The following is a 144179-nucleotide window of genomic DNA, read 5'->3' as shown; positions in this document are numbered from 1 at the left end:
AGTAAAAATAAATAAATAATTAAATATAGAGCAAATAATAGGCTGAGTACCCTAGATATAAATAACTATGTTAAGTCAAGTGTCTCCTCTTGGCCTTATTTTCGTTTTCCTCTTTTCTCCTCTCCAAAACCCTTTCTTTTTCCCACAGTCCACAAAACTAATCTCAGGAAAACGATGATCTCGGACCCATTCACCGTTGGATCGTCGTGAAATTTGCGTACCACATTCGCAACCCAAGTTCAAGCATTCTCACTGTCGGGAATTGCAAAAACGTGTCAGAGCTAAGAGAAATACCCTTCGCACCGTAGCTTTCTCTTTTCCCACAGAAACCCAAAATGGTCTCATTAAAACTACGATTCCGGTTTCGTTAACCGTTGGATTTTCATGAAATTTGGATATGTTGTTCGAAATTCAATTGTGCACCCTTTCACCATTGGGATTTGCGATATAATATTTGTGGTGGGAGAAAAAGGAATCACATGAAGACAGTACAAGTGGAGGCTTCAATCTCTTCTCCGTCTCTCCGATGTTTGGGAATTCTATCGGAGCAGTCGGAGGAATAACTGGAGGAATCTCAGGGAACCGCTAGAGATACCGCTATCGCTGTCGGAAGACATGTGAGTCCGCTTAGAGGTAAGGGATGAATTTATCGCAATTGGGAGTTAGAATGAACATGTATAGGGATCCTTAGAGAACTAAATTTGGGTTTATTTTGGGATGTTTATTGAATTATAATTTTCTCTTTATGATTATAAATACAATATTATTGTGTTCTATGTACCAATTGATGTCCTGATGAGAATTGATTGATAAACTTGAGTGCTCTTGATGTCTTTGTGTTTAACCCATGAATTTGATTAATTGATTTTGATATAATTGTGAGAAACTATTTCAAGGATTTTACACCCCATGTTGTGATAAAATCTTTTGTATAAATTGTTATATTGAGGTTATGAAGTGATGATTCAAACTGTGATTATGTGATAAATTGAACATGTGACAGATGATGAAATACATGTGTATTGAGATTAGATGTGTGTATTGAGTTGTGAACTATGAACTGTGCAATCACACAATTGTAAGACCCTTTAAGGGCGACGAGTATTGTGATGGGATCCATTGTGGGAACCCGACGAGTTAAAATGATTTTGAAAACAATTGAGTACTTGTGTATATTGCATAGTTCATAGGTAAAGTGAATATGATTCATGAGATGTGATAACATGCTATTTTGAAATTATACCATTGTGATTGAGATCGAGTGTATGTGATAAATTGTGTATGCATATGATTGAGATGTTGTGTGCATTGAGTATTAACTATGAATTGTACAATCATATAACTATAAGTCCATTTAAGGGCGATGAGTTAATGCTAATTCCCTTTAAGGGCGACGAGTTAATGTTAAGTCCCTTTTTGGGCGACGAGTTAATGTTAAGTCCCTTTAAGGGCGACGAGTTAATTTTAGGTTCCTCTTAGGGCGACGAGTTAAAACTATTTTGATAACAATTGAGGAGTCGTGTATTTTGTACAATTCATAAATAGAGTCTGTGTGCTAAAATGTTTTCTGGGTTGGACCTGAATCAGGAGGGAGAGGCCTTGACGGACTCTTCGGAGTGTAGACCTTGGGGGTCACACGGTTTGAATGCTCCTTTAAGCCTATGTTGATCCCATATGGTTGGAGCATTCTCGCAAAACACTGTGACCCTGATTGGTCTCCCTATGATATTACCTAGTGAGAGTGACTTAACTTGCTAGTGTGTGGTTTGTCTTGTCATATACTCCTAGGCGCTCGATGAGGTTTTTCACTGACATGGTATCACATTGCATATAGGCTTGAGTCTTAGCATAACTGTTGCATACGCTTGCTAAATTGTTTATTATGAAATTGATGTGTTATTATGTCTTGATCGGAGTGTGTGATTCTTGTGTATTGTGATTGATGATTGAAAAGTGAATTTTGAATGACAAAGTGATGAAATAATGTGAGATATGCTAAGTAAATTGTATTTGGCTACTATATGTTGTCTTGTCTCTCTCTAGTAGTTAGGAATGTGATAACTCACTCCCGGTTTGCTGTTTGTGTTCGGGGGAGCAGATGAATAGGTGGATGACTATGAAGAACCTCATGCTAGAGGACACGGGAACACAACGCTCTGATAGGATGTGACATTAGGATATAGGTTCTATATTAATTGTATGAAGCTTAGACGGCCTTGTTTGAGCCGAGATGACTTTATTATTTATTTGGACAAGTTTGAATATGATGTAGAAGAAAGTGAATGTGAGCCTTTTACCCCTTTGAAAGGCTTGTATTTAAAAATGTTTTAAAAATACTTTTAATTAATATTTGAATTTTTATTCCTTTATTAGTATATATGTGAGGGGTAGAGGGTGTCACACGTTTGGGCTGAATATCACCCTTATAGGTGAGTCTCTACTAGGTTATAATGACGATACTGGTGGAAAACCTTAGGCCTCTACTTTTTTATCTTTTAATTTTATGGTTTTGGGTGCTTTGAGACAATGTAACATCAGGCTTAGATTTTAGAAATTTATTTAGTTTTCAATTCACGAGTAATTGTTTTTTATATTTTATGTAGCACAATTTGTATGGCCTTTGGAGTGCCAATATTAGTTTAATTATAAATTGTTATTTATTGAATTGTTTTCTTAAGTTTACAAAGATAGTCATGAAATATTGTTTTACCATGAAAAGTTTTGGAAAATCAATACATCACTTTTAACTAAATTTTGTAGGGAGCGTATTTTAAAAATATTATATGTGTATCTGTCTCTAGGTAGAATAGTATTACATCTACGGATCTACCAAAACCTTGAGTGAGCCACTCGTGAATGCATCAATCTTGTCCATAGAAGTAGGCAAATATGGATTGGAAGTCAGGGGTGGACCCAAGATTTAATGATTGGCGGGACCAAATATGAAAATTAAAATTCATCTAATAAATATATTAATTAACATCAAAATTCATACTATTCATGTATTCATAATTATGTGCTTTTCAAATTCATCTAAGAACATATAATAGACAATATATTTACATAGAAGATAAATTAAACATTTTTTAAAAGAACTAAAATTACAAATGACAATCATCATTTTCACATGCCAACCCTAATGAATTTATATATAGTAAAAATTGGTATCTATCATGAGCATTATCTTTTTTTAATGAAAAATCTTTTATGTTAAAAATGCTACTAAATTAGAATAAATTATGCTACTCACTATATCTTTTACAACCATAGTAGCCAACAACATTGAAAAATAATTTGCTTTCAGATACTTGAAAAATAGAAGAAAAATATTTTCATAACAAAGGCTATAACTTTATGATAGACCTTTGATGCAACTTGATACATAATATGTTTTCCTAAGTTTACATAGCACACATGGACTCTTGCACTTGACATGGGAAAATACGTCAGAACCTCTCAAACATTAATAAGAACAAAAACAAGGTGATAAAAACAAATAAAATATAAAAAAGTGATAATTGAAAGATAGAATATTTGTTTTTTATGGTAGATAAAATATTTACTGGTGTTTCAAAATTTAACTTATCAATTCTTTGTGCTTGTAAATTTGACTCATTGACAAAAGTTAGTAAATAATCTTTAATTCTTAACTTAATATAGAGGAAATGCTAATAGAGTTATATGATTATAAAGAAATTATTTATAACATTTAATTCTCAAATTATTTACAAATTTTACAATAATAACAACATATTAAGTAATTATTATAAATAAAAATATATGATACTTAAATATTTTACCTAGAACAAGAAAAAAAAATATCTTTATAATAGTTACCACAAAAGAATAGAATATTTTGTTGAAAAGTATAGAAAAAAGACTTAAATGACTTTTTTATGTTGTACTTAAATGATATATTTACACTATTATTTATAGTAATTAAATTCCTAAATAAAATAAGGTGCATGTTCAACTCACAACAAAGTCGTTCAAGTTTACAAAAGAACTTAAGTTAACCAGCAGAATAAAGTAAAGTAAAATAAAATGTTCGAAACATCATGCAATTAAAACAGAAACTCAATCCCCAATGTCACATCTTATCAGAGCATTGTGTCATGGTGTCCTCCAACACATGGTTCCTTAAAGCAATCCACCTAGTCATTTGCTCTCACGAACACAAGGTTCGATATCATCACAGGATCCAAACACAAACAACACACAGTAAGTGAGTTATCACATTTCTAATTAAAATACGGATAAACAAAGACTTGCAAAATACATTATGGAAATATTTATCACATAACTCAACTTAATACAATCCATGTCACTTTACCACTTTATCATTTAATATTCATTTTTCAATCACCAATCACATTACACTTGAATCACACACTCGACTCAAGACGTAGCAACACTCACCAATTTCATAATAAACAAATCACATGTGTTATGCAACAATTATACTAACACCCAAGCCTATATGCAATGCGGTATCATGTCAGTGAAAAAACAACAGCAGGGCCCCTAGGAGTACATAACAAGGCACGCTACACAATTGGTATGTCAGGTCACTCTCACTAAGTGAAATCCTAAGGTGACCAGTCAGGGTCACTCTGTTTTGCAAGAATGCTCTAACCATATGAGATCACATAGGCTTAAAGAAGCACTCAAATTGAGTGTATTTACCCCTAAGGCCTAGACTCTAAAGAATCCATTAGGGCCTCACCTTTCTGATTCAGGTCAAACCCCTAAAACAACTTTTGTACGCAGACATTGCTCATGAATTATACAATACACAAGACCTCACGGTTGTTTTCAAACATGTTTAACACATTGTGTTACAATTTAACACCTCAAGTTCCTAACTTGCAACCCTACACTTTCTTTTGAATACCTCGCACATAAACACTTTTCAAGAGGTAAACACCAGTCGGGTTATTGTATAATTCACAATTCACAACACAAGTAATATCACATCAAGGATTGACCAAACACTTATTCACAACCATATCCCATGTCCACAATTTAACATGTCACAACGTCACAATCCACTATCACATGTTCATGTGTATCTCACAAATTAACCCATGCTTAACTTGCCACTTAAACTCAATCTCAATCATAATTTTATAATCCCAAAACGATATGTCATTACGTCTTATGAATCATATGCACATCACACAGTAGTAATATTTACATGATACAAAACACACACACACTCACACTCACACACACAACAACCTTCCAACATTTAAGGCGCATAATCATTCACTTATTCTTTCGGTTAATAGCAACCACACGTACATGTATAGTAAACAAGTATATCCTTATATTTCCTCCTAAGTTACAACGACCTTTGTGGGGTAAAATTATAAGTAAAGGGGATGCACTAATCCTATTAAGTTCATACTTATCTTGTTTGAAAGCTAAGACAATTATCTACAACTCTTATGTTGATCACAAAAACCGTTTTGAGCATTAAATATGTCTAAAGCTAAGGTAAACATTAGATCATTGCCTAATCCTGACAGCTCGACCTTTTCTCAGTAATTTGACTATCTATAGGTCTATATAACTCCGAATTGGGTGGAACTAACGGAATTTGTTAGATAACATCTAGGGCTACAACTTTTATGAATACCACAAAACCTAATTAAACCATTTTCTTAGTCATTTTTAAGCTACAAGTTAATTTACGTTGTTAGGAAAATAACAGGGCTTAAAAGAACTGATTTTCACTAAGCACGAGCGCGCTCTCATCAAGTACAACCATGCTTGATGAGAGCACACCTGTTGGATCAAGTGGCCTCAGAATAATTAAGAAGGGGGAGTTGAATTAATTATTAATGTGTCTTCACTAATTAAAAATTTGTCCTTCTTAATGTTACTAGATTAAACTAGGCTTTTACTACTAAGTTAAGAAAGTAAAGAACAAAAACAATAACTTAACCAAAAGTAAAAGCGGCAATTAAAAGTACACAGCGAAAATTAAAGAGTGTAGGGAAGAAGAAGACAAACACAAGATTTATACTGGTTTGACAACAACCCATGCCTACATCCAGTCCCTAAGCAACCAACGGTTCTTGAGATTTCTTTCAACCTTGTAAAATCCTTTACAAGCCAAAGATCCACAAGGGATGTACCCTCCCTTGTTCTCTTTGAATAACCAAGTGGATGTACCCTCCACTTGAACTGATCCACAAGAGATGTATCATTTCTTGTTCTCAGTATTACAACACAAGTAGATGTACCCTCTACTTGTGCCACAAAGGATGTACCCTCCAATGTGTTAGGACAAAGAATTCTTAGGCGGTTAGTCCCTTGAATTCTCTGTGAGGAGGATACAAAAGATATCTCAGGCGGTTAGTCCTTTGAAATCTTTTGTATAAAGGGAAAAGGAAAAAGATATCTGAGGCGGTTAGTCCTTTGAAATTTTTTGTAAGAAATAGAAGATATCTCAGGCGGTTAGTCCTTTAAAATCTTTTGTCAAGAGGGAGAAGGGAAGAAACAAAAGAATTCTCAGGCGGTTAGTCCTTTGAATCTTTTGGCAAGAGAAAGAAGTGAATGAAGAAAAAGAATAGCACAAGTTTTTGGTCAATGAACTTTTCTTGAAAGAGAAAGTATTGAACAAAAACTCTTAGAAAGATGAAGAGAAATGAATGAAAGAAATCAGTCTTAGTTGTATATGAAATTCGTGCCATGGTCATATATTTATAATCATTTGATGACTCAAGTTAAAGTTTGTGACTCTTGGCAATTTCTTTAAAACTAGTCACCTTTTAAAAGTTGACTCTTTTGAAACCTAGTCACTTAAAGGTTGTGACTTTTGAAAAACTCTTCAGAAACAAGTCACTTTAAGAATTGTGAGTTTTGGTAATTTATTTTTCGAAATCAGTTACTGGTAATCAATTACCATCAAGGTGTAATCGATTACACATCAACAGATGTGATTCTTCATGTTTAAATTTAAAAATCAAAATGTTTAGAAACACTGGTAATCGATTATAAGTATTGTGTAATCGATTACATAAGCTTAAAATGATTTGAAAATGTGTTATCACTAGTTGTGACTCTTGAAATTTGAAATCTAATGTTTTAAAACATTGATAATCGATTACAGCTTTGTAAATCAGTTTTGAAAACAATGCTGGCTACTGGTAATCGATTACTACCTTCTGGTAATCGATTACCAGAGAGTAAAACTCTTTGATAAAAGATTTTGTGAAAAATTCTTGTGCTACTCAATGTTTTGAAAAAAAAAATTAGTACTTATCTTGATTGAGTCTTCTCTTGATTCTTGAATCTTGAGTCTTGAATCTGGATCTTGATTGTTCTTTAATCTTGATTCTTGAAACTTGATTCTTGAAGCTTTTTGACTCCTGATTCTTTGGAACTTGCTTAACTCTTGATTCTTTGGCATCATCAAAATAATCTTGGAAGTCATTGCTTCCACAACACTCGTGCTTCACTAAAAGCCTATGTTTCGTAAAGCAAAAGAGGAACAATTCAAACCTCAAAACAAACCCAAATTCAAAACGAATAGCACAGAACATGTGATCACATCATGGGGAACAAAACCCCTTAACCAATTTCAAGAAAACTACAAGAATCAAGAATTCTCAAATTTCTAGGTTTCTAACATTTAAAGCCGAACACTCAATTAAACCATTCAATTTGCATCAGGGTATCAATTGACACGTCAAGCGTGAACAATTCTTAGTTATCATTGTACAGAAAAAATTAAAATGCATAAAACACCCAAAAATTAACCCCAATTTGATCCTCTAAGGATTCCTACACATGTTCACTCTAACCCCAATTACGATAAACTCATCTCTTACCTCTAAGTGAGCTCAAGTGTGTAGTCTGGTAATGATAGCGGCATTTCTAGTGGTTCCCTAAGATTCCTCAAGCCTTTCCTCTGGTTGCTCTGCTAGGGTTTCCAAGCGTTAAAGAGAAAGAGAAGGGATTGAAACCTCAATTTTACTGTCTTCGTGCGAGGGTCATTTCTCTCTCTCTCTCTCTACAAATATTATTTCGCAAATCCCAATGGTGGGATTGTGTGGAAATGATTTATGAAGGTGTTGTCCTACTTTCAGGATGATCCAACGGATAATGACTTCGGGATTATAGTTTTACTAAGATAGGTCTGAGTGTATGCTGGAAAAAGAGAGGATTTTGGGAGATGAAGAAGGGAGAACAAATTTGGGAGGAAGAGAGAGCATAGAAACATATTGTAAATGTAAAACTTGACCTAATATGTCTATTTATAGCTAGGATACTATGAGCCTATTATTTACTCTATTTTTTTATTTTTTTATTTTATAAAAAGGAACTATATTTTACTTTTTCATTAAATAAATAACCAATTAAAACATTCTTTTATTTTCTAAAACATCATTTTACTCTATTTACTTTTTAATACTACGAAACCCTTATTTTAATTAACAGAAACTCTTTTCTCTCATTTATTTAATTTCTAAAAATCCTATTAATTTTTTAAATGATTATTTATTTATTTATTTTACAAAAAGCAAGGTGTTACAAAGCGATGTAACAACCTTTTTCACATCATCAATAATTTTACCAAGAATGTATATTACTTTTGATACGGTACTAAAGGGATTATTTCCTATCCCATTTAAGCTTCTTGAATTAGCATGGGACATATCTAAGATTTTTGGATTTAAGATTTGGAGGGGATTTCTTCTTTTTCTTCACCACTACTACCTAATCTCAATGCAGATTTGTAGGGGAATTATGCGATGATAGTGACATAAGGTTCATAGGGGTTAATTCCTTGGTTGACTCTGTGGAACCCATGTCTAGCTAGGTCGCAACCACACCAACCTCCTTCAGTTGTTCCTCCATCACCAAAACAATGTAGTTTCTTGCCACATGTCCATAACAACCACAAGATGCATATAAAACATGAAAACCCTCATATTCTACATTATATTGATCGTCATTCAAACAAACATACACACCACCGGCACATCCAAGTCAATTTCTATGCAAACTTGTGCAAAACGTCCCCTAGCCATATTCAACGTGTTAAGATCTATGATGGGTCTACCAATTGTTGATTCCAATGCCAACAAGACATTCTCCTCATAAAATACCATACCTAGGCTTGGGAAGTGGACCCACACCAAGGTTTTATCTACCTTCATGTTCATGGCTAAAAAGTCTAGAGTCCAAGGCCTAACAATGAGATAGGGATCGAAGATCATCCATAGCCCTCCACTAATGTCTTTGTCTCGATCTTTATCCATATAAAAATTAACTAGAATGTAACCATGTGTGATATCCATTAGATTGAACCCATCTTCCAATTTCCATGTCGATTTCAGTTTTTCCCTCATAATAAAAAAAACCTATGTTCTTACTAGTAGTTTAACCACTAGGCACTTCCTCCATGGTTGGCATAGTTGATCAAAAGCTTGTGGTTGGAATGCAAATTTTGGAAGGAGATGGTTTCCTTATTCAACTTCAAGTTTCATCACGCCTTCTTGAATGAGATTATGAGATTACGTGGTGGTCGAAGGAAAGATTGTTTCCTTAGTACCTTCTTGTTACACGTTGTTGTATTAGTGTTGAGTCCACATCCCAAGGTTTTAATTATGACAAACCATTAACAATGCAAATTGTAAGGATGATGAAAAATATTGTGATGACTAGCATATTTGTAAGGATGATGAAAAATATTGTGATGACTAGCATATTTGCTTAAGTGCTTCAGTGAAATATATTAAGAGCATATTGTGCTGATGAGTTTACAATAAACTCATAATAGATGTCTCAACTATGAATTCAAGAAAGAAGCTTTAGAAGCATTGAATGAAACCCATATGTTTGATAAAGGTAGTGTTTCCCTTTGAAGATCTTAGTCTCAACAAGTTGCAAAGACAACAAGAAGGTCTTAATCAGAAGATATATCAAAGGCTACAGTGAGTAGAAAACATCAGAATGAAATTGTACCAAAGTCAAAATCAAAAAGGTGTGTTGAAGGAATCTAAGAATAAACACATCAAAATGATGTTTTGAAGACAAAACAAAATCAAGACCAAAAGAGATTAAAGATTATGAGATTATCACATCAGAGTGATGAGTTAAGTGATCAAGAAAGAATTGTACATCATAATGATGAAGCAACATGTCTTCCATATGCAATCACAGAAATAGTTGGCTCATTAGAAGACTAAAGTTAGCAACATCAAAATGATGCTTGAATATTGACATTATAATTGGATACAAAGCAACATCATGCCTTCCATATGCAACCACATACATAGAGGGCTCATCAGTATTTTGAGGTTAACATCATCATATCTTTCATATGCAGCCACACATTCATATGGTTCATCAGAAGATTGATGTTAATGGCGTTTCAAGATGCAACAAGTTAAAAGCTAAGACATGTGCTTGAGAATTTCTAATGTGCAACATCAAAATAAAATATTGAAGAGACTTTGTGCAGTTTGAACCAATGACAAAATACTAACACAACAATAGCAATAACCTGCACTCTTTGTCTATGTTGAAGTACGGTACATTAGAATGATCAATGTTGTGAAGTGGTGTTAAGATTAATGATGGTAACCTACCTATATAGAGTTATCAAGAAATCTTCATTAGAAGGAACCTACATCAGAACAGATCCTTTCTTAACAACATTAGAAATATCAACATACATTTTTTATGTACCTTCAAAAGCACATCAAAATTATTCCTCAAAATAGAAACTTCATAATGGTTTCAAATTTCTGTCAAGTCAAGTATAGCTAACACTTTTCAGACTTCTCACATAAGGTGCAGAGCTAAGGGCCCCACTTCAATTATTATTTTCTTGGGTTGTTTGAAAGTACTTTAAGGGAGTTTTTGAAGAGATTGAAGCAATCTAGATAGAGACTCAAGTTGTCTACCTTTGTGTGAGGAATTTGCATTCTGGCTTTAAGCCTATATGTTTGAGAATGATTCAATTCATAAAAACTTATTTGTCATATTCATTGTAATTTCCTAAGTGGAAATCCCTTGTAAGAGAAGAATATGTACTTGTGTGGTGACTCAAAAAAATCTTGCTTTGTGAATTCTGGCAGTTCATTGGTAGTTGAGGAAACCTAGTAAGTTGCTAGTTAGGAAGTCTAGTAGGTGGTTGGCAAGAAAGTCTAGTAGGTAACTCATAGTGAAAATCCAACAATTAATAGTTGTGTTAGTGGAAATTTCATCTTGAAGGATGAGGACCAGACGTAGCCCAAGATTAGGGTGAGCCAGTATAAAAACTCCACGTGTTCTCTCGTCTTCTCCTTATCCTCTTTATGTTTTGTGGATATATCTTTCATAGCTCGCTTTCTCCAAACAACCTTTCACAAAATTGTTTTAAGAAACTTAACCTTGAACTGAACAAAGATTTAAACTAAGGTTTTGAGCTAACTATTTTGATTTTTTTTTCCTGAAACTATTAAGTTTTCATTCTGAGTTCAAAATAATTCTTCATTTTGAACTAATACATTTTGAATTGGTTTCAGAATAACTTGTTTATACAAAAAGGTTCCTTAAGTTTGGAAAAACACAATTCAACCCTCTTGTGTTATTTTATTCATTTTAATTAGTTCCTCCACCAATCAATACAGTGATTTTGACTCAAGAGAGTTAGAAAAAGAACTCTCATACTCCATATTTTTACTCAATTATTAAAAATGACTCGTCAAACATGAGACACTGTGCTTGCATATTTGACAAAGCTTTATATATATATATATATATATATATATATATATATATATATATATATATATATATATATAAATTACAATTTCTATTATAATAAATTAAATGAAACAAATAAAATTCAATAAAGAAAATTATTTAATATTTTTTAGAAAGAGATGAATTTATTTAAATTTTCATACATTTATAACATATGATAGTAAAAGAAAAATATTATTAGCATGAATAGAATATAACTGAGATTTGAAAAAACAATATACAAAAAGTAATTAACCCATTATTAAGTAAAAATTTATGACTATATATTAATTTTTGTTCTCTATATTTTAGTATTTTTTTTCATTTAAGTTTCAAAAATTCATTTACATACTTTATGTTTTTGAAATATATTATATTTGGTCATTTCTTTAATTGTTTGTTGAGTTTTCAATTTTCAAATAGTTAATATAATATAATTTAATATAATGAAAACTAAAATCTGTCACTTTTTATTTTATTTTAAAAATTATAAAAAAAATAATTGTCATCTCCTCCAAGGCTCCAACCTAGATTTCCAAAATGTGGGTAAAACCACATTCTCCTTCACCGACTTGCCCAAGCTGCCGGTGTACACAATCCACCGTTGATCCCCCTTCCGGTGATGGTCCTTCTTCCTCCATAACAATACACTTAACAGGACTGATGAAAGAGATTATAACTTTGGATTGCGAGGTTTTTGCGGGGAAACATACTTTGCCAACCATGTAGCAGATCAAGTAGTAGAAGAGGAGGGTCACTTGGCTTTGGGCGAGGAGCATATCTTGAACTGGATCGACATGGAGGAGCACGCTTGCAGTCGTTGTTGAAGGAGCAGATTTGTATCGCGGTGTTTGCTGATTTGCATTTGGATTGGCTTCAGGTGAGGAACAGATCTGGATATGGATCGATCGATGATCATGTGTTTCTTGCAAATAAAATTGTTCTGAAGCTATTTGAAAACTGTTTTTTATTTTTATTTTTATTGATTTCCAGGGTCTTGATGCTTGTTCTGAAGATTTTGTAAGGTTCATAATTCAAACATTTGCATTCAATTATAATGGCATTGTTAATTTGTTATATAAGCTATGCACATTGGTGCGATGGTCCTGTGAGTGTGGCTGTCAGATGGTCAATCATATGTGAAATTGGGATTGGATTTTGTTTATTAGGTGGTGTGCAAAGGAGATGCTGAAGGGTATCGTGTTATTCTGAATTGGGGTTCCTTTTACTGAAGTAGTATGCTGCAACATCACAATGGGTTTAATCAATTTGGAAATTTTGCTTTAAGGTGCATTTTAAATTCAAACTGTTGGTAGCTAGGATTATAGGATTTTTACGGATTACTCTCTATAGAGGCTCGGGACATTTCAAATTCCTATTAATATTGGATTCATAAAGCGGGTCTTAAAAGTTTCATGCATTCAAGAAATGTTTGTGTTTTTTGGTATGAGATTTACTTTTTATATGTATGGTATCAGAATATGGTGTGGAAATGGTTTGTATTTTCTTTAGATTTTGTTACCAGAGGTTGAGACTTTGTATTGTTTCTCTTGGATGCTTGATGCGGAAGATGAAGATCCGGGTTTACAATTTTTAAAAATTTGATAGAAAAAGATTAATTATATTTATAATAACATAATTAATTTAAATATTATGGTGGTTTTAACTGACATTATATTAAATTAATTATTTTAAAATTTGAAACACTAATATTGTTAATGGTAAATTTACAGAAGACCAAAACAGAATTATTTAAAAATAAAAAGGACTAAAATGAAATTTTTTAAACATAAATAAACAAATAATAAAACTTAAAAAACCAAAAATCACATTTAATCAAATTTATATATAATATAACTAATAATCAAACGCATGTAACCTTTTCACCTCATCTTTGATTTAATAGTTTAAGAAATGAAATAGGACAAATAAAAAAAATCAACAAGTGAAAGAGATTATCAACATACAACAATTAATTAATCAAAATTTATAGATGTATATTACTAATTTGTGTTTGACGCTAAAATTGTGCACCTCAACTCATGCAAGTTTCTTTTTTGTCTCAATCTGGATTATATAGTTTTTTCGGACTTATTGTTTAGCTAGTTAAATACAAACATTTGTTTCCTAAAGAAAAAGAATCATTGGAACTATACTATACAGTATATCTCTTAATTAATATGCAATATATAAATAACATAAAGCACCTTGTACATTTTTTATAACTCGGTAGAAAAATACCCTAATAAAAATTTATTCAAACAATATTCGCCAATATATATTTAAAAATGTTCTAAATTACTAAACTAAAACCTTATAATTATCTCCAAAATATCTAAACTAATCTGGATTATCACCTTTCAAAGAAAAATGCATCAAATACATGATTTGAATATGTTCCATTATTCTTCACCACACAATCCCAATTATGAATATCAAAAACTTCTAAGAACCTCCTCTCTATTGGATGAGAAGGGCAGAGGAGTAAACGCTCGGCATTGAAATTGAAGCACGCTCGTAGAGCAAATATTGTTGTGAAAAGGCGAAGCGTTTTATGATGATCAAAGGCAACCCAAATAGCACAAATTTGATTGTTGGGTAGCATGAAGAAGAAGTTCCTCCCATTGTTCAAATGGACACGTTGTCCCGTTTCTGTAAGGGGAAAACGATTTTGGAAAACCTCCCTGAGAGATTGATAATATAAGAGTCCACCGGATGATGCATTAATGAGCAAAGCATAAGCTTCTTCTATTCCTTTTCGAGCAAGAATGAGCTCAAGTTTATAATCTTCAAGTTGGGGGAAATATGGCACACATATTCCATTAATAGGTAGGCCAATTTGCGTAAAAAAAGAAATCACATACGGATCTAATTTTTCCCAACCACTATGTGTACGAGTATCATAGAAATAGCCATCTATTGTCTCACAAGTTTTTTTCTCAAACACGATGAATTTGTGACCCAAAACAAAATGACCATCTATTTTGCCTTGAGGGTACCTTGTATAAGGAGGAGGATTATTTAGTATTTGAGGATATTCTTCATTTGGATCGTAAACTTCAAAAGGCCCATTAAGATGATGATCGTGAAGATATGGCTTTCCCTCTAGCACAAAAATTTTACCTTCAATGTTTTCTACCATTGGAGAACATTTCCCATATAGAAATCTCTTGATACGCGAAGTGCGCTTTAGGCTAAATGCATTTTTCTCGAATGATAAATGTAATACCCGATTAGAAGAACCAAGATATGAGTCTGGATGGTTGGACACATAACTTTTATTTGGAATGGCTCCAGACCCTAAGCTTTCACCTCCAATCAAATAGACATTAGAATCCACTGTGATATGCTTCATTCCCACAATACTTTTTCCATTGAAAAAATTCAATAGGTTTATTTTGAAATAGATGGGGACAACAATAGGATCTTGTATTGTAGTCCATTCAGGGTGGAGTAGGAGTTGCTTAAAATCTATGCCAATGAGTTCTCTCTCTGTCTCAATGAAAAGAATTTTGAGGTTAGAATGAGAATGGGGATTACCACTTCTCTTAGTAGAGTGGGAATGAGAGATACCACTTCCCTTAGTAGAGTGAGAACAAGAACTACCGCTTCCCATGTTGGTTGTTTAATTTGTTTGAAATAACTTATCCACCACCCAAAACAATAATCGTTAATGAGTTGTGTTAAAACGTACAAGATAGACAAAATTGTAAAAGTGTTGTTTATATTATTCTATCCATGTAACAGACTATATTAATAGAATTCGTCATGCTTAGTTATTTTACTTAATGCATGAGTTTTAACTTCTATATGAGTAAATAATTTTTTAATGTAATTTATGGTAACATTAATTGTAATCATGCTCGTCATCAAAGGAAATCAAAATGTCTTTCATGGTAGTATGGGGGTGTCTTCTCATTAATAAAAGAATTATAATGATGCTTGTCATATTATGCATGTTGGATGAGATTGAATAATAAACTTGATATATAACATTATATTTTACACTTTTTTTTAAAAAATAATCACATTGCTGTTTGAATCCATGATCTTATGCATACTACTATTTCATGCCCCTCAATAGACCAACCCTGGTGGTTGACAGTTTACACATGATCTCTGTTGTCATAATAACAATATTATAATCAATTTAATCCAATAGAATTACTTTTTTTAACATGTAATTTTATTTTTGTACAAATATATTATTCTATCCGTGTCATAGACAATTAATAGAATTTGTCATGCCTAGTTATTTTTACTTAATTAGTTTTAACTTCAATATGAGTAAATAATTTTTTTTAATGTATTTTATGGTAACATTAATTGTAATCATGCTCGGTAAGCAAAGCAAAAATCAAAATATTGATGTCTTTCTTGGTAGTATTGGGGTGTCTCCCCATTCCATCATATTAGTCACCGCGAAAAAAAATGTTAAAATACATTTTATTCCTTATAAAATTATCAAAGTTTGGATTTAGGTCTCCTAATTTTTAAACTTTACGATTTTGATCCCTTCGTTAATTTTTATGCATTGACTATTATGAGTTATTGGCGTCGACGGTCAATTAGATGATGTGGCACGTTTAAGATGAGCTTATGAGCTTATTGAAAACATAAATATGATTAATTTAATTAAATTAAGTCAAAATTTAGGGGTGTAAGCGACTCCGAGACACTCACAAACCTAAATTGACGCAAACCAACTCAAATAGTCTGGGTTGGAGAAATCTTGTACTTATGTCAAACCTGAACCAAACCAATCAAATCTATTAAGTTTTGGGTTGGACCACAGGTTTTAACATGTGAACTTGTTGACTCTGCTCGTTGACCTGTTAATTTGTATTAAATTAATAATAATAATAATATATATTAATATATTTTTAAATTTGAAAAAAATCAAATATTATAAAATATTGATTACATAGATATATCAATTTGAATTAAGTAACCATCAATGTATGCTTAACTTTCAAGATGCAAACAATAAGGATTTTATTGATTAAAGCCACTTCAAATGACCTTCTAAAAATATTTCAATACAAAAAAGTGTTTGAAATTTATCTTTTATTGAAACTCCTTATACAGTATTGTATGTTTAATTTCTCATCTCCCATGAATAGATAGGAGTCACTAGAATGAAATGGGTGTGACAACATCACAAAATTTTCTTTTTGATAAAAAATCTAACAAGAAATCGTTGTGTTTTATTTATTTAATAAAAATTTTAACTTATAAAAATATTACATTTTTAAAAAGGAATAAACAAATGAGTTGTTTTGAATTGATTTTCATTTTTTTCTTAGAAAATCAATGCAAATCAAACTCGTTCAAATTTAATTATATTGAATCATGAATTTCACGAAACCCAACTCAAATCGAGCCGCTTACATCACTATCAAAATTAATTAAAAAAGCAAAAGAAAAATTAAGGAATTGTCAAACTCTCCTCCTCAAGCTCCTCCAGAGTGAGTGGAAGCAACCTCATCAGATCCAGACGGTGCTTCCCCAAATCCATCTCCAGCACAATCAGAAGTGAAGCATAGAGAGAAAAACTCCTTGGCCAATTGGGTCACGAGAACCCCGTCACACCTCTTACGGTACACAACAAGGAGCATCATCAAAAGAGTGAACCTCTCATTTCGGGTGTTCAATCCAAGCAGATAAAAACTACAATTGAACTTCTATCCAAGTACAAAGCTTTGTTTATGGTTTCAATATCTTTAACAACTTCCGGTTACCAAAACCTCCTCCACTTTTCTTCACAGCCTCCATTCTCGACAACATCATCTTTTACCCAAAAGAATATACAAATGAAGTGAATTCAAATGAAAAAACTTGACCCATATTTTTTTATTGAAAAAGAAAAGGCAAACACAGAAAATTAATAGACACGGGATTCCCAATCCAAGCCCACCATGTTCCCAACCCACTAGTACACCTCCGAGTTCGTAGATGAAACTCATTGCCTGCTATTATATTAGAACAATGAGTGCGAAACCGGCGTTAGATTGTCTCCCAAAAACTACAACTTAAATGAGTTTGTCGATCTTGACTCTATCACCCCACAACTTAACATTATAACTTCGAGAATGTTATTCTCATAAATAAAAATAGACAATTTGAAAAAAAATGCATTCTTTAAACAAAATTTATTTTGTTTTGTTTTTCTTTACACACTTTTGCAACTTATTTCTTATATTATTTTCACTAAACTCTTTAAGGTTGGGTTAAGATAAAAGTTTTTTTTTTTTACTGGATTAGGATAAAAGTTTAAATATAGTACAATTGAAAATAAAAATCACAACTAACAAATAGAAGAGAATGTAATGTTTTTCTTTTAACTCAAACTCTAAAAAAGATTAACTACATTTTAGTGTCTAAACTTTTTTAGAATTCTGTTTTTAGTCTTAGAATAAAAGTTCAACCAATCAAAGTTCATTTTTCCAATATTTCACACAAGTGCAAAGCCTCAATAATATCATAAACTAAAATAATTTTAATTATACTAAAGACTACAAATATTATTTAGGGAGACAATTTTTCTGAAGAACATTATGAACCATAAAGGTTTTTTTTAATAGTTAACACGTGTGCATCTAAAATATTATATTATACTACTAATTTTCTCTATAAATTAAAATATTTTTTAAATTAACTTCATTTTATGTTGTTATTTTTAATATACTTATGACATATAATATCATTATAAATCCTTAATAAAAAAATGATCAAAATAATTGGATAAAAATATTAGTCTTTTAAGTATTTCTTACAACTAAATAGTTTACTATAATTAGATATATAATAGTACATGATTATGTTAATTAAGGAGAAAAAAATACCTACATTATAAAACTTAATAGTTAGTTACTTGGCATATTTTCTTGAGACAAAAATAATACTAAACACCTATAACAACACATCACATAAGTGTTGACGAAATATAAATTATCTATTAAAGATTAAAATAATAATTTATTTTAAGTAATGTCAATTTCAATAGTTACATTTAATTTAATTTAATTAGTTTTTATATTAAATTTAGAATATATATATATATATATATATATATATATATATATATATATATATATATATATATATTTATGAAACTAATGTTGTGCATTATATTAATGATTTAGTATATATAAAGGTTTTTAAGGATAGTCTATGTTCAATTATTAGTATATTTATAAGTCATTTTGAAATAAGATAAAATTAATGACTCATGCAATTGCACGGATATTCTATTAGTTCTTATCCCAAGTGTTATTTTTAAATGATGACGTGATGGCTACTAAGACCGCAACATGTTACTTTTAATTATTCAATGAAGTTCATCTTTTATGGTTAAAGACTATTAAAAAATACTTGGTTATCTCATTATAAGTATAAAATGATTTCTAGTAGCCAAAAATTGTTTCATAAAACTTATTTTTCATGCATTTTTACAATTTTAATGACATTTTTTATTCAAACATTAGTTGTGGTACATTGTTTTAATCTACGGAACAAAATTCACATTCCAAAATAATAAAAAGAAATTCAAAATTGTGGCCCAAAATAAATAAATAAATGATCATTGTTTCATAAAGTCTATTTTAACTTATTTTTTATACATAAATGACTTAATTCAATTTTTCATTTTTCATAAGAAAAAGAACTAAACCAGATATAATAAAAAGCATATTTAGAAATAAAATTATATTTTAAGGTTTTTTCATCATTCGGGGATTTTTTTTTAAATTAGCAAATGTGGGTATTTTTTGAATTAAATTTATATATAAAAATAAGTCATAAAAGTAATTACGACTTTGTAAATAAAACTCGTAAATCTTTGTGTAACTTGTTTATAAAATAATAAATACTTTTATGAGTTACCTATGAATGGAAATTGATTCAAAATGTGTTCTATTTGATAATTTTTTTAAATAAATGATATCCCAAATGGTAAAAAAATCCGTATTTTAACTAACAACATATCACTAAAGAATATAAAAAAATAGTTAAAAAATATATTAAATTCTAAAAGACTAAAGTATGTTTTAGTTCAAACTTTTTTCTTTGACTAATTGACGAGCAAGAAAGGTATTAGACATGAGAAGTAAAATAAGTACTCCAATAAGAACACCAAAGTACTGTAACAGTCAATAGACACACACACAAGCCACTCATTCCACAACACGTGCGCAAGTCCCCCCAAAAGGCAACATAAGTAAAAGAGAAGAAAATTAAAAACCCGTGGTCGGTTAACCGCAAGGGGCCTAGCACAATAAAGAAAAAAAAGGAAAATCCTTTCATTGTAAGAGAATCTTGACACATGAGCCGTTGATGGTGGTGATCGTATTCTGATCATACACGTGGACGGTTACCGTTCTCTCTGTTTGAGAGTACAAAATCATAAAAAGCTGGGTCGCAGAAAACGACAACATAGACTCGGCACCTTAAAGTCAAGAAAACAAAACTACAACCCCTGGTTTATTCATTGGTTAAGCACTTAACCATGGTAAGGTTAAGTTTTTGTTCCTTCAATGCCTGGTTTCGTGTATGCTCGGCAACTGGGTGGGAGGGTAGGCTTAAATTAACAGCAGAACTCAACGTCTCAACCATAATAATAATAGTATTAAATTTGTATGTATAGATTTCTTCCTTTTTTTTTTCTCTTTAACTTTTAACCTCTTTCAAATTATTAATTCCTATATTATAGATTAAAATATACAATTCATACAAGATAAAAATGTGTTTTTGTTCTATTTAATATTTATAAAAATCAATTTTAATTCTTTTAAAAAAATTATCGAATTTTAGTCTCTTAATATACACCATTTCTAACCTTAATGTAATATTTAATTGTGTCTATAAAACACTATTCAAACTATTTTAAAGACTGTGATGTATTTTAAAATTAGAAAGACTAAAGATAACTTTTTTTAAAAGGAACTATAAATAAATTTCAAAAACTTAAGAGAAACCAAAAATATATTTTATTTATTTAAAAATCAAAAATTTTTATTAACTATTTCAAATTATTTTAAAAAAATATATCTATACATTTTTATCTTATTAACTACTTGTATATTTTTGTGTAAAAAAACTACTTATCTATTTTAATTTATCATTTTAAATCTTTACCATTAAATTAAATTCCAGTTTTTTTTAAAAAGAAATTTTTAATATTTAAAAATGACTTTACATCACAATTTAAATTATTTATTAGAAATATAAATATAGTTTATATATTTTAAAATATTATTTAATATAACTAAAATACTTATTAATGTATATTTACTTGGGCTATTCAATTGTATATGTGACTTTTTATTTTTATAGTATTATAATCACATTATTCTTTATAACAAGAGCGTTTCAAAAGCTTGATAAAAGAAAAATGGGATTTTTTTTTATACTATTTAGGTTTCTAATTAATTAATTCTCCAAATGATTAATAAAATTATTTTACTAGTTACCAAGTTAATTATTTTGTTAATCAACGACTAATTGCCATTTATTAACAAGTTTTTGCTCGAACAAAAATGGAATTTCCCAGTGTAGCATAACGTACACAAAATATTTTAGTATCTAAAATTGGAATGGGAAAGTAATTTAAACTTGGTGCCGGTTTAAGAACATAGTGTACTTTTTACTTTTTGCATCTCAAAAAATATGAGAAGGGGTGTGCTTTTGTGGTTACGTGGCAGCAAACTAGTTAAACATTTGTCCCAATCGAAGTGAAGTAGCAATTTTGTGTGTGACACGGCACACAAAGTAAGTAACGCGCAAAGAAAGAGAGAGTAGAGAGAGAGTGTGTTTGTGATAGTAAAGATACACAGTACTGCACTGCACAAGTTTCACACACACTTTGTCATTTTATTACCGCATTTGGAGTTTCTTCTCTCTGCACTATCATCTCTCTGAAGGTTCTAGAGCACATAGAGAGAAAAAAACCCAGGTGGGGTTCTTCAGTTCTTCTTTCATTGTTGCCTCTCTCTCTCTTTTTGAATTTTCTGGGCCCTTTTTTGAGACATTATTTATATTTATCCCTTTTCTTATTATTTGTGGCACTGGTTTGTTTGGATTGGGGTTCTAATGTTTTTTTGTTTCTTGTACTATGTGGGGTTCTTCTGTTGTAGAATGATGTTTATGTTTTTTTAATCATTTTTATTTTCTGTATTGCATAAGCATAAGAAGGATTTTAAATGATTGTACCAATTTTTCAATGGTCTATTGCCCCCTCCCTAAAAAAAAAGGCTTTTTTTTTCACCTTTTGCATTTGGGTTGCATTGTAGTGTATGTCATTTGCCGTGATTGCAAAATTTTGCCTTTGATGTTCATTTGTGAGACATGCAATCAAAGTATTAATCTTTTTTCTGATATGAAAGTGGGTATGTTAGATTTTATCGGTTTAAATTGTCTCTGGGTATTGTTGATCGATTATTTTTTAGTCTATGTTCTGTTATTTAAGTGAGCAAATTTGTGTTGTTTTCAGTTGGTGTTTTGAGATAATGTTGAGAAAGAGGACCAGGTCAATCCAGAAGGATCAACATCACACTGGTCAAATGGCAATCTCTGATACCAATTCTGAGTCTCATGCTTTGGGGGGTAATGGAAAAAGCAACTCAATTTTCAATGCCCCTCTTCTGTTTGTGGGTATGGGTCATAAGGGTTTGTTGGATTGTGATTCAGTTAAGAGCCCCACTTCACCACTAGATTTTGGTTTCCTCTCAAACCTAAGTAACCCCTTTAGAACCCCAAGTTCATTGTCCAATGAGGGGCCACATAGGAGTTGGGACTGTGCCAAAGTAGGTCTAAGTATTATAGATTCTTTGGAAGAATGTTCTAAGTTTTCTTGGAAAATTCTCCAGGCTTCAGAGAGCAAGAAGACTAGTCTTTGTCCCCAAATGATTACTAAAGCACCAAAATGTAAATCCTATATGGATTCTACTCAGGCATCTAAATCTTTACCTAAAGATTTTTGTAAGATTCCTTGTACTCAGAATGGTTCTATTGTCCCTAAGGGCGAGTCCACTGTTCTTTTTGAGATTGGAGAGACCCCTCTAGAACATGAGTTCTTTGGGAAAGCTGTGTCTTTTTCATTGGATTCTTACAGTCCAACAAAATATCTGTCTGGTTTAACTGGTTCCAACTTTGATACTGACTCTGAGAATTTTGCTTTGAAACAAATGTGCTCTCCTCCTCATTTTATTGGAGGAAGCCAAAATAACACAAAAATTTTGCTACCTTCTGAGTTAAATTCAAATCCTGTGGCTGCAGTCTATTCTAATGAATTTATTGAGTCTCTATCAGCTTGTGAGATTGAAAACTCTGAGGATTACACCTGTGTGATTTCTCATGGTCCTAATGCAAAAACAACCCATATTTTCTGTGGCTGCATTTTGGAAACTCATGCTAATGATTCTGAAAGACATTATAAGGCTGAAGAGGAGGGAAAGGGATTGTCCCTTTTCAGTGTTAACATTTTGCATACTCCAAACCAGTATCCTTCTCACGACTTCTTAAGTGTCTGCTACCATTGCAACAAGAAGTTGGAAGAGGGAAAAGATATTTATATATATAGGTAGATTAGCACTATTGCATCTCTTATGTTTTGACTTGAAGTTCCTTTGATGGACAGAATTTGATTCTAATGTTGGCTTTCTCTGCCCTTTGATATCCTGCAGAGGTGAAAAATCATTTTGCAGTTTGAGTTGCCGCGAAATAGAGATCATGATGGATGAGCAAGAGAAATCCAATTCATCACCAGAAAACTCTCCAAAGTGTGGATTTGGAGGGGAAGTTTTTGAAACAGGCACTCCCATAGCTACATAGAGGGATTCCTGCCATTGGCCTGAGTCCATGAAGCGAGTAGACGTGTCTGATCATCTGTTCTAAAAGAGCTGTTTTTGTTTGCATCTATTGGCAGCCATGGATGATTGTTTTGTACATCACTGCGTTTGCTATTTGTTTTTCAGCTTTCATGGTCTCGGTGGAAGATGGCTCTCCACAGCTACTAGATTTGGTTTCCATATAACTACATAAATGTATGGTATGACATTATAGAATAGGTTTTTAAGCTTATTTTTTTATTCAAAATATCAAGGGTTTAAGCCCATTTTTCTTGGCTTTCCCCCTTGTTGAAGTTGCTTTGCATTATCTCTATATTATGTCAAGAATCAGTGTATGCCAATCCAAACAAGTTTTTGACTTGAAGGTTATACTACTATTGTAGTGCATATGAAACTATTTTCTTTGTTTTGGATTGTAAATATAAAAATTGATTGATTTGGTCTTTTTTGCATTCTGTACTGATTCAACACTAATCCTTACATGTACTAGCCTAGAGTATGGTTTCATTTGAATGAGTTGTAACCTGTAAGCATGAAATCCTCAGACAGGGATACGATTCCTTGCCCTGGGATTTTGAATATTAGATGCTTAGTATTTCTCCACTGTGCCAAGCTTATGACTCATGATTCATATTATTGTATGTTTCTTAGATTAATTCCCTTGTTTGTTTTGATGGGTATAGAGATTAGATACGGAAGTGGCATTATTTGAATTTGGACTTGATTGTTTTAAAGTTGGGTTAAATTGATTTAATAGAATTAGTTTGTAAGTTTTTGAATACTATTGAAATGTGTCTAAACTAGTCAGTTGTAAATTAACATTTGAATTTCTATTTTAAATTAATATCAGTTTTAAATTAAATTTGAATGTGTTTAAATTAATACTATCAGTAATAAATTATCATTTGATTGTGTGCTTTTATTGGAAAAATGGGAGAATTGGTTTTTTAAAGACAAATTTAACGAGGGCTTTGTAAGTTTTGCTCTCTTGTCTAAAAAAGATGAAAAAGGAAAAATTATATTTGAATAATTTTTTTATGACTGATAGAATGATAAGAAAAAAGGATGAGATAAAATTATTAATGTTATAACGAGAAAAAATATTATAAAAAAGAGGTGTTCATGAATGATGCAAGAAAAAAATATCACGTTGAGTCTCCCTACCTGGCAAATGCTTATACCCTTCTCCAAAACGGCAAAACATTGACCCACTTCAACAAACCACTAGAAACTTATCATCCATGAAGTCAAATTCCGGCCTCTAATCAAGCAGAAGAGCTTATTATTTAAGGAAATTACACTTATTTCCTATGAGGTCTTTTCAAAATGATATTTACACCTACTATTTTCAAACAAACACTCATCTTTTATTTATTTAATCTAGTGACACCTTTCTAATTTTGATTAATTAAGTGATACACACCCGTTCAACTTTACTATATTAACAAGAGATACCCAGAACTTTTTTCACAACTCTTCACCAAACGATTCTTGAAGAAGAAAAAACATAAAATGTAATGCTATAATGTGTACCTCTAGATCCTCAACAGTTTTGCTAACTATATACATAAATAAAGAGGAATACCAAAATTTTAAGGGATTATTCTTTGATGCTATCTTGGGGAATTGCTCATCACAAGGTTTCTCATCATGGTGAAAAAAATATATTAAATACGTAGCATGTATGAACTTTAAGTCAAATGATCGAAAATACAAAATTGATCATTTAAAAAGAATAAATTACGCTAATTATTCCGTTTTGTGAAATTACGCAAATTTCACTTGCTTTTTTCTACTTCTATACTCATTTAAAAAGAGTAAATTATGCAGCTATTTCGTTTGAAAAATATACACTAACACCCGGGGGCGAAGCTAGCCATTTTATATTGGGGTGACCAAATATATTATCAAGATTTTTTTAATCTTTTATCACTTTAAATTTTTATGTGTTAGACAATAGTTACATTATGAAATTAAAATTCTGATAATAATTTAATATAACTCTAGGACAAACTTCAAAAAAATGTAAATGCTTAAATACAAGTTTTACATATTGGAACATGTCTGTTTAATTTTAAAAAATATTTCTGAATGGACTGATACTAATACAACTAAAAAATGTTTACAATTCACTATTCAATACATGAATATGTAAAAGAGTTATTATTTCATAAGCTAAATGATTTGAACCATAAAATTATTATTTGAACTTAAAGAATTATGCATTACTATAATACTCAGTTAATTTTTCTTCTTGATATAAACTTCTTTATATTATTATTACAATATTTTTTTTACCTATGAAAAACATAACCTATATGCACCGAGATATCAGTAAAATTATAAAATTAAGTAGACTTTGATAAAATGTTTCATTCTCTTATAAATTGTTTTTTTTTTATCTTAATATAAATAATAGATATAAAATGAAGAAAAATAAAATTTTTGGGGGACCATAGCCCCCTCTTGAAGTAAGGGGTAGCTCCACCCTTGTTGACACCCCAAATACATTACATTAAATTCTTTAATTATTTGAAAAATATTATATTTTAATGGCCTAGGACTCCTTCTAAAAAAAAAAAAAAGTTTAACACAGGACATGAAAAGACCAATAAAACATGCCCAAATTTCAATAACCTTAAGGCTAATGTACGTCAAATACACATGTTTTTTTTTTTTGTTTGAATGACCTTCAAATACAATCACTATTTGGTCTCAAAATTAAGATAGATTTGAGAATGGCAAAATAAGAATAATTGTAAATCAATAATTTATTTTAGTTTGGTCTTAATATATTTTTAAATCCTGATCACAATTCATTATGCCTTTAAAATATCAAGACAAATGTTTTTAAATTTCAACTATGTTGGCAATTACTATATTAGACACACATAATGTTCTTCTACAAAGTTATCAAACTTTATCTAAGTTATTTAATATTATTACTTTCAATTATATTATACGTATAACTTTTTAGTAACTTTTATGACAATTAATTTTAATAATAAAATTTACATATTGAACTAGATATACGCGCTAAAATGTGAATTAACAAAAGGGAACTCATTTACCAACATTATGATTTTATGTTGGTTCATATCATACTAGGTTTGAATTTCTTATACAAAATCTTGAGTTCATTTTTGTAGATAGAAGAAACATGCTTAAAAGGAGAGACATCTACTAAAGGTAGTCATCATTCATTTAGATTTTTTGATGAAAATTTGTCATTAGTAAAATTAAAGAATATTTCACATCTATAATATGGTTACCCTCAAAAAGTAACTCATCCCACAAGTATACCTCCCCCCAGTCAAAATCAGTAGTTAGTGACCTTCTCCCTTTCTTATTTCTCTTATCTTATTTTTTTTTAAAAAAATTAAACACATCAAATCCCCGTAGATAAAACACATGTCACTGCGCTTATATCTTCTCAATTAGATTTAAAAAAAAAAATAGTGTTTTCACTAAGTATTTACTATTTCTTCTTTGAAGGAAACTCATTCACCAACTTTACAATAATTCAAGTAGTATTAGATTCAAATTTCTTAAATAAAATCTCAATTTTAATTTTGTGGATGAAAGAAACATGGTTGAGAGAGAAGACCCCACTAATGATGAATAATCATTTAAATTTTTTGATAAAGATTAATCATTAATAATGTTAATGAATATTTTGTACCAATAAGATAATCACCTGAAAAAGAAAACTCATTCTCACACAACTATAGTCAAAGCCAATGACACAATGTTCCTTTTCTTATTTACTGACATTTAATATTAAAACTAAACACATTAAATCCTCAAAATAAAACGTATGCTACCACATTTATTTGAATTAAAAAAGATAAATTCGTCATTAAGTATTTAATGTTTCCTCTTTGACTTGTTAAATTGTCATCTTAGAAATCTTTAAATACATAACACGAAAAGATTCATTTTAATAAGGTCGTGGAAGGGAAGAAAAGTGCATGTACGAAAATGTTAACTTTTCAGAAACTTTTTCACGAGTAAAAGGTTCTTATTCTTAAATTTCACACACGGGTGGGGGGGGGGGGGGGGGGGGGGGGGTCTCTGGAAGCCCAGTGGGCGATCAGGATTTTGGTCATGAGCCTCCGGACGACAAAGGAGGTAGTAGTTTTGTTCAAGAGAAGGTGTCATTTTGTGACAAGGTGTTTCACAATAAAGAGAAACCACCAGTTCGACCTAAGGTGAACTCGTTGAAGCATAATTTGGCTACTATTGAATATGAAAACAGTAATCCCTTGAAACCGATGGTGCACATTGCAGACTCGATGTTTGAAGGATTATGTACTTCATGGCAGAATGCTTTAGTGGTTAAGCTACTGGGAAAAAGGATTGGTTACAACATGATGAAAGATTGTTTGACTTGTGTTTGGAAGCTTAAGGCAGGCTTTGATATGGTGGATTTGGGGAATAATTTCTTCATGGTGTAATTTGACATTGATGAGGACAGATAGAAAGTGATTGAGGAGGGGCCATGGATGATTTTTGATCATTATTTGATAGTGCAAACATGGACGCATGCCTTTGTTTCTCCTACAAAAACTATCGATAAGACCATGGTATGGATTCGTTTTCCTGGGCATAACTTTTACTTCTACGATGAAAGTATTTTGCTAGCATTGTCTTTTGCAGTGGGTTCTCCAGTTAAGGTTGATGTGAAAGCTCTAGATGCTCGAAGAGGTAGCTTTTCCAGAGTTTGCGTGGAAGTGGAACTCAAGAAACTCGTTGTGGGGAGAGTTGGGCTGAAAGACCATTAGTATAAGGTGGAGTACAAAGGCTTGCATCGTATCTGCTCATCCTACGGGTGCTATGGTCACCTCACACGTGACTATAAAACCCAACCAGCTTCAAACAATGATTTGAAACAACAACAACCTCAGCCAGGTCAAGAGGCGACGTAACCACCACCAGAATCAGGTTAGAACAATAATTCAGCACTGAAATCATTGTCAATAAATGATAACTCAAAAACTGTTGGAGGGCATTCATTTGCTAATAATGATATGGTTATGAATTCCACAATCCCAAATATTAATGCAGGAGTTATAAGAGATAATTCTGATCCTGCCCATTAAGATTGGCTTGTAGTTAAGAGGAAAAATAGACGCAATAGGGCCACTAATAAAAATAAAATAAAGAGTTGGCTTGCGATGGGCCTCATCACGTGGAAAGGATTAAGAAAGAGAAGAACCAGGCAAAGGATACTTTAGTTGTGGGGTCTAAAGTGGTGTTCACTATTCCTGCGAAGCCTACGATGAGTTCCCCTCATGTGACTACAACAACCAATTCCAACCACAAGATGGTGGCTAAGAATAAGTGCCATCGAAAAGAGCCAGATTTCCCTATGTGGCAGTTATTGATTAATACCAAGAATGAGGCCTCAACATCTAAAGCTGGTTCGAGTTCCATCAACTCCAATCAGATTTTTCCTACTCCCAAGATTCAGGAAGTGAGTGGGATAGTTTCTACAGTGAATTTGCAACAACTGGCCGGGAATTTCATTGTTGTAGTGCATGATGATAATGTCCAACAAACAACCATGGAAGTTAGTAATGTTCTAGTACCTGATAATATTTGTAATGATGTTACAGATGACACTATGGTTAGTTAGGGTCCTTCGATCTTTTCTCCTTCTCGTTATTGTTTCTATGAACTGTTTTAAGGATTTCTCTTTTATTTCCTGGAACATTAGAGGAGTAACCAATAAGGTTACTTGGAGATATATCAGGGATATGGTGAAATGTTTTCATCCTTCCCTTTTCTGTGTTTACGAGACTCACGTTCCTTTTTATAAAATAGCTAACCATTAGGAGGCTATTGGCTACAAACCCTTGTTTATTCAAGAGGCAAGGAATCATTTTGGTGGCATTTGGGTTGTTTCTAATGGGGATAATCACACTTTTTCTCTTATAGACTTAACTGCTCAAGCTATAACTTTTGAAGTGCGTAAAAGAAATGTTGCATGGTTCTATTCGGCTATTTATGCTTCTGTCGTTTATCCCACTCATACAACACTTTGGGATTACTTTACTCACTTGAATTCTACTATAAAGGGTCCATGGGTCATATTAGGAGATTTGAATGAAGTGATATCACCTTCTAAGGTCCAAGGGGTCACTTTTTCAATTTCTAGAGCATCTCTTCTTATTAATGCCTTAGACACTTGTAACATTGATGGTTTGGATCTAGTTGGGGGGCGGGGCGTTTTACCTGGAGAAGAAGCATTTCGAGTGGGACTGATTAGGAAGAAATTGGATAGATTCATGGCCAATCTAGAGTGGAGAATCCTTTTTTCTCATGCTCTTGTTGAGCTCCTTCCTCCTATCAATTCAGATCATAATCCTATTTGATTAATTGCCTCAAGTCTCAAAGTACAAAATTTAGACTATTTCATTATCAACATGCTTAGACTACTCTCCATCAGTATGTTGACTTAGTGTTAGAAACTTGGAGGCACACATCAGGAGGTGTCTTTTAGAAGCTGGGAGCAATCAAAGAAAAGTCTCTTACCTTTAACAAAGAGGTTTTTGACATCATTTTCAAGAGGAAAAGGCAATTTGAAGTTCTTTTTGAGAGGGGTTCATTAACAACTTGATACTAGGTATTTTTTTGATTTAGCTATATTGGAGAGGGATCTTCAGAAATAGTATGATCTTGCTATGACCCAGGAGGAAGTATTGTGTTTTCAAAAATCTAGAGAAAATTGGGTAAAATTTGGTAATAAGAATACCAAGCTTTGCCATGCTCAGACAATCATTAGGAGGAGGAGAAATAAAATTACTAGCTTAAAGGTTGATGGTGTGTGGTGTTTTGATGAGGATTTGTTGTACAGAGAAGCTTAGAATTTTCTTAGGAGTCTTTGTTAAACTAATGCCACTTGTAATCCTACCTGCCTTGTATTCTTGATAATATTCCTTTAATTGAACAACCTCTCTTTAAGTCTCTCTTGAAGCCTTTGTCTTTTAATGATGTTAAAACTTCTATCTTTGCTATGAGTCCTTTCAAGTCTCCATGAATAGATGGATTCCAACTTTTTTTTTTATCATACTTATTGGGATGTTGTGGGAATTAAGGTTTGGGAGATGATTGTTCATAGTTTTCACTCAAGCACCATTAATCCTGCCTTAGTGGAAACTCTTATTGTTCCTATTCCTAAGGTTGACAACCCAATGAGCCTTAAAGATTTTAGGCCTATAGGTTTGTGCAATGTCATCCTCAAAGCCATCTCTAAAATTCTGGTTATTCGGATTAGACCTTATTTGAACTTTTTGATTGGCCCTCTTTAGAGTAGTTTTATTCTAGGGAGAGGGACCGATGATAATGCCTTGATAGCCTAGGAGATTGTCCATAGTATGCATAAAAAGAAGGTTGAGTTTGTATAATTATGTATAAAATTGATTTTGAGAAGGCTTATGATTGGGTTGACTAGGAATTCATGAGATTAACTTTATCTGAATTTGGGTTTCCTTCTTATAAGAAGAATCTGATGATGAACTGTGTTATTTCTACTTCTCTTGCTTTGAGATGGAAGAATGAGGTATTGCATAATTTTGCTCCTAACAGAGGATTAAGATAGGAGGATCCTTTGTCTCCTTATCTATTTGTTCTTTGTATGGAGAAACTAGCTCTATTGATTCAAAAGCTTATGCAGTTTTCCTCTTGGCTTTGTGAAAATTTCAGCAAATGGCCATGCTATTTCTCACTTATTTTTTATTGCAGATGATTGTCTGCTTTTACCTCAGCCAAGACTTCTCTGGTGAAGATGGTTCAAAAGGAATTAGACATGTTTTGTAAGGCCACGGGTCTAATGATTAATATTCAAGAGTCGAGAATGATGGTTTCTAAAAACATTTCTCAAAGGAAAGCTTCTAAGTTTGCTAATATTCTTGGTTTCAAATCGACTCAGAATATTGGTAAGTACTTGGGATTCCCTTTACTTGTTGGAAGAGTAAAAAAAATCATATTTCTCCTTTCTTCTTGATCGTATTAACTCAAAACTAATCTCTTGAACAAATGGTAGAATCACATTAACCAAATATGGGTTAAATGTTGTCCATGTTTATGTGATGCAAAATTTGTGAATCCGTCAAGGTATTTGTGATGCTATTGATGCTGCCTCCAGGAGATTTATTTGGGGAAATTCTTCTTCTCATTGGGTCAATTGGAATGCTACTTCGCAACCAAGACAAAATCACTACTAAAAAAATAGTTTTTTAGGATGCACCTTTGACGACAATCCCCAAAAACCATCTTAGAAATTCAGGCGGTGACAATTTTGTAAATACGAGGTTTTTCAATGAAGATGATTTTACAAAAACCGTCTTGGAAACTACCATTCCATGATGGTTTTGCAAAAATCATCTTAAAAGGTTGTCATTAGAAGTGAGTGTGTTTTTAATGTCTATCCCTTTACTATTTTCTCACTCTTTGACTCCCTCTTTTCTTTGATTCTGTCACAATAACCCATACATTTCAAATTTTTTAGGGTTTCCAGCGATGAAAGGAGGAGGAGTTAGCACAGGTGAGGACCATGACATGGCTGACAGAATGCAATGTAGTGACCACCCTTACAGAAACAACCCTAGTGGGATCTACGCCTTTTGCCTCCAAGAAAAGCTCGACAAGCTTATTTCCTCTTCTTTCCCTCTCTCTATCTGTGCTCCTTCTTCCCCTTCTTTTAGATCTGATGCCATAACCTCTTCTTCACCAACGCTACCACCTCAACACCCCTCCTTACTTTTCTTCTTCCTCCTCCCTCACCAAGAACAACGACACCAGTTATGAATACTACGCACGTAGAACGTGCCTCCCTTTTGTTGGATCGAGTGGCCTCAGAATAATTAAGAAGGGGGGGTTGAATTAATTATTCCTAAACCTTTACTAATTAAAAATTTACTCTTCTAAGGCTTTTACTATGTTGTTAAGTAAATGAAGAACAAAAAAGAAACTTAACCAAAAGTAAAAGCGGGAATTAAAATGCACAGCGGAAATTAAAAGAGTAGGGAAGAAGGAGACAAACACACAAGAGTTTTATACTGGTTCGGCAACAACCTGTGCCTACATCCAGTCCCCAAGCGACCTGCAATCCTTGAGATTTCTTTTCAACCTTGTAAAAATCCTTTTACAAGCAAAGATCCACAAGGGATGTACCCTCCCTTGTTCTCTTTGAACAACCTAGTGGATGTACCATCCACTAGAACTGATCCACAAGAGATGTACCCTCTCTTGTTCTCAGTCAACAACCCAAGTAAATGTACCCCCTACTTGTACCACAAAGGATGTACCCTCCAATGTGTTAAGACAAAGTTCTCAGGCGGTTAAACCTTTGAAACTTTGTGAATGGAGATACAAAAGAATTCTCAGACGGTTAGTCCTTTGAAATCTTTTGTATATGGGAAAGGGAAGAATCAAAAGAATTCTCAGACTGTGTCGTTTTGAATTCTTTGACAAGGGAGAAGGGACACAAAAGAATACAGGCGGTTAGTCCTTTGTTCTTTTGGAAAAGGGAGAAGAGAGACACAAAAAGAATTCAGGCGGTTAGTCCTTGGCGAATTCTTTTTGGCAAAGGGAGAAGAGATGAAAAGAATGAATAGCACAAGTTTTCAAGGTTTAGAAAACCAGAAAACTTTAGAAAGCTTTTGACAAAGAAAGAAGAAGAAGAAGTTCAAAGAGACTCAGAAATCAATGTGAAAAAAAATTGCTTGTGTAAAGAATGAATTGGAAAAGATAAATTGATCGATTTTTAAAATGCAAAACAAAGCCTCGCTTATATAGACTCTTCATGTCTGGTCAAGAGAACTATTAGAAGAGTTATGACCTTTAGAAAAAACTTAAAACCAATTTGAAAAAGTCAAAAACTATTTGAAGAGTTACTTCTTTTGATTTGTTCAGAAACTATTACTGGTAATAGATTACCAAATCAGTGTAATCGATTACACAAAGCTTTTTTGTGAAAGGATGTGACTCTTCATATTTGAATTTGAATTTCAACGTTCAAACACACTAGTAATCGATTACCAAAACATTGTAATCGATTACAACATTTTGAAATCAATTGGAACGTTGTAAATTCATTTGAAAGCATTTTGAAAACCATATTGCTACTGGTAATCAATTACAATAATCTGGTAATCGATTACTAGAGAGTAAAAACTCTTTGGTAAAAGGTTTTTGAGAAAAATTCATGTGCTACTCAGTTTTTGAAAAAACTTTTTAATACTTATCTTGATTAAGTCTTCTCTTGATTAAGTCTTCTCTTGATTCTTGAATGAATCTTGATCTTAATTCTTGGAAGCTTGAATCTTGAAACTTGATTCTTGAAATCAAATTTCCTCTTGAACCTTGAAGTGTTCTTGATTCAATCTTGAACTCATTCTTTGATTCTTGAGATCATCATCTTTGTTATCATGAATTGTTCTTGATCTTTGAGCTTTTTGTCATCACCTTTGTCATCATCAAAACTTCTTTGAATCAATCTTAATTCATCATGAAGCTTGCTTCTACACCTTTTCTCTTGGCCAAGAAGAAGAAGAAGGCACCATCAACAACCTTCGATAATATTGTTCTCAAGTGTAGCAAATCCACCACCACGCTGCGAAGAAACCACTCCTTGATCAACAATGACAACGATTTGGTCATTGGAGGTTTTAGTCCCAAGAAGAGAAACATATTTTTGGTCTTTTCCCTATCTCTCTTCCAAATCATCCAAAAGCTCAACTCCAAGAGCTTCAGAGACAACAACACTCCAAGGATCTCAACCATTAACTCAGCATCAGGAAGTACTAGTTCTGCTAGGCTTAAAGATAGGTGTTGATCTGGTTCTTCTCTCAAGACTCACATTGTTGTTGAACAAGATAACACTAACAGTCCCAACACGACTTCTGCTTCTTCTTTTGAGTGCAAGGTTTTGAGATCTAGATTTGTTGGGTGTGGTAGTAGAAGCTTCTCTAGGGACTTCTTCAAGAGAATCTCCACTAGGTTTGGAGATTGCACTCTCAGGAGTGTGGAGTCTCAACATGAAGGTAAACCTAAGAGGACTGGTGGTGGCTCCTCTGCCGTGAGCAACGACGACGAACACCACCACCACCATTGCATGAAAGAGAGGGTCACGTATGGAAGGTTGTTTAGTGGGTTCATGATGACTTCGTCTTCTTCGTCCTCATCTTCTTCCTTGTATTGGGTTTCTTCTTCGTCCTTGTCTTCTTCCTCATATTTGGTTATAACATATTACTGTATGCCTAGCATGACAAGTTATGACTTGCTTAAGAAAATCAAGGTATGCTTATTGCTTTGCTTTGGTTTCTATTCTTGTCTTATCTCTCTTATACTATCCATTTTATTCTCCACCATTTTTCTTCTCAGTTTTTATGGCCAAGATTGTTTTTCCCTTTTCACAAAGACCCCTCTAGAGAAACTTTCCATTTTGAAAGTGTGCATTCATTCCAAATTTGATGTTGCCAGTTAAAGTTGTCAAGTTGGACTTAGTTTCCTTACTCACCACCACAGAATTCATTATCAAGTGTAACAATCCTCCTGGAATAATTTTGCCATTTGCTTTTTTAGTTTTCCACCCAAAAACAAAGTAGGTTCAATATGTGATGGAAAGATTTTTCTTTCTTTTTCAAAAGGTCCTACTTTAGTTGTTGGATTTGATTTGAGTGTAAAATCGTTTGAGAATCTATGAAAATTATGTGCTCACTTGTTCCACCTGGAACCAACAGGCTTAGAAACTTAATAGTATTCTCTCTTATGTTATATTTCAGGAATCTTTATGTTTGAGAAACATACTAGTGGTGATTATGTCATCTGAAAATGTGCCTTCAAGGATTAACAAGTAAGAAGGAGAAATATTTAGTACTTTCTTAATTTTTTTTTAGCTGTGAACATTTTTTTAAAGTGAAATTCTAATTAATATTTGAAACTAGCAAAACGGATATTTGGAGGAAGAAGTCAAAGATTTTTTCTTGAAGCTTGTGAGGTTGTCAGATTTGAACAACCTTATGTTGGAATTTTCTATTCCAATAATTAATGTAGGCTAATATTATAAGACAATTATATTAGTTATTTATCATTAGTGGGTTTTATTTTATGTTATCAAATTAAGTGAGCTCGTTAGACAACTAAATCAGATGATATGGACTTAAATGAGCAGAAGCCCGTGTTGGCCCATTAGGGGATAATGTAAACCCTATTAGGTTAACACATTATAAGAAGGCTATGATCCCCAATATACCGAGCCATCACACATAGTTTATCTTCTCCCCATCTGAGAGTTACGAAGGTCCTATTGAGAAATAAATAGGTTCCAGTTGAGGAAGAACCATGAAGTCATCGATTACACTGTTATTCGATTATTCATTGTCTCTACAATATTTCGTAATAGATCCTAAGAAGAGCGCATAGATCAGAAATCACCCACGGATTCAGATTCCGCTGCGTTTGTTTGATTAATCATTATGGATCCAAGTATTCCTAAAACTTTTCTTGATAATCTAATGTAATGTGTTCTTGGTGGTTATTGGTATTTTATAAGGATCCCCTACAATTCCAACAAGTGGTATCAGAGCCACCATTACTGTTAGATTATTAGGATTTATAGTTATTTTATTCTAATTATACCTTAATTGCTTTGGTTATATGAACCCAATTTGTTTTTTGAACAACACATTAATAGTCGGTAAATTTAGATATAGTCATATTGGATATTTGATTTGAATTCAAGTGTATTTTGTTTTTTGGCATCGTTATTTGGTTTTGTGAACGACTTCTCTTCATGGCTACTGTTCATATCGCTTCTGATATATATTTAAGGAAGTTTTTTATGCATGCAGTTTTTGTTTTTTTTATTTATTTTTTGGGTGAAAAAAAAGTAATATAAGAAAGTACATAATGGAAATGTCTAACTTGGAATCAAGACTGAAAGCACTTAAGCTAGAGCTTGATGAAGAAAGTAATAATGGAAATGTCTAATGGGAATGTACACTTTGGGCCATTCAAAGCGGGCTATAACACTCAAAAGGACAAATGATCTCTTAATGAGCTTATATCTCATCGTGTGCAAGAGAAAGAGAGGCTGCAGAAAAACAGATATGAAAGTGCTCATTTAAGCTTGAACTCTCAGAATAAGAAAGAAAACTAAGGGTGCTCTCAACAAAAGAAACAAAATAATGATGAAGAATTTACCTGCTACTTCTACAAGAAGTCTAGACGCATGAAGAAAGAGTGTCCAAGGTAAGCTGCATGGTGTGTAAAGAAAGATAAATCTCTTGCTCTTGTTTGTTCTGAAGTTAATTTAGTAGTAAAAAATCCTCCCCATTTATTTGCATAACTAGTATTTCTTTTAATTAATTGATTGACAAAGTAATCCCTATTTTGAAAATTGATTTGATTAAAATTACATAGATTTTTGTATGAAATTATTTATGCAAATTGTGTTTAGTCAAAAGGAAGGCATAATTTGGCCAAATAATATTGTACCTACGATGATAAATGTGTGACAAATATAAGGTGTTTTCATGTAAATAATAGTCGGTGCAAAGAAAGACTATTATTTGACAGAATTTATTGTTAATATTTGATCATTGCATTGAGAGTACCAATTACAGGTTTATCTCTATGTCCAAAGACTAGGAATTATGTTGTGCTAGGTATCTTATGATGAATTTGTTATGCAAAATATTTGCACGTTCTCTTATATATATAACTTAATTATATGTGAAAATTGTGTAATTTTAAGACCTCCTATTTATTGTATTAAATTGTCTTGATTTTTTGTTAAATTGATTGAAACAACGTGTTGTCAAAGTAACCTCTATTGTGTAAGTTGATTTGATTGAATTTACATAGATGTTGCATGGAATTATTCATGCGAATTGTGCTTTGCCCAAAGAAAGACACAATTTGGCAGAATAATTACATGCTTGCGATGGTAAACATGTGGTTATTATAAATAGTGTGATCTTCCTTGTGAATAATGAAATTTCCAAAGACAATCATTATTTGACCGGAGTAATCATCATATAAGTTTTCCATGTGAGCAATAGAGTGTCCAAAGACAATCTTTGTTTGATAGGACTTATCCCCAATGTTTGATCAATGCGTTGAGAGTACCACTTGCAGTTAGTCCTTTTCAATCCAAAGATTGAGGATTAATGGTACGCTAGATATCTTGTTTGGGTCTTGAAATTTACCATAAATATTAGTTGTGCTTTGTATGTTTATTGTTCTCTTCTTTAATTGTTGTTGTTGTTACTACTATTGTTTAAATTACTCATTATTTGAATCCCAAAACTGCACGTATAAAATTTAGAGTTTGAAGGGAGTCAGTTAAGAGTTGAGGATATTGCATAATATTTTATTTTTATTTGTTTTCTAGAGAAGAAACAAGAGAACAAGATAAGGAGTTTCCTTGTTGCTTTTGTAGGATGAGACATATATAAAAAATCTCAATTACACTATTTAGTGTGCGAAGAATGGTAAACTTCTCATTTTTGTTTGTTTTAAAGTTAATTTAGTTTTGTACCGAAGGATGTTAGTGGGTAGATTTTGGTTCTACTACTCACATATTCAAGTCTATACGATGCTACCTATGGAGTCATTTGTTGGACAAGTGGCTTCAATAATTTAAGAGGGGGGTGAATTAAGTTTCAAAATTTCTCACTAACAAACTTTAACCCCCTTTGAAATAATAGGTTCGGAATGCAGAAGAAGAAGCAACAACCAATTTAATAATGTTCTTTAAACGTGCAAGACAAAATTGATTGCAATAAAATAAATGAGATAAGGGAAAAGAGAAATGCAAACTCGATTTATACTAGTTCGGCCACTTCTCGTGCCTACGCCCAGTCCTCAAGCAACCCACTTGAGATTTTCACTATCTCTGTAAATCCCTCATCCTTGTGTTCAAGATTCTCCAAGAGACAACCCTTCTCTTGATTACAATTCTCACAATCCAAGAGACAACCAGTCTCTTGATTACAACTGACTTTCTGAGATGAAAAGAGATTTTTCTCCTTTAGAGTGGATGACACAAATTAAAGATCCTAGAGAAATTTCTCTCTTTTACAGATGATAATACAATTTGAAGTTCGTACATGAATTTTCAATAGATTTGCAAGTGTTTTCCCAAGAGTTGTTAAGAGAGCATTTGACAATTAAGTTCTCTTAGAATATCTCTATCTTGCTTTTCAAAGTCAGACTCACATATATATAGGCCCTTCGTGCCTTTTCAAAATGGTTTGAAGAGATGTGTCTTTTCAAAAAGCTTTTTCTGAAATTCTTCATTGGTAATCGATTACAGGTTTCTGATAATCAATTACACAGTTATATTTTGAAGGGTCATGACTTTTCAAAGTGTTTTCTGAAGTGTTGTTGCTAGTAATCGATTACATGATTCAAAATTCAAATTCAAAACCTTTTTAAAAGCTAATTTTCAAAATTGTCTTCTGGTAATCGATTACACTACCTGGTAATCGATTACTAGAGCCTTGATCCCTTGGATACACTTGTTTTGAGGCAAAAGCTTGATCTTGAATTAATCTTGAAGCAATGCTTGTTTGTTGAAGCAACCTTGTATTAATCTTGAAGCAATGCTTAACTTTTGAATGTTTGTTGAAGTAATCTTGAAAGCAACCTTGTTTGATTATTCTTTGGCATCATCAAAACCATGTATTCATGCATTCACATCATCCGCCAAGTGATAATGAAAGATTCATCTATGTGGGCGATGACATAAAGTTGCAGTTGAAGCTATAAGAACTTTTATGTTGTTTTAAAAAGCTCAATTTCATTTGAATTTGGTTGAGACATACATTTAGTTGGTTATTAAACCAAATTTTATTTCTAATTTGGACAAATTCAGTTATTCTTGCTCAATTAGAAATAATAAAGTTAGTCTCTCGTGATTCAAATATTGCAAGCTATGAGTTCTTTTATGGATATTTGAGTGTACCTAATGCGAACAATTTTGGGTGGTACAAAACTTAAAATTAAATGAGAATTTTGTCACTTTATAACATAAACACTCATATCTCTTAACAGAAAATTTGGATGCTTGTATTATAGGAAATTCTGGATCCTTTATATTGGTTGGACCTTATAGTTTATATTGAGTATATAAAGGGAAAATAAACAAACAAAATGGAATTCAGGTGCTGAAAGAACTAAGAATGTCTTAGAAATAACACATACATATATTAGTGTTCTATTCCTTATGGATTCATGGAATGGACAAATATATTTTATTATGTCCATAGATGATTTCTCTTTATTTAAATTATGAGAAGTTTTGGTCTCTAGACATTTAGTCTTTCAAAGCAGAAGTTGAACTTCAATTAGAAAAGAAAATTAAGGTTGTCAAATCTGACCGTGGGAAATACTATGGTAGATATGACATAAGGTGCAACGTTTGGAGTTCCCTATGTGTTTTCTTCAATAATTGTGAAATTGTTTTACAACATATAATGTTAAGCAAACTTAACATGAACAAAGTTGCAAAATGATGAAACTAGATTTGTGCAGATATTGTAAGAAGCTTGATTCTTCTCTACCAAAGTTGTTTTGGGGAAAGACATTAAAGAATGCAATTTATATCTTTTTAGGGTACCAATTAAAGTAGTCACTAATAACCCCTATAGGTGTGAGTTAGGAAAATCCAAATATTATGCATATGCACATTTGAGGATGTCTAATCGAAGCAGTTCCTTATAGGCTGCATGAAGGTAAGTTGACTTAAAGATAATTAGTTACAATTTTTTTTGTTACATTTAAAGCTCTCACATGTATAATTTTTGCAATCCTACTTTAATATCATGTATGAGACGTGCAAGACTCCTTGATGAAATTGAGTTTGGAGGGGAAGGAAACATAAAGAGTGTTGTCTTTAAAAGAATAACTTCTTATTGACAATAAATAAGTTTTTGTACTTACCATTGTTCAAGAAACAAATATGATAATTAAATAATGATGTTACTCCTAACATTATTAAAAGACAAGACAACACTAAGAGTTTCTCTCAAGCACCACCTAAAATTCAAACTCAATAACCTCAAGAAGTGTCATTAAGAATATCCTCTAGAGAAAGGAAAAATGTAATTTGATATGATTATGTTATATTTCTTTAAGAACATGAATGACATTAGGTTGACTGAGAATGTCTAATTGACTTTAGTGAAGTCATGTTGTGCTCTAACTTTCAAGTGGATTGATGCCATAGATGATGTAATAAAATCGATGGTTGAACATGACATTTGGGATATTGTCAAATTGCCTGAAAGTGTGAAACCCATAAGTTGGAGATAAATATCTATAGTCGAAAGAGATTCAATGGGTAATATTGAGATATATAAAGTTTATCTTGTCGCCAAAAGTTTTACAAGAAGAAAGACATTGATCACAAAAAGACTTTATTTTTTATTTCTTAGAAAGACTCTCTTAGGACTATAATGACATTGTAGATCATTTTGATGATTACTTTGCATATATGGATGTAAAGATTATGTTTCTAAATGGAAACATTGATGAAACAATTTATACGATGCAACCAGAAAACCTTGTTTAAGATGATCCAAAGTCTATGGTATGCAAACTAAAGAAATCAATTTGTGCTTTTAAATAAGTCTTTCGTCTATGGTAATACAAAATTCATTAAGATTATCTCTTATGGTGTTGAGGTTAATTTGGTTGATGATTGCGTATGCTAAAAGTTCAGTGGGAGTAAATTTATTATTTTGGTGTTATATGCAGATGACATCCTACTATCATCATACGTTTTATTGTTACAAAACAGTTATATTGCAATTTATCATTTATGCTTAAGTTTATTTTTTTATTGTCCTAAAATAATTTTTAGTGGGAGTCCTAAGGTGATATATGAGTAATCTTGGTATGCAACACTAGAAAGTAGTAAAGCGCATAATGTGCTAATTGAAGAGAACAAGAAACTACATGTTTTCATATCGAAAGTCTAGAAGTTTAAAGATCATTGAGTATTCTGACTTTGATTTTTACGGAATATCTTAATAGCAATCACTCCACATAAGTATTCACATTTAACCATATTGGTGGAGTTAATATTTTTTTTTCTATGAGACATCATACTAGAATTTATGACTGCTAAATTATTGTAACTAGCTTGCTTGTTGTTACTAACATTAAGAAGCCATTGGGTGTTTATTGGGACAATATCTTAACGGTCTTATTAAGGATTCAACCAAGTAAAAGTTTGTTGACATAAAGTATTTGGTTATTAAATAAAGAATTCAGAAAATACAGATATGTATAGAACATATAGGAACTCATTCCATGTTGGTTGATCCACTTACTAAAGGTCTGACACTTAAAGTTTTTTCATGAGCACATTGCTCATATGGGTGTAATTCCTGATAATACCTTAGTTTAGAGGGAGTCTTGCTTATGTTCTATATCTTATGGTTTACAAACATTTGTTGTTTGGATTTTTTGCAGAAATAAAGTTGAAGTTTATCATTTCATTATAAACTTGTTTTGTTTGAAATAATTATGTTGTGTTTGGATTGATCTCTATAAAGAATAAAGTTTGGACCAATTAGAAATAAGTATGACTGAGATGACATTGCATGTAATTTTCATGCTACTTATCCATATTGACCTATGCCATTGAGTGTATTGATGTGGTGGTCATTGGGGTCTAGTTACATTTGTTGTAGTGACGAAAGCTACAATGATTTCATTATTGATACATGAGATAGACCAAGTTGTTAAGGTGAAAGTCTAAAGATAAATAGCGTACGGATGCACACTTAAGGATTTTGATATAATCGTTACAATATGTAGCCCAAGTGGGAGATTTTTGGAATTTTCTATTCCAATAATTAATGTGGGCTATTATATTAGCTTTTTATCATTAGCGAATTTTATTTTATGTGATCAAATTAAGTGAGCTCGTTAGACAAATAAATCAGATGATATGGACTTAAATGAGCAGATGTCAGTGTTGGCTCATTAAGGGATAATGGGAACACTATTAGGTTAACACGCTATAAGAAAGTTATGGTCCCCAATATACCTAGCCATCACACATAGTTTCTCTTCTCACCATCTGAAGAGTTACGAAAGTCCTATTGAGGAATAAAAGGGTTCCGGTTGAGGAAGAGTTGTGAGGCTACTGGTTATGCTATTACTTGGTTATTCGTTGTCTCTATAATATTTCGTAACAGATCTTAAGAAGAGTGCATAGATCAGAAATCACCCACGGATTTAGATTTCACTGCGTTTGTTTGATCAATCATTATGAATCCAGGTATTCCTAAAACTTTTCTTGATAATATAACATAATGTGTTCTTGTTGGTTATTGGTATTTTATAAGGATCCCCTACAATTCCAACAACTTAAACCCCACATGAAGAATTTTTTGTGATTTTATTTATTGTAGGAAAATACTATTTTTGGTGCATTACGTGGATTAGAGGTATGCATGGAATTTGCATCTCAATCAGCCTAAAATTATCTTTTTTGTCCTTTTTGTTGTTTAGCATGAAGTGGAGTAATAAAAAGAGTTGTGCATACTAGATAGGATAAATTCCCTTTTTTTATTTTTTTAGATAACTTTCAAAATTTGTGTGCAATCTCATTTTTCATAATTTAGGTTTTTGTGTTTCTCTATATGATTGGCCAAATATGTAATATGCTATGTTCATGTCTATTGGGCAAGATGTCAACACTTTGAAAGAATGTAGTTCTTGTCACTCTTAATCAGTGAAATTATGAACTAGCATTAACATATATAACTATTGGTATATACACAGTAAGTTGCTTAAACTTAATTTTATTATATATTTTTCACCTTGAAAATGAAAGCTGAACTATTATTATTATTATTGTGTTTCTCAATATGCATTGTGGACACAGGAATCACTACCTTCTGAAAGATTTAAAGAAGTCTACTTTTTTTCATTTGAAATGCTTCTACTATCCAATATTACACAATATAGTTAATCTAGAGATTTGAATGAGAGTTCCAACTTTTAAATCAAGGAAGATTTGGAGAAATGTTGAATGAAGGATGCTAAATTATTTTTTATTGTATAATATAAATTTATAACCCCCTTTTCTCTACGGATGGATTTATTTTCTCTAGCAAGTGGACTCCAAAGTAGTTGTCATTGATTAAGCAGCAAAATTCTTTTTTTTTTATATATGAAATTGTTATGCCATTTGATCAATGCTTATCCATTATTAGAAGTACTTTCAAGGGAATTTCTTGTGTGACTGCTGCCTATTCTTTCTTATTTAAATACTTGATTCCTTGTGGTTTAATGGATCAAAATTCTTATTTAGTTTGATTATATTGAGCTTCTAGGAGTATCCTCACAGTTTTCCCCCTTAAGCCACACTGTCTGTTATGCAAGGAAGGGACTACTAACTTATCTGAGATATCTTTTTCTTAGCATAATATTCTATGTTTGAGATTTTTTTCCTCTTTATGTTCTTAACGGTTTTTTTTTAAGAGGAGTTTTAACACATTTGTCTCTTTCACTTTCTCCCCCTTAAATACAAAGAGAGGTCAACCTTTTTTTAGGTCAAGTGATAACCTGTTTTTAAAGAAGTTTGCCTTTTTTTCTAGTTACATGTACACTAAGTTAGAGTTTTCAAAAAAGACAAGTTTTTAATTTAATTAGAGGCCATAGACTGTCTAATAAATTCTATGTAAACAAAGTTGACAAAGAGGTACCAGAAAAAGGGTCAAGCATATCAATGGATTTCCAATCTCAAATTAATGTTGTTGTCATACAAGTTTCTTAATTACTTTCTAATTAATGACATGTTAATTATATTTTTTACTCCTTTTCTTTTCTTGTTTTGAATCGGCTTTGTTTACTCCTTTTCTAGGACACATCGCTTTTGTTTATGGGAAGATTGTTGGAAGGTTTTGGCGTGGAAATAATATCTATGTGGTAATCCTGGCTTCCTGATTGCTTTTTCTTAATTCCTGGATTAATAAATATAGGAATAGGCATGGAGTTGAGATATTGGCTAGTTTGTGTTGGAGCTAGTATTAAGGATATATTGTTGGATCATAATACACAGTATTATTTGAATGATAAAATTAGGATTTTGATTTTCCAATTAGCACCTATTTTTCCTCACATTCCTTACATAATTTTTTTTAAGGAGCTTTCTTTTTATTTATATCTTGTTTTATTCAATAATTCACATTTCACATACATTTTTCTTTTCTTTTAATCGTGAGAAAAGAAAAACATTTAGCAGGAAACTAATTTGATTACCGGGTAATGTTCCTTTTTTTTCTTCTCATCATTTGATTTTCATTTTCTCATGCCTCTCCTTTTCCCTAGCTCATTTCTAAGCTACTATGAGAAATAAAATTCCATTTGTATAGACACACTAAAACCAATTATGAATATTGTGTTTGGATGCCAAGTATAGTGTTAAATCAAACTAATAGTTTTAGTTTACTCATCCCTTATCAAATATGTTATGCAATTTCTCTGATATCATGTTTTAATATGGTTAAGACTTAAGAAGACATTTACCCAAATTTTTTAAAAGAAACAATGATCTAGGTATTTTTTTCCCTTAATTAATGTTTCCACTTGGTCTGCAGTAAAGTTCATGCTTGCCTTGAGTTTTATTCTATTCTATATATCAGCCTTTATTCAAGAACAGCAATAGTACTTGTAGCAAGAGGAAAAAAAAGGCTAAATATATATGTTGGGACTTTATTTCGGTATCCAAATTATTTGGTCTATCTCTGATTTTTAAGTAATGTGGTGGTATTTAGAAATCATCCATATGATCTTTTAGGACTACTGAATTTGATTATGATTAAATCTTGGGCATGGTTCTCTTTTCATTTGAGCAAATCTCTTTCCTTTCTTACTTGGTGTAATAACCTTGAAAATATTAGATGTGGAGCTACTTGAGACTGAGATACTCTGAATGATCTGGTTGTATGCTTTGGTTGTATAAGGTTTATTAATGTTTCTTGTATTGTTATGATTTTATTTGGCTCACATATATAAATAAAAGGTATTAAAAACAATATTGATGAACATTGCTCCTATTTTATTATTTTACCAGAGATCATACTACATTTCTCAATAAATCAAATAGGACAAATTTTAAACCAAAGTGCATGGAGAAGATGTGGCTACAATAGAACTGGTGAGTATATTTGCCTGCCTTTAAGAAATGAAAGTTGTAACTGATATGACTTCTTTTAAAAATATCTAACCAATTTTCCTGTCAAATCTGCAGGAAAGTATGAATCCTCAATATCCAAATTTACATATGAGAAATTCATGGAACTTTGAAAATCAAAGAGTAGAGCCAAATGTATTAAGTCTTGATGGTGAAAAGAGTGTTAGGTCTTTTGATGCATCTCAATATTCAGATGGACATAGTTTTACTTTTGATGATAACTTATTCCAACTCCCCGACCTTGAAAAGAATCTTCTGGTCAGAAGTTCTCCCCAAGGGTTGCCAGTCAAATGGATTGATGTTGCACCGAATGATTTAGATCAGAAAAGCATTGAAGAGGACAATTGTAAGAAAGTTAGGTGCATTGAGTTAGAAGACATAATTACAAACATGCATAAAGACTCAAACCCAGTTGATTTAAGATCAAATACATACATTGATTCTAATGCATCATCTCCTAGTGCAAACACAACTATCTTAAGATTGGTTGTAGTTGATAGTAGAGACAAGGAAAAAGTAGTAGATTTGAGTTCTTCTCTGTCAAAGGAAGACAAAAGATTGAACCATATGTACCAAGATTTTGTTTTTCCCTCTCCAAAAGAAATTTCAGTGTGCATGACAAGAAATAGTACAAGTAGTTCTAGAACCTTGAAGTTGAGCCAAAGAATAAGAAGTTGTAAAGTAATAATGAGGAATTTATCTTTGGATTGGTTTGAAGATGAAGACGTAATTTAAAACACTCCTCCAATAAGGAATGAAAAAGCCTTCCCTGGAAGACCTGAGGGCTTTTCGAAGAACATTTATCCACTAAATTACAATGCCAATGGAAAGAGGCTTTCATGTAATGGCCATGAGAATTTCGTGCAAAATTCTTATGTTGATGATGTTCAAAATGTGAAATCCTCCTATTTACAATTTATTGGTATAATATTTTAATTAAATTCTATTTTCATTCTTTAAAATAATTATTATAAAAATGAACAACTTTTAATTATGTGATAAATAAACATTAAAAAAAAGAAAAAAATAAAACAACGTCAATTTCAAAAAACCGTCTTAAAAAGTATATATTGTAAGATGATGTTTGGGAAAATTGTTTTAGAATCCTCAATTTTTTTTAAAAAGACAATTTTTTAAAAAACCTTCTTAGAAGGTCTACTTCTAAATTTTTGTACTTTTAAATTGTTCAGAAAATCGTCATAGAATTCTTAATTTTTTTTAATAAAAAAATATTCTAAGACAGTTTTTATGCAAACCAATGTAGAAACCAAATTTTTAAGACGATTTGAAAATTGACGTGAAAAGTCTTAACACTTTTCATGACAACAGCTACAAAGACGGTTGAAAACCGTTGTAAAAAGCATCCAATAACCGATGTAAAAATTCTTTTTTGTAGTAGTGAATGATGGTCTTGGTATTAGGAGGGCCATGATCCCAATAACTTGTGGGTTCAAATTTTGTCATCTAAATACTTGAAAGGTGATTTGGTGTTATGTGATAAGGAGTACAAAAATTGTTCCTAAATACTTGGGCCTCTATTAAACAAGTTGCCTCTATTTTAAATCCTGATTTTAGAATTCGTTTGGGCCAAGGGAATGTCTCTCTGGTATGACAAGTGGTCTTCGAGAGGTGTGGTTGGTCTTTTGCTGCACTATGTTCACATTTAAGATTCCATGTTTATATCTGGTGGTTGTAATTTGAGCCTGTTGGCAATCCCAATCGCAGATTAGCTTCAACATGAACTTCAAAGTGTTGCAATAAATGAGCTTATTGAGGATATTATCATTTGGGATCATGCTTTTAATGAAGAATACTTTGCTAAATCTGCTTACCATTGGTTGACTAGAACCCGATCCCCTACTATCGCTATCTTGAGGAATGGAGCCTTGGTTTGGTCTCTCCAATTACAAGAAAACATCAAATTTTTCCTCTGGCCTATTGATCACCAAAGCCTTCCCACAAATTATTTTCGCACTAACCGTCACTTGTCCTTAGATTCTTCTTGTTATAGGTGTGGACTTGTTGAAAACATTTTCCATCTTTTACTTCATTGCCCAAAAGCTAACAAAATTTTGAAAAGGCTGCATACTGATGTTTCTGTGGGGCATCTTCAGAAATGACCAATGCAACTGGCTTCTGGTTTCTGTGGTGTTACTACTATTTTGAATGCCAAGCTTCAAGCGATCCTTCAAGATATCATGGCTTAGGATCACGGTTGGCATAATCTATTGTGTCACTCAAATTCTAAAGTCCTAGTTGATCTCATTAATAATGCGGTCTCGGTTTTTCACCCTTACTACCTTTTGGTGGAGCAAATCCGATCCTTCTTCTCTTTGCAAGGTCATATCAGTTTTTCTCATTGCTTCAGGGAAAGTAATTTTTGTGCTGATCTTTGGCAAAAAAGGGAAACCAGAATAGTTCCCCTATTACTGTTTGGAATGTGTGTCCAGCTTTAGGTGTTTCTAACATCAGATGTAGCTAGTTTTGCTTATGTTGTTTTGTTTGTTCCCCTTTTATAGAAAGAAAAATTCACACAAATATCTGTGATATTTCATAAAAATATACAAGAATCAACATTTGACACTCCAAAAGTCATACAATTCAATGTAAAACAAATACAATAATCCATAAACATAGGAGGATACATGCAATATTTGTTATAATTATATAATTATTAGATTATATTACATTATATTATTATATAACTATATAATTTTCAAAATACAATGAAAGAATTTTTTAAATAAAATTTGATTAACGTACTTGAACACGCATTAGACAAATTGACAACTTATCTCATGTTTGGAAAAAATTACACCTTATATACTTAGTATATCTATATATTTATACATATAATTTATATATTTACATATTTCACATCAATTGGTACATGGCAAAAAAAAAAAAAAATCAATTAATTAATACAATGATCTTCTCGTCTCGTCAAACTAGTATACCATTATTTGTCACACAATTTGTTTCAAACAATTAATTTCGGACGAACAAATTGCTAGCTTGTATTTGATTTTCTTTACACGAAAGCTACATTTGTTTGCCCACTTTTATTGGTTGGTACTTTGTTTTCTTAATGGATACAAGTTTCTTGCTAATTTAGTATTTGTAGGCAGGCTTGTAGCTATCTAAGTTATGCAAGCATGATTAAGGGGAATAGAAGTAATAAATTAAAAAGGGCTAAGTTTACTTTTATTTTTATCTCAAAAACATTAAATTTAGAATTTTGAAACTTGCATTGGAATTTTATTTTGCCTATTCATTGAAAAGATCATGCTACAGATTTTGACATTAAGTACGCAACGGTTGACGGTGAGAATCAAATTCTTAGTCTTACTGTTAAAATATATATATATATATACTTAAATATGTTTTTATCTCTAATAAACATTTTATGTTTGTGTTTGATTCCTAATAAATTTTGGTTTAAGGTTGAGTCCCTAATAAAATAACACTTTTATTTTTTATCCTTGATATTTTATTTTAGTCCCTTATAAATTAGAAAATTTTGGGTTTACTTTCTAATAAATTAACAAATTTTGTTTTAGTATGAGTTAATAACAAATGAGAAATATTTACCATGGAGTAAACACAAAATATGCTAATTTATCAAAGACTAAAAATAAGTGTCAATGATAAAAAATAAAATTATTATTTTATTAGAAATTCATCGCAAAACAAAAATTTATTAAAAAATAAATACACAATCAAATATTTATTAGAGATAAAAAAATATATTTAAGTCAAAAATGTATGTTTGGTCTTCTTTGTTATTTTGATGAATTTCGTCCTTCTATTTTTTTCTGAAAATTTGATGTGTCAGTATCACATCAACATGTCTATTAAATATTAGATAATAAATTATTGAATAAACTAAAATAACAAAATTGAATAATAAAAATTAAATTTGTAGAAAAAATTATGTAATATCAATTTATTTTTAATTTTAATTCCAAAAAATTAAATTTCAATTATCTTTTCTAATATTTTATCTTCTTTTAGTAATTCGTAAATCTCTAATCTCTTCATCCGCTTCCAGTCTCATGTCACTAACATCACGTTCATGAGTATGTTTCATTCTTAAGTAGTGGATATCGTCGTAGAGAGAAATGTTAGAACTTTGAAGCCAATTATGATAATCTCTTCGTTGGTAAAGTTTCTCTATCTTAGCTCAATGATGGGAAGATCGTTTACCGGACGATGAAAATGTAGTTACATTATTATTGTCATAAGTGATAATCTGGATTAGTTGTATAGAAAAATAAAAATAATTGGAAGAATGAATTTCACTTAAAGAGTAATTTAACTAGAATACTTATCGATAGGGCTAAAACAAATATAATACAAGAACTCTAACACTCTGGACTATTCCAACTACTAGGGGAGCCCCAACAAATTAAACCACCCCACTCCAAATCAACATAAGAACCATTATTTTATCCCTCTGAATGTGGCTCATCATGCACTCCAAATTCCCACACGTGCACATCCACGTACCCAATGGATGCACATCTATTTTCACTGCCTTCACAAGTCACGACAACATCAAGAGAGCTCTCGAGTGAAGGCTTTTGATGAAGCCAATGAATAATCGTGGCCACCTGCTCCGCCTCATGTTTGTCGTGTGTTGTAGGATTTGCAGTTCGGACACTTTTGAGCCACAAAATGGAACTGAACGTGAGAAGTTTTACCACAGTCATTGCACAGGATCCAAACCTGTTGAGAGCAGCACCATTAGGCAATATGATATTTGATTTGAAATGCAAGTAAATCCGTGCAGATTGCAGATCGAGATGATAAAAGCTTAACCTAGGACAAAAGCAAAATGAACGCAAAAGCAAGGATCCTGATTGGTTAGGTACATTACTTTTGTCTCAAATGCAGTTTTGCAACTGCAAACCAAACATGTTCTTAACCTAGGACAACCACTAATTCCATTGATCGCTGTATATCAAAGGTGTAGGTTTTTAGTTAGCAGGAATAACAAGCATGTAGTATCCATAATCATGTTGAAAAAGAACACTGACCATTTTATTTTGATATTGCTCAGGCATTCGTGTAGCAGCAATCTCAAGGTCAAATTTCTCCCAAACCTTTGACATGTCACAGACTGACTTTGAGCAGAGAGGGCATGCATACCTAATATAGAATCAAATTCAAGGATCAGGATAATTTTTCAGGTATAAAGGGAGAAGTAGGGAGATGAGGAACCTTGTGATACTCACTGGAAATGTTCTCTCATTTCATTCAGGCAGCTCTTATGGATCGTATGTCCACATGGCATAACAGTGACATCGTTTCTTGATTCAAACAAATACTGCAATCATCAAATTTAGTGTGCTTGAATCAGCCTCCAACAATTCGAAAAGCTGTTAGAGTGATATTTAAATCATAAAAAGCTGTAAGAACTTGCCTCAAAACAAACAGGGCAATCATGATGCATTGCTCCTTCTACACAAGGGTGACTGTTTTTCAGAAGAGTTGAGTAGCAACAACCTATGCAGAAAACCAGGAATGTAATGACAAAACAGGTAGTACATTTTAAAATAATCACATTGCTACTGTACTTATTAAAGTGCATTAGAATGATGTATTAAAAAAGAAGAGGAATTAAAATAATTACTTACCACACTTGTAGCAATGGAAGAAATTTTCGCTTCCTCCAGTTCTGTATCAAGTGAAAAGATATCAAAATCAATCAATCTGAATTTTATACAAAGCCTAGTCAATCAGAAAAGGCATACTACATTCAAGATATACTTGCTTCTTAAAAGTCATCTTTAAGTCCAACACAAAACAGGGAAGGTAAAAATAGGAAGAAATATAGCTTTCATTTCCATTTTCACAAATTTCTTAAAAATCAGGGGCACAGATGCTACACACTAGCTTAGTTATGGTGGCCAAGTGAGAAAATATTATTATTGGGTAGCCAAATTAACATTTATTAAGAAAGTTTGAGAAACAAAAGGAAAAGGAACCCCCTTCAAACATGTCACTGTTCCTGCCTAAAGTGCAGACTGCAGAGATGCTGATATTTAAGATAAAGTAACTAGATTAGCAATTCATACCTGCAAATTCCACAGCCACAGCAATGGTACTGCTGCTTAGATATCTGTAGCACACAAAAGAAGTTAATAACACAATAATACATAGTTCTCTTGCAATCATTGCATTCCGTCATTAATCTCATGGTACAGTTAGAAATTAAACAGAATTTTCACTCATTTATTATGCTAAACTCAAATAATTATACCAGCAATCATATCAAAAATAGAATAAAAAATATAAAATAACTGAAAAAGAAAAAAGATCATTTGTTCCAGAATTATTTACTTACATCATCATCAAAAAGCTTGCATGTTCCACAGAAGTATTTTCCCATACAAACACCACAATTTATACAGTTTTGCTGAACCTGGAAGAAGTTAAAATCAGGACTAGAAAACTTTAGCTTCAAATATTCAATTCAAATTGCAAATAAAAAATTTCAGTTTTCCTAATGGATGTTTTGTTGAATAAAATAAGACAGAAGTATTTTCAAGTAGTCTTTTGTCTAGTGCTTTCTCAATATCATTAGATAAAACTAACAAAAATAATGTTTCCACAAAACGTCTGGCAGAACCTTCAGAAGTAATAAACTTTATATTTCCCTTATCAAATGCACCAATTTTTCTCCTTTATGCCTGTGAATGCACACATGCATTCACATGCAGTGTGATTCTCTTTTTTATTTGACAATATTAAAGATTTTCCTTCAAAAGCTTAAAGATCAAGATCCTCCTTTATAATTCGTATACCACTATACAAACCACACAGAAAGACATTGAAGAAATTATAAACTCACCTCTTGTTCAGTCCCACAAAGTGAACAAATCACCTGAGTATGTCAAAATTATTTCATTAGCATTAAGGAATTCCTTGACCATGAAATAACAAAGTAAAAATGTATATAAAGAAAAGTGTGGAAATTCCAATTGGAAATGTCAAAATAAATAAACATACCTGTTTGACTTCGTGTCGTGGAATATCATGTCTAAGCTTCAGATCAATGTTGATATCATTCTGTAGAAAAACATAGTAGTAAACAGCAAGTTCCCCAATAAAAGTAAGACTACAAGTGTACAACACAACACAACAATTAAACATAAGAAGACCATTCCTGGTACATTATAAGTCATAACTCATGAGTCTGGCTTGCCTAGAGCACATGTAGACCCCATTAACAACAGCAGAAAACTGATATTTGCTTTTCCTAATTCAGGCCACTCATTAACAACTACTACTAAAATTAGTTCAACAAGGATATACACAACCTTGCCTCCTTTTGAATGGAAGACACCATAAATAAACAGCCAAAATAAAAAATGGAAGCCACTGAATACAAAATGATATTAGACTAGTCTGGATGGTGCTAAACAAATTGTCTACGCTAAATTGGATAGAAATATAAAATAATATGGGACTATATTATTTATGAAAACAACCATAAATTAAATATGTGAATTTACTTACTTTTGCCTCATTGTGACAATGGCGGCAATCAAAAATCTCATTGCAACAGGGGGCCCTAATACGGCATCTTCTCCGGTAATGCTGACATCTGCAGAGACGGCTTAATTTTAATAAAACAACAGGAAACACAAAAACTTTCATAGCAGAAAAGTGTTTATGAACGAGAAGTTACCCATATTCCATAAATCCTTTCTCTTGCAAGTAATTGATATTTTTGTGGTCTGTTGATTGACTCGATTCTTCTCCAGGCAAGTGATCCACATTTGATTCTGGAGGATACACTTCCTTCTCAGTCATATTCACAGTAATGTCATTGCACTCGAACTGCAGAGGCTCAGAGTGCATTACTGCCACTTCTCCCATGGTACTAGCTACCCTCAGATAAGATTACCAACTATCTAGAAGCAGGAAGTAAGCTTTAGGGACCTGCATGTAGGAACACATTTAGAAATAATCCTAAAACTTCTAAAGGCATATTCAGTCACCCCATCAAGCCAGGTAAACACCAATGCATCGTTGATTTCTTCTATACTGCCGCAGACCAATTGAAATCAGCAACAACAAAATCGATTAATGCAGCTCCAATCAGCACTACTCCAAGAGGAGAACACATCAAAACTAGTGTATATACAAGAATTCCACATATTACTATAAGGTGGCACTGGGGTACTTGACAGCCTCAAGCAGTAAATAGAAACCAATAGCATTGAATGGTCACTTGAATCCTTGAAGAACTCTCTGAACCAAATCCAACTATACTGATCCAATCAATAGACACTCCAACCTATGGTGAAAGCAATAAATCACTCAATCAAATGCATCCCATATAATATAAATATAGTATGTGTGTTGATTTTTTTGTCCATGAAGGGCAAGCCTACCTTAAAACGCAGTTCAGCATTTGACTCCTCCAAGAACTGAAACTTACCAAAAGGAAGAACATAAAAACTCCACATCATCTGCACCTTGGCAGATTCCTTTGGATCAAATTATAACCCTTCACTTCATTAACTAGGTAACTTGACAGTGGACTGTGTGTTCACTGCCAAAAAGAATATTAACACTACTCCAGGGGACTAGGTTATCAATATTCAAAAATGAAATCATTATCCACGTTAAGAGTGCGGCTGGATTGTCACTTCTATACCAACCAAGACAAAGCAAAGGCTGGAAGAAGAAAGATGGAAATGTTGGCACTGATAGTACTGAGTATTCATGTGACATCTACCAATGGGAGTGGCATCAAGCCAGCCTTTTCACTGAACATAAACTGGCAAAGAAACAAATGGATATTTCCTGTGAATAATACAAAAGGGATATCCCACATTAAGCTTTAACAACATCAAAACTGGTTCCAAAGCATTTTCCCACAGTAGAGGATGAACAAAGACAAATTGAGATGGGTAAGGCAGAGATATGTCGTTTGGCCATTCTTCCCTTCAAAAGAGTAATAGTATCCATGCAGCAGGAGCTTTCTGCAACTGGGTAGTCCCCTTTGGATGCAAATTGCATTTTCCTGCAAGAGATTTCTATGTACAACCTAAACTATATAGTCATTCACCTGCCTCGAGTCTCCTAACATTTTCTTGCAGAGACCTATACAGATCCTTCCTATCCATCCAAGTGTCCCACTATCTTATTACTTTAATCGCAAACTAGCTTGTGCCTTATTTTTCGCTTAGATTGTTATCATAAGCCACTAAAGGTCTGTGGTTCGCACAATGCACAGAAAACCAATGTTTCAAAAACCGAACAGAGACTGAACAGGGGTTTGGATCATAATTCAAAACGAGTTAAACTGATGATTCAACAGGAGTTGAAATATAATTGAACGGGTTCACAGTTTGTCTGATTGAACACGGATTTTTAAGACATTGCAAATAACAGACCAATAGACAAAGTTAGTTTAAGCTTTTCCAACATAATATGAGGATGTGGAATGTCATAATCTGAACTGAACCATAAAGAATTAGCATAATCATAATTTCAATTACAAAATCCAAAAATTAAATACGGAACACAGGATAGAAGAACTGCACCTTGTGCAGTTCATTTCGAACTAAGCGAACCCTCATGCCACCGTTTGAATCAAGGCTTCGCTTCTTACTCAATTTTTATGATATTACGACCTACATAATGCCACCGTAGATCATCCAATAAAGACAACAATTCATGCCAGAAACCCAAGGTTTTCGTAAATTAAACTAAACCAAACCGAAACCTTGGAATTCACGGCATCGTATTGTACAGCTACGTACCACAAAAGCAAACGCTTCTTAACTCATTAGAAAACATTTTAACTCCAGAACACAAAAGTGATAGAAAACAAACAAATTACACAACTAACAAGTAGAATTCAAAATTGCACACAATTCGAACACCAGAAAACAAAAAACACAGCAGCAACCAAAACGACTATCTTCACCTACAAAACGGCAACGAAATTATAAAAAAGAAAAAAGAAAAAAAAAGAACCACAGCAACGTTACCTAACAGAAAAAAAAACCACAATAATTGTTACTAATTCTCAGAATTATCACAAAACGAAAAATTAAAACCGGCAATTTCACAGAACAACAACGAACTTTCGGCGCGACGGCGACGCGATCGGCGATTAGGTTTCTTTTTTCTGAGCTCCGATTGGAATCTTCAGCTAGATGTTTTCTTGGAGAGGGGAATGAAACGACGTCGAGTTTATAGGGAAATGAATGTTCTGAGTTTGGATTCGAGAGGCTTCGAAATTGACCCTCTCTGCACGGAAACGAAAAATTTATGATATTTATATATAAATTTGAAAGGGACTGCGGCTTAATCATCATCCCTTGCTGGTGAGTTGTGACAGAGCCCGTTTTCGTCTTTATGTTTAAGGGTAATTAAATTAATTATAATTCATCTACCAGTGAGTGGCATTAAATTTGATTTATTTAAGTAAGATTTTACATTTGTTTTATGTCAAAAAAATATAATTAAGAAAAAAAAAATCTGTTAAAAATGACTAGGTTTTTAACAGAACTTAGTTATCATATACTTAATTTATAAGAGAGAACTTTAATTTGATTATCAAATAATAAGATAGAGAGATTTATTTAAAGGATTAATTTTATAATAAATTTAAAATGTTGAAATTTGTAAAATACCTTGAAATCTTACTGAAATTTATAACTTACGGTGACAATTTTTTTAAATATGTGATTTAGTAAATCGACATGGCAAGGATTTTTTTATTTTAAGCGACAAAAATATTTTTTTTATTTTGATAAAATTTAATAAAACGAGGATTGTCAATCAAAATACTAAAAATTTTAAATACTAGCGTCTAGATAAAAAATTAAAAAGTGTCAGAGCATTCATCACTCAAAAAAATATGAAGCATGAAACTAAGGGAGGATTTGAACAGTTTTTTTTTTTTTTTCTTTTTGGTTTTTCTTCTATTCTAGACGAGAATATAATAATAATTTTTCATGATAATAATTTTTTAAAAAGCTTTTAAAAAATTATGCAACTTAGTATTTATAAAATAAAAAAGTAGTCATTTAAATAACGGATTGGCTTTTAGAAAAATTAAATTAACTTAATTTTTTTATATTTACTGCTCTTTTTTCTCTTGCTCTTTCTACTTCTCTCCTCAGTGTATCTAAAATGCATCATTATTCTCTCTCAAATGATCATATTTATGTTAAAAGGAAATAAAAATTAAAAAATATCTATTTCTTTATTTTTTTATTTTAAGTTTTAACATTAAGATAATTTTTAAGTAAAAAAAATATTAAGGCAAAGAATGTTATCATATTTGATAAAGTTGTCTTTATCCCCTACCAACCTTTTGATAGGTTTCAAACTTTCAATTATAGTTATAGTATTAAACTATAAAATCAAACTCAATAATTGTTCAAGATACTATAATTTATGTGAACAAGGCAGCAGCAAGATAAGATCACGAAGAAAGCAAAGATGGGTGGGGTAGGGTCACTAGAGAACACATATCAGAAACAAGCCAGGTGTGTAATTAATTAAGGAAGGGTATGAGTGGGCAACTTGAGTTTCGAACAAAAGAATTGTTCTCCACTGTGACGGGAACAAAGATGGCTAGAAAGATAATTTCATGTAAGAGCGTATTAAGTATATATGCATTAATATTGGGATCCATGGAAGACCATATGAAAAGCTGAATCAGATGAGTATGTAATGCATGACAGCAATAATGAGGAATTTCGGAAGATGGAAGATGATAGGGGAACATAGTGTGGACTGCGGAGCACATAGTGCGTCTGACACGTGAAGAATGGAAGGAAATGGATCTATGAACCTTGTTGGAGGCATATGTTGTAATTGTAAAGTTGTTGGTGGGAAAGAATGGGTGTTCATTTCTTGAAAACAAGGCTAGTTAAGGCTTAAGATGTAGAATCCTAATGAAGGAATGAAGCTCATTGATCTTGAAAATAACTATTATGACATTGGATGGGACATTGATCTTGAATGGTGCCAAGCACGTGTTCACCCAGGGACATTGGATTGGGGCACTTAATTGAACAATGTTGGAACCTGGATTAATCCTCTTTTTGAGGACGACTTTTCAATGGTGGTGGTAGAATATCAGGCTTCATTCCTATATAGTGGAATCTTATGACAAACATATATAGTTTAAGCTAATCTTTTTAAAATCAGATCGATAGTTGAACGGATGAAGGTATGATTTAATGGTGTTGAATCTTGGTTGAACTGATTTTTTTTTATAATTTTTTATTATTTTATTGCTAAATCAGGATTAAAAAATTATGTTAATATAAATGAATAAATTATATGTTTTATAAGATAAAAATTAATAATAATTGACATCATTATTGATATTTATGTGAAATATTTAAATGTGCATTTTTATTAATCTTAAAATGTTTTATATTAAATTAAAAAATAAAAAAAATTGTAAAGAAAATAAAATAAAAAGGTTTGAAAAAGATTGATTCAAATCAATTCTCTGCACCAATTTGCACCATTTTTTTTTACCGATTTTCGCCATCTATGAACTGCCCTAATATTTTGGAGATTTTAGATCGAGTACCAAACTGATTCTTGGTTGAATCATGTAGTCAGTTCAGTCCAATTTTCAAAACAATGCAAAATAGGCAATATTCTAGGTCAAATAGAAAGAAATAATCACAACATACTTTTGCACAAGAAGGAAGTAACAGACATAGATATGACCCCATCACTAGTCAGAAGAAATGATGAAGGAAGCGATCCACGATTACGAATCTACAACTCAATGTCACTTCCTTTCTCCTTTCTCTCCCCTGGTTGCGTGCTTCTTCCACTACTTCTTTCCTTTGTTTTGCATGGCTATTTATAGAAAATGAGCCAAGAGGTGTTAGACCAACTCGCTTAGGAGAGCTGTACTCACCCAGGTGAGTTAGTTGCTTATAACTTAAGGCATTCACTTGCCCAGGTGAGTTGTTTGCTTAGGTCTGAAGAAACTTCACTAGTCCAAGCGAGTTGGTAGCTAGCCTGGGCGAATGGTATTTTGAAATATTGAGAAAATGACCCTTTTGTCCTTCATCTTTGGCTTGATTTCTAGATCTAACAAACAACCATCAAAACATAAGGAATGCATGGATGAATCTTCCATATTTGAATAAAAACATTAATAAATGTACAATATATAAAAACAACTACATTTAAGGGAAGTTTATAAGAAAACTATTACAATCAAAAGATAAGTGCTAACAATTTAATCTCCAAAATAACTAAAATATGACACTTATCAACTCCCTCCAACTTAGAATCTTGTTTGTCCTCAGGCAAAGTATAGAAAGAAAACTACGAATAACAATAGTATAAGTATAAAAATGCTTAAATATTCCTTACAAAAACTATGAACATGCTTTGTAAAGAATCAACCTCCAAACTAATTAGGACAACTTTTTCAAAATGCAACAATGAGAAATGAAAGCATAAAGATGAAATTCAGAGAACCAAATGAGATTAAGATCAATTTGAATTTTGTTTCTAAAGAACATAAGAGAAAATACTTGATTCATTTAAACATAGGAAAACCTCTCAAAGGTGTATAATTCTCACACAAGCAAATGTTTCATCTCAATTCCAATCACTGATATGTCATAAATCAATTTTGTAATTCATTTCCCACAAATCAAAGATAAAGTACATAATCATCATGGATCATTAGGGCTTTTAGGGTTAGGCCTGGCTTGAAGGAAATCTTTTTTTTTTTATATTCGAACATACCTTCAGAATAAGAGAGCAAAGAAAGAAAAAAACAACAAGCTAACAACTCAAATGAATCATCACTTCCTATCCTTTCTCTTTTTTACCAAGTTATCACTACATCTTATTCCAAAATCCCAACTTATAAAATTTACAACAACTTTGTACGGTTTATAACATAATGTACATAATTCAGACATTTATTTATTCACAAAAAACTTATTTCCCTTTTCTTTTTCTTTTTCTTCTTTTCTTTCTTTTATGTTAAATATTTAATTTACCTTAATACATATATTTAAAAACAGAGTATTTACATCACATTAGCCACCTAATGATAGAAATCCCCAACAAAACACCTTTGCTCTCCTAACCTAAGGTAAGGTAGGAAACTTTTATCTTAGGTTAGTATTCCAACAAAATATGAAATGTTTGGCTCAAAAGGCTTGCAAATGGTAAAACAATATACATTGGGATAGCTTTTTGGCCAATGGCTTAAAATCTACAGAAAGAAAAAATGCCTAAATCATATCCATCATATGTTAGAATAATTAGAAATTCATGCAAAATCAATAGTAGAACATATCAATGAGGACACTCAATGTAAAATTTGTGGTTGCACACAGTGACTAAAGCTTAAGGACTGTTTCCATGTTCAAATCAAATCAGTTTTGAAAGTTGTTCTTTTATAAAGTCCATGCAAAAACATCTAAAATCATTTGGTATTTGGGAAAACCATTCATTGTTTTTCATTCTCAATGTTTAAAAAAAAATCACTTTGTTGTGTTTTGATCCTATCAAAAGTAAGTTTCAAAAACATCGGTTGTTGATTCTTTCCAAAGTAAGTTATGTCTAAGAAAAAAAATTTGTTTAAGCCCCAAAAAGAGTTATGTATAATCTACAACTACACTAACAGAACAAAATATATCAAAGCATGCATAAATCAGTCAAAAACACAAACTTGCGTAAGTTTCCAACAAAAATCCAAAATAGTAAATAAGGTAATAAAGCACTAAAATCTAATACAAAGTGATAAATAAACATAAAGACAAGTCATGAATTTTTGAAGATCATGGCTAAGGAGCTCAGTTTCCTACAATAAAATAGTCAATAGGATCTTCCATGTCTTCATCCTCATCTGCTATTCCTCCTCCTGAAAAATATGCTTGTCCCCAGGCCATGCAATGATAGCTCTAACAAAAAGAATTATACATTCAAAAACATAATTCGCGAATAAAGACTCAAAAGTAAAGTTCCAAAATATAAGACATAAGGTTAAAGTAACACACATTAAGACAAAGTTTAGAAACACTCGGTTGCCTCCCAGGAGTGCTTCTTTAACGTATTTTAAGTTGGACGTCCTTGTTATGGCTCAGACTCCACTATTTCATCATCCATAATTCTTCTCTTCATTGTAAGCAAATCCTTCATGAATTTAGCATATATTGGCATATGCTCCTACGCCTCAGAAAAAAGAATGTTAATTTGTAGTCGTTAAAATGTATAAGAAACGCTTGTACTGCCTTTTCCTATCTTTTTTTGGTGGAGCATGCAGATAAGGAATATGCTCAACTGGTGGATGATTTACTACATCTTTACCTTTGTTAGTGGCTTGTTTCTTTGATTTCTGCTTCTCTTTTTCACTTACCACTTTCTCTTCCATTTTTTCACTAGTCACCACTTCATCATTTTTAACTTGTGTGTTCACTGAGAAAGATCCACTTCCATGCTCAGAGAGTTGTGTTGCAAGTTGTCCAACCTGAATTTCAAGATTTTTATGAAAGCCTCAGTGTTCTTCTGGTTTATGAATTACATTTTTCACTTTTTCTTTTTCAACTCCTTTATTCTTTTTCTCACCATTATCCTTCAAATCAACCACAATCCCCCACCTTGTTGTAATTGAATTACATTGTTCCTTTGGGTTAACTTGTGTGTTCACTGAGAAAGATCCACTTCCATGCTCAGAGAGTTGTGTTGCAAGTTGTCCAACCTGAATTTCAAGATTTTTATGAAAGCCTCAGTGTTCTTCTGGTTTATGATGGACATTTGCATAAACTGAGTTAAAGTATCTTCCATCTTTGACATTCTATTCATCTGAGCTTGTTGTTGTTGTCTGTTAGAGATAAGGAGAGCAACATGAAGACTAAGCTTTGAAGCTTGAAGAAGTTTGTCTTTTTACATGTCGAACTCTTTGAGTGGCATTTCTATTGATTGTTACATCTTAGTCTTTATCTCTTCATATGTATATCATGCATCATCATATAGAGGTACGAAGGTTGTTTCTAAAGTTAGAAACTTCTTCAGTGCATAAAACTCTGTTTGAATCGATTACAAGGCTTATCGTAATCGATTACACAAGTATTTGTAGCTTGCAGAGAAATTCTAGTTTCGGTTTAATCAATTATATAGTTTAGTTGAGACCATGTCTGATTTTTCACGAGTCTCTACTTTAATCGATTACCAGATGATCGTAATCGATTACTTCATTCTTAAAGGTGTTCCCAGAAGTTATCAAGAACACTTTAATCAATTACATCAATAATCAAATCGATTACACTGTTCTTGAAAGTTTTTCAGATGTTGGGAAGAATACTTTAATCGATTGAAATGATAATATAATTGATTACTTCTTTAAAATAATTGATCACATTGGATATTTAATCGATTATAAGAGGTTATAACCATTTTCTCTATAAATAACCACCTCGTGTTCTCACTTTTGAAGGAAAAAGATAGAAAAGAAAGTGCTTAGAATAAGTGTGCGACTCAAAACTTCTAGACTTTGGTTTTTCTGAAGCTTTCATGGTAAAAAGTGAGTTGTGATTACCTGCGAGATCAAGAAGAGACTCATTCACTCAAGTAAAGATTCTTGTGTGTGATTGATCAGGTTGTGTCTCTCTTTGACCCAAGTTTTTCGTGTATTTTACATGTTGTTTGTAACATCCCAATTTTCGTAAACTAATTTAAAAAACTTTTTAGTAAAAATAAATAAATAAATATAGAGAAAATAATAGGCTGAGTACCCTAGGTATAAATAACTATGTTAAGTCAGGTGCCTCCTCTTTGCCTCATTTTCGTTTTTCTCTTTTCTCCTCTTAAAACTCTTTCTTTTTCTCATAGCCCACCAAACCTGTCTCAAAAAAATGACGATCTCGGACTCATTCCCCGTTGGATCATTGTGAAATTTTAGAAACACGTTAGAAACCCAATTCTGGGCATTCTCACCGTTGGGAATTGCAAAAACATGTTGGAGCTAAGAGAAATATCCTTCGCACCGTAACTTTTTCTTTTCCCGCAAAAACCCAGAACAGTCTCAGTAAAACTATGATCCCAGTTTCGTAAACCGTTGGATTTTCATGAAATTTTGATACATGGTTCGTGATTCAATTCCACACACCTTCACCGTTGGGATTGGTGAGAAAATATCCAAGGAGAGAGAAAAAGGACTCTCACGAAGACAGTATAAGTGGAGGCTTCAATCCCTTCTCTGTCTCGCTGATGTTGGGAACTCTATCAGAGCAGTCGGAGGAAAAATTGAAGGAATCGGGAACCACTAGAGATGCCGCTATTGGTGTCAGAAGACACGTGAGCCCGCTTAGAGGTAAATGATGAGTTATTCACAATTGGGGATTAGTGAGAACATGTATAAGGATCCTTAAAGTATCAATTGGAATGGGTTTTTGGGTGTTTCTGCAATTTTTATTTTGTCCTTATAATTTTAACTGTGAATTATATATGAATTATATATGTTTGATGAACCATTTGATATCCAATGAGAAATTGTCGTGAAATTAATGTTTTCTTGTGTTGAGTGTAACCCTTAAAAAAAATTGAACTCTTTTTATTAACATGAATTATATTCTAAATAGTGTTATTTTAATGACTTATTTTATATGAATTATTGTCTTATTCTATATTTTTCCATGATGATGATCAACATGTTGTGTGTATATATTTATTGTAATACTAAAATAATAAATTAAATAAAATTGTAAGGCTAATGCCTAGTGGTAATTTCTTTTGATGTAACATTAAATTAATTATTATAAAAACTCTTTTTATTAAAAATAATGTAGCTAGATTTACTATATATATATATATATATATATATATATATATATATATATATATATATATATATGTTTTGTGTCATGTAAATATGATTATTGTGTGATGTGTATATGAGTTATGAGATGTTAAATTGTGGGAATAATATTTGGTTGTAAATAAGTGTGTGTTTAACACTTATGTGACAATGATTACATTGTGAGCTGTGAATTGTACAATAACCCAACCAGTGTTTAATATTAAAAAAAAGTGTTGATGTGCAGTGTTAAAGAGAAATTGTAGGTTTCTTATTTAGGAACCAGTGTTAAATTGTAGCGCAATGTGTTAAACATGTTTGAAAACACGAGTGTGAGATCGTGGGTATTGTATAATTCAGGAGAAGTGTCTATGAATGAAATATGTGATGAATTGTGGAATAACATGATGCTTTGAGATTATAGTATTGTTATTGAGATTATACCATTGTGATTCAGATCAAGTGTATGTGATAAACTGAGTATGTACGTGATTGAGATGTTGTGTGCATTGAGTTATGAACTATGAATTGTACAATCACACGACTATAAGTCCCTTTTAGGGTGACGAGTTAATGTTAAGTCCCTTTTAGGGCAACGAGTTAATGTTAAGTCCCTTTAAGGGCGACAAGTTAATGCTAAGACCTTTAAAGGGCGACGAGTTAAAACTATTTTGAGAACAATTGAGGAGTCGTGTGTTTTGTACAGTTCATAGATAGAGTCTGTGTGCTAAAATGATTTTAGGGGTTGGACTTGAATTAGGAGGGAGAGGCCCTGACGGACTCTTCAGAGTGTAGGCCTTGGGGGTCACCAGGTTTGAGTGCTCCTTTAAGCCTATGCTGATCCCATATGGTTGAAGCATTCTCGCAAAACATCGTGACCCTGACTGGTCTCCCTATGATTTTACTTAGTAAGAGTGACCTGACAAACCCATTGTGTGGTGCGTCTTGTTATGTACACCTAAGCGCCCCAGGGTGGTTTTTCACTAACATGGTACCACATTGCATATAGGCTTGAGTCTTAGCATAACTGTCTCATGCGCTTGCTAATTATTTATTATTAAATTGATGTTTTATCATGTCTTGATCAGAGTGTGTGATTCTTGTGTAATGTGATTGATGATTGAAAAGTGTGATACCTCTTATATTTTCCTTTTTTCAATTCACTACACTACACATACAATATTACTCTTTGTTATCTTCTTTCATGCTTCGAGAATCAATTGAGAGGTATTGGGGAAACTAAACGCACTTGTGGTGCTGGGTTTGTGAGTAATAGCTTTGGCATTAAGATGTAAGGTTTTTGGTAGTGCTAACAGAGACACGCATATGGTGCCGGGTTTGGTGCTATGCCTGAGGCAGCGGCAAGGAGAATTAAGGAATTGAGGAATTATTATATCGGTTATAATTATAGTCAATGTAGAATAGCGTTTTCTACATTGATTATAATTATAAACAATGTAAAAAAGTTTTAAAAAAAATTGACATTATCTACACTAGCATACAGTAGGCTCAAATGTTACTTGAACCTACATCCAGACTAAAAAGTAACATTTAAATTTTGGAAGGATGAAAAATATACCAAAAATTTGGTAGGGATAAATTCCAAATATTTCTATATTTATGAGGACGAAAAACATATTTTAGCTTAAATTATAATATAATAATTGAATGTTAGAGCGGTTTTGAATTTGCTTAGGCCCTTGGCATTTCTCAGTTTCTTTTTTTTTTTTTTTGCTGTTGCATTTGACTTTGTGCCCTAGTTCTTGGACTACTAATGAAATTATAGAATTAGGATTCTGTAACTGATTAAACACCAGGAACAAGAACTAGTATAAGTGTTATTCAATTCCAATAAGGTACCGGGTCAAAGTTCTTACAAAAAAAAAAAAACAGAGCCCTAGGCTTCTCAGAAAAAACTAACCCCTGTCAACAAACTGATTACCCAAGCATGCTTGTCAGACACTCCTCACTATATTCCTGTTAGCTTCCTAACCAATCTGTCTAGTGAGCATTAGAAATTGCCCTCCCTTACTCCCTTTTGTTACCTTTTGAAATGAATTACCTAAATCATAAGCTTTCTTATCCAATTGACCTGTATTCAACAATTTGTCCAAGTCTTGTTTAGGCCTGGAACTCTGTATAAAATTAACAATTTATTTTTAAGAATCATCTGATCTGGTGAATATATGTACATCAATTATGTGCAAATTCTTTTGAACTTGAAAGATTCACTACCATGAAAAAAGCTTGCTTTAAAAATTCTGAGGTTTTCCTTGTTTACTGAAATTAATACTAAGAAATGCCTGTTATAAAAAATGGAATGACAATTACAGTGACATGGAAATGGACTTTGGATCGGAGGAGAATGCTTCCATTGTGTATGCTGCCTTAGCAGTTGACAAAGAGGTGATTGTCTGAAGACATGAGCTTTCCAATGCTTTACCAATCGTTTTCAACTAGTTTTAATATAATTTTGTGCCTTGTGCAGTTGCAACCTGATAAAGTAAAACGACTAATGACAGTGTCTGATGGAAAGCTATAAGTGTGAGTATCCTCTTTGGTATTAATAGTTGAAAGATTTTGTAAATGAGTTTATGGTCGGTTTAATAGTGCATCATTTGCTGGTTAAATGTTATTTTGTTCTTTGGAGTAAATTAGGATATTAGGATATAAAACACATGGTTTTGATAACTCAAGTGAAGTTTTTATTGTAATCAATTTTTAGCCATCAATTGTGTATGAAATGCTGCTATCTATAGATACCCGAGTATCTGCATCATGTTAGGGTTAATTGCAATTGTTTTTTTCATCAAGACATTATGATAATGACTACAATTTTAAATATATCTGCTATGTGAGCACTTTCTGTTGGTCATTAATTTTACGCTGACTTTTATCTAAAAGGATTCATTTGCTGCTGTCATTAGTTAATTTAGCTTCAAGGGCATGCCGAATGTGTGAACCTTACCTCCTCTCTCCTTTCAATCCTTCTTATTCAGGCACTTTGAGGCAACAGAAGCCAGATTTCTTCGGGCATCATTTAGTGCTTTTGTAGATGTCCTGACACTAGCCACCAAAACTATTGAAGAATTTGGTCAAGGAATGAAGTTGTGACGTCTCCTCATATATTGAATGTTGGATTGTTGAAGTGTACTATGACTTTTACTGTCTGAATGTACCCTTATTTGTTTCTTTCAAGCAGGAACAGATTTTCACATTCTGTTTTGAATTTGTATACATGATGTTTCAAGGGTTTAATATGTATACCGGATAGGTATTTGGCATGGTGCATAAGAGTGTTGTTAGGTGCACCCAGCATTTTTGCTGGTGCTCCTAGTAAAATTTATAAATGGCAAAAATGCCCCTGGCCTTTTTTTTCATTATAAAAGCTTTTTTTTCTTGCGCTTCACACAACTGTCATTTTTGTTCGCTGTTTTTCTCTATTTTTGTGGTTTTCATGCGGCATTGTCTCGGGTTCGTTGGTTCATTGTGAACGGTTAGGTGCGGTGAAGGTGAAGGTGCGTTGCGGTGGTCAGCGGCGGCAAACGAGGTACACAGAAGGTGGTGGCTGTGTCGCGAACGTACGGATTACTTACGGATCAACTTGATCCGCAAGAGTAACTATTTTTAAAATTTGATGTTTTTCGAATTTAGTTTTCATTTTTTTAAAATTATTAATTTGTTTGTATGGCCAATTTTTGTTTGAGTTGGTTAGATGAACGAAGATGAGTGGATGTATGAAATAATGTCTGAACAAGCAGATATGGATTATGAAAATGAAGAAGCATGTGGTGCGAATGAACCATATGTTGATTGTTCTAATGCGTTCAATACTTCTCAGGTTATAATGTTAATGTTTGTCACAGATTTAATAAAATGAATACTGGTAAAAAACTTAAATTATGTGGATTGCTTTGTAGGTGTTTGAGTGCCGAGAAGATGTTTTGCGGTGGGCTCGATTCGTTGCTCATGAAAACAGATTTGTGACGGTGATTTTAAGGTCGGATACAAACATAGGTAGTAGAGGAAGGACTACGTTTGTGTTAATTGGCTGTGAAAGGAGTGGCGAGTATAGATGTAGGAAAAAAGAATTTATCTGAAGAGACACTGAGACTAGGAAATGTGGGTGTCCCTTCAAGCTTCGTTGCAAGCCAGTGGTTGGAGGAGAAGGCTGAATGGTGAAGTTGATTTGTGGAGTGCATAATCATGAATTGGCCAAGTCATTAGTTGGACATCCACATGCGAGGCGATTGACTAAAGCTAAAAAAACACTTATTGCTGATATGACGAAGTCCATGGTGAACCTAAGAAACATTCTGCTAACTCTGAAGGAACACAATGCCAATAGCTATACGACCATTAAATAGATATACAATGCAAGAAGTGTATTTCGTTCTTCCATAAGAGGAAGCGATCTTGAAATGCAACATCTGATGAAACTTCTTGAATGTGATTAGTATATTCATTGGCACAGAATAAAGGATGAAGACGTGGTTTGTGGTATCTTTTGGTGTCACCCTGATGCAGTGAAGTTAGTCAACGCATGTAATTTGGTGTTTTTGATAGACAACACCTACAAAACAAACCGGTACAGACTCCCACTGTTCGATTTTGTTGGGGTGACACCGACTGGGATGACATTCTCTATCGGTTTTGCATATGTGGAGGGTGAACGCGTTAATAATTTGGTCTAGGCTTGACAACGCTTCCGAGGCCTTTTTTTTAAAGTGTGATGCCCTCCCTGGAGTTAGTGTTACTGACAGAGACCAAACATTGATGAATGCAGTGAAGGTTATATTCCCTGAATGTACAAATTTGTTGTGCAGCTTTCACATAAACAAGAATGTGAAGGCCAAATGTAAATCACTAATTGTGCAAAAAAATGTTTGGGATTATGTCATGGATTGCTGGGGATGTCTGACTGATTGTCCTTCAGAACAGGAGTTTGATGAATGCCTGAAGAAGTTCGAAATGGCTTGCACACCTTGGTCAATGTTTGTTGACTATGTCAAGGAAACATGGATAATACCACACAAGGAAAATTTTGTTTCTGTTTGGACTAATAAGGTGATGCACTTAGGAAACACAACAACAAACAGGTATGAAACTGTTCAACTATTTCTATTAACGTTGATGAATTGATGGAATTGTATTATTATATATGTTTATTTTTATTTGTGTATTTGAAATGTAGGGTTGAATCTGCTCACTCGTCTTTAAAAGGATTGTTACAAAATAGCCTTGGAGACTTATGCAGTGTGTGGGATGCCATGAACAACATGATTACGTTACAGCACACAGAGATTAAAGCATCATTTGAAACAAGTACATATGTCATTGGACATGTGTTCAAAAAAACCTTATACAGGAGGCTTCTTGGAATGGTTTCAAGGTATCCTTTAAATCAGATTGTTGCTGAATTAGAGCATGTTGACTATGCTGGCAAGAATCCCTCAAGTTGTGGTTGCATGGTGAGAACCACACTTGGTCTTCCTTGTGCTTGTGAGCTATCCAAATATGTTGGTGGTTGCATCCCACTGGATTCAATCCATATGTTCTGGAGGAGACTCAGTTTTTTAGACCAAGGGTTATTTGAGCCCGAGGTCAACATCAAGGAAGTAATGGAAACAATATCCAAAAGATTCGAAGAACTTGATGTTTGTGGCAAGTTTACTCTGAAGACTAAACTTTGGGAAATTGCATACCCTGATCAGAATTCGATGTGTCCTCCTCCAGCAAAGGTTAACACAAAGGGGGTACCGAAGAAAGCTATGAACAGGAACCCAAGGTCAACAAAGTGCGATCCATCTTACTGGGAGTATGTAGATGCCTTTGAATCTATGCAAAATAGCAATTCGTCGGTGAGGCGTACTGCATCATCCTCTGAGCAACCGAATCGAAGAACGGTGATGCCCATGTTGGATCAGTTTCAACCATTTATGCACGACTTCATTGATAAGATTGTTGATGTCAAAGCTGATGGTAACTATGGATATCCGCAACCATCAGCTTAAAGAACTTGCCAAATTCTTAGAAGATTATATCAAGCTCTTTGGTGGCACGGAGAAATTTGAGGAATTAAGGATGTCATTACTTGTTGATGGGTTAACCAAGGTATGTAATTTATGTATTTGATTTTTAAGACTTAACTTTGAAATTAAGTTTGACATGTATATTTGTTTCATTTAGGTGACTACGGATAAGTGGATGGATATAACGAACATGGGACATGTCATTGTATCAAGGTATAAAGTAATCATTGTATCCTTGTCTAAACAACAAAGCACGACATTCTTTCCTCTTAGAAGTCAACCGCTGGCAAATTCTTCATTGCATCGTATAATTTGTATCGGTCATGTGTATGACAATCATTTTGTTGAGGTACATTGTAGATATGAAGTGTTTTTTTATATTTATGAAATGAGTTTTGTAGGATTGAGTTAACACTTTTTTCGCATGTACAACAGGTTTATTTAAAAGAACGTTGTCCCTTGCCGCCTATAGCATTGTTATGGTCTAGCAATTGTCATCCTCAGGCGAAGCCGTGGCCAAATCCATATATTAGCATAATGCAGCATTACAAGAGCTTCGTGATGTTCAAGAGAGACTATGTTGACATAAATGATGATTGAACATGTAATTTATAATGACTAATCGTTTTGAATTGGATATTCACATTTATTTGTTACGTCCACAACAAAATTATTACTTAATTCTAAAAAAGCATGTATGATATATCGTTGTCTGAGTTGACAACACATTGTGAAAAAACATGTATGATAAATTGTTGTCTGCATTAATATAAAACGCGTGAAAGGATCTTGCATAGCATGACTACACATGCAGATCTGATGCAAGCTAAAGCATGTCACATCATTGGTGTAGTTGACAATACATATAGAAAGTATGTGCATGCGTATTTTTAATCTTTAAAAAATGCAGCACTAATATTAAAACTCATCTATATATATGACACAGCCTAACACTGTAAAAAATCACAAGTTTCAGTCGTAATCCAACTCTTACAAAAAAAACTATGACATTCTTGGGAGGGACAAGCAGTCAGACAGTTGTGAACTCCACATTAGGTTTTATTTTTCCAAATGGATCCATTGTTCACAACGACAGTGGTGTTTCCTTTCAAATTTCCACTCCAGTTCCCATTCGAGTACCTAACGGGTGTGATTTTCAAACGTTAAAAACCAGAATACACAATACCCTTAAGCTAACCGACAAGCAATTTTTGGATGAAATTTACTACCGGCAGCCTTTCACATATGCAGGTAATCAATTTCGGTTTCAATGTATGCAACTGAAAGATGATGCTGGTGTTAACACAATTTTAATGTGTAATCATGAATTTTTGTTTGTTGGTCTGATTGAGTTATTATGTAACATTGCTAGAACCCCAGATGGTATTTTAAACTTACTTCAAGCTACTATGACCCCTACTCATGATGCCCTGCTATATTACAATGGGAGGTGGAACATGTCACGCCAAAATGAGTTTGTTGGTTACTCGTTCACAAGAAAAAATCCCAAAAAGTTTGACATTCCCACCGGATGTACCATGGATGAATTGAAGGATTTGATCAAGCAAGTTGCGCCTACTGGGATTCCCCCTTATGGTATTGATGAAACACAAATGGTAAGGTGATTGTTTTTTCGGAAACCAAGTCACCGTGAGTATTTAGAAAAAGTTATCAAATTCGAAATAATTTAACTCAAAACCAACGATGACGTGATGAAGGTGTTGATTAAGTCTAACTACTGGAAAAAGATTGGGCCAATAGAAATTTTAGTTGTTTTCAGTAAACTTGTACCGGAAATAGAAGACGAGTTGTCCTTGTCGCAAAATTAGCATGAGTTAGTTGTAGTATTTGATGCAAATTTAATTTCGTTCGACTATGTTGAAGTTAATGTACTGTTTGAGTAGTTGGATGTGGATTTGCTAGTCATGCTCTCTCCCTTAACATGTGATGAATAACATTATGAAAGTTCTAATTGTGTTTCACTAACCCTATGATACCAGCTCCCTTCAAAGTTAAATATTGCATTTAGACCATGAGTTTTCATCCATTGAATATATTTAAGTTAGATATAACTTTTGTAAATATATTTAAGTTAGATATAACTTTTATAAATATATTTAAGTTAGATAGAACTTTTATAAATAGTAAAAATTTTCATTCAAGTATTTAATATAATTATATATTTAAATTCCAGATTTAAACTCAAAATTATTAATTTAACTGAAGCAATTTTACGGTTTACACTAATTAATCTACACATTTGATTCGGTATTTGTTTTTTTTTTTCGACAAAATATAAGATTCATCGATTTGGTATTTGTGATCACTAATTTTTACCATACAAACGTAATTTGTGTAAATCATAAATATATTTGACACCTAATAAAAAAAAAGAGAAAAGGAGGCAATTGGTTAAAGTCATTTTCATTTTTCTCTCTCTATTTTATCTAACAAATTAACAAGATTTATGACAGACTTTAAAACGGATTTGGTAGAAGGTGCTTACTGATTCGGTTATATTTTATTTTTTGACTTTGCCCACAGAATCAAGGATTGAATCCAATGTTTATATATGATTGTGATGAAAATACACTAAATTTGTTTGCTCTAATTTATGATGGAACGGGAACCCCATCAATCTTTCACAATTTTGACCAATTTTCTTCTTTGATTTTTCTTATTTCGTTTATGAATTTAGCTTTTGGTTTCAAGAATCTAGTGTTCTTTAATAGCCTCCTCCATAATATGATGCAATATACAAGTACAACTAGTAAAATACATTTTTTTCTTGTTGTAAAAGACTTACTAGTGTATGACTTAATTATATATTATTACCTTTAATTTTTTTTTTGCTTAAAATATATATATTATTACCTATAAAAGTTAGTAGTGTTTTAGTATTATATATGTCTAATTATAAGGTTTTATTTTTTAGTCTCTTAAAATAAAATATAAATGTTACACCTAATTATAAAATTATAAAATATAAATACGGATTTTTATCTCAGGAGAGAAATTAAAAATAAACATTTTTTTAATTTGATAGAATAAAATTATAAAATTTTATAAGCTAGATTAGGCAAAGGGAATACACGATCAATGGAAATAAATAAAACTAACATTACTAATGGAAATAAATAAAACCAACATTACTAATGAAATGAGTTCAAGTACAATATCTGTATATACATCGAATGTCAATATAAAATATGTAAATAAACTACGCCTGATCCGTGCGCTGCCTGCGTCGAGACCTAACATATACTAGCTGGTGCTATGTGACACTTCTGGTCATCCTGAGGCATTCTTCAATCACCTCATGTGTCGATGAGCCTGACATAACCACCCCTAGGCTCAGATGGCGCTCCAACCTCTCAGCAATCCCATGACAAACTTCCTGTTAAATACAAAACAAACAGATTACACAAATTATTATGAAAATATTGATGTAAATGGCATAAATTATTAGTATTACTTACCACTGCATGTCTAGGCTCCTCCACAGCAAGCCTCGCAGATGTCGATGGTGCTCTTGGCTCCAGCACGTGAGGGATATCTGTCTTTGAGGCCTGAGGGATGACTCGAGCCTGCGGAGCATGACCATCTGGCAGAGGATCTGATGCCTGGCCTGGTGTCATGAAAGGATGCGAGATGCGGAAGAACCAGTCCATGTAGTCGTTGACACACTGACCTGACACAACGCACACCTCACCTGCTAGAATCATATGATCCGAATAGTGCATCCACCTATTGTGTATATCATCATACGACATCCTTGAATCGATAGGCGGAGCAGGAATGGTCTGGATGTATCCAAATTGCCGCATGACCCTCTCTGGCCAGTAATACATAGCAACGGGCCCCCAGCGCAAGAGATCGGAATAGCATGAAATCATATGGAAGTCCCGGACCGGTCGGTGCTCCCTATATGGGATCCAACAGACATCCGGAATCCGGAGTCGGTCCAGGCACTCCATGTATGCCGGTGTACGTATGCTCTTCACGATCTTCTTCATAGCAATCCACCTACAGGCACGCGATGAATCCTCATCGTAGTCCTAATCAGCAGTGGATTCCCCGACTGAGGGAAAATGCTCGTATATCCAACACTACAAAGGTAACATCAAAATGATAAACATTAATAAGTCTAAAATAATTTAAAGTTAAATATTGTCGAACCTCAACAAATGAAAAACATGTTCGTTACCTGCAGCAGTGTGATGTAACCGCCAAGCTGTCGGCTGCTACTGATAGAAGCATCGTTCAACTGGTCGTACATATGCACCAGTGCAGCTACTCCCCAGGCGTACCTCCCGGTCTGACTGAGGTCACGAAGGGCCTCCAAATACACAACATGAACATTGCTTGCACTCTTGTTAGCAAACAGAATGCAACCCAAAAGATGAAGAAGATATGCGCGAGCCGCAACTGTCCAATGACCTGCCTGGCATCGGCGCTCATAGATATCACGTACCCATTGCAGCCGTACGTACGGTCCACAACACTGCCCTGTCTCAGCCCTGGCAGCCTCTGCAGAGACCATCAATAAGTCCACCAGCATTTGAACCGCATCATCCACGTGCAAGGGCTGAAAGGCGTGCAAGTCACCAACCACGGACAAATGCAGAAGCGACAAGAAGTCGTCCAGCGTGATCGTCACCTCTCCCACGGGGAGATGGAAACAAGACGTCTCCCGGTGCCACCGCTCGACAAACGAGGACAAAAGTCCCCGATCGCCAGTGTCTACCGAACACGTGATCAGAGGACTTAGTCCTGTCCCAGCAACTAGTCCCTCAATGGTAGGGACAGGTCTGCCTAAACTATGGACCTTCCTCCCGTGAGAGGATAACTTCAACTTAGGACGCTCCTGAATTGAAGTATAAAGGAACGCAAAATTCGTTAAAATCATCATTTAAAGGAAAACTAATTTCAATCATTAAGTATAACTAACAAGTAACTAAAAATAAATATTATAAATACCTCTCTCATCCATACGCTGCAAGCAATGTGATTCGCATACTGGGTCTACACGGATGGGTCGCTCGGACCCCCCAGAAATCCCTCATCCTCATCCTCTGCAGCCTGGGCGCCTGTGTCATCAGGAATATTTGGCCCAATGTCCTCTACATTAGCTGGTGCCATCGGGTCATCCGGAAATACGTCAGCCTCTACATTTGGCGTAGGGAGCACTGGCTCATCGTGCGCCACAGTCACAGGTACTCGCTGCCTTGTGCGGATGTGGTAGGCCGTCGATGCAGCGGAGCATCATCGGAATCATCATGATCTCCTCTACTAGTAACGTGACCTAAGGCACGATCTAATCCTCTGGTCCTAACCATGATCTGCAAATCAGTACCACAAATTCCATCACTAATTTCATTCACTCAAATTTCATTGGTCTAACGCAAATTTCATCGACTCAAAGTCACACAAGTTGTCAGGATTTCATTGACTGTAGGGCTGTCATTCAGTCTATTATTTATTTGCAAAGTTGTCAGCATTACATTTATGTATTTGAAAAGTTTAGTTTAAATGTGTATTTTTTAGAAATTTTAGACTATTAAAAATCTATCAAACCAACCAGAATATATGCCATTCCTGGTACATTTATAATACTGCATGTATTAGAGGTATGCACCATATTTACCAAGCAGAATATATGTCATTCCTCATACAATTGGTAGTGGCTCAGTTCCTAGGGTTTCCTTTGAGAGGAACAGTTCTTGAATTTGCAAGAACGTGGTATATATGATCCTATGCCACCTAGTTCCATTTTCCTAAGCAAGAAAGAAAGAAAGTACCAATGGTGGGGGAGAGGTCATTGATGGAGTTAGAGTTGGAGATGAAGCTGAGAAGAAGACTGCTCTTGCCAAAACCAGAATCACCAATCAACAAAACCTTAAAGTAGTAATCGTAGTTGCTACTTTCAACTCTTGAAGCAGAACCCATGTTTTCTTTCTTTCTTTTTGTAGCTTCCAAAATGACCAAGAATAACTCCACCATGATGATTATCTCTCACTTTCAAGAATTGAGTAACAAAAAAAAAAAGAGAAGAGAAGGTGAGACAAGGAGGTGAAGTTGGCAGGTAGTCCAAGCGGTTGAGAGTTTGGTCTAGGAAAGAAAACCTATTGACAATGGTTAGGACAAATGTCCTCTTTCTTTCTTATGCACTTTTTTTTTTAATGGTCACGACGCTTACCTCGATGGTGGATGGTGACGAAGCTCCCTCGACGATGGACGACGGCGTTGCTCTTCACGGAAGCCTCCTCAATGCACCACGACAACCTCCTATTCACGGCAACAATGGTGGCAAGCTCCTCAACAAAGAAGAAGAAGAACCTTTTCTCGCAACCTCCTCTTAACGACAACGAAGAAGCAGAAAACGAAAATGGCAACGCCGGTGACGTGAGAGAGTCTCACGTTAATGCAAGAAGAAGAAGCAGAAAGGCTGTGAGGAAGAACAGAAGAAAACCGCAGGAAGAAGAAGCGGAAACGCAGGCGGGGCGGGAGAGAGAGAGTCTCGCGTTAATTTCTTAAAAAATAAGTCAAGGGTATTACGGCCTTTTCACTACAAGTGCTGGGTGCACCATCAAAAATGTTGGGTGCACCTAGCAACACTCGGTGGATAATTCCCTATCTGGCCCACTGAATATCGATTCTGCACAGGAAAACCTCAACCACCTCGGCGGACAAGCAGTTAAACCCATGATAAAACAAAATGGTTTGGGGCATTGCTTTGTGCACCCAACACAATTGCTGGTACACCCAGTAGAACAGGGTAATTCCAATTTTGCCCTTTTGTAAAGCTGATACGGATGGTCCTATTTGTAAGTCTCTTATAAATTGGTCAATTTGTAAGCCTCGTACAGATTGGCCCAATCTGTATGAGGCTTATGGATTTCCCAATTCGTATGCAGGAATCGAACCTGTGACTTTTGTGTTATTAGCACGATATTCTAACCAACTGAGCTAATAAACTAATTATGTTATAAAATAATTAATGTCGCTATATATAACACTATAATTTATTAGCATATCTTAATTTAAATTTTATATTTATATTTATTATATAATATTAATGTTGAAATATTATTAAAATAAATTGAATTAGTCGCATCTTATCCTACATATTATTGGATTTTAATGGGACTAAGATGAAAGTTTAAATAAATTAAATGTCTAAGTTGGAGTCTTCTGTATGGGTTAAATATAGAGAGAACTTTACGGTTTACTAGTTTTATGCAACATCTTGAATACTTCAAATGTAGAAGATACATGTGGTATGTATATAAATACAAGACTGAACTAAAGATAGAACAATTAAAATTTGAATTTTATACCTACCAATAAAAAGTCATTTGTTATTAGTTTTTTTTTAAATAAAAAAGTCCTCACATTGGCTAAAAAGCCTCACATCCCACTACTTTCTTTAAGGAGCGTCTCGTAGAAGAGAAATTTTTTGTTTTTTTAAAATCATAGGTTAGGAAACTTAGTTTTTCATGTTTGATATTCATTTTTAAAAAATAAAATTATTGAGAAATGATGTTTCTTAGAAATGTATTTTAACTAGTTTCTCATGAAATTTTTTCAGGAAGATAAGAATCTTAGTTTTCTTTTAATATTCTGATATTCTTTATTAAATTATATAATATGATAAATAACTAAAATAATAAGTAAAAATATGGTGTCACTCTTTGATTCGTTGGAAACTTATTTAAAGATTCTTAATGATCAACCAAACAAAATTTATTCATTTCCAAGAAACATATTCAATCATGATTTCAAAACATAAACAAACTTCTTCCTTACCCAATGATAAATGTCAAATTTATCAGATTTTTATATGCATTTTGTTATGTTTATTTGACATTTTAATTAACTTTAGGCATTGTTTTAAATCAAATTAGATTTAAATTCAAATTATACTTTGTCTTAAGTAGAATTTTATGTTCTAGTTATTTTTAATGAATTATTTTATAGTTTTTCAGCAAAAACAAGTCATTCTGGCCAAAGCTCTGGAGGTCCGGAATTAGTAGAAAGTTTAGGAAGGAGAAATTGTGAAAATTGAAGATAAAAGCACGGAAAATCAAGAGTAAGATATTTTTCAAGGATAAATCAGCTGAAAAAGAAGATAATTACTTGAATTAATTAGAGATATTATTTATTTGTAATTTCTTGTGATTATCTCCTTGATTAAACTTAGTTACAATTCTATAAATATGAGACTATCTATTCATTGTAACGGTGTAGAAGTCCCAAACATTTTTAGAATTATATTTTAGACTTCTACCCTCTAGACGTCTCCATTATTCCATTAGATACTCTAGGTTTTATAGTATTATTTTTATGAGTACAATTCCTCCCACATAGGAGAGGAAGGGATGAACATTGTTTCGCTTTAATTCTATAAATTCAATATTTCATCTTGAGTTCTTTATTTGTTTTTGTACTTAATGTTTTAATTGATTGACCATCTTATAGATGAATTTTGGAATTAAGTTGCGCTTTGACAAATCTTGTAGAAACCCGAACATGAATCAAGTACTTAGTTGAGATTATCTCTAGGGATAGAATAATCTTAGTTAAGTCTCCCTAATTCTTGACTATTAATATTGATTGCTTATGTCAGTATGTTCAAGGAACTGGGTATCGAACAAGTAGTTTAGAATCTGCGATCATGTGGGAGTTAAGATAAAATACATTAGTAAATTGGGTATGAACAAGAGAAAAATTGAGCGAATTTCAAATCCAAACCTAGACATTCATTCATTAAGATCAATATTACTATCCAAATATAGTATTTCTAGTTTTACTTAATTATTTTATTATTATTTAATTTTTATTATAATTTATTTTATGATATTTATTTCATCATAATCATAAAACAAAAATATAAAATCCTAACAGGCAAAGTTAAATATAACGTGAAATAAAATGACAACACCCAATGTCCCCTAACATTAAAAAAGAAGCATATCCCACTTCTTGTTTTTGGCCTTACTTTCTGTTATCGGTACTGCAAAAATACATAAACCTATCAAAATTTTATAGGTCAACTACAACCAAAAGTAAATTTGTTTTGTTCTAACGTTCTTCATTCATCATCGTCGTGAGGAGCAACGCAGGAAACACTGTTTCGATTTAGTTTGGGGTTTCTATTTGTAACCTTTACCCCCAAATTGCATAATTTCTTAACAATTTTGTTGCCTATGCCGTTTCGTTTCCCTTTTTTGTTGAAATTATTTGTTTTCCTATTTCGAAGAACGATTGTTGTTTTGGTTGCTTTTCTCTATTTTTCCTCTGATTAATTGGCATTTTGGTTGGGTTTTCAAATTTTGTTGTGGAGAAAAAGACATACACACCTTAAAGACTTTAATTGTGATATTAACAAATAATTGAATACAACAAATTATTTGGTATGGAAAACCCTGCAACTAATGCAAATTCTAGTTTCTATATCAAATGGATGTGAAAACAACATTCTTAAATGAGGATCTTGAGGAAGAAGTGTACATGTCTCAACCTATGGGATTTGAAAGCCAAAAAGGGAAGCCACTTAGCTTGCAAGCTTAGAAGATCTATATATGGGCTAAAACAAGCATGCCGCCAATGGTATATAAAGTTTCATAATGTGGTCTCCAAATATGGATTGGAGGAAAATGTTGTAAGCCAATGCATGTATCTTAAAGTGTGTGGGAGTAAGTTTATTTTCTTAGTCCTATATGTATATGATATTTTACTTGCAAGTAGTGACTTGGGTCTTTTGCATGATACCAAAAATTTCCTCTCACAAAACTTTGATATGAAGGATATGGGTGAAGCCTTCTATGTCATTAGAATAGAAATTCATAGAGATAGATCTCTAAGAACATCGAGATTATCTCAAAAGGCTTACATAGAAAAAGTTTTGAAAAGATTTAATATGCAGAATTGTCATCAATTGCTACAACTATAGTTAAAGGGAAAAAATTTAGTCTCAATCAAGGTTCCCAAACAAGATTATAACAAAAAGAGACGAAAAGTATTCCTTATGCTTTAGTAATAGGAAGTCTCATGCATGTTCAAGTTAGCAATAGCCCTAATATTGCCTTTGCAGTAGGAATACTAGGGAGATATCAAAGTAATCCAAACTTTGAACATTGGAAAGCAACAAAAAGGGTTATGAGATACCTTGAAGGAACCAAGGATTATAAGTTGGTATACAAGCATTCTAATGTTTTAGAAATAAAAGGATACATAAATTCAGATTTTGTTGGATGAATAGACTCTAAAAGGTCCACTTTAGGCTATATGTTCTTTTTAGCCAAAGGTGCTACTATCTCTTGGAGAAGCAAAAAGCAAACAATTGTTGCATCATCCGCTATGGAAGTAGAATTCATTGGTTGCTACAAAGCTACATCACAGGCTAAATGGTTGAAGAACTTTGTTTTTGGTCTTAAAGTTGTAAATTTTGTTGAAAGACGATTGAAAATATTTTGTGATAATTCGGCTGCAATTTTCTTCTTAAAGAATAATAAGAGTGGAAGTCAAAGTAGGCATATAGATATTAAGTTTCTAGTTGTTGAAAAGACATTAAGAGAGAATTAGTCTCTATAAAGTACATAGACATTGAATCCATGATTAATGATACATTAACAAAAGGATTGTCGACTAAAGTGTTTCAGAATCATGTAATTCATATGGGTCTTATTAGTTTATAATAATATTTGTGTTTTTTTATATGACATTGTGCACATTAAGTTAGTCATGAAAGGATTCAAATTGAATCAATAAAATTAGGATCCTATATTTCACTAAGAAAAGGTTACATATTGTAATACATGAAAGGAAATGTTTAATCTAAATATAGCCACCATGATTCATCTATAATTACTTTTAGTGACAATATCAAGTTTAAGTTGACAAGACATGACCATATTTTATTGTCAAAATAAAGATTATTAATATATATTAGTCAAGTGGGAGAATGTTAGAATATAAACATCAATGTGGCCATAATAGGAATTTAATGTAATTGTTACACGTTTTATTTTTTGAATTATTGACTTTTAATGGAGGAACCAAATTAAAGGGACAGTTACATTCTCAATTTTATGAATGTGTCCCTTGCCTTGCCTATATAAAGTCTGTGATGCTCTATTGATTTACACACCTTCAAAAGGCTAAGGCTAGAAGATTCCTTCCTATTCTCTTTCTCTATTTTGTGAGTTGAATTGTGAGTTTTCAATGATTGCCTATAGTAACAATGACTTCAAATGGAGGTACACTTTTGCATTATACTCCCTATATTTTATTTTGTCTAAGAGTGTATTTATTCTTACTTTGTATCAAGGACCAATGACAAAGTAATGAATATATATGTTTGTATTCATCATAAGAGGTCTAACAAAAAGGCCATGGCCCTATGTTTTGATTATCTACTCCAATGCTTCAACCCTAGTAGTAAGTAATTGTTTACCCATATGGTTGCACAATACAAGGTTTTTGATATGGTATACACATTTTATTAAGCTCTTATTCGTTACCATTGCTTTATCATTCATAACTTTTAGTGCAACAACAAACTATGCTAATTGCTCTTATCACAAGGTTTCAATTAGATTCTGCTCAAAAAGAATGATTTGATTTTTTATAAGCAAATTGGTTCTTATAAGCAAATGATTCTTTATAACCAAATAGCTACGAGGTTGCTCCTGTGGCTGCACAATACAAGACTTTCTGATATAGAATACAAATTTTATTATTCTCTTATTCGTACCATTGCTTTAAACAAATTGATTCTTATAAGCAAATGATTTAATTTTTAAAATGCAAATCATTGCATTGTTTATTGTCTACATAATTAAACCATAGTTCAAATGTGATTTGTTCTTTTATTTGCAGTCACAATGGCTATTGGATTATGTTTGAAGAGGGCGATGTACAAAATTCTAGCTAGGTCTTTTGTATCAAGAGCTAGGATTCATGTGCTTTTTAATTGAGTGTCTTATAGGTGTCAATTTGACAGTAGCAGTAGTGATATATGTGCATTTGCACCAATGTATCATTAGATTTTAATGAAGGCTAATATGGCATATGTGAACACAACAGAGGAGGCTATTATGAGGGATTTTTGTATATAGGCCTTCTAGCATGTCCTAATATGTAGTCATTTTTTTTCCAACCTGATTACTTAAGGAATTGACAAGTACTTCTTTACAAAACATGAAAGTATAACAATATTCAACATTTCAATTATTTGCATGTCTTTTTGATACTTTGGTACTCTTAATTGCCAGTAAAATTCATCATTTCAAATTTTAAAGTACTTTATTTCTCTATAAATATAACAAAAACAATCGATTGTAGGCTGCAGCAAGTCGAGTTACCCGTGCGAATGCACGGGTACCATACTAGTTTTTTTTTTTTTTATCAAAAACATTAATTATTGATCATATTAAATGATCTACTAGAAGAACAATGTGATATTTAGTTTCCACCTTCACATGGAAATAATTTTGTGAAAAACATAACTAAAAAACACACTCAAGAAACATTGTCCCCCTATATATGTCATTTTTTAAAAAATAAATCAAACTCAAAAAACAAAGTTTCTTAACTTTAAGTCTTTGGGAAACAAAAATTTTCTTGTACTAAATGTTTCATAAGAGTAAGTTAAGAATTAGTTTTACTACTTCAAAAATTTCTTAAATCCTACATGGCAACCAAGGACCACAAAAAGTGAAATAAGAACCCAAATTAAATTTCAACATTAAAATATTCTTAAAAAGATAATTTTATTTGTACTCTTAGTTATTTTTTCTTTTTACATTTTCCATTTCTTTACATTTAAAAAATTATTAAAAAAGGTTCAAAAATAATTTCCATTTTTTGTTTCTTTAAATTTAAAAAATTATTGAAAAAAGGTCCAAAACCAATTTCCAAAATACCAAAATAAAAGTAGAGGTAAAAAGAGAAAAATAATTAGTTCCTACACCCCATAAGAAAAGTGAATGGACAAATATGTCCTTGACCCTAGCTCCCTTTCCTTCTCCTTCGTGATTTAACGCAACCCTTCCCTTTCCTTGCACCTCAACTCTGAACCTATGGTGGTGTTGGTGGAGACAGTATCTCAAATTTTTCGTTAAGCATGACCATTGCTTTCGCCCTCTCCGACCTCCTCTTAACGCGACGTTATTCATGAAGGCATCGATGGACTTTACTTGCAAGGTTGACTCTACCATTAGCGCATCCATGTCGTGCCATTCTTCGAGTCTGCACACTCCTTTAGGCGTCAAGGCCTCCTCGCCAATCAACTTCCTTGATGACCACCACTTGTTCTCTAACATGGACCCTAACATCAACATTGAAGAGGGAGAGGTTTTCTTCGGGCTTCTCCTTAATCCAAAGACAAGTCTAAATGAATAAGTGAATAAAAGAAGAATTGAAGGGGTGTAGGAAAATTTGCTATCCTATTCTAGAGTAACTATTTCATAATATGATTTTCGTATTTCGAAATAGCTATTTTGAAATACTTTTTTGGAATTACCATTTTGTAATAGGAGGTGCCTGAGTGAGGGATATCTATTGGAGTCTTTTTGGAGGTGCCAAAAGCAAAAAATGGACTGTAGGAAGTAAAGGTTGAATCTCCTAGATGTTATTGCATACCTAGGACCATTTAAAAAATAGATTCACACCAGATTTTAAAAAAAGAGTTGTTATTGACTCCAATTGATTTGCTATTGGCCCTTAAAAACGTGAGTAAATACTTTTTTAACCCTCCCTCTTATCCCAACACCAAGGTCACACACCACCACCTCGTCGTGCAACATTGACCTTACTGCATCACCACCTTAAACAAATCCCCTCATTGCGCCACCACCTCATTGTGCGACCCCCTCATCGGTTAAATCTAAATGCAACACCACTATTAGTGTCGTGCGCTGTTCCCAACTTCAGATTTGCTAGCACGTGACCCCTCATCGTCCCAGCCACCACTGCACATCCTCACCACTGTGTCCAAACACCATAGCACCATCACAACTCTTTGCCTTGGTTCGCGTGCCCCACCATCATTAGATTTGTTCTTGTAGAGGAAGAAGAAGAGGGAAACGGGCAACAAAAGTGTAGTTCTATTTTTGGGTCGAAAAAAATTAAACAATAAAATCGTGATTCTCTTGTTCATTTTTTTCACCCTTTCAAAAAACAACAGAAACACAATTTCTTTGTATAATGTGCAACAAAATTGTGTTTTTATTTTTTTTTTCACCCCTTCAAAAAACATGATTTTGTTACATACTATACAACGAAATTATATTTTCATTATTCGCACCCTCATCAATAAACAATGGAATCATATATTCGTGAAAAGGATATTTGTGAAAAAAAAGTGTCACTTAGGGCGAATAACAAATGTAGATGGGCCAATAGCAATCCCCATTCAAAAACTGGACAAGATTATCATGGCCCATTTATTTTTTATTGTTTGATTTTTCTTTTAGTCTTGTTTTCACTATTCACGCAGCCAATCCCGATTTCTGAAATTGGGAGAAACATTCATTTGAAGGTGACAAGCAGAGCTCTAATATTCGCTACAATTACAAACCCTAATCAGCTCACAGACCTCTCTTTCTCGCGTCTTTGGAGGTATAGTTTCCAAGTCTCCTTTTCTTCGATCCAAGCGTTATTGTTCCCAATCTTTTTTCATACCAATTGCTGTTCCAGCAAAATTGTAAGGGATCGAAGATCTAATCTTATTTCTTCTATTATATCTTTGCAATTCTATTAAACATGGATCACTTCGTTGTTGAGTGCTGCATCTGATTAATGGGCAGATTTTAGTGCTTGGGTTCACACGGTAGTTATTTTTTATATGAAATTTTCGTTCTCACTGAGTTCACGCACATGTTGGCTATTCCGTCAGGGGTGTGCACTTAATATTGTCTTTGGGTTTTTGTTCTATGCCAATTCGAAAAGACTTTGCCAGATGGTTGTAAAGTTCTCTTGGAAATTGGCATTTGGCGACAGAATTTTTTTTGGGTAAAATATTATTTTTCATTTGTAAGAGATTTTCACATTATACTAATATTTTCTCGTTTCTTTTCCTGTTTTGTAAGTTATACTTCTTTTTCATAAATAAAAAATGAAATAGGGTTGAGAAATGATGATGGGTCTGAAATTTATGATTGAGGGTTTTAGAAAGTCAGGTTGCTGCTGCAGGACGATCCTACAACTTAAATGCAACTTCTAGTTTGTATAGCAAATTACTGAATGGACATGATCATCAGTCACTTTTATTGAATCAAAATAACAATATTCGATTGTTATTTGAGCTATTAAATTGGATTTCTCATTTCTTCTTTTTACACAGATTCTTACTTTTTGTTATATTATGTTCTTATGATAGTTTGCTTTTATCTATTAGTGTACGACAATGAATGTTGTGTTGCACATTATTATTATTAAGTTTTTTACAACAAAACTATTTTTTTTCCATGTTCAATTTGTTAAGTGATAGAGAATGTTTCTTCCTTGCTATGATAACTTTGAGAATGATATCTCTGAATTACCGACTTCTAAATCATTTCAGTTCATTTCTATTATGTGTTTTCTAAATCAAATCATTTAGCATTTTAATGTTTCCAAATATGTCCTAATGGTTATAGTTATGGAGGAGCAATTCATACTTAGAGTTCCACCTAATGTGGCAGAGCGGATAGAGCGTCTTCTGAATGAAAACAATGCTTCTTCATCTGAAGACAAGTCACTAGATTTGTCATTTAGAGAGGATGGAAGAAGTGGTACGTTTATGATTGGGAATGAACAATTCCCAGCTTCTCTATTGGATCTTCCTTGCGTTGTTGAATCCTATAAGACTTATGATGATAACTCTTTAATTAAGACTGCCGATATTGGTCAGGTCAGATTCAAATAATTCTTTCATTCTTAATCATACTCTTTGATTCATATAACGTTCTAACTGGTTACTGCATCCAACTAACAGATGATTATGGTGAGGGAATCTGGTGATGCTGCTCCAGATGTAATTGAGTACAGACATGGCCTCACTCCACCCATGAGAGATGCTCGCAAGCGTAGATTTCGCAGGGAGCCTGATCTTAATGTATAGTTTTCATTCACATAACATACACATTAACATGCCTCTCTGCCTAATATATATATATATATGCTCTCATAAATACTTTTTTTTATTCTTTTTCCCATTTTTCAGCCTGAGCTTGTCTCCCGTGTTGAGAAAGATCTTCTCAAAATCATGGCTGGAGGAACAGCGGACAATCTTGATATCCTTACATCTTTGTTTGTCTCAAATAGCAATTTAGCAAAATTTTCAATCCTTAAACACAAATTTGACTCTACTTTGAATTGTTCTCTTTAAAATGAGTAGTTATTGTGATCATTGCTGTTGCTTATTTCTTCCCCTTTTACTTATTCCTTTCCTCCCAGTTGCCCACCTGATAGTGGAAACAAGCTTAACTTTGGTTATTTCCTTGACCGAAATTCACATGTGGAAACAGCTGAGCAAGAAGAAGGGGATGAGAATGCCCGAGGTGCTAATAAAAAATCTGCACCTAAGCCTGCACCAAAACATGATATTCCAGAGAATCTTACTAATGCAGGAGAAGCTGACAGGAGTGATTCTGAGGAATCTGATGACTCAGTCTGACCAAATCAACTACCAAAAGAATATTTATATCACAATGATGAAATGAAAGCCTGTATAGTATAACTTTCGCAGTTAAATTTGAATTCCATCCAGCCTTAAAATCTCACCTACAGTAGATTTTCCATTGTAGGTGATCTGTATACACTGTTTTGTATTTTACAAATCGTGCATTTTCTCGCTATCTTTTACAAATCGTGCATTTTCTTGTCTAATGATTTGTGGTATACATTTTTGATAGTTAACCTTTGAGCCCTAATTTTCCCCCGGATATATGAGTAAGGGTAAGCATGTGTTTAATTAAAGCCATTTTGCTTTTTTACCTTACTAGTGTCCTTACTCGGAGTTGTCTGGGTTTTTTTTTAATATAAAAAATTAACGTGAAAAAAGATAATATTTTTTAAAGAGTAAATATATTTTATGTTTTAAAATACCTTGTATACAATATTTTCATAATTTATTGATGATACAATGATAGTATAAATAATTTTATATTATCATTTAATCATAAATCACTTTTGATATCAATGTTTTTAAAATTGGATCGATCATTGAATTGATTAATGTATTGGTTCAACGTTCATTGATTTAACCGTGGTTGAACGTCACCTGGCCTGTTGTAAAATTCATATTAATAAATTAATAATAATTAAATAGTTTATAATATAAAAACGGAGGGAAGAGTTGTAATATCTTGAAATTTGTGTTATATATTTACTAGTCGGTAACTCTGTATCGTTTGTCAATTGATTTTTAATGCAAGAATTAAAAGAAAATATTATAAAAAAAAAAGAAAAAAAGGTTAACATTGATACTAAAGAGTTTTATAGAGTGCAGTATATTGATTTCGTTGATTATTTATTTAGCAAGCATGCGATTTTTTTTTTGAGATTTTTTTTTGCAAGTGGCATCCACAAATATGGTTTTTCATTTACAATAAATTCGCAAATAGGATTTAATTTATTGATTATATTTTTTCATTGTACACTTTATCAATATTGAATTTGTCATTAAAATAAGTTTTTTAAAATAAAATAGTCAAGATAAAATGATATCTAAATTTTTTAAAAATAAAAAAGATGACATTGGTAAAAAAAAAAATTCTCACTCTGTTTGCGTGCTTAATTTTATTTTTCATTCCCTATGTCACAATATATATATATATATATATATATATATATATATATATATATATATTTATGTTTTTTATTGAACGATTTTATACCGCGGATAATTTATCATTTGATTGTAAAAATTTAATATATAAATAAGCATATAATGTTATTTTTCAGGAGCTTGTGGTAATCTTTCTTTTGAAACATTGTATGCAGTCTTCAAGATGACAAAGACCTAAATGATGTTTACGATAAAAAATGGCCTTTAAATTTATTTATTTAAAATTGTATTAACTTAAATGGGTTTGAAACACAATACAATTTGTTGATTATATTTGCGCATGTACAATGCAAAATATCTATTTGTTTATTAATTGATAATATAAAGATTCACACACCATCAATACATTTCTATGAAGTTCTATAATTAACATGACAACCCATCCTATGTACAACTTAAATTGCATAACAGTGACATACTAATTGACAACCCATCCTATGTACAACTTAAATTGCATAACAGTGACATACTAATTCACATATAGAACAAGGAGTAATACATATATCCTACATTCATAAGACACGAAATATGGTAAGCTTTTATGAAGCATAGGCAGACATACAATGCAAAAGCAGGCCCCTTAGACCGTGTATATTGTTTTGCTAATTTGTTGGATGAAAGTTGAACAGGTGAAATATGGAAACTGAATCCTTGAGGTGTCCGTAGAGGTAGGGATTGCTGCGTAAAATACGAAGTAACTTTTGAGTCCGATTAAAAGTTAGCATTGGTGCAGCTTGAACATGCGATAGTGCCCACAATTATGAACCTAAAATTGAAACATAAAACTTTTCACTTACAGGCTCGTAGTAGGGAGGATCATTGGAATCAGAGAGTGGAAAATGGACCTTGCAGGATGCCTACATCATATATTAAGAAACAAATTGGAAACAAAAAAAAATCAGATGAACATAACTATAATATTTATGTATGACAATGAGTGTTGAAATATTGACTAAACATGTCAAAAAGATTAAACAACCTGAACTGGAACGAAGTCAAGGGAGAAACTAATTTTTGTCCGCCAAGTGGATAAGTAAAACATCATTGCCACCACTTTATCATAGCTGATATTGAATTTTAGTATCCTCTTGCATGCTACTTCTTGGACCTCTTTATAGGCCAAAAAGGAAAAGCAGAAAAATTGGACACTCTAAAGAGCAGGCTAGATCAAGCTTAAAAGCAACATATAATTATTTTTTTATCATTATCTGAGATAGACCTTTATGTTTCATCTATGGGAGCCATATTTATTGAGGATCTAATCAAGCGTATCTGTATCCATGACAGGAAATTCATAGTAAAAGTAGGCATATCAAAAGCAGTTGTTAAAAATCCATAATCAAACCACATGAAAACTCCAAATAGATATCCTTTTCAAAAAGACAATATCATGTCGAACAAAATCAACAGTCCATTATGAAACAATTTCCAAGTCATGGTCCAAACTCATGCCAGTAACTATCCATCGAAACACATTTTCAATGGCGAGAAAACATGTCAAAAAGTTTCAATGAACAATAATAACAACAATAAAATAATCAAGAGAAAAACATTTTGAATAGCAAGAAGAATATTGTATCAGAGGTCAAAATTGTACTCTTTGAGGTTGATGGTGTAGACAAAGCTTTCTAGATGTCGATGGAGAAATGTCCTTACTGAAAAAGAACAAAACAAATTAAAGGAAATTATTAAGGAAGAAAAAATGGGTAATAGAATAATACAGTGTTTGCTGGATTCTTTTTTGTTGTTGACCTTGCTAAAAACAAAATTAAAATGATCAGCTAATTGAGCAACACTAGACGTTAAAATGAAGTTTAGATAATAGTTAGCAAAATTCAGAATTGATGTAAATGGGATGGTACCCCTTGCAACATACTCTATATCAATATAGCCCTTTTATTTGTTGATCAAAAACAAAAATTAATTAGCCTCAAATTTTTAACAGCATCATATGATTCTTTTGGTTATGCATGAACAATAGTGTATTACAAATTATAATAATAAAAAAAGGGTTATCTTTGTGCACTCGTTGATTGTTGCCTCCTTGGAGTAGAAGTTAGGGTCCTTATCTCTTCCAATGAATGCCAAAAGATACATATTATATTGGGATTTCAATGAAGGAAAGGGTGAGCCTTCAAGCTTCTTCCATAGGGCTGCAACAGTAAGGTAATCTTCAATTTAGCACATCATGAAATTTTATATTATATTGGGAAGCAAAAATTAGAATTAGAAATTACAGAAATAATATATGAGCAGAGAACATGCTAGTGTCAGTAGAGGATAAATAAATAGGAAAAATATAAAAGAATTAAGAAAACATGAATACCTTCCATGTGAGTTTAGAGTTAGATCTACTTATCAAAGTTTCTTTCCAAGTAACATGTAGACTTCTTACCTATGCTTTGTCTTGAAAGAAACTGAAGCACACCTTTCATGTGTAACATCAAACTTAATATTTTAACTGGAAATGGTATAAACTTTTAAAGCACATCAATTGATTTTTCATTCTTACCTCTCTTTTGCCTCTTTAAAACGGTCAAAACTACATATTGTTACGATAAACACACGTAAAATATAGATGGACAGAGACACACTAAGCTAACCTCTCAGCACACCAAAAACACTCCAAAGCTAAGTAAAGGAAAGATGGATAAAGAAAATAAAATAAATGAAGGCTAAGTTTGTCTAACATGTACTACTAAGGAGAAAATTTACATAAATTAAATTTAATAAAATAGTTCCTATTTAATCTTTCGGTTTTAAAGCTCAACAAAATATAAATTACTAATTACTATCTTTTCAATTATGACATTATTGTAATTCTTAAATATTTTGGACTTCACAAATGAGAGAGAAATGACAGTGGACTTGGAAGTCATATCATAATATAAATTGCACTTCTCAATTTAATTTGTGTCGTATCTTCCAATGTGGACAGATAAAAATGTATAGAAGTACTACTTGTTAGAATTAATGTCTCATGTGAGAGACATATGACTTAGTAGGGACTAATAAATAAATAATTAACGATTAAGGGCTAAATTGTAATTGGGCTTAATAGGAGAAGTTTTTAGGTTAACTGCTACTTGATGGGAGTAGTGGTTATAAAAAGGGTTTAATACCCACTAACGTGAAATAAGGTCCCCTTCCTGACCAGAAAGTGCTCTTTTCTCACCCATAGCCATCACGAACGGAGAGAGACAGAAAAGAAAGGCCAAAGGAAGTGAAATCCTATTTCTCTCATTTTCAAGGAAATCAAAGTGCACCAGAGAGAAGTTCCTATGGAGAAAGGTACACATCATTATCTATTATCCTTTATTGATTGTTTGTGAGAACCATAAATTTCAAGATCCTTTTGGTTTTCTATAATTGATAGTCTAGGAAACCCTCAAGAATTTTTACATGTGGTATCAGAGCATGTGTTATGAAATTTATGATTCTCCAAGAATGATTTAATTTCTCCCAATTATGCATAAACCCTAATTATGAAATTTAGGGATTTTTAATTTATGTTACATGTATTTTCAATTACATGTTTTGATAACGTGCCTTTCGTGTTAATTATATTTTTCGCTGCAAAGTATGAAATTCTAGATATATAAAATTTCATGAGAAGGAAAGCCATGAAAGCGGTAGAATTTTTGGAAATTACATTTTGGGAAAGAAAGCGAAAAGTGACGCTTTAGTCGAACTGCAAATTCATGCCTTTTGTTTAAGATCAAAGATGACAATCATATATTATAATAATAATAAAATTGGGCAATTACGTACCACTTTATAGAAAGTTTTAATTCCAATTACGTTTTGGAAAATGCAAATATTATCCTTTTTTCAAAAGTTGCACGTAGGTACGTGCTAATTTCAATTTTGTGAAAAGCACTGCCATGTACGTTGGGTGCAGGGAAGGATTCCTTTTCGAATTTCTATTTGCAAACCCCTTTCTGCTATTTCCAATCCCACTTGCCTATTTTTTTTCCTCGAAAATGATCATTAAACATGATTAAAGGATTGAAAGTTTATGTTCTATAATTAAATTAATGTGAATGTTTTGCAATTATTGGTAGCAGTAAATATATGTATATACTACATATTTGCTTGAACGTGTTAGAATGTAAAAACACAAATAAATGCAAATATTATTTTATGGCCTAGAATGAAATTAATGGAATGACTATGAATTGTTAATAGCAATAAGTATGTGCAGGCCATATATATTTGGTTGGAATTAAATGTATGTTAAATTTGTTAGTCACCAAAGTGACCAAATTTGTAAGGTTATTTAATTCCAAATTAATAATTATTTCAATTACTCATAGAATAATGGATGCTAAATTATATGATTGTTGGCTTATGGGTAATTGAAATTCATTGTTATAAGGCATTTATGGATCGCCCAAAGGTTGATTAGTTGTTCTTATAATTAATGAATATTATTGTAGGCGATTTGTGTGTATCATTAGTTTTATTTATATACCCAAAGGAAATAGATACTACTAATTGGTGCATATTTAATTGTCAAAATAATGTTAAAATTTTATCAGCATCATCATGTTTGTATGTTGTGTGTTGGTGTGTCACCCAAAGGAGAACATCAATATACATTGATTGTTATCTGAGTAAATTATATGTATGACTTGTGTTTCATGTAACAAAATGCTTATGTGAAGTTTTATTATGCAGTACCTGTTCCCAACTCATTGAATTCTCATGTATCATCTGTACCAATTTTTAATGGGCTTAACTTCTCTGATTGGAATGAGCAAGTCCAATTTCATCTCGGTGTTTTGGATCTTGACCTTGCTATATTGGAAGAGAAGCCTGCTACTATTACTAATGCTAGTAGCAATGAACAGAAAGCTCATTATAAAGCTTGGGAAAGATCTAACAGACTCAGCCTAATGTTCATGAGAATGACTGTTGCAGACAGTATTAAGACAACTCTCCCTAAAACCGATAGTGCTAAAGAGTTTATGGGGTTAGTAGGAGAGCGCTCTCAAACAGCTGATAAGTCTCTTGCTGGGACATTAATGAGTACACTAACCACCATGAAGTTTGATGGTTCGCGTACTATGCATGAACATGTCATTGAGATGACAAACATTGCAGCAAGACTTAAGACCTTGGGAATGGCTGTGAATGAGAACTTCCTTGTTCAGTTTATTCTAAACTCATTACCATCTGAGTATGGCCCATTTCAAATGAGTTATAATACCATGAAAGATAAATGGAATGTGCATGAATTGCACAGTATGTTAGTTCAGGAAGAAACGAGGCTTAAGAATCAAGGAAGTCACTCAATCCATTATGTAAGCCACCGAGGGAATCAAGGAGCTGGAAAAAAATTTGTAAAGAAACATGATAAAGGCAAAGGACCATTAAAGATCAAGGACGGTCCTGTGCAAATCCAGAAGAAAGCATCAAAGAACAATAATTGTCATTTTTGTGGAAAATCTGGACACTTCCAGAAAGATTGCCCAAAGCGTAAGTCTTGGTTCGAAAAGAAAGGTGAGCTCAATGCTCTTGTATGTTTTGAATCAAACTTAACTGAAGTTCCCCATAATACATGGTGGATTGATTCTGGATGTACAACTCATGTTTCTAATACTATGCAGGGATTCCTTACAATCCAGACCATAAGCCCAAATAAGAAGTTTGTTTTCATGGGGAATAGAGTGAAAGCTCCAGTGGAAGCGGTCGGGACTTATCGTTTAAAACTCGACACTGGACATCATTTAGATTTACTGGAAACTCTTTATGTACCTAGTTTATCTAGGAATTTGGTTTCATTATCTAAACTTGATATTACTGGATACTCTTTTAATTTTGGTAATGGATGTTTCAGTTTATTTAAGTATAATCATCTCATTGGTACTGGTGTTCTTTGTGATGGTTTATATAAATTGAAATTGGATGGTTTGTATGTTGAAACCGTTTTAACTCTGCATCATAATGTTGGCACTAAACGTAGTTTAGTGAATGAACGATCTGCTTTCTTGTGGCATAAACGTTTAGGTCACATTTCTAGAGAAAGGATAGAAAGATTAATAAAGAATGAAATTCTTCCTGATCTAGATTTTACGGATCTAAATATTTGTGTGGATTGTATTAAGGGAAAACAAACAAAACACACAAAGAAAGGAGCCACAAGAAGCCCTCAGCTTCTTGAAATTGTGCATACAGATATTTGTGGACCTTTTGATGTTAGTTCTTTCGGAAGGGAAAGATACTTTATCACCTTTATTGATGATTATTCACGTTATGGTTATGTCTACTTACTGCATGAGAAATCTCAGGCAGTGAATGCTTTGGAAATTTACTTGAATGAAGTAGAAAGACAATTAGACAGAAATGTGAAAATTATTAGATCTGATAGAGATGGTGAGTATTACAGAAGATATGATGAAACTGGGCAACACTCAGGTCCATTTGCTAAGCTCCTTTAGAAACGAGGCATTTGTGCGCAATACACAATGCCTGGTACGCTACAACAAAATGGTGTATCAGAAAGGCGTAACAGAACTTTAATGGATATGGTTAGGAGTATGTTAATCAATTCAACCTTGCCCGTATCTTTGTGGATGTATGCTTTGAAAACTGCCAAGTATTTGTTAAATAGGGTTCCTAGTAAGGCAGTTCCAAAGACACCTTTTGAACTGTGGACAAATAGGACACCTAGTATGAGGCACCTGCACGTTTGGGGTTGCCAGGCAGAAATAAGAATTTACAATCCGCAAGAAAGAAAATTGGATTCAAGAACAATCAGTGGATATTTCATTGGTTATCCAGAAAAGTCAAAGGGGTATATGTTTTATTGTCCTAATCATAGTATGAGAATTGTCGAAACTGGAAATGCAAGGTTCATTGAAAACGGTGAAATCAGTGGGAGTACAGTTCCACGAGAAGTGAAAATTAAAGAAGTTAGAGTGCAAGTCCCTTTAGCTTTTGCCTCTAGTAGTAAGGTGATTACTACTTCAGCTATTGCTACAAACAGTAATGAAGAAGTACAACACAATGATGAGCCCATGATACATAATGAACCCATTGTGGAAGAACCACATGAAGTAGCATTAAGGAAGTCTCAAAGAGAAAGAAGACCAACTATTTCGAATGATTATGTGGTATACTTACATGAAACAGAAACAAACTTAAGCATTAATGATAATGATCCAGTTTTATTTTCACAAGCTGTAAGTTGTGATAATTCTGAGAAGTGGTTAAATGCCATGAAAGAAGAGATAGATTCCATGGAACATAATGGTGTTTGGGACTTTGTAGAATTACCAAAGGGTTGTAAGAGAGTTGGTTGTAAGTGGGTCTTCAAGACTAAACGTGACTCTCATGGCAACCTTGAACGTTACAAGGCTACACTTGTTGCTAAGGGATTTACTCAGAAAGATGACATTGATTATAAAGAGAAGTTTTCACCAGTCTCACGAAAGGATTCTTTCAGGATTATCATGGCATTAGTAGCCCATTATGACTTAGAGCTACATCAGATGGATGTGAAAACTACCTTTTTGAATGGAGATTTAGAGGAGGATGTTTATATGGACCAACCAATGGGATTCTCAGTTGAAGGGAAGGAACACATGGTGTGCAAATTAATGAAATCAATATACGGTCTTAAGCAAGCTTCCCGCCAATGGTATTTGAAATTTAATGATACCATTGTTTCCTTTGGATTTAAGGAAAACACTGTTGATCGGTGTGTATATCTGAAGGTCAGTGGGAGTAAGGTTATGTTTCTAGTCCTGTATGTTGATGATGTATTGCTTGCAACTAATGATCTTGGTCTTCTTCATGAGACTAAGAAGTTTCTTTCTAGTAACTTTGAAATGAAGGATATGGGTGAGGCAAGCTATGTGATAGGGATAGAAATATTCCGAAATAGATCACAAGGATTGTTAGGCTTGTCTCAAAAAGCATATATCAATGAAGTACTAGAGAGATTTAGGATGGAAAAGTGTTCAGCATCTCCCGTTCCAATTCAGAAAGGAGACAAATTTAGTCTCGCACAATGTCCTAAAAATGATCTGGAACGGAAGCAAATGGAAGCAATTCCGTATGCATCAGTTGTTGGGAGTATTATGTATGCTCAGACCTGCACTCGACCAGATATAAGCTTTGCAACCGGAATGTTGGGAAGATATCAAAGTAATCCAGGAATGGAACATTGGAAAGCTGCAAAGAAAGTTCTGAGATACTTACAGGGAACAAAAGACCACATGCTTACATATAAGAGGTCTGATCACCTAGAGGTGATTGGATATTCAGACTCAGACTTTGCTGGATGTGTGGATACAAGAAAATCCACTCTTGGCTTTGTATTTCTCTTAGCCGGAGGAGAAATATCATGGAAGAGTGCAAAACAATCAGTTGTTGCTGCATCCACCATGGAAGCTGAATTTGTAGCATGTTTTGAGGCTACAATTTAGGCTAATTGGTTGCAGAACTTTATTTCAGGGCTTGGAATTGTCGACAGTATTGCTAGGCCGCTGAAAATGTATTGTGATAACTCCGCAGCAATATTCTTTTCTAAGAACGACAAGTACTCTACGGGTGCTAAGCATATGGAATTGAAGTACTTTGCCGTGAAAGAAGAAGTTCAGAAATAAAGAGTGTCAATAGAACATATTAGCACAAAGCTTATGATAGCTGACCCTTTGACAAAGGGATTACCGCCCAAGACATTTATAGAACATGTTGAAAGTATGGGCATTATTGTTATTGATGATCATTAAGTGTAATTTACCTTATGTAATTTTGCTGACACTCTGAGCTCAATTATGATATGTTTTTGATTACCTGTTCTCTATGTTTGCATGCATTTTTGTGTTAAAGTAATGTTAACAGGTTTTGTCTTGAATGAAGACATTATGTTGGACCAATTATGTACTCCTAACTAATGGTCATATTAAGGAGAAGACTAATTTGTAGTACATAGAAGGGACTATGTCGATTAGATGATGTACAACCGCCATGACTCGAATTGGTTCCTATTCTTAATCATGAAATTATGATGTACCCAATGTATAAAACAATTTAGTCAATTTTTAATGCGCATTATGTTAGTTAATCTATTTATTTATTTAGTCCATAATGTTTATTAATGTCACATGAGCCAAGTGGGAGAATGTTAGAATTAATGTCTCATGTGAGAGGCATATGACTTAGTAGGGACTAATAAATAAATAATTAACGATTAAGGGCTAAATTGTAATTGGGCTTAATAGGAGAAGTTTCTAGGTTAACTGCTACTTGATGGGAGTAGTGGTTATAAAAGGGGCTTAATACCCACTAACGTGAAATAAGGTCTCCTTCCTGACCAGAAAGTGCTCTTTTCTCACCCATAGCCATCACGAATGGAGAGAGACAGAAAAGAAAGGCCAAAGGAAGTGAAATCCTATTTCTCTCATTTTCAAGGAAATCAAAGTGCACCAGAAAGAAGTTCCTATGGAGAAAGGTACACATCATTATCTATTATTCTTTATTGATTGTTTGTGAGAACCATAAATTTCAAGATCCTGTTGGTTTTCTATAATTGATAGTCTAGGAAACCCTCAAGAATTTTTACACTACTCCCTCTAGATTCATATCAGGATATAAATTGCACTTATCAATTTATAATTATATTTAAGTCCACAAAATTTAGTTTGGGAAGGAATTTTTGAGGCCACAGTTAAGAGTTTTTTTTTTTTATAAAACTATTTCCCAAAACTGCTTTTTTAGTGATTCATATCGGATTCAGATCGAGTAATACAATCTATATAGGAGTTTACACGTGTTGGAATTAGTTGGTCAAATAGAAGGGTAATAGTAACACAATCCAAATCTAGTTATTGTTATTATAGGATTTAACATAGAAAGTGTGTATCTAAAAAATCAACTATTTTAAAGGCAAGACCTGAAAATTTAGAGCAGCGAGGATTTATTATAGGAATTAACATACAAAGTTTGTATCTAAAAAATTCCCTAGTTGAAAGGCAAGACCTGAAAATGAAGGGCATGCAGGATCACCAGTTAGCCAAAGCACAAGAGGATTATTTTTTGACTTACCAAAGCAGTAAAACACTTGCATGTCATCATCTTTTTCTCCTAAGCCAACATTTCCAAAACAACCTTTGTCATAGGGTAATTCAGATTGAGATCAATTAATACAATCTATATAGGAGTTCACACTAATTGGAATTAGCTAGTCAATAGAAGGGTAATAATAATTAAATTCAAATCAAGTAATTGTTATTATAGGAATTAACATAAAAAGTTTGTATATAAAAAATAACCTATTTGAAAGGTAAGACCTGAAAATGAAGAGAAGCAAAGATTTATTATAGAAGACATAGTAAAACCAATACATACCACATTGTATAGAAGACATAGTATATGTTCACTAAATATAGTGTAGGAGTAGAATGCAACTTATTCCAATGATATAGAAGTACCTTGGAATATACTTGAAGTATCTGGGTATGCTAACAGCTTAAAAGCTAAATGAGAAATCTGCTACTTTCAACTGAGGCAAACAATATATGTTAGTCACATTCTCCTTTGATAAATACTTCATTGCCAACTTCCTAAACAACATTGTGCAACACATAAAGTACTTGAATTATGGTTATCTACTACTTACCCTGTTTGTCTAAAATTGAATAATAATAATATAATAAAATTTTCAAATTTTAAGCTAATCTAATAATTGGATTTGAATTGGATCAATTTTCAACTCTAAATAAATAATAAAATATATAATAAAAAATTATCCAAAACATTAAATATTTCATTTATCTATTATTATACTTACAATATAAATTTTTAAATATACACATTATTAAAAATAAATTTACACAACTTGACAACTAAATCATGCATCTTTTGAAACCATTTCGTAGACTGAAGTAATCATCTTTTGATTCTGATCCGTAGAACTGCGGAATAAAGCAAACCTACATAGAATACAATATGAATTTAATTAGTATAGGTAAATAACTAGGTGGTTTTCTAGCAGTTTTTATCATCAGGATTGAAACACTGGTATCTTTTAAGAATTTTCTAACTTCAAACATCATGAACTCCGATGAAAAGAATCACAATAGATAAGAAAGTAAACTAAGAATACCCAAAATTTCATACCATAGAATATAATAACATTAAAGGGAAAAACAAATCGAGACAAGCAATTAAGAGATAGGAAATATTAACGTTAACTCCCGTCACCGCAATGTAAAAAAGGGCCTTCAAAACTTCATTTTTTTGAGGAAACAAACATGCATACCAGCAAACAAAAGAAGAATCTTGCCTGCTGGATATCTACATAATCAAAAAGGGGCTTCAACTAGAGCCGGCATAATAATAATAATAATAATAATAATAATAATAATAATAATAATAATAATAATAATAATAATAATAATAATAATAATAATAATAATAATAATAATAATAATAATAATAATAATAATAATAACAACAACAACAATAATTAAACTAAAAAAATAACACAAATTAAAAGAGAGTATAAAGAAGACTTGTGTTCAAACAAAAGAAAAACCTTGGCTGTTGCATGCTTCTTCCTGGATGACCTTGCAAATGGAAACAATTAGTAACGAAACAAACATGGATAACAGCAAAAAGTTAAGAGATAGGAAATGTCAACGTTAACTCCTGTCATCACAACATAAAAAAGGCCTTAAGCTACCGCCCACATAATAATAATAATAATAATAATAATAATAATAACAATAATTAAATAAAATCCAAAAATAAAACAAATTAAGAGAGAGTAGAAAAAGATTTGTGCTTGTTCAAAACTTGATTTTTTTAAGGAAGCAAACATACATGCCTACATCAGCATAATAATAATAATAATAATAATAATAATAATAATAATAATAATAATAATAATAATAATAATAATAATAATAATAATAATAACCAAACAAAACAACAAAATAACACAAATTAAGAGAGAGTATAAAGAGGTTTCAAAACTTATTTTTTTGCCCCACTGAACAAAGCAACAATTTATTTTTTGCACTAACTTTTAAAAAAAATTGAGATTTAGGGGTAAAAACTTTGGATCTCAAGTACCTATGAATCTATTTCACTTTTTTTTTCTCTGCTCGTTGCCAAAAAAATTGAAACTTTAGGGGTAAAATGTTGAATCCCAAGTACCCATGAATATTGAAAGTTACAAATCTTTGCTGCTGTCTAGAAATATGAATCAATGTTTGAGAAAGAAGAATAGAACAAAAAAAAAAAAGTCCTGTAAAGTGTGAAGAAGCAGAGGTCAAAACAAAGTTAACTTTTGTTGGAATATTTTACCCCCCAAAAAAAACTCAAACAACAATGTTTCAGGGGCAAAAATTGTTTTCTGAAGCTGATATAATCATAGCACCGCTACAACATGTGAAAAGCCATTACTACAGATACAATGGCTGCTATTGAAAAATGCTCAACCATTCGAATCTTATAGCGGTTCAAGGAAGCTCCACTTAACTATAGCAAACTATTGACTACTATGGTCATTTGTACACCAAATATTGTCCATTTAAATAGGTATTCAACAATATCCAAATGCAAAGATATCATACCGAGCTAGTGATGTCATAGACAATGATAGCAGCAGTAACACCTCTGTAATACATCGGAGCCAAGCTATGTTACCTCTCTTGTCCTGATGTGTCCCAAATCTCAAACTTTACCGTCGCGTCATTTACTGCCAGTACTTGTGAAAAGAACGCTGCCCCTATTGTTGATTCCTATCACCACAAAAGACAACATAAAGTCATAAATTCAGCAACACAATCTCCACATTTCCATAAGTTCAAGACTCATCAGGCACAAAACAACAGCTCTCACAAGTCAAAACCCAAAATCATTAACACACAACTACAAACAGAGGAAAAATACCATCTCCCCCACCACACACCACTATTTAGGCATCATTCAAAGCTTATAACAACCAACACTTCCTAATCACTATCATCATAACCTCCATGATCAAATCAGGTTGTGACCAACCTGAATTCCTCACATTCTCTATAATAGTTTTTAACAAAAATTAATTGGAAACAACATAAGCCCATTACTGATTGGCCAATTTCACAGCCGAATCAGCATAAATTAGCTGAACTCAACACACACCCATGATGAAAAACGTGAAAATGTTGCGAAAATTGTTGGTCTGTAGTTATGGAATTTTTTCTTCCTTGCGAAATAATAAAATTTTTCTATTTCAGTTTTTTTCTTTGCTCGTTGCAAAAAAAATAGAAACTTTAGGGGTAAAAATGTTGAATCTCAAGTACCCATAAAGTTTGAAAGTTACAAACTTTTGTTGTTGTGCAGAAATATGAGTCAATGTCAATATATTGGCTACTTCCTTACGGGTGACGTTGCAAAACCACGGAGCAACGAAAACTGCTTTAACTTGGAACAACAAAACCAACAAAATAACGAAGAAAAGAGGATCAATGTTACTACCAAAAGGAAGCAAACATGCATAACAACAAAGCAAAAAACAAAATCTTGCCTGCTGGATATTAATTAAAGTGAGTAATAGTAATAATAATAATAACAACAATAAAAATAAAAAGGAGCATGCAATGAAATGAAGTAATATTGAAATGAAAAATGAAAACCTAATTTTGCCCGGTAAAGGCAGGTTCAATGTATGAACCAAAAGGAGTTAGGAGGCATTTCAAAATCAAACTACCAATAAAAGACCAAATCACCAAACTTCAGTCAGAGTAGCATTCATCAGATTGGAGGGCAAAACATGAGGCACGCTGAATCGTTGATAACCAACTCCACCCTATGAACCACTTTTTTTTCTCCACTGTAAACTCTTACCAAATCAAAATTCTTCTAGTTAACAAAACCCTTATAAAATTTGACAGTTTGAAGTCTAGATAATTTAACCATGCAAAGGGTTCACCACTTTGATAATGAAAAACAAAACAAAAAAGAACAAAGTAGTAACCTCGAGTCAGCGTCACGACTTGCAAGCTCTGAGTCTCACCTTTCCGGCGACGGCGGTGGCAAGATTCCAGCGAAGCAATGAGAGAGAAAGTTGAAACTGCATTTTTTAGAGAGAGAAGTTCCAGATAATTTAACAATGCAAAGGGTTCACCACTTTGATAATAAAAAACAAAACGAAAAAGAACAGAGTAGTAACCTCGAGTCGGTGTCACGACTTGCGAGCTCCGAGTCTTACCTTTCCGGCGATGGAGGTGGCGAGATTCTGGCGAAGCGATGAGAGAGAAAGTTGAAACTGCATTTTTTAGAGAGAGAAGTTCCATTTCGATTTTGGAGAAGGAAGAACACGTTCCTGGAACCCTCCTACAGAGATGAAGAAGAAAGAGGAAAAATCTCGCTGCCACATGTCAACAAAACTGCCATGTGTCAACAAATTAAGCAAGGGCATAATGACAAAAAAAACCTGCAAAATTACCATGTGTCGCAACCTTAGATAGAGACATTTTTAATTTTTCCAAGTACTTCTTTTTTATTAGATAGTATATAGATTTATTAAATAAATATATTATGTATTGCGAAAATGTTTTCTTAATTAAATAAATATTAATTTAATTTATTATTAAAAAACGAATATATGTTATATATAGAGAGAGAGAGAGAGAGGAGGGGGGGGGGGGGGGGGTCTTGAGCATGTTTAAGTGAGTTTTGGTGTTTGTGGATTTCTTTTTCTTAACATTCATTAAGATAAGCTTAACTCTTAACAAATAGAATAGGAGTCTCATTTTCTTCCGTAAAAACCTAATCCTTTTCTCCTTCTCTATTCTTGGAATCTTTGTCACGTATACGGATTCCCGTCGGAACTGAGTCGAAGTTGGGATGAGTGCCTCTTTGTAGCATCTTCGCATTTTCACAATAAGGGTAGACACCTTTTCTTGCATGATAATTTCTGTTTTGGTTTTTTAATTTTCGCATTGTGAATTTGTATTTGTTCCCTTTTGTGCCATTTAGGGATTTTGAAGAATTGTTTCAATTATATATATATATATATAGGGAGAGACATTGGAGTTAATTAATTACGGTTCAGGAGTGCGTATTAGTTTTTTTATTAATCTATATAGCAAGTATGTATATTGGTGTCTATTGTTAATTATGTGTGAATAAGATGTATTTTTATATTATTAATTGATGTTAAAGAATTTGTAGTGTTGTGATAATAAGTATTGTATTCTGCAAATGCAAATGTAAGACAGGATCAGTATCTTATGATGAATTGTGAAAATGTGATGATTTTATTATATAGGGATATTTGTGGATTAGTTGGAATAGTTTTGAAGATAAAAATTATTCGATTTAATTATTTGGTTTTGATTCAATTGATTTAATTTAAATTTTTAATTTGATTCGATTTAACTTTTTTTTTATAGAAAATACTTAATAAAAGGTAATACATATAATAAAGAATAACTTAAAAGATCAAATATTTTAAGTTAAAATATATTTTTCGTCTTTATAAAATTATCAAAATATGAATTTTATTTATGTAAATTTTTTTATCTATTTTCTTCCTCATAAAATTATAATGTTATTTTTTGGTGAAGAATTAGTTCAATAGATGTTCATACCCATGTCAATGTCTTGCTTATGTGTCACTCCTCGTTGGCTTAATTTTTTACTACTATTCTTACAATTTCTGCCCGTTAAAAACTCCCACAAATTAAAATAAAAATAAAAATTGGCACATATTTTCAAACCCCACTTTCCCTAACCTTCATCTTATTCAACCGCCATAGCAACGAACACTTGTGATACTCAAACTGAACAGAGCAGCTTCAAGTGAGAGAGATAGAGAATGATGAAGCCCTCCCTATTGACGGTGTTTGTTGTAGCAATAGCATCGTTATCTCTTATTATTCCTCAATCATCATCCTCCCAATCCCAATGCCAGATCCCCACCAAACATAATTTCTCTTCTCAGATCTGTCTCCATCCTCACCTCGTCCTTCTCGACACCCTCCCCTGGTCCAGCGAGTCTCGATCCCTCATCAACCTTGTTTCGCTCGCACTTGCCGCTAAGCTGCAACAACACTTTGCCTCCCTTAAACTCATCCTTATGCATAGAAACCACACTCTTTTATTTCCACTATTTTGTTTCTTATAAGTACTGTGGAAGACTCAGAGCTCAGAATATTCTGTCCTCATTCAGGGCTTCAGGCTATGGTGCGATAGCAAGGAGATTGGGTGAGGGGTGTTTTTCCCTCTTTGTGTGTTCTTTCTTACTATGGTGGACAAAATGACGCAAAGGAGTCACTTTTACAAATAATCTATCTAAGGGGGTCTGTTTTCAAACAATTTCCCGGGGTGTTTGTTTTTTAAAAGTGTTTCGCCATTCCTATTGGCGAAACCCTTATTCCCCCTTATTCTGTCATTCCCGTCGGCGAGACTCACTTGTAGCCACCCAAAGGCTTTCGCAATACCACTGGCGAGATACTTTTGCTTCCCATGCATCCATATGCCATCCATGCGTCATCCATCCAGCATGCATGATGTAGGTTTTGCCAGCAGCGAGATGCGTGCAATGAAGGAACCACTAGTCCAACTGACGAGATGCATGGAGGCCCATTATAACAAATCATATCAATTTAAAAAAAAAACAATCAAAATAAAGTTAAAAATATATTATATCAATCATCAATTACAATCACATTTAATTTTTTTTCGTTAAAATCAATATGTCTAATTTTTCCTGTTAAAATCAACCATCCCTAATTTAACTACAATCAATTACAATCGTATTTAATTTTTTCCGTCTAATTTTTTTTCCGTTAAAATCAACCATGCCTAATTTTTTTCGTTAAAATCAATCATCCCTAATTTAACTACAATCAATTACAATCGTATTTAATTTTTTCTGTCTAATTTAACTACAATCAATTACAATCGTAATCATGCCTAATGGTTGATTTTAACGGAAAAAAATTAGACGGAAAAAATTAAATACGATTGTAATTGATTGTAGTTAAATTATGGATGATTGATTTTAACGGAAAAAAATTAGGCATGCTTGATTTTAACGAAAAAAAATTAGATGGAAAAAATCAAATACGATTGTAATTGATTGTAGTTAAATTAGGGATGATTGATTTTAACGAAAAAAATTAGACATATTGATTTTAATGAAAAAAAAATTAGATACGATTGTAATTGATAGTAGTTAAATTAGGGATGATTGATTTTAATGGAAAAAAAATTAAATACGATTGTAATTGATGATTGATATAATATATTTTTAACCTTATTTTGATTGTTTTTTTTAAATTGATATGATTTGTTACAATGGGCCTCCTGCATGCATCTCGCCAGCTGGGCTGGCGGTTCCTTCATTGCATGCATCTCGCCAGTGTTGCTAGCGGAACCTACATCATGCATGCTGGATGGATGGCACATGGATGCCGTATGGATGCATGGGAAGCAAGGATATCTCGCCAGTGGTATTGGCGGAACCCTTTGGGTTGCTGCAGGTGAGTCTCGTCAACAGGAATGGCGGAATAAGGGGAATAAGGATTTCACCAACAGGAATGGCGGAACACCTTTAAAAAATAGACCCCCTCAGGAAATTGTTTGAAAACAGACCCCTTAGGTAAATTGTTTGTAAAAGTGATCCCTCTACGTCATTTTGCCTACTATGGTGGTTTGAATTTTTGAAGAAGGTTGGGGAAGGTGAGGTTTGAAAATTTGACACTTTTTTAACTCCCAGTAATTGTAAGAATAGTAGCCAACAATTGACCAATGAGGAAGTGACATATAAGCAAGAAAGTGACACCAAGTATAAATATTAATCGAACCTAACTTGTGACTAAAGGTATATTTTAATTTTGTAAGGACGAACAATAAATAAAATTTTTTGTAGGGATGAAATCCACTCCGATAATTTTACAGGGACGAAAAACATGTTTTAACTAATATTTTATTCATATGAAATTATACAAGAAATAATATAATATTTATGCATCTTAACTCAAATAATTAATACAAATATCTTTAGTTAAATATTTTTCTCATAAATAGATATAAGTTATATGATAATTATATAAATATATAAGAAATGAAAAATAGAAATGTGTGATTATAAATTTATGAATAAAAATATATACATATGTATTTTGTTTGAATCAGTTTCTAAAATCAAATATGAAATCTGATTTGATCCAATAAAAAAAAGTCCAATTTTGCAATTTTTCGATCTATTTGGTTCTTGATTTATTCAATTTCAATTTTTTGGATTGGTTTCTTCGGTCAACATTAGATTGGACCGATTTATTAACACCCATAGTATTGTATGTCTCATGCATCATACCATGTTATGTTTTCAAGGGATGTTGTTGAACTAACTAGGAAGAGCATGAATGAGTTGAAGTATAATTTTGTCCTTGGAGGTTATTCGGTTTGGAATTCCCGTGTGGCTCATGCTGATCCCATGAGTTGGAGTATCCTAGCAAGACAGGATAACCTTGATGTTTTACCAACAGTCTTATCTTAGTGAAAATGTGTAGTTGGTTTTTCCATGGTGTGAGAATATGACAATTGCATGTTATCCTAGGCTTTTGTCAAAAGTGTTTTATGGGTACAACATGCATATAGAGTCTTAAGTGGAATTTGGATCATAATGCATGTATGTCTATAAGAATGTAAATGATTGTATGACTATGATACATATGTTTGCTAGTGTGATGATACATTGTTTTTAATTATTTTAAATACTTACTCTATCATATGAGGTGAGATGCATCTCATTCCCATATCTTGTTGTGTTGTTTGTGATTAGGATGATTGTCATTTGCAAGTGAAATACAGTATCATGCTGGGAATGATTCTTGAGGAGGGACTTAAACTTTAACTTAAAATCTGTTTATTTTATGTGTTTCTTATGGATTGTAATGCTTTGATATATTGTGACATCGGGGCTAGACTTTTCTCTTTGGATTTATGTTTTTAATTGAAATAATTTAGTTGTGAATTTTAAATGGCCTTTGGAGAGCCAATTCACTAAAATTATTAATATCTATATATTCGTTGAATGTGTAAAGATTAAAGTTTTGTGATACCTTTCATCTTATAAGGAAGTTTATCTAAAAAATTTTAAATATTTTATTCCTATTGTTTTATTTTTATAAATAGATTTATATGGATTAAAGGATGTCACACCTTGTGTCAGAAATAGAACCAAAGACGATAGGCGAAGCATTGATAGATGATGACTAGATTATTGCAATGGAAGAAGAACTCCATCAGTTCACCAGAAATGATGTCTGGAAACTTGTTCCTAAGCCTAAAAACAAGAGCATCATTAGAACAAGATGGGTGTTCAGAAACAAACTGGATGAACAAAGCAAAGTGGTAAGGAACAAAGCCAAGTTAGTAGCTCAAGGCTACAACCGGCAAGAAGTTATAGATTTCACTAAAACCTTCACTCTTGTTACTAGACTTAAAGCTATAAGAATCATGTTTGCCTTTGCTACTCATAAAAACATAAAGCCTTTTCAAATGGATGTTAAAAGTGATTTCATAAATGACTTTATTGGAGAGGAAGTGTATGTCAAACAACCTTCTAGCTTTGAAGATCATACTCTTCCAAACCATGTTTTAAAACTCAAAAAGGCTTTGTATGGTCTGAAATAGGCACCACATACTTGGTATGAGCTTAGCTCTTTTCTTTAGAAAAATGGTTTTATGAGAGACAAAATAGATACAACTCTTTCCTGAAGAGAAGTTGACAAAGATTTCATTATAGTTCAAATATATGTAGATGATATCATTTTGTGAGCTACTAATGAATCTTTATGCAATGATTTCTTTGATATGATGAAGAGCGAGTTTGAAATGAGCATGATGGGAGAACTTAAATTCTTTCTAAGATTTCAGATCAAGCAAGACAAAAAAGAAATATATATTCATCAACAAAAACACACTAAGGAACTTCTAAAGAAGTTTAAGATGGAAGGTGCTAAACCAATGAAAACTCATATGAATTCTTCCAATCCTTTAAGCAAAGACGAATCATGTAAACTTGATATTAGGTATAGTGTATGTTTGGATCAATTTTGTATCTGACTGCTAGTAGATTAGACGATCTACAAAGGTATGATTGGATCACTTTTGTATTTGACTGCTAGTCAACTTGCTATTATGTATAATGTATGTTTGTGTGCTAGATTTCAGTCTAATCGTTAAGAGTCACATCTCAAAGTTGTTAAGAGGATCTTATGATATCTAGTTAGTGGTATCCTTAAGAGTCACATCTCAAAGTTGTTAAGAGGATCTTATGATATCTAGTAGGTACCACTAACCAAAGGTTTTATAAGAACAATCAAGATTTCTGGTTAGTAGGATATTGTGATGCAAACTATGTAGGAGACAAAGTTGAATGAAAAAACACAAGTGGTGGATGTCATTATATTGGACCTTGTATGATATCTTGGACAAGTAAGAAGCAAAATTCCATCGCTCTATCTAGGGGTATTTGTGGCTCAATTTGGTTAGGTTTTTCCTCAAAAAGTCACTAGAACCAAACTTAAAAAACATATGTGGTTTGGTTTGGTTCAGTTTTCATTTAAAATAAAATCTGAACCAAACCAAATCAATAGTTTGTGGTTTAGCTTAGTTCGGTTTTTGCGATTTTTACTAAAATATCATTTTATTAAAATTTATATACTTTCTTTTCATCTTCTAAATTGAATTACATTAAAAAAATTGTTGATAACAATCTACAAAACTTATTTATCTGCTAAACCTTCTAAATAAAAATATGCCAAAATTTCATTTATTTTAAACCGAACATATCTTAAAAAAGTCATTTGAAAAGGAAAGTAGTATACATTGTGGAAGTTTCACATACATAACACTACAAATACACTGTGAAACTCAAGTGCTATACTCATAAAAAATATAACATTAAAGTAATATAAGTGTTAGTATAAGTGGTACTGTTTGGTTTTGTTTTCAAAAATACAAGCTGCAAACCAAACCAAACCGATTGGTTTGAGAAAAAATATCCAAACAAATCCAAAAAGAGCTGGTTTGGTTTGGTTTTTAGTTTTTTTGAGTGGTTTTTGATTTTTATTTTGGATCGGTTTGGATTTGAACACCCCTAACTCTATCTGCAACAAAGGTTGAGTATGTGTCTACTGCAAGTTGTTACTGCTTGTAACATTCTAATTTTCTTAGATGGGAAAGTTTTGTGTAGAAATTGTTTGTGCTTGATTGATATGCAGTGTAATCATATTATTCTTAGTGAAATCATGCATATAAGAGATAGAACCATCATTAGACAACCATGTGACCTAGATTTAAGTCCAGAGTCTAGGGATCAATGGTTTAGATACAGAGAACCCTTATTCAAACCATCAGTGAACAAAAGTCAACTATAGTTTAGGAAGTCAAAGTAAGAGATCCTTCATTAATGGCAGTTTAGTAATTAAAGGCTTTTAGGCTAATGAGAGAGATTTAGACAAATTAATGTAGTTTGAAACATGAATGTGTCTAGAGGAGAGAAACTTTAAGTTTAAATAATTAGGGAGGAGGAGAATTAATTTCTTATTCACTTTAATTGTTTTTGGTCAAGATTAATAGAAGAGATTAATAAATGAACCTATCACTCTAGAATTAATTTAGAAGTTAGAATTCATTAGGAACTAGTTGAGAGCTTAAGTCCCTAAGTGAGTTAGTTTGAATAGGAAAAAAGAGAGGAAAAAACCTAGTGGACCTACATGTAGTGCCCCTTCTAAACCTAACTCTCCCTCTATAAAAGAGAAAGCAACCCCCCTCCCCCTTTTATAGTTGTTCCATCGGCCAAGGAGAGAGAGAGGGAGTCCATCGCTTTATTTTTCTTCTCTTCCTCCATTGTTGAAAGCTCAAGTCCTTGGAGGTGTAGGTGAGTACCTCTTTTCATGCTTATCTCCATTTTCTTCTTCTATTAAAGTTAGAGTCCTCATCCTTTTCTCTTTCATTCTCCATGTTCATGTTTAGGAGGAGCTCAAGTTTCTAGCTCAACCCACATTCATTTCCTTGCTTCCTTGAGTCAACAAAGAGGTAAGGGAGGAGTATTCAATTCCTTAAGACCCATGTTATGTTGTTAGGCACTTGAACTCTATTTACATGATGATTTTTGCATGTTGAACCCAAATCCCGTAATCTGGATCTGTGACACTATGTTTGCTGCAAATTAAATTTGTGAATTCTGGGTTCAAAGTTGAGTTCCTTGACCCCAAAAACCTAGGAAAGCATAAATGATATGTTTCATTTGGAGTTGTGTAGCCTTGGGAATTTAATTTTCAAGTTACGGTAACATATGTGCTTCGCATGCTCGGTTTTCAATGCTTTTGAAATTGGAGTTTGAATATGTTGATATGGACCTCAAAATTGAACTTATTAGATACAATAACCTAGGGTTAGGTATATAATACACCCCATTTGAGTTAGTATAGCCTATGGAACCATAATTTCAAGTTTTGTGCTTTTTTAGTAAATCTTACACTGCTTTGAACGAACTGTACACATTGGCTTGGTTTCTATAGATTTTGACCACGGAATTGAGTTCCTCATGTTTGAAAACATAGATTTTTGATATAAAATTTGAATGAAATGGATTTCTAAAACCCTTGGAATTTAGGAAACAAGTTTGTGAACTTTAGAGGTCAAGTGCAGGGCATTTTCGAAATCTGACCAAATGTGAGTGGATTTGGAGGATTTTGAGTCCAAAAATGAATTCCTTACATTCAAAAACCTTGAGAAACATATAAAGATTGCCCCAATTGGATATTACATCAATGGGAACATTGACTTTAAAAACGGGTAATTAGGCACAATTCCAAATGAGAAGTGTCATGTATGTGTAGAATTGCATGGAAAATATGATATGAATTATGGATTGAATTTCTTTATTTGATTGAGAATTCTTATGTGGAATTGTTATGGTAAAATGTTGTAAGACCAAGTGAGTGTTACCATTTGGCAAGACATCTTGCATAATTTGAATTGTTTTGATTAAATGTTGTAAGACCAAGTGAGTGTGACCATTTGGCAAGGCATGTTGCATGATATGAACTGTTATGATATTGATCATGAACTGTTGTGGTTTGGAATTGAGTTCGGGGTTGTTTGACCCTTGGAAAATTTTATTTGGATTTCTTGTGATGAATTAGCATTTGGATTGGTATTGATGAATGTGCAAGTGGTCATGTCCACTAAAGGGCCATTTTGATGATGACTTTAGAGAGGGAAAAGGATTAATTCCCCTCCTCTCTTGTTATGTTTATGTGTGTGCAATGGAGGATACTTGTAGTCGGGGACTTTATAAGGATTAACACACATTATAAGGAAAGGACGGAAGCACGAGGTAGTGTGATTGTGTTAGAATTAGAGTGATTATTGTGTTGGGAGTTAGGGCATAACCCTATACTCAGTAGGAATACATCCTCTAATGTCTATTCACAAGTACCAACACAACCATCGTTCATACTTCTCATTATGAAGAATGAGTGAGGATTCATTAAGTGAGGGTGGATGACACACAATAGATACACTGGGGACAATCCGAACAATTTAAAGGAACTTGGGGGAATGTTAAGTGGTGATAACTGGATGAAAGGCATTTTCCGATTAGATTAGGGGACTTGCAGGCGTCACTTGGCATTCCTGACTAAAGTGAAGCTATATTTATGGTTGGTGAGAACGCCATGTCTTGTGTTGACATGTGAGGTGTCCTCCCAATTGTCATCCATATCTGGCGTAAGACCATGAAGGTTTGGGAGGCTTAATGGTAGTGTTGGGCCCAAGGTAAAAACAATGTGAGAGTAGAATGCAGACTAGGATGTCGTGAGTGATGTTTGTCAGTCAACCACATGTGGTGGTTGTTAGGTTATATGTGGGAATTAATGTCCATATTTGTAATTCTGAAAAAGATGGAGTACTTACTCCCTTATTACCATTTTCAGGACCAGATGATGAGCTCGGTGCCGCATCCCTTGTTCTACATTGATGCTTATTGAGACCAAGTGGGAACATGATGACGTGCTTCACGTGGATCACTTATTTTGGTTCCCATGTTGTTTTCGTATGCCAGATGTACTAGGAGCCAGGATTTGCACCATCTACTTTTACTTTTCATGGACCCGGTCAACGTCGTCCTATTATCACTTCATGACGCCCGTACCTAAGGTTTTCATTTCGTCCGAGTAGCATTCACCGTCTGTCGACATTGCAATGTCTTCTACTGGATTTGAATCCTCATCCAAGGATACTAATGCAACCTCTACTTCTTTGATGTCTCCTTGTTCGGTGTTTCCGGAGTCTTGTGTACCTCCAGGGTGGATATGGAGGATCTCATGTCAGAGGATGAGGGAGAGAACCTAGAAGAAGACATGTCATCTGAGGAGTATCCGTTTATGGACGAGGAGGATTCGTTTGAGGAGTCCTACTAAGGCCTTTCTCCATTTGCTTTGACTGGTTCTTTTTGTGTATCAGACTGACTTTGAGACTTAGGTATAGATGACTGCTTTAGGTTTTTAGTTTTTGCCCTTATATGTATTTTGGGGATGAGTATACATAGGCTTAGACCTTTTGTAATTATTAATCATTACTATTAACATTATTATTTTGGGTTTATTTGTTGCTCCCTGGTTCATTTGAGATGTATGTATTTTGTTAATTCTTCTAGCATATGATACTTAATTATTATCTTTGGTGACCATGGAGGTTCACTTGCATTTACAACATCTCTAAGCATGTATGATTTACTTTCATTCTTGGTTTACTCGTCGACTCAAGTAAATCATACATGCTTAGAGGAGTAGTAAATGAAGATAAACAGGAGAACCTCCATGGTCACCAAAGATAACAATTAATTTTTAACACACCAAATGGTTATTACATTTTATCTTGTACGATTTAAAAATTAAATGATGTTCTTTGAAATTGATTTAGAAAGTTTTTATTTTCAATAAAAAATTCTGCTACCTTTTCTAACATTTGAGTTAACATTAATAAGAAATGAGTTTATCTTTTTGTTTAAGTAAAATTAATGTGTTATTTGAAAGGTTATATTTAAGAGAGTTACACTGCTCATAACTATATTGGGTAAAGTATCAGTTAGAAGATTACTCTAGTTTTGAGAACAATATACAAAGGCTTAGCATACTGATTTGTCTGTATTAGGGATAATCTTAATATGATAGGTCTATTAGATTAATGATGCATTTTTTTGTTTCAGATGATTGTATCGTCTTATATATCTTCATTAAATTGTTTGGATTCATGTGTGCTTAAGTGTATAGACGGAAGGTAAATGTGTTCTCAAAGATTATAACTGGAAGATTTTTCTTAAAAGATGCGCATCACCCTTTTGCCATGATTGAAAACTATTCTAATTTTTTTTAATGAAGATTTGAACTGTTACTATTCATTTCTCTCTCTCTTTTTTTTTTGTTTTCAAAACATATAAAAGGCAAAGGCATATATTTAAAAGACTCTTTTGAAACTTTGAACTCTCAAAATTCTCTATATACTTCTATTTGCGTTTGAGAAATCAAATGTAAAAAATATCATCTTTTTATTAGAAAAGTTTCAATCTTTGTTAACAATGGCACCAAAGAAGAGGGAAACTATTGTGATTCCAACAATCAACAGTGAAGTAGATGCCAAAATAGTGTTTCCAAAAGATTGGTTCATCCTCGAATGATGGATGAACTTTCACAACCTAGAAGAATAGGGCTTTCCAGTTAAAGGTCTCTTTGATAGTGTTGGATAGACATCTTTCCTTGAAAAGTTTAATTCCTAAGAATTAGGGATTGGTCTTTGACAAGGATTGGGAGAAGGAGACAACTCAGAAGACAATGGATATAATGCTCTATGGTAAACCATGCCCAATCATAGACAATAGGAAGAAGATGGTTAGCTTCCTAAGAATTACAAACCTAAACTATATGTGCAGACTTCTTCACAATTTTCTATTCAATATGGTCATGCTCAGACTTGGGTCAAGAGATTATGTTAGTAATAGAGAAAAATTTTGCATGTATAAGGTGATGGTAGGAGACAAAGTGAACCTGCCTAAAGTCATTGTCTTTTATTGGCTGCAAGCCTTCAAGGACAAGTTCAACCCAAAGGACAAGAAGAACCCTATTCCTTTTGATATGTAGTTCACTTAGATAATGAGAAACATTGGAGTAGATGTGTATGAGATGAAACTGTCTACTGGAGTGTTGCAGCAAAAAAAAGTAAACTTTTTTAAGATGGGGGTTGCTGATATTTTTCCAGAATACACTCAAACGCCAATCAAACGCAAAGTCAAGAAGGAGCCCAAAGAGGAACCACAGTTTGTGGTTGATCAGACGATAGGCACTCAAGATCAACCTGTTGATCTTGAGTTTGGATCTATGTCTCAACAGACACGGGGTAGCAAGCCTAACCTAAAACCAAACCTATCAGACCAAGCCTAGCCAACCCAAACCCAAACTGCTAAGACAAAAGACCCACCTCCACCACCATCAGATCCTAAACTCTCAAACCACCCCAAGAAACCAAAGAAACAACCTACCTCAGACCCTAGAACTGCCCAAAAGAGAAAGATTATAGATTCTAAGTATGAACCAGAATCTCAACCTGCACCAAAATGGCCAAGCATTAAAATCAATCATCCTTAATCTTAACCTACACCATTCTCACCACCCAAGCCTCAAGAATCTATGTTTGAGATTCTTGTATCACCCTAGCCTGCGCTAGCCTCACCCTTTCCACCCCTTCCACCTTTGTCACCACCTACCCAACCTCAGCCTTAACATGCTCTCTCTCTCTCTCCTATTAGCAAAAAAAAGGCCACAACCTTTGCTAATTCCCAAAAGAAGTCCATGGTTGAAGCATGGAAAAAGGCCAAGTTAGATAAGGACTTGGGCAAGAAGGAAGCTCTTTAGATCGAACAAACTCTTGTTGCATTTGTTGAGACCTTGTCAACTAAAGAACACAAGAAGAGGCTGGCTAAAGATGAAGAAATTCAAGAACTCATTTTGAAGTCTTTGAAGACATTGTCTGTTGTAGAACTTTAGAGGCAGAGTGCTGGGAAAGCCACCATGATTGAGATTGACAGTGAGCTAGTGCCTAAGGAAGTGATTGTTGAGTCAATCCAGGAACAGTTTGAACAAGAATTAAAGAAAGCTGAGATGGAGGAATATAAAAAAGTTCAATCTACAGTGGACATGAAGCTGAGCTTATGTCAACATATGTTGTTGAAAGACTAGCAAAGATTGAAGCTACCATGGTTCCTGAAGATATGGATCCTATGGAGAAGGATGTTCTTGAGGAGGCTATGCTCCATCCTATCATTAAAGCATCCCTTAAAGATCAAGAGGATGATATTGTTGAGACAAATTGTGTGTATCACATGCTAGTGATTGCTAATGATGAAAAGATGGTTGAAGCTATTTAGTCTGAAGAGATGGATGCAGACAAACTCATACGCATGAAAAAAGCTTATGGCATGCTAGAGTATGTGCTAGATTACATGATTGTGAGTCTGGAATAGAAGAAGATTTTGCATCTCACTACAGAGCCCATGATATTTGCATATCTCTCACTAGTCTCGACAAACGTCTGATGAGGCCAGATGAACGACAAGCCACAAAGTGGATTTTACCTTCAAGACCACCTATACCTAAAGCTAGTCCAAGTTTACAAGGCTGGGAGCAATCAACTTATGGCCTTGAGCTTCGAATGAAGTTACTCGCCTATAAAGAAGAAATCAGATCTAGACAAACTTCATTCAAACAAATTAAAAGGCTCAATGTTCACATGCCTTTCATGATTGGGTTCCAATTCTCATGTTTTGACACCCACAACACCCAACTTCAGATATTAGTAGACAAGCCTATGCAGTATCAAAAGGTTAATTACTACAATGGAAAGGAATTACTTATTGAAGATGATGAAGATGCTTCTCCAACTAGATACGTGAAAGCTCATCCTAGAAGGCTTTTTAAACATGATCATGAGGCTCTTAAGCAAAAGACTGAGCTCACAAATTTGAATTGGTATGCCATAAAGAGGTTTCACAAACTGAAGGCTCATTGTTCAGGTCTGGAACTAGACAAGAAGCCCCTAGTAGAAGTTCACCAGGAGATAGAGTGCTGCTATTAGACCTTCAATCATACTTCTTTTACTCAGGAAATGCCTTTCAACATGATCTATTCATGGACAAGGGAGTTTTTTGCTCTGATCGCACGTTTTCCTTTGTTGTGAATCTTCCCCATTCTAGATTCACTTTCACTCATCATATGCAACCTATCATTAAGGAAGTGGATTCTAATGTTGAAGCTGAAGTTGATCTCAGTGCCATGGCTGTAGAAGTGTATGATCGTCCATCTTCAAGAGAGTATGTCAAATTGATTGAGGCTTAGCTACTCAGAACATGAGATGCACTTGCTCAAGCCTTTGAAGATCGCAACTATATGATGAGCAAGAAGCTAAGAAATGGTATCTTATTGGGGATTACTTTATAAGAAAACCATTGCATGAAAGTGTCTAAGAACTCTTACTCCTCTAGGAAGTCTTGTGTTCCTGGGCCTAATTGATCTCCTATTAGACTCTGATGAATATGGTGATGAGTTTCTAAGGAAGATTGATGAGGACGATGCCAAACAAAAAAAAAGGAGAAAAAGTAAAAAACTGAAGTTGGATGCATCATCTAAGGGGGAGCCAAAGTTTGAAGAAAACATCAACTCAGGGGGAGTTTTATGTTTAAATGTATGTATTATTCTAGCCCCGATATCATTTTGTTCTGTATGCAAAACACATATTCTTGAAGTGAAAATTATTTATGAATAAAATGAGATGTTTTCAGTATCTCTAATAAGACTTTATCTCAAAGTCTTACAATGCATGTGTTATAACTGTTGTTTCCTATTATGCATATGATAAGATTCCTTACTCTTTATTGATGGATCTTCCAAGTCTACCTTCAGCTTAAAATTTGTATTTGTTTGACATCCTAAAAAAGGTGGAGATTGTTAAGTCAAAAGACATTTGTGTCTTACAATGAATCCAGACCCTTAATTATTTTGATTAGATGAAAATAAATTCAAGTTTTAAAAATTATCTTATGCAGTATCAGATTATGCTTCACGACTGTGTCTGAATTATCATACGATAGTAAGTGAAGGTCATGACCTGATACAACATTAACGGACATCATTTAAGACTTTATTTATTGCTTTGTGTCTAGGATTCATTTTGCATAAAAAATTATCCTAGGATTTATCGAATCCTATGAAGAATAAATAAAGCTCAAGATCTAAAAGTTGTCGAAGCCCAAGATCTAGAAGTTGCTAAACACCATAAAAATGTACTTTGTTGGTGATAGACCTTCTTTGACTTAAAGCAAATGGTTTTCTGTTGAAGTGATCAACACGAAATCCCACAAAAGAGGTTTTCCAACATGAAGAAGTATGTGCATTTAATGTAAGCATTAAATGTTCCAATGTCCACATTCTTCAGACGCAAGCTCAAGTGAAGAAATCTATCCATTTAGAAATAACAAACACTTATTGAAGAAGACCTATAAATACTAGAAGCTCTAAATACATGGATACCTTTCTATTTTCTAGCATTCAAATTCTTTCTGTAAAAAGTTTTTTTTTTATATAAATTTCTGTATAGTTCTTAAAAGCTCGCAAAATACCTTGAGAGAAAAGATTAAGTGTTGAGATTGTACATCCATTTGTAAGATGTTTTAGAGTTAGCCATTGTACAAACAAACAAAAAATTTATTTGATTTGAATAGAATTATCAGTGGCTTAGTAGGACAAAGAATACTGGGTTATATTAAGCTTAGGGTAGAGCTTGAGTTGTAGAGCCAGAAGTGGTAGTGATTAATACTTGTAACTTGTTGAAGTTAGTGAAACTTGGTGGTTAACCAAGAATTGGACGTAGTCTCAGTGGTCAAGACGAACCGATATAAATCTCTATGTCTTATTGCTTTCATTTCTCTTTTATTTTAAACTGACTTAGGGTTTGAATTTGATTTTGTTTTGAAAATGGTCTCCTTTGAAAACTCTATTTTCATCATCTAAAATTGTTTTAGTGAAAATTTGTTATTTGGCTTACAAAGTTTCATCTTCATACGATAACTTTTTTTTTGAGAAAAAAAAGCTTTAAAAATTAAAAAAATCACAATTCAAACCTTCTTCTTGTGATATTTTCCTTTATAGTTTGGTTTTAGAGTTCATCCTCTAAGGGTTGAGCACTTGACAATGTCTAGAGGAAAATATCCTGGTGGTAGACAACAACATCAATATGGCAATCTCAAGAATAAATGACTATTTATTGTTGAGATTTTCAAATTGTTGATGAATGTCTTGAGTTATGTTGGGTTGATTTTGTTGATAATATTATGAATATTGTTTGATGAGGTGAATATGTTGATGTCGATAAGTTGATGATAATGAATGATAATCTTTCCTTGCAATCCTCTCTATGTGTTGGAAGGGATAACTATATCCTTTGGGAATTTTTTTTTTGTTTTTGGAAAATTGTATCTTGCTTTGAAACTCTCCCTATGAGTTCCATGCTAGAACTCTGTCTCGCTAAAGCGACCCCAAGTTCTTGCCTAGTGGGGTATCTTCCTGAGAACCACCTCTACATTTTAACTTTGAATGGCATGTTGAAGGGTTGAGATTTAACTTTGAATGACATGTCGGAGTGTTGAGAACTATTTCTAAGGAGGATTAGTGACCCTTTTAGTGTATACATGATGGATTGTTGTTGATGGTGAAACTTGGATCCTTGAGACAGGTCATGAGTGAGATGGTGGGCGTCGCAACCTACCCTTCGGCGGGAGGGCAACGCGAGGGCTCACGGGTGCGTCTTCCAAGAAAGGAAAATGCGCGGAGTCACCACCAACGTTTATTTGAGGGAAACGTCGGAAAAACCGAAAATGTGTGGTCTATGAACTTTAATCGTTAAAGGTTTGGGAGTTGTTTTTACGCACGGGGAAGGTATTAGCACCCCACGCGTCCGTCACAAAGGACGACAACCTTTTATCAAGTGTGCAAATATGACTTCAAAATGTTTTATTTTCCCTTTTTTATGTCTTTTTGTGTTTTTATGCTTTTTGTGCTTTTTTGTATTTTTTTATCCTTTTGTGGTCGACAAGGGTGTTTCCCTCGCTCTACGTATCCTCAATTGCGATGAGGAAATCAGACCTACGTAGTTCTTTTAGAACTGAACGTGGGTTAAGTTGCTTTTATCTTTTTACGCAAGATATATTTTGACCGAACAAAAGTCGTTTAAGGCATTGGACCATTAATCGATCTTTTGATTCTTTTAAAAGGAGGGAAGCATTAAGGCATTGGACCATTAATGATCTCTTGGTTTTGAAAGGAGAGAAATGTTAAGGCGTTGGACCATTAATGATCTCTTGGGGTGGTTGACAAAAGCGGGGCTTTTGCTCCTACGTATCCTCAATTGTGATGAGGAAATCAGACCTACATAGTTCTTGCAAAAACGGTAAAGTTATGTGTTGATTTTATGCTTTTGAACGGTCTATGTTAACTGATAAAAGCAAAGAGGACCGTTTAAGGCGTTGGACCTTAAAAGGGTTTTGAGTGACTTTTGCGGACAAAGCTTGATTTGTGAGTTGATTTTAGCCTTAGTTTCACTTTGGTTATTAGTCAATTCATTCAAGGAAACTTCCAAAGAAAAACGTCCGATTGATTTTTTTGATTATTTTATTCAAAAATATTTTGATTATTTTATTATTATTTTTCAAGATATTTTGATTATTTTATTATTATTTTGCCTCATTTTTTTGTTTAACCGTGGTTACAGCGTAAACGATCGGTTAGATTTTGTTTTAACAGTGATTAAACGAGATTACAACAGAAATGATCGGTTGAAATTCATTTTATCATTTATTAGATGAGAAAACGGCTTAAATAAACGGTAAAAAGTTCGTTAAAGCAGAAGAAAAGAAAACTAAAAGTAAGCGAAATTAAAGTGAAAGTACACAAAACAAGTAGGGACCACTAAGGGTGCATAGAATGAATTGAAAGATTCGATTTTGGGAACTTACAGGTTGAAGATTGAAGAATGACGAAGAAGAAACGAAGAATGATGAAGAACGATGAAAAATTTCCACAGAATCACTTACGGAAGCCCTTCGACTCGATTTTTCTTCACGAAAACGTGTTTTTTGCCCAAAATAGCTGAAATGCATAGCTTAGGGGTCATGAACCTTTTTGAAACAGCCCCCCTCCCCTATTTATAGGGAAAAAGAGAGGTGCTTGCCGCCAGAGGCTTCTTAAGGAAGATTTCTAAGCGCACCCCAATTACTAAGTTCATCCCCCTTTTCGTACTTTATGGAAAAGTTACGGAAGCCTTACGAAAGTGTTTAGGATTTGATTTTCATCTTTTTTTCTCTTCCCTTTCACCAATGTTAAGTGAAATATGTTTACCTAAGGTTTTCGGAAATTTTACGGAAGCCCTGGAAACCATTTTTCAACAACGTGGAGGAGCTTGCCGCCCAGTTGCTTCCTCCTTAAGCAACCCAACTTCCAAAATATTCCGGAAGGGCCTAGATTCTAATTTCTATTTACACCCCTATCTTGATAAGTTCACCCCCCCATTTTTGTGTTTTTGGCCGTTTTCTTTCCAAAATCTCATGAAACTTTACAGATTCCACCACGATGAGTGTTAAGCCTTCCAAAGCGATCAACAATGGTCCTCGGATGAAATTAAAGTGTAACAGTTTATTTACACACACCCCACTTTGCTAAATACACTTCCATTTTCGTGTTTTTGACCGGTTTCTTCTCGAAACATCTCAGAACTTTACGGATTCCACAACGATGGGTGTCAAACATTTTAAGGTGGTCGAATGAAGGTCGCATGCCGACAAACAATGGTCCTCGGACGAAATTAGGGTATGATAGTTGCCCCTCTTTACTTATCTTTTATTGGAGATAAAAGGGAAGTAAAGATAAGACACTAATTTCGTTCGAGCAGAATCTTTACCCGACCGGCCACTAGCGCAAATCCAAGCAGTAAAACCCGTGAAGGCATGAAGATATTGAAATTCCTTTTTTTTAAACGTACAAACAAATGATGTCGAGTCCTACGAAGCACATGGGAAAAGGATATTGAAGTTTTTGAGGTGAAGACATTGTCGTCTTTGAAATGTGTGCGGATTACCGTATAGGGAATCTCCGCATGCTCCCTGACTTCTCACAGGTCAGGGTAGACGAACTGTGTGTGTACAGATAACCATTTGGGGTATTTCCGCCTGCCACCTGACTTCACGGGTCAAGATTAACAGAAGTGCGTTTGTACGGATAATCACTTGGGGTATTTTCACTTGTCATCAGACTCACTGCCTCTGGATGACAAAGGTGCAGAAGATGACATTAGTCTCGGCTTGTCAACAGGCTTGCTTGCCCCTGGTTGACAAAGGGTGTAGATGACGATGTTAGTCTCTACGTGTCAATGACTTATTTGCCTTTGGTTGACAAAAGGTGCGGATGACCATAAGGTATCTCCGCCTGCCACCTGACTTCTCAGGTCAGGATTAACAGAAATCATTTTGTATGGATAACCACTTGGGTATCTCCGCCTGCCACCTGACTTCTCGGATCAAGATTAACATAAATCGTTTGTACGAATAACCACTTGAGTATCTCTGCATGTCATCGGACTCACCGTCTCTGGATGACAAAGGTGTAGAAGACGACGTTAGTCTCTGCGTGTCAATGGGCTCGCTTGCCCCTGGTTGACAAAGGGTGCAGATGATGACGTTAGTCTCTGCATGCTACCGGACTCTGAGTCTGAAGGATAACAAAAGAGTGTTTATACAGATAACCAGTTGGGTATCTCCACCTGCCACTTGACTTCTCGGGTCAGGATTAACAGAAATCGTTTTGTACGGAAAAACACTTGGGTATCTCTGCATGTCATTGGACTCGCCGTCTCTGGATGACAAAGGTGCAAAAGACGACATTAGTCTCTGTGTGTCAACGGGCTCGCTTGCCCCTGGTTGACAAAGGGTGCAGATGACGATGTTAGTCTCTGCATGCTACCAGACTCTGAGTCTGACGGATAGCAAAAGAGTGTTTATACGGATAACCACTTGGGTATCTCCGCCTGCAACCTGACTTCTCGGGTCAGGATTAACAGAAATCGTTTTGTGCGGATAACCGTAAGATTTCTTCGCATGCTACTGGACTCTCGGGTCGCTGGATAGCAAAAAGTGTTTGCGGGTTACTGTTGGGTGTCTCCGCATGCCACCGGACTCTTGGGTCACAGTAATAAAAGGTGTGGTGGTTGACAAAAGTAGGGCTTTTGCTCCTACGTATCCTCAATTTGTGATGAGGAACTCAGACCTACATAGTTCTTGATAACTGTGAGACTAAAATAGTTTCGGTGTTCTTTCACTAAAATGCGAACATGCTTTAGTAAAGAAACAAAACCTCTAACCAATCAGAGCAACATATAATTTTTGGAGAAAAACAATGTTTCTATTGGGGAAGGAGAGTATGCTGATAAAATCTTCTCATAACCATAAATGAGATTTTTTATGTTAGCGTTTCATTTCTAAACGACCATTTAGAGGAAACACTAGGTCCAACAAAATAGAAGAAAATCACTCGAAGTGTATCAATCTCACACAGGTAAGTGTTTTATCCTAATTCCGAACCATAGATATGTCATGACTTAATTTTGCAAATCATTTCCTATCAAATCAAAGATTACGTGCGTGATCATGGATCAATAGGAATTTTTCGGGAATGGTGTTTTGGTGAGGAATTTAGATATGAGTGTTTGGGCCTTTTCCTTTTCTGTTTTTGTTTAGTGCGAGGCGAGAAAGTCGCTAGCACACAGGATTTTGGTTGGCAATCAAAGGGAGGGGACCACTTCAAGTCGTGGTTTTCTTTCTTTTCTTGTTTACTTGTGATAATTTTGTATTGTTTATATATTGTCTGGTTCAAAGACCTTTCTGTATATTTCTTTTGTTTTCTTCTGATCTTTGATCGGGAATTTTTCTTTCTTTTTTGCTTTCTTCTAATCTTTGATTGGGAATTTTCTTCTTTTGCTTTCTTCTGATCTTTGATTGAGAATTTTCTTCTTTTGCTTTCTTCCGAGGGCACGGACAAACATTCTCACCTTGGGTCAAGGTTTATGGTGAGTTGAGATTTTGGCTTAAGGCTTGTAGAACGGCTGGACATGATATATGTCAGGGCGTTGGTTTGGCCAACGGTTCAGGGATAAAGGAATGCCTCACATTATTTCCATGACACACATGCAACAATGATGATTTGGAAATTTTATGCAAAAACTGGTCATGCATGCACCCATGTGGACAATCAAGCATCAAGTTTTTATGGTCATGTGACACTAGGGCTCAGGATTCATTTTCCCTATTAAGTCAACCCAGTGTTTCCAAAACATGTTCTTTTATCAATTCATTCATTCATCCAAGTCCATTTTGGGTGTTCGAGAAAATTCTCACAACATTCACCCTTCAGGTGTATACACATTTTTTCAAAAAAACCCTTTGTTTTGATCGGTGAATCTTTTTTCAAAGAAAAGCTGGAAGTTATTTCTTTTCAAAAGCGTGCTGGCTTTTCAGCCAAAAGATATATTTTTTGTTTTTGTTTTTTTTTGAGGTATTTTGCAGCGGCACGGGTGAAATCTTGCCCCGGTATGCACAGTAGCTGCGTGATAGCCTCCTCCTATGGTTGTGCTCGCATAGTTGGCCCTCCTCCAGGATCAGGGGGTGGCCTAGGAGCTGATAAAAGGAAACTACTGGCCCCTTAACCGGGAGCACAAGTCTCGGTTAAGCATTAAGGGCAGAGGACCTTAAATTCTCTTAAGGTGCGGATGTGGAGCCCACTGAAAGTGAGGACGCGTAGCCCTCTAGAGGCGAGGGGGCGTGCAACCTTCTAAAGTCGAGGAAGTGTCGTCCTCTGAAGGCGAGGACGTGTAGTCCTTTGAAGGTGAGGGCATGTAGCCCTATGAAGGCGAGGGCGTGCAACCCTTTGAAGGCGAGGACGTGTAGTCCTCTAAAGGTGAGGGCGTGTAGTCCTCTGAAGGTGAGGACGTGTAGCCCTCTGAAGGCGAGGACGTGTAGCCCTCTGATGGCGAGGACGTTAGTCCTCTGAAGGGGAGGACGTGTAGCCCTCTGAAGGTGAGGGCGTGTAGCCCTATGAAGGTGAGGACCTGTAGCCCTCTGAAGGGGAGGATGTGTAGTCCTCTGAAGGTGAGGGCGTGTAGCCCTTTGATGGCGAGGACGTGTAGTCCTCTGAAAGTGAAGGCGTGCATCCCTCTGAAGGCGAGGACATGTAGTCCTCTGAAGGTGAGGGCGTGTAGCCCTCTGAAGGTGAGAGCGCATAGCCCTCTGAAGGGGAGGACGCGTAGTCCTCTGAAGTGGAGGACGTGTAGTCCTCTGAAGGCAAGGACGTGTAGTCCTCTGAAGGTGAGGACGTGTAGTCCTCTGAAGGCGAGGGCGTGTAGCCCTCGGAAGGTGAGGACGTGTAGTCCTCTGAAGGTGAGGACGTGTAGCCCTCTAAAGGTGAGGGTGTGTAGTCCTCTGAAGGCGAGGGCGTGTAGCCTTCTGAAGGCGAGGACGTGTAGTCCTCTAAAGTGGAGGACGTGTAGTCCTCTGAAGGCAAGGACATGTAGTCCTCTGAAGGTGAGGGCGTGTAGTCCTCTGAAAGTGAGGACATGTAGTCCTCTGAAGGTGTGGACGTGTAGCCCTCTGAAGGCGAGGGCGTGTAGCCCTCTGAAGGCAAAGACGTGTAGTCCTCTGAAGGCGAAGGCGTGTAGCCCTCTGAAGGTGAGAGCGCATAGCCCTCTGAAGGTAAGGACGTGCAGCCCTCTGACGGTGAGGGCGTGTAGTCCTCTGAAGGCGAGGGAGTGCAACCCTCTGATGGCGAGGACTTTTAGTCCTCTGAAGGCGAGGACGTGTAGTCCTCTAAAGCTGAGGACATGTAGTCCTTTGAAGGCGAGAGCGCATAGCCCTCTGAAGGTAAGGACGTGTAGTCCTCTAAAGGCGATAGGTACTAGTACCCAAGGGTCCACCCTTATGAGAAAGCAAGAGATTGACTTATTGACAGGGCCTGTCATCCCAAATTCAAAAGATTAGACATTAGATGTAGGAAATCTATGCAATTAACATGATTTTTAGGGATGCAGATGCATGCAACCTTCGTCTTGAAATGCGGTAAATGCGGACTTCGTATGCAACAATGCAATGTAATGGAAAGTTGTACAATGTTCATGACATTCTTTCCCTATTTTGTGATTTTGATTTTGATTTGATTTTTTCGGAAAACACAGATTGACTGTCCTTTTGAAAGAGGTGATAATTCATGCAACCTTATTCTATCTTTTGCAAATCTCTTTGGGAACTCCCTCAGAGTGTATGTTCTATTTGATTTAGTCACTTGACCATTTTGGAGTGACGGCAATGGAGCCGTTTGATGTTTAATCAATCCATTGAAATCCCAGGCCCCTTTTTTCTTTAAAAACATTGACAGGTGAGAACTTTTGATCTGCCCCTAGATTCGCTTGAGGCTCATGCACGGTGCCCCTCATTGCCCCAATGTAAGACTTTGAGGTACCAATTGTTATCTTTCATCATGACCTTGTAGCTGGGAACCTATTGGGTGAGAACTTCTAATCTGCCCCTAGGTTCGCTTGAGGTTTATGCATGGTGCCTTTCATTGCCCCAGTGTAGGGCTCTGAGGTATCCACCGTTGTTTTGTTTTCACAACCTTGTAGTAAGGAAGAATGAAAGAGGCGGTTGATTCTCGCAAAAAGAATTTTTCAAGGACGAGAAATAGTTGAAGGATTTTTTCAGTTGACGGGTTAAGTCAAATGACTCCTATTCTTGATAACTCACTTCTCTCTAAAAAAGACAAACTTTCCGGAATGATAAAATGAGGTCACATGAACGTCTATATTTTTACTTGAAAACACAGTCAATCAAATGCTTTTTTCCTTTTTCTTTTTGAACCTTTTTTTTCCACTTTACTTGTCGTTTTACGGCACCCCCACCAACGTGCAGGGCGAGTAATCTCTGTTTGAACGGTCTTGGAAGTCAACACTTAGGAGCGCAGGTTGCTTTGAGCAAACAAACCAATGGCTTACACTCACATTCCAGTGGAAGCAAAGATGTAATTACGAGAGGATGAGGGACAAAGAAGTCAAATTTATCCATTTTATTTAGTGTTGCAACTGTGGTTTACAATAATGGCATAAACTTGAAAATCCTGATGAGTCATTAGAGACATCTAACAACAACTTTCAAAATTGCCCCGTGTGTAGTGTCGCTTGTCAATGTTAGGATTCACAAGCGATTCTCCTCATGTTTCAACTAGCCCGCATCAATTAGACTTTGCACCTTACACTTCAAAGTCATACAGTGCTCAATGGAATGTCCCGAAACTCCTCCATGATATGCACATGTTGCGTTCGAGTTGTATCCTTAGAAAAATGGAGGTTGAGGAAACCTTGTAGGGGTTATGGCTACCATTGCATTATCAAGTAGATATGGGAGCAAGTTAGCATATGATACCGAAATTTGGGGTGAATCCTACAGGCTTTTTGCTGCAAAATTCCTTTTTGGTTTTCGCTAAAGGTGGTGTTTGGGCATTGGGCGTGCGGTAAGCAAGCATGCCTTGTGGCTGATTTGACGATGGATTTTGTGGATGATTGGGTGATGAGACTGTTATTGGCTGAGTAATGACATTATTGGGCTGATCGGAAATTTGACCGTGTAGGAATAGCAGTCATAGCAAGGGTTTCTCCCTCATTCTCATCATCTTCATTTGCCCCAGTTTTTGCATTCATCAAAGCAGGATGATTAGATTTGCCTCTTTTCAGACTCACTTCGATCCTTTCGCCGGCAAAGACCAAATCCGCAAATCTTGAAGGTGTGTAACCCACCATTTTTCCATAGAAGGGTTGTGGTTGGGGGCAAAATTGAGGCCCCTCCAAAGTGTTTTGCAGGGGTATACCACCAACTGCTTGCCCTTAAGTGGCATATCCGAGGCAAGGCTCGAAGTCGGCTAGATTGTGGTGGGGTATTTCATATGTCTCCCCCATGGGTTGAGAGACATGTGCATGATGACGTTGTCGGCTCTCAATGAGTATGAGAGCAGAGTTATTGACATCCTCATCGGGAGTGTACGCCACATTGGGTGGTGTATAGTTGGGAGGCAAGCCATATGGCGGGAAGACGTACTCGTTTTGAATTTGCACATCATGGGGGCTGCCCGTACTTCCCAAATCTTGGCCTACCATATTTGAGGTTGGATGATTCATATGGTTGAGGTCAAATGGGGGCATCGGGTTCACCTTAGCAACAACACTGGTAGCGGCAACTGCAACCGCATTGGCATCCATTATCTTCTTCATGCTCATCATGGCCTCCATCATTGTGGCCATTTGCTCTTGCACCTCCTCTACTTCACCCATTACTCTAGCTCTAGCACGAGTTTGGTAAGGGCATCGTAAAGCGTGTTCTTTTCTTTTTGATAACAATGATTAAGTTCATTTTTTTCAAGGAATGAATGCAACGAGTAATGCAACCAATGAAAAGCATGGATGTATGCGAATGATACACAATTGAAGTATTGCGAATTTTTACGCAGGACATCGGGTTGAATCAATTTAGATTTTCAACATGGTCCATGACATCTTGGTCAAAGTGAAACTGGAAGTAACAGGGACATCAACAATCCTAAATGTGTTTGGCAGTAGACGGAGCAGCGATGTAACTCGATCCATCTTTTGCCCCAATTTTTGCAAGATGGTTACTTCCATCCTTCAATTTGACTTGATGAACCTTTTCATAAAAGCATAAGCTTGGTTCAACCCCATAACCCAAGGAATGGCAATTTTGATTGCCAATACTTCGACAACATTTCATAGAGATGAAAGACTCGGGAATACATATGTTATGCATGGAAAATGTAATTATGAGATTGAGATGCCCGAAGAAACATCATTTCCTAGTTAACCACACATTAGGTACCATGCTCAATCATTTAGTTTTGTTTTTTTTCTTTTTTTTTTGGAAATAGGTTTATGATCCCAACATGGTAGGCTCATGGTACCTAACACATGAAACTAAGAATGCATTGTGAATTTTCATGCTTCCTTTTTTTGTTTTTGTTTTGTAGAGGAAAATGCAAGGATCATGCATGAGTAAACATGAAAATAAAAGGTATGCAAAAAGCATGGTAGATGCAGATGCATGGTCATGAAATGACTTATGCAAAATGCAATGCAAGAAATGATAAGTGACATGCAGGAATGATACGTCCATTACGATGCCATGAAGAGATGCTTATGCGATGCATGATATGAATGCATTTACGGACATGAGAGCTCGGAAAATCCTCTCTTCTTACTTGCGCATTCGGGGGTGCAGTGCTCCATGTGTGCAGTTAAGAAGGTGATATGGACCTTCCAGCTTCCCGTGAAAAAAGACGAGACCAACATACAACGCATGCGTGACGACATGATGCAGATGCGCAAAAGTGGAACAGGGGGATGTACATAGCATGGCAATATCCTCTGATAATCATACATCAAAGGTGTACATGACATTCAGGTTATATGCATGGCAGTGTTTAAAAGGCACGTAGCGTGTTCGCTTCGTGCCCATATTTTAGGGACCTAAACGGGAGGAACTAAAAGGCTTTTAATGATAATTCCCAAGGTGGTCATATCTCTCTTGATGGTTTCTAGAGGTATCATCCCCTTCGAAAAAACATATTGCGGCAGTAGGGACTACCAGCAACAATATGTTATCAAAGAAAAAAAACTCTAGATGAGGGTTCACTGTTATCAAGCAAGTCAGAGACCCAACATGACCACAGATTCACCTCCACTCCTTATGTTCCCATGGACCCGGGTATAAGGCCCCTTTTCAACTCACCGTGTGTACAAATAGTGTTGGTTATGTGTTCATCAAATGAATAAATATCTATTTCATGCACACATTTTAAAAAACATCCTAAAAGCATCAAAGAGTTATATACAAGAATGTAAGACACATAAAAGGAAATCGACAAAAGAGGAAGTCATCATATTGCACGAGATTAGAAGGCCTAACTCTCTAAAAATAGTCCCCAGTAGAGTCGCCAACTGTCGCAACCTACCCTTCGGCGAAAGGGTGACGCGAGGGCTCACAGGTGTGTCTTCCAAGAAAGGAAAATACGCGGAGTCGCCACCAACATTTATTCGAGGGAAACGTCGGAAAAACTGGAAAGGTGTGGTCTACAAACTTTAATCGTGAAAGGTTTGGGAGTTGTTTTTACGCACGAGGAAGGTATTAGCACCCCACGTGTCTCTCACAAAGGACGACAGCCTTTAATCAAGTGTGCAAATATGACTTCAAAATGTTTTATTTTCCCTTTTTATGTCTTTTTGTGTTTTTTTTGTATTTTTTTTTATCTTTTTGTGGTCGACAAGGGTGTTTCCCTTGCTCTTACGTATCCTCAATTGCGATGAGGAAATCAGACCTACATAATTCTTTTAGAACTGAACGTTGGTTAAGTTGTTTTTATCTTTTTACGCAAGATATATTTTGACCGAACTAAAGTCGTTTAAGGCATTGGACCATTAATCGATCTTTTGATTCTTTTAAAAGGAGAGAAGCATTAAGGCATTGGACCATTGATGATCTCTTGGTTTTGAAAGGAGAGAAACATTAAGGCGTTGGACCATTAATGATCTCTTGGGGTGGTCGACAAAAGCGGGGCTTTTGCTCCTACGTATCCTCAATTGCGATGAGGAAATCAGACCTACGTAGTTCTTGCAAAAACGGTAAAGTTATGTGTTGATTTTATGCTTTTGAACGGTCCATGTTAACCGATAAAAACAAAGACGACCATTTAAGGCGTTGGACCTTAAAAGGGTTTTGAGTGACTTTTACGGACGAAGCTTGATTTGTGAGTTAATTTTAGCCTTAGTTTCACTTTGGTTATTAGTCATTTCATTCAAGGAAACTTCCAAAAAAAACGTCCGATTGATTTTTTTGATTATTTTATTCAAAGATATTTTGATTATTTTATTATTATTTTTCAAGATATTTTGATTATTTTATTATTATTTTGCATCTTTTTTTTGTTTAACCGTGGTTACAGCGTGAACGATCGGTTAGATTTTGTTTTAACTATGATTAAACGAGATTACAACACAAATGATCGGTTCAAATTCATTTTATCATTTATCAGATGAGAAAACGGCTTAAATAAATGGTAAAAAGCTCGTTAAAGCAAAAAAAAAGAAAACTAAAAGTAAGCGAAATTAAAGTGAAAGTACACAAAACAAGTAGGGACCACTAAGAGTGCATAGAATGAATTGAAAGATTTGATTTCGGGAACTTACAAGTTGAAGACTGAAGAACACTGAAGAACGAACGAAGAACGGTGAAGAACGATGAAGAATTTCCATAGAATCGCTTACGGAAGTGTTACGGAAGCACTTCGACTCGATTTTTCTTCATGAAAACGTGTTTTTTGCCCAAAATAGCCGAAATGCATAGCTTAGAGGTCATGAACCTTTTTGAAATAGCCCCCCTCCCCTATTTATCGGGAAAAGGAGAGGTGCTTGTCGCCCAGAGACTTCTTGAGGAAGATTTCTAAGCGCACCTCAATTACTAAGTTCACCCCCCTTTTCGTACTTTACGGAAAAGTTACGAAAGCCTTACGAAAGTGTTTAGGATTTGATTTTCATCTTTTTTTCTCTTCCCTTTCACCAATGTTAAGTGAAATATGCTTACCCAAGGTTTTCAGAAATTTTACGGAAGCATTACGGAAGCCCCGAAAACCATTTTTTAACAACGTGGAGGAGCTTGCCGTCCAGTTGCTTCCTCCTTAAGCAACCCAACTTCCAGGCCTAGATTCGAATTGCTATGTACACCCTTATCTTGGTAAGTTCACCCCCCCATTTTTGTGTTTTTGGCCGTTTTCTTTCCGAAATCTCACGAAACTTTACGGATTCCACTGTGATGAGTGTTAAGCCTTCCAAAGCGATCAACAATGGTCCTCAGATGAAATTAGAGTGTAATAGTTTATTTACACACACCCCACTTTGCTAAATACAGTCCCGTTTTCATGTTTTTGACCGGTTTCTTCTTGAAACATCTCGGAACTTTACGGATTCCACAACGATGGGTGTTAAACATTTTGAGGTGGTCAAACGAAGGTCGCATGCTGGCAAACAATGGTTCCCGGATGAAATTAGGGTATGACAGTGGGTACAAATGCTTCATATCTCAAATATCAAGGAATCTAAGTTTAGTTGTTGTTTTTGAGTATGCACATATGTTGAGGGTGCTAGGAAGTCCCTCAACCTAGTGAAGGAGGTTGTCATGGTGGCTAATGTTGAATGGACCTATAGAATAGATGGTTAGACGAGTCTCTAGAAAGGTTAAGGTTAATGCATACCTTAGCGAGGTAAGTCGTTACTCATGTTCATCTATTTTCAATAAAACCACACTTCCTCTGTGGGTTAATTCAAGTCTCCCTGAACGGTCAGATCATAGAATGTGACTATGTTAAGGGATGTGCTTAGGTTAATGACTCAAAAGGTGAGATCTCCATGGAGTCATGTCTGTCTTTAATGTAGATGATTGATTGGATGGTGATGAAGATGATGTTTGATGGTTGAATCAAGGTGATGATGATTGATTGACTAATGATGATGTTGTATGATGATTGAACCTCTATGTGATGGTTGATGACCTGATGGTTTTATGAGATGCTCTATTATGTGAACCATAATATTCATGTTGTATGATATTCAAATATTATGTTCTACGTATATGATGGTGATTGATTATGCTTTAATTGATAATTTGTATACTATTTAGTATTTTTTTGTAAGTTTATCCTTGCAAAGTTGAACATGTGGTTTCGTGCCTATGATGATCCCGTATTTGATGTACGTGGGGAAAAAATAACTAGGAGGTGACCCATGTCTCTCAGATACTTCATGGACATTCAGATATGAGACAGGAAGACGTGGTTTCCATTTTTGTTTCCTCTTTATAGTTATGTATAGCATTGACCAGCTCAAAGTTTAGGAAGTTTATATTCAGAGTTGTTATGTCTATTTGCATGTTTTAAGGAGTTTTGAGTTACTTTGATGTCGTATAAATTTATGTTATGGTGGAGTGCCATAGGTCACATGGTAATTTTTAGTTGTGTATATATATCATGTGAAGTTTTATCTTGATATCTTGTGTTTTAGCTTTTGGGCCTTTAAAATGCAAAAATTTTATAAATACTTTCATAATTAAATTAATAGAAGAGTTTTAAATGAATTAATTTAATGTCTTATGCTTCAGTTAGTTCCTAGTTCCATGTAACGGCGACAGGTCGTTACAAGTGGATTCACTAAAAATGAACTCTAATGATACACATGGCTTTGCGATGATGGAGTGAACGGTAGAATCCAATGAGCAGGGTTGTACCTACAACTTTCCAAGCACTCAAATAATCAAGTTAGAGTGGGTGTGAGATAAGTTTCTCTGTGCAAGTGCAAGTGTAAATGCCTTAGTTTTAGCAAAAAGTTAGTTAAGCAGTCAGAGGTCACTTGTTAAGGGTGAAGATAGCTTGCAATCATGTTTTACACATGTCTTTATGAGTTTATGTTGGGGGATCATTGAAAGGTTGAAATTCTATGCCTAGATGCCATCCAGAACAATAAATATGAAATGGTTTCAAATATACTAAATATATTATATTTTAATACACACACACACACACATACTTGATGTATAAGGGAAAAAAATCTTCGATAAAAATAAAATGCACTTGAATTTTGCTTTTAAAATGAGTTCAAAGGTAATATTATAAAATTTCATAAATAGGGCATAAAATATGCATCCCAAAGTAAATAAATATATATTTTATATATATTATGTTTTAAATTGTTCACGTCAGAGAACATTAGGGAGAAAGGGTGGCGAGCTCTAGCTGAAGCCACCATCAATTTATACATAGTGCCCTCTAACAATATCATCCATGTGTGATGGTCTTGTTGGTCCCTCTTTGCCATGCCACTATGAAGGCTCAATCCTGTCTGCATCATACATGGTACACATTGCAACGTTGTGTGCATTTCACATGCCAGGTCATGGTGCTTCTCTAATCTTGTCACAACGTATCTAACTATTTTGTACACTACTTCCTATCATTTTGCCTTTTAGGTTGTATTGGGTGTCAGACATCACTTTAGCTACCCAATATCCTTAAGGCAAGTGGGTTGTTTGGAAGTTCTATCCCAGATGGTGTACAACCCTTCAAGCATTGAGTTTTATGGCATAAATGCTTAAGGGTAAGTTGTTCCTTCTGCCATAGTCGGTGTTCTCGGGATGGACATCCATAATTATTGATACTTTTATACTTTTAAACATTTTATATCCACTTATAAATAAATTATTTTCTAATTATAAATATGTTTCATCTTGTATTTGATGAGAATTTTTATCAACATATTTTTTGTATTTAATACTTTTTCGTATGGGTTGCTAAATATTTATGGTTTTCGTATTTCTTTCTACATTATCCTTTACTTTTAAATTCTGTATTAGTACTCTTGACATAAATTAGATGGTTTTTTTATGTATTATATTTTTATAAAATAGATAAACGAAACTCTAGAATAATCAAACTAATATGATCAATGGCTAACTACAGTGAAAAAAAGAGGGGAGTGAGAGGGGACAAAGGACTAGGAGAATCTATTAGGGGAGAGCGACACATAAGAACCAATAATGGAAATTAGATACATATAATGTGTCTACCTTCTTTCTAGATTTCCAGAAGATTACAAAGTTTCAAATATGTGTTAAGTGTTTAGAAGGTGGGGACAAGTTTGTGATTTGGTTATTATGAATAAGAGGAATAGAATGGGTCATCAATTCAAATTCATTTGTGTCAAAGATGTAGAGAATGTATTGAGGTTGGAGAAAGATCTAGATAACATTCTTATTGATATCATCAAGATACATGTTAATCTACCAAGATACAAGAAAAAAACATATGTGAGTGGGAAGAGAATGCATATGGAGATATACAACATAGGAACAATGTTGGAGGGATGGGGTAGAGCAAAGGGAAACAAAACAAAGAGGGGGAAAATAAGGATAATCGAAGACAACAACCAACTTATGCACTGAAGAGATTATCGGGGAAAGGGAAGCCTACAAGAGACAACAACCAACGTACATTACAACAAATCTGCAATGGAACAAAAAACCACAATGGGATAAACAGAGTGAATCTAGAGCCAGCCAGCAATGGGGGACGGTTGCAAAATCAGATATGGCAAGTCAAAAAAGGAAACATCAAAGAAGACAACTTTGAGGAATGGACAAGTCTCAATGTCAAAGCAAATGGAATACAAGCGCAGAGGCTACAAGAATGTTGGGTAGGCACTCTCAAAGATACGATGTTTTGCAAACTACATGAGGAGTGCTATGAGGGAAATATGGGGGAGATTAAGCTTAAGTAATTGGAGGATGATCTAGTTTGATTGAAGGGCTGGATGAGGGATACATAGAAGAGATAAACAAAGGAGAACAAGGTATTTGGACCATTTTTCAGGCTTTGGAAAATTGGAAACCAACAATGGTACCTGGTACAAGGTTAGTATGGATTAGGTGTATGGACCTTCCTCTAAATTCATGAATAAAGGAGTACATAGCTTTGTTATTGTGTTGTTGTGATGGTTAAGGTTGTAGAAGAAACAAAAGGACTAACAAATATTGAGTATGCGAGAGCTCTTATTAGAACATCATGTCCATGGAATATCTTTAGAAACCAAAGAGTGAGAATAGATGGAGCAGTGTACTAGGTGTACAAATATATGAGTAAATGATAGCAAAACTACAAAAGTGTTATTGTAGAGGCTGGACGTACCAGAAATCCATTAATGAAGAGTGCTTCATGACAAGTGACATAGATATGGAGATAAAATCCTTTTAGGAAGAGGATGATAAGGACTTGCATGGGGGGTATATGAAGAGGCAATAAGGGATGGAGATGGTGGCTGTAAGGAGAGATCGATAGAGGAAGGAGGAAACACCAATGAGATGAAGGCGGTTATTGATCACAAGGGAGAAGACGAAATCATGCAAAGCACACCAGTTACCTTGATAGATGGAAATTCGTACTCTCTAGGGGAAAACTTTGTCAGAAATTAGAATGTAGGGGGGGAGAAAAAGAAGGAGTAGGAGATATAATAGGGATTGGTGGCCCTAGGTCAGACAAACTTACACATATATAGTAACAAGGATGGCATCAATATCATCGCTGATTTTGAATTTGAAAGGGGAAAAAAGGAGTTTGAAGGCGAAAAAAGGAAAAAAAAAAGATGAGGTGTTAGGAGGAAAAATGGGAAAATGCTCAAAGTGTTAGGAGAGAACATACAAGTGACAACATAGCTACTAGAGACAAGGAAGATGGGCCAAGTGGGCCCCATATCTTATTTGGTGGAGTTGGCCCAAAAGCAAAAACTTATGAGATGGAGTTTTGAACACAAAAACTAAGGATCTCTATGAAAATAAGGATTGTGCAGAAGTGTATAGGAAACCCAGTTAAACTATGTTGGGTTGGATCAAAAAAAGGATGGTAGTTGCAACGTGGGACAAGATATGGGCCTAAAAGTATGGGTAGTAGAAGAGGGTGCATGTAGTTCAAAACACAGACTTATACTCAAGTGGCATGGACTGGGCAAACAAATCTCAATCAAGAGTGTGGAACACTCCCACTCATGACTTTGCTCGAACAACTTTAGGTGCTATGGTCTTGTCTGGACGTCTAATGCATATGGGGAGCATATCAAGAGGCAATAATATGGTACATTTGACGAATGCTAAAGTAAAGGCAAGGAAGATAATGGATACTTGTTGGGGCTTACTCACTATGGACGCCAAGATGAAATGGTGACAAAGTTATCCTTGATGGAAGAACGAGATAAATTTTCAAGTTGAACATGAAGCTAGAATTTTTTATGGAGAAAGTTACCAAATGATAGTTCTCTCATATAATGTTAAGGGAAAAGGGGGTGTGGGGGCTGCTAAAATGGAAATTCATTAAAGACATTATAGTAAAGGAAGGAGTTCTGTTAGACACTGGACGATCTAGACATCTCTTAAGGTTTTGATGAAAACAAAGATATAAATTTTTGTTAACCATTCTGTTGCATGTAAGTCAACAGGTTTGATGACTGGAAGCAACACCAGGTGAGACTTATCCATTAGTGGATACCTCATCTACTGGAAGCAGGAAGTACTCGTCTAATCCATTCAAACACCAACTGGAATATGCATTTTATTTGAATTATCCATTTATGCCAATTTATATGATTTTGTTTAAAAATAATATATCTGCGAATGAATCTTATATTTCCTTTTATAAGTCTAATGACACTATTGAGTTATGAATGACAGATATGGAAAGTTCTGATCCTATCAGATCGAAACGCACTATATCCTTTTATTTCAGGAAACAAGATTAATTTGCACAACAGTCATATTAATCAATTCCGAAGATACTCTCCATAATTACGAGCTTTTCTCTACCAATAAATATGACATCGAGGAATGAAGAACAACGAACACGTATAGAAAAAGAAGAGTCATGAATAAGGAAATAAGAGAAAAGAAAAACATTTGTTGAGAGATACACTGAGCTTAAAAGAGTCCATCCTTTGTGATATACAAAGTACTAATAAGAGATTAAAATTTCATTGTAAATTCACTCGTTGAGTGCTGTAAAGAATCTTTGATTCTATATCAAACTTTTGTTTGTGAAAGCTAGGAGTGACTTAGTGACAAAACAATACTTGGGTGCTTTTAGATTTAGGGGGATTTTAAGGGTTGTGCTAGTAGTGACCTTTAGAATACTTGTAAGCCAAAAGTGACAGAAAATAATACTTGTTGTAATCAAGTTTGATTAATGGAACCCTTTATTGGTTGGTAAAGGAGAATTGGACGTAGCTCAGGTTAAGTGAACTAGTATAAAACAAATTATTTTTACTGTTCTTCTTTAGCCTATCAAAGTATTTCAAAGTCCATTGTTGATACATTTTGCACACAAGGTTTTCACTATAAAAAATAAAGTTTTATACATCATTGGATGACAATACACTTTTAATAAAGTCCATTATTGTTTCAACCAACAATTAATAACGCAGAAGGATAGTTGTGTTTGTGTAATAACAGATTCTTCACTTTGAGTAATTTGTTTCAAGGGAGTGGCTATATAGGTTTCGAATGCTTAAGGAAGAAAGGTAGTCACAATGTTACGTTAGTCAACATATACTCTCCATGTGACTTGGACTTGAAGAGAAGGTTATATAAGGAATTTCAAAGCAAAAAGGTGATTGGTTCTTGTGACACTTGGTGCATGCTAGGTGACTTCAATTGTGTAAGTGAAAAACCACTTTTTGTGTGATATTTTGTAAGTTTTTGTGCCATTTTACAAGCATTTTCTTGGTAGAGTACAATTTCTCAATTCAATGAACGAGTTGGAAATTGTAAGATTTTATGAATTTTCTACATTTGATCATGATTGTGGTGCATTACCACAACCTTAATAAGCAGCACAACCAAAATAAGATGATAACAATCCTCTAGAATAGCGTCAATGATGAAGGTCGAGATAAATTCACCATGGTCGTGGTCAATTCATAAGGGTCATGGTCAACCATGAGGGCCAATATATTTGCTTTTATCTCATGCCTTTCTTTGTTCATGGTTCGATATTCTGGTGTCCTAGGCGTAGAGGAACCAAACCAATCCATCCCAAACTTGGTGGTTAAACTCTACTGCGGTGACGATATTGTAGGGGAGGTCCTGCGAAAAAATAGCTCGGGGCTAGGATGATAAAAAGCTTAACACCTCTCATTCTTATTACTTTTTCAATATTGAAAAAGTAATAAGAATGAAAAATGAGAAGGTCGTCTTATTCAAAACCCCAACCAATTATGAAATCCCATATCTCTAACTTCACACCTCAGAATGCACCGTTCTTATAGAGAGAGGCGCTTTCACATCTTCTTAGGTTGGGGAGAGGAAATGTTCCTATTTTTTAGGATACTCTGGGGAATAGATATCCAGTGGAGATGACGGGGTGGGGCCTGTAGCTCAGAGGATTAGCGTCACTTCCAACCACAATTGTGGTGGATTTACCATGATCGTAATGTGTTTTTTTTATATTGATATCTTTAGGAAGCTATATATAGGTCTCTAGACTTTGTAATTTGGAATTTTTTGTTCACTTTTTCTTTTTACGAATTTGAGAGAACCTTGAGGGCTTTTGAAAGTTGTGAAGCATGGATAACACCATTAGGATGGATCATGATCATCACTCCTACCTATTGGTACGTCTATGTTTATCTCATATAGGATTGCTAGTTTTGCTTTGATCATGAGTGGCTAGTCCCCCTAGTTTGGGGGTTATGATGTAACTGTCCAAATGTATTCTACTCCTTATTCTTAATGGAATTCCTCATTATTTTATGTTAATTAATTCTCTTCCTTGTTTTGATTGTTTATTGGGAACCGACCATTCTAATACTTTATCAATTGCACAAAAGTGATCATTTGCATGTAATTGGTAGATTTAGGTAGAGAATATTTTGCACCAAATTGCATGATTAAACTGTTTGGGTAATCTCCGATAGATTAGTTAATCTCTAATTAATCATCCCTATAGTTGATTTTATCCTTTGACAAAAATTGATGGATCCATGATCATTGGGGTATTGATTTAAGGCAAAGAGCATCTTCTGACCTTGATCATAGGCTTTAATTGATTTTGGGAATCGACAGTTAACTAGGGAAGGAATTTCATTAAGACTTGGATTGGGGGAAAATTGGTACTAGTGAGTCATATCCCCTGGTCATTCTTATCATCACTCAAAACCTTTCTTTGTACTTGCTTATTTGTTTTCTTTAAAAAACCAAAACCATAAAAATATTTAAATCCTCTTTTTAATCACCTCAATTGTTAGTTTAAGAAACTTGACTAATTGAGAATACAACTAGTCCTTTGGGTTCGATATCTAGACTTTCGAGTCCATTGTGACTATTGCGTAGGCTATACTTGCCTTACACATTTTACGCATCAATAAGATATCCATGCAAAAGATGAGGGGAGGTTGTGGGAGACTATGAAAGTAGAGAAAGAAGTGAATTCAATTATTTCATTGATGACATGGGGGTAGAGGATATACTTTTCATTGGGAGGTAGTTTACGTGTTATAGGCCTAATGGTAGGGAAAAAAGTAGGCTTGAAAGATTTTTGGTATCAAGGGAATGTCTCTCTATATGGAATGCAAGTTCTCAATATGTACTTGGTAGAAACAAGATTGTTGATTGGGGGTCCAAACTGTTTAAAACACTTGATTGTTGGTATGAAGATGAGAGGTTTGAGAAGCTTGTAAAAGATGTATAGGAAAGACATAATGTGTATGGTAGAGGTGCATTCATTCTCATGGAGAAATTGAAGGCATGAAATCTTCCATGAAAGTTTGGAACCATGACCACTTTTGGAACATTCACCAAAACATATCTAAGATAGAAAAAGAAATGAATGATCTTGATAGGAAGAAGGAGTGTGTGAGGTTGTCTGAGGAAGAAAGGGAATGTAGAAGGAGCTTGCAAGAAGAGTTTTGGAGAAATGTTGTGTTTAAAGTGTCTCTTTTAAAACAAAAATCTAGGTCCAATTGGCTTAGTGAAGGAGAATCAAATTCAAAATTCTTCCACATTATGGGAAATTGGAGGAGGAAGAATATGATTAGAGGAGTGAATATTAATGGTCTTTGGAAGGAGGAGCCAAATGATGTGAAAGAGGAAGCCTTGAAAATTTTCAAACAAATATTTAATGAGGAGCAATAAGAGAGGCCTACCCTTGATGGAGTGAATTTCAAGAAAATATCAACAAGTGACAATGATATGTTGATTGGGAGGTTTGGGGATGAAGAAGTAAAAGAGGCAATTTGGAGTTGTGGAAGCTCCAAGAGTCTAGGACCCGATGGATTCCATTTTAAATTCACCAAAGATTTTTGGGAAACTTTGAAAGGTGATATATGCAATTTTCTAAATGACTTCTATGAGTATGACACCTTCCCTGGAGGTGTTAATGCTTTATTCATCTCACTTATTCCCAAGATAAGTGACCCACAAGTATGGGGAGACTATAGACCCATTTCATTGGTGGATTGTATGTATAAAGGGTGGCAAAGTTCTGGTTAATATACTACACAAGGTGTTTCATGGGGTGATTGATCATCAATAAAGCACTTTCTTGGAAAGAGAAATCTTTTACATAGTGTCACTGTTGGAAGAAGGAAATGTGGACAACACTACTTGTAGCGTCCAATCTAGTCCTTTATGTTGGAATTTATCTTCAAATGTATCATCTAGTATGTATTAGTTAGTCTATTAGATGGTTCATTAATAGTGTTTTGTGTTGTAACTATTTTGAGCTGTTATAATTGTTTTCAATTATTCTGTTATAGCTGTCAACTTCTATAAGAAGGATTTATTAGTAGGGTTCAAATAGAGTTAGAGAAAGCTTATGAACCTAATTCATCATTATATCTGTTATACACAATAAAAACTCCATTATTGTGTTATCTTTCTTCTTCTTTTATCATCTACTTCTCTATCAGTTTTCATATTTTCTTAGTCTTAAACCTAAAAAATTGGTATCTAGAGCTTTGGTTTAGATAAGTTCTGCATTTGTTTCATGGTGGGTCTAAGTCATCCGAGATCAACCATTCTGTTTGTTTTGTCCGTGTTGAATCTTCAAGATTTGATCAAGCAGATGGTCAAAACAATCAAGACTGAGAAATTCATAGGGAAGAATAGCTTAAACATCTAGCACATCAAGATGTGTGCCTTGTTGAAAGAACATAGAATTTGGGCACTTCTCTCCGTTCAATCGTCGAAGGTTGATAAGTCAGTCCTTAAGTTGCAAGATGAAAAAGCTCACTCGTTGATTCTTTTATCACTACCTGATGAAGTTCTTTATGATGTTTCTAAAGAGAAAACCACTTATGCGTTATGGCTTAAGTTGGAGAAACTCTTCATGATGAAATCAATCGGCAACAATTTACTTCTGAAATGACATTTGTTTGGCCTATAAATGGGAGACGTGTGCCACTAAAAGAACATGATAAGTTAAATTTTGTTCTGATGGAGCTTTGTGAGATTGATGTCAAGATAGAAGATAAAGATTTGATAATGATTTGGTTAGCCTCTCTCCTTTCTTCCCATGAGAATTTTGTGAGTTTTCTTAGTGGTGGTAAAGACTCCATTACACTTGAAGAAGTCAAGTCTAGTCTCTATTCTAGAGAGCTTCAACTAAAAGTGTCTAGGAATGGTGATGAAGCCTCTGTGTCTAGATTATTGGTGACTGATTTTGCTAAAGGGCAAAAGAAGATGAAGAAAGGAAAATGTAGCAAGAAGAGCAAAGTTGATCCAAAAGACATCTATAATTACTACAAAGAACCTGCTTATTGGAAGAAAAATTGCCCAAAGAAAGTAAAGAAATATTTTTTTTGTTGTTATTGTTTAGAATGACTCCTCATCTGAAAACAATTTGGTTTTGGCTGTTAGTGAACAATTACAACAACATTCTGAATAATGGTTACTGGACTTAGGTTGTTATTATCATATGTGTTCACACAGAAGCTGGTTCGTAACATATGAGATGAAGTCTGGTGGTAATGTTTTGACAATGCCTCTTACAAGTCAGTTGGTATAGGTTCTATAAAAATTAGAATGTGTGATGGGATTGTTAGAAGCTTGACCGATGTTTATCATGTTGCAGAGCTTAAGAAAAATCTAGTCTTTGTGGGTGCCTTGGATTCAAAAGGTCTTTTATTGTTGGGTTGAAGGTGGAGTTATGCAAATCAGAGGGAAAGGGAAGTATGTGGTAATGCAAAGGATCAAGTAAGTATATATATATATATATATATATATATATATATATATATATATATATATATATATATATATATCCTGATAGGCTTTGTCTCAACTATTTCACAAGTTGGGAGCCATGCATCAAATGATAATTCTCTATGGCATCAACTTTTGGGCCACATGAGTGCAAAAGGAATGGAAATTTTGAACAAGCGAGGCTTACTTGGAAATCACAAGGTGGGACCTCTTTAGTTTTGTGAGCACTATCTCTATGGGGAACAACATCGAATGAAATTCCCAAAGGTTGTGCATACTACAAAGGCCATATTGGACTACATCCATTTTGACTATTAGGGGCCTTCAAGTGTTCCATCACTGAAGGGGTAAGGTACTTCCTCTCCATCATCGATGATTACTCCAGGATGACATGGGTATTCATGATGAAGCAAAAATCTAAAGCTTTCAAATGTTTCAAGCATTAGACGATTCTTATGAAGAATCAAACAGGAAAAACAGTGAAGTGTCTTAGGACTGACAATGGTTTGGAACTTTGTTCTATGGAATTCAATGAATTCTATAAAGATGAAGGAATTACAAGACAACGTATTGTTCACAATACTCCACAGCAAAATCGAGTAGCTGAAAGAATGAACAAGACCTTGTCAGAAAGGGTCAAATGCATGCTATCCAATTTAGGGTTGAATAGGAGTTTCTAGACTAAGGAAGTCAACACAACATGCCATCTTATGAATCGCTCACTATCCACTGCCATAGATTTAAAGATCCCTATTGAGGTATGGTCTAACAAACTTATTGAATACTCAATGTTGAAGGTGTTTTGATGTCCAACATACTATCACATAAGTGAAGGTAAGCTAGAGCCCAGAGCCAATAAAGGTGTCTTTATTGGCTATGAAGGATTTAGAATTTGGTCTCTGCCAGAAAGAAAGGTCATTATGAGTAAAGATGTCATCTTTAATGAACTCTATATGCTACATTCGAAATCTGAAGAAGATACATGCATGGCTAAGAATGTCACTAAGCAGGAGGAGTTTGAGAACCCGCCAATCATAAATTTTAGTGATCATAAGTAGTTCAAAGCACTTGAAAAGACTGATCATGATCTTTAAATGCAACCATAACACCAGAATTTAACACTAATTGAGGAGTCTAACTGACGAGTCAGAACCATCTGAAGCAGTCAAAAACCACATCACCCAGAAAGTCTCAAAGACAAATCAAAGCACCTGAGCTATGGCTTTCATAATATAGTGCCTTATGTGCTACAGGTAGCAGAAGAAATTTATTCATTCAAAACAACCACTTATCAGGAAGCAATTTCCTATTTTGAAGCTGAAGAGTGAACAATGGCTATCAATAAAGAGATGGAATCCCTTCAGAATAACCAGACTTAGGATTTAGTTGAATTACTTGAAGGCAGACTAGTGGTGGGTTGCAAGTGGATCTTCAAGAAGAAATTTGGGTCGACTAGTGATGAAGTCATCAAGTATAAAGCACGTCTAGTAGCAAAAGCCTATAGTCAGAAAGAAGGAGAGGGCTACAATGAGATCTTCTCTCTAGTAGTTTGGCATACTTCAATAAGTGTTTTACTGGCTTTTATAGCAACTTTGGACATGGAGTTAGAGCAACTCGATGTCAAAACAATCTTTCTCCATGGAATATTGGAGGAAGACATTCTGATGCAACAACTTGAAGGTTTTAAGGTGCAAGGGAAGAAAAATTTTGTTTATAGGTTGAAAAAGTCTCTTTAGGGGTTGAAGCAATCTCTAAAGTAGCAGTACAAGAGATTCGATGAGTTCATTATTTCTCAAGGGTACAATTAAAGTCCCCATGACTCATTTGTCTATCATAGTAAGGTAGAGGATGGTTCCTGCATCTATTTGCTACTCTATATGGATGACATGCTCATAGCATTTCAAAACAAGTTTGAAATTCAAAATCTGAAGTCACTACTTAGTAGTGAATTTGAGATGAAAGATATGGGAGTTGTAGAAAAGATTTTAGGCATGGAGATCAAGAGGGATCGAGTCCAGAAGAAGCTTTTCTTATGTCAGAAGGAATACATTTAGAAAGTGTTGAATTGTTTTGGGATGGAATTCGCAAAACCAGTTTGTACTTCTTTGAAAGTGTCCATTTGTCTAACTAAATTCAATGTCACTCAGTTAGAATAAAAAATAGAGTGCATGTATAGTGTTCCTTGTGCGAATGTTGTAGGTAGTCTCATGTATGCAATGGTGGGAACAAGATTGGACCTAGCATAAGCAGTCAACGTAGTGAGTAACTATACGGGAAAACTTGCGAAGGAACATTGGCAAGCTATGAAATGTATATTCAGGTACCTTAAGGGTACAACTGATATTGGACTATTCTATCAAGGTGACACATCTTGTGCCCTTTCTAGATATTTAGATTATGACTACGCTGTAGATTTGGATGCAAGACGATCTATGATAGAGTATGCATTCACAATTGGCAATTCTCTTGTCAGTTGGAAAGCTACACTTCAACCTGTAGTTGCCTTGTCCACTACAGAAGCAGAGTACATGACTTTGGCAGAGGCAACAAAGAAAGATATATGGTTGAAAGGTCTTATTAGCAACCTCAAGTTTCCACGGGATAAAACTATCATTTTCTATGACAGTCTAAGAGAAATTTGTTTAACCAAAGATCAAGTCC

General features: G+C 34.0%; 5 protein-coding genes, 1 long non-coding RNA gene and 1 pseudogene across 9 annotated transcripts; 5 read left to right on the top strand and 2 right to left on the bottom strand.

Moving 5' to 3' along the window:
• Nucleotides 1-12243: 12243 nt before the first annotated feature.
• LOC102661741 (uncharacterized) lies at nt 12244-13294 on the top strand. Its single transcript, XR_001384467.3, has 2 exons — nt 12244-12773; nt 12918-13294. It is a non-coding gene; the product is annotated as an uncharacterized lncRNA (long non-coding RNA).
• An 8225-nt stretch (nt 13295-21519) lies between these two features.
• Nucleotides 21520-24033, top strand: LOC100789230 (FCS-Like Zinc finger 10). Of its 2 annotated transcripts, XM_006596067.3 has the most exons (3): nt 21520-21700; nt 22238-23326; nt 23430-24033. In XM_006596067.3, the coding sequence occupies exons 2-3, from the start codon at nt 22254-22256 to the stop codon at nt 23575-23577; spliced, it is 1221 nt and encodes a 406-aa protein (XP_006596130.1). In that variant the 5' UTR covers nt 21520-21700; nt 22238-22253; the 3' UTR covers nt 23578-24033. The 2 variants fall into 2 exon arrangements, with proteins under 2 accessions (XP_006596130.1, XP_006596129.1); XM_006596066.4 differs by lacking the exon at nt 21520-21700 and having other exon boundaries at nt 21707-23326.
• Nucleotides 24034-50115: 26082 nt separating this feature from the next.
• On the bottom strand, nt 50116-56185 carry LOC100783915 (probable E3 ubiquitin-protein ligase RZFP34). 2 transcript variants are annotated; one of them, XM_003544581.5, is made up of 12 exons: nt 54225-56185; nt 53516-54127; nt 53344-53431; nt 52834-52893; nt 52676-52708; nt 52169-52246; nt 51900-51943; nt 51459-51499; nt 51245-51327; nt 51057-51148; nt 50859-50970; nt 50116-50547 (listed from the first exon to the last, which is right to left on the bottom strand). In XM_003544581.5, exons 2-12 carry the CDS (start codon nt 53704-53706, stop codon nt 50443-50445), a joined length of 927 nt encoding a protein of 308 aa, XP_003544629.1. In that variant the 5' UTR covers nt 53707-54127; nt 54225-56185; the 3' UTR covers nt 50116-50442. The 2 variants fall into 2 exon arrangements, with proteins under 2 accessions (XP_003544629.1, XP_006596128.1); XM_006596065.4 differs by having other exon boundaries at nt 53516-53769; nt 55929-56114.
• A 1109-nt stretch (nt 56186-57294) lies between these two features.
• Nucleotides 57295-66819, top strand: LOC100783375 (uncharacterized; annotated as a pseudogene).
• Nucleotides 66820-74888: 8069 nt separating this feature from the next.
• On the bottom strand, nt 74889-75681 carry LOC102661644 (ras-related protein RABC2b-like). Its single transcript, XM_006596654.1, has 3 exons — nt 75480-75681; nt 75260-75276; nt 74889-75020 (listed from the first exon to the last, which is right to left on the bottom strand). The coding sequence occupies exons 1-3, from the start codon at nt 75679-75681 to the stop codon at nt 74889-74891; spliced, it is 351 nt and encodes a 116-aa protein (XP_006596717.1).
• Nucleotides 75682-84162: 8481 nt separating this feature from the next.
• Nucleotides 84163-86551, top strand: LOC100782843 (transcription initiation factor TFIID subunit 7-like). Of its 2 annotated transcripts, none has more exons than NM_001255952.2 (5): nt 84163-84303; nt 85323-85576; nt 85661-85780; nt 85889-85958; nt 86181-86551. In NM_001255952.2, exons 2-5 carry the CDS (start codon nt 85325-85327, stop codon nt 86339-86341), a joined length of 603 nt encoding a protein of 200 aa, NP_001242881.2. In that variant the 5' UTR covers nt 84163-84303; nt 85323-85324; the 3' UTR covers nt 86342-86551. The 2 variants fall into 2 exon arrangements, with proteins under 2 accessions (NP_001242881.2, XP_014621967.1); XM_014766481.3 differs by having other exon boundaries at nt 84253-84388; nt 86181-86522.
• An 8918-nt stretch (nt 86552-95469) lies between these two features.
• LOC121173438 (secreted RxLR effector protein 161-like) lies at nt 95470-95949 on the top strand. The gene has a single exon (XM_041009033.1). The coding sequence runs from the start codon at nt 95470-95472 to the stop codon at nt 95947-95949; it is 480 nt and encodes a 159-aa protein (XP_040864967.1).
• Nucleotides 95950-144179: the final 48230 nt, after the last annotated feature.

The sequence above is a fragment of the Glycine max genome, chromosome 14, assembly GCF_000004515.6.
Source record: "Glycine max cultivar Williams 82 chromosome 14, Glycine_max_v4.0, whole genome shotgun sequence".
NCBI lineage: Eukaryota > Viridiplantae > Streptophyta > Magnoliopsida > Fabales > Fabaceae > Glycine > Glycine max.
This window is presented reverse-complemented; position numbering and strand designations above follow the sequence as displayed.

Bases quoted from the DNA above. Each gene is read 5' to 3' on its own strand.
- LOC100783915 (XM_003544581.5), bottom strand. From the start codon at position 53,706: ATGGGAGAAGTGGCAGTAATGCACTCTGAGCCTCTGCAGTTCGAGTGC. The intron at 51,500-51,899 runs GTATGAATTGCT...CACTTGATACAG, and splicing joins TGTGGCTGTGGAATTTGCAG to AACTGGAGGAAGCGAAAATT. The intron at 51,328-51,458 runs GTAAGTAATTAT...TTTTCTGCATAG, and splicing joins CTTCCATTGCTACAAGTGTG to GTTGTTGCTACTCAACTCTT.
- LOC100789230 (XM_006596066.4), top strand. From the start codon at position 22,197: ATGTTCTGTTATTTAAGTGAGCAAATTTGTGTTGTTTTCAGTTGGTGT. The intron at 23,327-23,429 runs GTAGATTAGCAC...GATATCCTGCAG, and splicing joins AAAGATATTTATATATATAG to AGGTGAAAAATCATTTTGCA.
- LOC102661644 (XM_006596654.1), bottom strand. From the start codon at position 75,681: ATGGTGGAGTTATTCTTGGTCATTTTGGAAGCTACAAAAAGAAAGAAA.
- LOC100782843 (NM_001255952.2), top strand. From the start codon at position 85,325: ATGGAGGAGCAATTCATACTTAGAGTTCCACCTAATGTGGCAGAGCGG. The intron at 85,577-85,660 runs GTCAGATTCAAA...TCCAACTAACAG, and splicing joins AGACTGCCGATATTGGTCAG to ATGATTATGGTGAGGGAATC. The intron at 85,781-85,888 runs GTATAGTTTTCA...CCCATTTTTCAG, and splicing joins GCAGGGAGCCTGATCTTAAT to CCTGAGCTTGTCTCCCGTGT.
- LOC121173438 (XM_041009033.1), top strand. From the start codon at position 95,470: ATGGAAAAGTGTTCAGCATCTCCCGTTCCAATTCAGAAAGGAGACAAA.